At 59.4% G+C, this 138,428-nt stretch overlaps 2 protein-coding genes across 4 annotated transcripts; both read left to right on the top strand.

Annotated features, from left to right (window-relative positions):
• The first annotated feature begins 24,424 nt into the window (after window positions 1-24,424).
• On the top strand, window positions 24,425-109,022 carry RASA3 (RAS p21 protein activator 3). Of its 3 annotated transcripts, none has more exons than XM_052649928.1 (24): window positions 24,425-24,543; window positions 57,911-58,028; window positions 66,674-66,777; window positions 76,961-77,055; window positions 80,248-80,324; window positions 85,399-85,479; window positions 86,575-86,647; window positions 87,659-87,735; window positions 89,001-89,105; window positions 89,961-90,117; window positions 91,204-91,352; window positions 91,897-92,011; window positions 92,424-92,498; window positions 92,884-93,007; window positions 93,319-93,425; window positions 94,284-94,361; window positions 96,319-96,396; window positions 96,751-96,824; window positions 97,537-97,643; window positions 97,984-98,066; window positions 101,459-101,667; window positions 101,796-101,899; window positions 106,525-106,696; window positions 107,630-109,022. In XM_052649928.1, the coding sequence occupies exons 1-24, from the start codon at window positions 24,489-24,491 to the stop codon at window positions 107,703-107,705; spliced, it is 2,493 nt and encodes an 830-aa protein (XP_052505888.1). In that variant the 5' UTR covers window positions 24,425-24,488; the 3' UTR covers window positions 107,706-109,022. The 3 variants fall into 3 exon arrangements, with proteins under 3 accessions (XP_052505888.1, XP_052505887.1, XP_052505886.1); XM_052649927.1 differs by having other exon boundaries at window positions 106,525-106,708; XM_052649926.1 differs by lacking the exon at window positions 107,630-109,022 and adding an exon at window positions 106,834-107,599 and having other exon boundaries at window positions 106,525-106,708.
• A 1,345-nt stretch (window positions 109,023-110,367) lies between these two features.
• Window positions 110,368-120,454, top strand: C12H13orf46 (chromosome 12 C13orf46 homolog). Its single transcript, XM_052650049.1, has 9 exons — window positions 110,368-110,554; window positions 114,444-114,495; window positions 114,963-115,107; window positions 115,192-115,239; window positions 116,206-116,253; window positions 117,338-117,405; window positions 119,017-119,093; window positions 119,958-120,109; window positions 120,350-120,454. The coding sequence occupies exons 1-9, from the start codon at window positions 110,368-110,370 to the stop codon at window positions 120,452-120,454; spliced, it is 882 nt and encodes a 293-aa protein (XP_052506009.1).
• The last annotated feature ends 17,974 nt before the right edge of the window (window positions 120,455-138,428 follow it).

Raw genomic sequence — 138,428 nt, 5'->3', positions numbered from 1 at the left:
AGGCTTAGCTGGCCGCTTAGAGGCATTTTAGTTTTGATACGTGACTTGTTTACTCCCTATGAGCCTGCTTCTTTCATTCTCCTGGGTTTTTAAGCTGATACTTTTTTGCCGTGTTGGCTGTGACAGTCAGTGGAGCAGGACTGAAACTCACCTTGAGTTTGCCGAGCTTCAGGCGGAGGTGACTGAGGGTCAGCGGGGCGCGGCTGTCCACCACCGGCCGGGCCTCCTGCACCTGCGCAGAGCGGGCAGTGTGACCCACGCACCCTTACCAGTCAATCACCCTGAGTTTTCACTGGGCAGCTTCTGCTCTGTGTGTTCTGGAAACACATGCAGGTTCTTTCTTGCAGCGCCGGAGATATCAAGTTGGCCTGGGCAGAAAGTTCTTGATTCAGAACCTGAGCATCCCCGGGAGGGGAACAGACAGCCCTCAGACATGGCCCAACACGGTCATTGTCAAGGAGAGAATCGAGTGTGTGTGGGATGAGGTCTCATCAAACAGAACTACCCGCCGACGTTTCCACTCTGCACTCCCCGGCTTTGAGACAGTGAATTACGTCCCCAAGTCCACTGGACTTAATTTCTGAGCCTCCAGCAGTATTTTCAGCATTAGCATCTTAGCCATTGATTAAGTGCAAAATGATCCATGCAGAGTTTCACATCAGAAATCACACAAACAAGGGAAGAGTTTGTATTTTAAAATGTGACGGATGAAATGCACGAGGGCCATAAGTGTCACACTCGCAATAAGCGGAAACCCCCATATTCTAGCCGCTTGCTCACAGACCCCCAGCTGCTGAGACCTCTGATCTGGTCACCTGGAAGTGGCAGCTCCCCGGCTGCGTCTTTCCAGTGTGAGGACCTGAGCTCCGGGCATCTGGGACCCGAACCCACGGAGCCAAGTGGTGACGGAGCAGGTGTCTTCGCAGAGAGCCAGGAGCTGGCCAGGGGTCTTGGAAAACATGCTCGGGAACCAGCACTTGTGCCCTGAAGTAAGGGGACCCCAGGAGGACAGGCAAGAAAGGGACATGGCCAGATGAGGCTGGACAGTCCGCACTGCCCCATCACCCAGGGCGTGGGAGCGGGCAGAGGTGAGCCAGACTCATGCCCTCTTGCCATGGTGCAAGCCTGTTAGGGTGGGGTCAGAGGAAGGTGGAGGCGCTGCGGGCTTTTGTTAAGGAAATATCAGCAGCAATTTCTGTTTTATGAAGGTAATTTTCTTAGCATGAATGGGTGAGACGAGGTTCTGAGACGAGACGGGCCCTGCCCAGACATGGGGAGGGGCCTCTCTCTGCGAGTGCTGTCAGCTGGGGGAGGGGCCCAGTCATCCTAAAGCTGCACTGAGTCCCTTCCTACCCTCAGGGGTTCTCAGCCCAGCAGTGAGGAGAACTGACCCCACTTGAGTACAGAAGAGGAACCACGGGGATACCGGGGTGAGTCCTTCTCACCCACAGCTCTTTAGTGCTCGACGTGCTCTGGGCAACCAGAGCGGCCACCCTCCCGGACGGGGGAGGTGAGGAGGGGGGCAGGGAGGCTGCATGCCCGTCCTTGTTCCCAGGGAGCAGGGGTTGCAGGGAGGGAGGTGAACCAGGGCGAAGCCAAGTGGCTCCTAGGGGCTCCCACAGGGATGCAGGTGGCGAGGCCAGGTGGCGAGGCACCATGCAAGCCTTGCGCCCAGGCGGGCGGTGCCCCGGGAGGAGCGGGGCCTTGGGTTCACGCCTTCAGATCACTCCAGGGCGCCCTGATTCCCACACAGCCGCTTCTTTGTTTGGCCAGCCAGCACCCTGCGCCTGGATGGCTCTGAGAGGTCTCGAGGGCAGAAGACTGCCCAGCCAGTCGGGACCACAGGGCCGCCGTCTCAAATGAGACCCACGTTTGCGTCAGATAGATGGAGATAATAATATATCTCTTAACAGAAACAAAAGTCCATTCCTAGTCCCCTCGGACATGACTGAGCGACTTCACTTTCACTTTTCACTTTCATGCATTGGAGAGGGAAATGGCAACCCACTTCAGCGTTCTTGCCTGGAGAATCCCAGAGGCGGGGGAGCCTGATGGGCTGCCGTCTATGGGGTCGCACAGAGTCGGACACTGAAGCGACTTAGCAGCAACAGCAGCAGCAGTCCCCTCTGGAGTTTGTTGTTTCGATAGGGGATATATGCCATGATGAGAAAGGCTGGTCCTAAGGCATGGCGCTTGGAGGCCACAGTCTATCTAATGGAATTACTGCATGGCACGGCACGGCCTGCCTTTTAAGGCTTTGCCGTCTCACCTGTTCCATCTCTAAAAGGAAAATTCGCCTCTGGCGTCCAGGGGAGATGTGTCCTCCACTCTGCCCACCCGCCTACCTTTCTCCTGTGATCCTGGTAGGCTTTCTCCCACGTGCCCTGCAGGTACCCCCTGCCATGGGAAAGGGTCAGTCGGGGGCCTCCAAGCATCTCGGAGAAGACAGAGAGTGGACGCCTGTCCGGTGCAGCCCCGGTCGACTGTGTTTGTTGGGTCACATGACGGTCTCCATGGCACCCAAGCTCCAGGAAGGGAGGAGACCACAGAGTGGCCTCTGTGCTTGGCAGAAGGAGCTGAATGCCCTTCCCTCCAGGGGCATCTTCTCAGTGATGCCACTCTGAGGCGCGCGCCGCAGCACGCCACACTCGGGAACAAGGTGAAGACGTTCTCCCCCAACCGACCCCTTCCATCTTCCCCTCCTCTCTTTCCCTGCACCCTCCCCTCCCCTTCCCTCCTCAGTCCCTCCTCTTCTGCCTTTGAACTTTACAATAACTTGGACAATTCCAGAGATTTTCATCTGCAGCTTCAGTGACTTTTTCTCCAGTGGACTTGAAGACAGAAAGTTTCAGCCAGCTTAAGCCGCTCCTCTCTCCCCAGCTTTTTCTGTTAGCAGTGGGTTTCTGTGAGACCAAGGAAATAACGTGATGGCAGCATTCCCTTTTGAGCCACTCTTCTCTGTCAGAATCACACGCATAGTTTTGAGGATGGCATGCTTGGAGGAACAGGTTAATGGCAGAATGGCAGTGCTACTTTCACTTCAGAATCCTGGTCTTCACCGCATTACAGCATCCATTTCAAAGCCCTGCAGCGCAGGGTTAGTGAACGGGAGCTCACCATGCCGCTCTGCGGGAAGGGGCACATCATGAGGAACTGGGTTCTGCACAGTAGAAGATAAATGTAAGAACTACTGCCTAAAAATAGTCGGCCCTGTAAGTCTTCCTTAAAATTTCTTAGCCTATAAAGCCTGCACGTCACAGTCAAAAGATTTCTGTGAAGTTATTTTTGTTTACCTGCTTACAGGCACTGATCAAGCGCGCAGTCCGCGGTGCTTAGTGGATATCTGCCGTTAGCAATGATGGAACACAGGACTGATGTGCCTGAGGCTGCAGCTGGGAATCTGAGACTTTCCATTCAATCGTGGGTCTACACGACTGTCTTTTCCTGGAGCCTACTGGCCACACAGGCTAGAGGTTTTTGACGGCCTCAGCATCTTGCCAGGTGCCTGGGGCAGAAGCCGCCCTGTCCAGTCTGCTCACACTGTGTGGACAGCCCGGGCATGGAGGGCAGAGCAGAGACTGGCCAAGTCACAGGGCGCTTGAGGGCCTTGAACATGCAGCTTTGCTGCACTCGCCCTTCCAGCTGTGTGCTGACCGTCCACCTGGGCTTGCTCTCCCCCGACCACTCGATTCGCGTTTGCTATTTGATTGACTTGATGGTGGGGCCCAGGGCAGGGGACCTGGAGAAACTGGACCTGCCCCCAGGAACAGAGAGGTCACCATCAGCTGCCTGTTCTGGCTCCCATTAGCCTGTCCACCCCGGCTGGAGCTGAGTTTCAGCTGCTAGGACGTTCTCAACAAGATTCGAGCAGAGAAGTCTGCTGGTCCGGAGCTCCTCAGGGCTTCTCCTGAGGGAAGAGTCTGGAACACTGGCAAGGATTCACATGCACGGAGAAATCACTCACAGAAGTGAAGGCTCGGAAGCCCTAGAGTCCAGTTTGTAGCGAGAGACAGTGCTGGTTTCCACTGATGTTCTTTTCTGTCCAAGACCCGATCCATGACACCATTCTGCATTCTGTGAACTTTTAAGTAGTGAATTTTTACATGGTTCTAGATTTGAATGTTAAATATTAAAAGTTTCTACCTAGGTTCTGCAGAAAATAAATACCAGGGCCTTTTTTGATTTGCTCATTCACATGATAACTGTGTGTTTGGCTCAGCCTTAATCAGTGTTTTGGTCCAATATTGGCTTGGAAACTGAGTTTATTAGCAAGGCCTCGAGATGTCACCAGTGATACCACAGCCACGTGAAGCCCTTGCACACGCTCGATTGTGATGTGTGCACAGGGTCGAGCATCTGTGGCGCAATGCTTTGATGCAATAGCCTGTGTGGCCAATAGGCTCCAGGAAAAGACAGACTAGAGTCATGCAGACCCACGATTGAATGGAAAGTCTCAGATTCCCAGCTGCGGCCTCAGGCACATCAGTCCTGTGTTCCATCACTGCGTCACAAATTGGTTAAACCCTTGATGTTTGTGAGTCTCTTCTTGAGCTCTGTGGCCACAGTTGACCCTTCTGTCCCTCTGCCTTTCCACAAGGGCAGGCTCCATCCTTACTTTGCAGGAATCTCAAATTGCCTCAAAATTACTCCCTTTTGGAGGGAAATTGGCTCACAGACGTCTGTTCTGAGAAATACGGAGGTGCTCCCGGTGGCCTCTGGTGACTAGGGTCACGGGGGGCCTTGATGGGGACACTGGGCACCTCTGTCCAGTCAGGGCTGCCTCTCCTCCGGCCCGAGGCTCCTGAAAGCACAGAGAGCATCTTAACGCGCCGAGGGGCTGACTCAGGCTCAGCAGCTTCAAAGCTGCGGGGCTGCGGTCAAAGCAGGCACAGTCCTGAGCCAGCACGGAGGGGGCTCTTCCTGGGGGCACTCCAGGCACCGGAAATTGAGGTCTCTGAGAGACACATGGGGGCCGCACAGGAGCGCCCTGGGGGACTAGAAACAAGATCTAAAAGCAGTTTCCAGGCTCCTGCAGGGCAGGGACAGAGTGGGGAGTCCCTGCCCCTAGCTCCTGCGCGTGGGCAGCCAAACGCTCTCACTCCACGGGACTGGCTGAGGCAGCCGGGGTTGGAGACATCCCAAGACACCAAGGATGGGATGGGTCTCCATCCAAGGCCCAAAACCTGCCCAGTGTCTCCAGGGTATGAGCGTCTTGCCAAGTGAGGCGACGTGAGTAGAACCAGTAGAGACCTCAGAACTGACTCCCAGAGACAACAGCTGCTGAAATCATGAGGCGATTAGAGGACAGCGGTGCTCCCTGTGTTCTAGATGGAAAGAAGGACGAAACTGGAAATATCTTCAGGGAGCCGGAAACCACAAAATTTCCAACACATGAGGAACACTTACAAAATTGGCAAAATTTGACCATATGCTGAGCCGTGAAAAGTCTCCACAAGTTTCAGAGAACCACGGTCATACAGACAATGAGGCAGCGTGGGGATCAAGCTGAGGGTTAAGCAGAGGGACGGCTGAGAATCACCTGTCTCTGGATGAGCTCCAAGGTCAACAACAAGACAGGGCGTTCCTGCAGCCAGTGAGTGTGCTTTTAGGGTACATCTAATATACTTGTTGGGTGTTTTGAAACCAGGGAGTTTTAGTTGCCAGTAATTAGTGGGTTATCCGTAGCCTCAGTCATGCCATCACTTTCCAGGGATGTCAGTCCTGAGAAGGTTCACTTACATCTGTTAATCCTGCTCTGGAGATATTCGTAGGGAGTTAATCCGGAAGAAGAGAAGAGGTTTGAACACAAATGACGAATTTCCATGTTTCCAGCTTCACTGCTGGTGGGGCAGTGCGCCTGCAGTGTCCTCCAGGGGCAGGGCACCTGCCATATCCACATGGGGCACAGAGACCGGAAATGCGCTGGAACGAAGGGTCCTGGCCTCTGTGTGGAAGGCGGTCTGGGGGGCACTCACTGCCCCGTCCGTGTGCCTGTGGGACCCTCACTGTGGAGGCAGCTGGCCTTGCCTGTTGTTGGGTGGCCATGTCTCGGTCCTGTGTGCGGCGGTAGTAGGGAGGTGGAGCCTTCTCGCTGGCCAGGTTAGCATAAGTAGTTACGTGTGTGGTCTCTCTGCTTTTAGACTCTGCCCTACCATCCTCACGTCGCTAAAATAAGCAGATGAGTTCTTGCAGCTTGTTTCTTCCAGGACAAAATTGAACATAAATGTCAGAAAGTGTCTTAGAGTCACCTTGTCCTGGGCCCAGAGGCACTCTTGAGCCACTTCACTTTTAATAATGGGAGTGATGCTGTGAAAACGGCCCCAGACGCAGTGGATAGCAATGACATGTGTTTCAACCTCACAGGGCAGGCCTGGCTGGAGCGGAGACAGAGCTGGGTTCGGGAGCTCTGACCGTGGGTCAGGGATGTTTCCCTCTGCCTAGGCCTCAGCGTCTGCCGTGCCTTGGTGAAATAACCTACCTTCTGCAGACATCACAGTAGGCGTCTTGGTGCAAAAGACACGCAAGGCAGCAGGTTTGACCGGGTCTTCAGCTGAAGATGAGCTGCTGCTTGCCTTGAGGTCATGGGGTGCAGGCGAAGCGGTTTCCCTCTGCGGCATCACTGACTGGGGAGGGGAGGGTGGGGCCAGGCTAGGGGGAGCCGCGGTGTCCTACCTCCTTCGCCGGTTCACCGGCTCCCACCAGTGGTGTCCTTTTCTGTGTGAGCTTCTGGGACACTTTCAGTCAGGTTTCTGATCTCAAACCTTCATGGAGACCTCACCGATCAAAATTTCTGACATCTTACTTGCTCGTTGCCAAACCCGAAGATTCTGTCCCACCCTGACCTCGCCTTTCTTCTGCCCCGCCCGCCTCTCTCCCACTGGCCTCTCTGCAGGAGAAATGCAGATTTGCCCAGAAGCCAAAGAGCTGGAGTCCAGAGCCCCCCACACTGCACCCAAGGCCTTGGGAAGGCTCGAGCGGCCTTGTCTTCATGGCCCTAGCCCTTCCCTTTTCGAGAGACGACCCCTCCCCCGTGTCCGGCCACCCCTCCTCCAGGACCTGCTGCTGCTCCGGCCTCTTCCTTCTCTGCAGGCCCTCCCCGCTCCCGTGTCCCCTGCTGGGTGCACACCTCCAGGGGGTGGTCGCTGGGTCACCAGAGGGCGTGAGGCCGAGACGGCAGGACCCCAAGAGCCTTCCACACTCAACCAGACAGACTCTACCTGGACACATTCAATATTTGATTTTGCGTTTTTGTGTGAAGAAAACTTCCTGGAACTCAGAGAAACTATGAAAAGCAAAGTAATCCATGGCTGGAATCCTAAATGTTAAAACTAATAACTAACACACAGGGTGTAATACTTCGCCCTTGAGCATGGAATAGCAATTTGCTGTGAAACCTAGTTTTAAAAGCTGTCAGTGAATTGGGCAATGAGTCAGCACAATTCTTACCAATTCAGTGGGGCAACACTGAGGTGAACCATGCAGGCACGTAGAGAACTCGGCCGGTAGACACCTCCTCCTCTCTTTACACTTGAGTCCAGTCCAGTTCAGTGCAGCTCAGTCGCTCAGTCGTGTCCGGCTCTTTGCGACCGCATGAGTCGCAGCACGCCAGGCCTCCCTGTCCATCACCATCTCAAGGAGTTCACTCAGACTCGCATCCATCGAGTCCGTGATGCCATCCAGCCATCTCATCCTCGGTCAGCCCCTTCTCCTCCTGCCCCCAACCCCTCCCAGCATCAGAGTCTTTTCCAATGAGTCAACTCTTTGCATGAGGTGGCCAAAGTACTGGAGTTCAGCTTCAGCATCATTCCTTCCAAAGAAATCCCAGGGTTGATCTCCTTCAGAATGGACTGGTGGATCTCCTTGCAGTCCAAGGGATTCTCAAGAGTCTTCTCCAACACCACAGTTCAAAAGCATCAATTCTTCGGCACTCAGCCTTCTTCACAGTCCAACTCTCACATCCATACATGACCAGAGGAAAAACCATAGCCTTGACTAGATGGACGTTAGTCGGTGAAGTGATGTCCCTGCTTTTGAATATATGATCTAGGTTGGTCATAACTTTTCTTCCAAGGAGTAAGTGTCTTTTAATTTCATGGCTGTAGTCACCTTCTGCAGTGATTTTGGAGCCCAAAACAATAAAGTCTGACACTGTTTTCACTGTTTCCCCGTGTATTTCCCATGAAGTGATGGGACCGGATGCCATGATCTTCGTTTTCTGAATGTTGAGCTTTAAGCCAACTTTTTCGCTCTCCTCTTTCACTTTCATCAAGAGGCTTTTTAGCTCCTCTTCACTTTCTGCCATAAGGGTGGTGTCATCTGCATATCTGAGGTTACTGATATTTCTCCCAGCAATCTTGATTCCAGCTTGTGTTTCTTCCAGTCCAGCATTTCTCATGATGTACTCTGCATAGAAGTTCAATAAGCAGGGTGACAATATACAGCCTTGACCTACTCCTTTTCCTATTTGGAACCAGCCTGTTGTTCCATGTCCAGTTCTAACTGTTGCTTCCTGACCTGCATCCAGATCTCAAGGGGCAGGCCAGGTGGTCTGGTGGTCTTGAGTTTAGGGGTCTGGCCTATTAGTGTACCCAGAGGATTGTCACTCTTGCTGCAAAGCATCCTCACAGAGATGAGTTGACATGACCTTGGAGCAGACAGCTACATAAAAAAAAATAGAAAATTAAAGGTCGAATTACTGTCCTCAGAAACATTTCAGAAAATAGTGCATATCCATCATGTAAGAACAGGATGCTATCTTCTAACAGGCAGAAAACAGGAAAGAAATTAAAATATGGGCATACTGAACTTAAATCCCACGAAGAGCTGTCAGCCAGGACAAAGCTCAAACGTAGAGATGGGGAGACCCCCGAGAAGGGCTGGAGCTGGTCTGTGGTCAGCTTGGGAGTGAAGTGTCTGAATACTGGGGTTTCAGAGAGACAGAAGGATGAGCAACCACAGTGCATAACAGGAAAACTTCCTGAGCGGCTCAGCCTCGGACCTTAGTCGGCAAAGTAAAGTCCCTGCTTTTGAATATACGATCTAGGTTGGGCATAACAGCCCCACGAAGCTGAGGACACTGGAAGTGAGACCAGCAACCCACTGCCCTTAAATAAGTTCAACTCACTTTCTAAAAAAGACTGTTGGGTTGAATCACGAAGCTGGAACCGGCCCAAAGCAGAGGGAGTCAGAGCGTGTGCGGTGGGGGCGCTGGCGGAGCCGCGCCAGGCAGACGACCCTGAAGAGAGCACGCACACGGGGCTGCAGGTCCTTTTAACCAGAGAAGGCAAAGAAGCACAGCCAGGCACAAAAACGCCTGCGGAAGAAGACGCACGGTGGCAGCGCAGTGCTGGTCCTCAGGCAGACCAACGAACAAGTTAGCAAACCCAGAAACACAAGTGCACACAGGGATCTGCTGACAAAGATGCCACTTCAGAGAATCAGGGAAAGGATCAGCCACACGCGGTCTGAGAGGACTAAAGGGCCATTTGAAAAATTAGCTTCAATCCACACCTTATATCATAATCAAAATAAATTCAAGACAAATCAAAATTTAACTGGAGACAAAGAAAGCATGGAAGTAGTAAATGAAAATAAGAATGATTTTAAAAATAATGTAAGAGGGAACGTTCTTTCTACAGTATGATACTAAACTCCAGAAGACGAAAGTTGATAAAAAATAATTTAAAAAAAAAATAGCACAGCATAGCATCACATCACGGGAAGAATCTTCCAATAATATATGGGATCTGAGCCCTAATGAAAACAATTTTAAAATAAAAATGTTCAAAAATCAAATAAAGGTCTTTGGATTAGCTGATTTAAAACTATATTAAAAAATAAATCTACCAATAAATGTTATTACAGGAAAATAAACTGTATCTTTCACAAAACACAAGCCAAAGACACAAACCCAGAGGTTTTTGCACACTATAATCTAAGAAAGAGAGTCATTTCTTTAATGAATGAAGATGCCAACAAGTCAATACAAAAGACCACAGGCCCAACGGAAAAGTGAGCAGTAATGATGAACAGACGTTTCACAGCAAAAGAAACGCCCTGGCCTCAAAACTGAAAAGATTCGTGACCCGGAGAAACACAAGCAAGCGTCGCCAGGAGCTGGGGGGTGGGGCGGGCTGTGGAGGCCCCCACCCTCAAGGGTTTTCATGCTTCTTCAGAGCCAGCCACACCGCCTCCCTCTTATGGCGCACCCTTAAACAGTCTAATGCAGACCACAGGAATCAGGAATCGTGATCTTAAACGGCGCAAGTGATGACCGGGCTGCAGCCCTGCCCAGAGGGGACGGTGCCTTCAGTCATCACAGGAGCTGCCGCGGCGGCTACAGCCCCGCGGTGTGCGTGGGCCGGTCCAGCCTCAGCCTGAACCTTCCCCATCAGAGCGCCGGACAGCCCTGGGCGCCTCCCAGCCCCGACGGCCCCTGCCCATGCGGGGACCGGGCTTCCTGCTCACAGCGTGAATACAGGCGGCCGCGGTCTCTGTCTGCCCAGGCTGAGGGTGACCTTGGACCCTAGAACTGGGGTTGTGCTGGGGGCCTGGCTAATCGGCCTGAGGACCTGGAACTGGGCCTGCCTGTCAGCACGCACTTGGGGCAGCGCTCTGCGGGTTAGCGCTCTGCTGGTTAGCGCTCTGTGAGTTAGTGCTCTGCTAGTTAGCGCTCTGCCGGTTAGCGCTCTGCCGGTTAGCGCTCTGTGAGTTAGCGCTCTGCTGGTTAGTGCTCTGCTGGTTAGCGCTCTGTGAGTTAGCGCTCTGACGGTTAGTGCTCTGCTGGTTAGCGCTCTGCTAGTTAGCGCTCTGCTGGTTAGCGCTCTGCCGGTTACTGCTCTGTGAGTTAGCACTCTGCCGGTTAGCGCTCTGCCGGTTAGCGCTCTGCTGGTTAGCGCTCTGCCGGTTAGCGCTCTGCTGGTTAGCGCTCTGCCGGTTAGTGCTCTGTGAGTTAGCGCTCTGTGAGTTAGTGCTCTGCGAGTTAGCGCTCTGCCGGTTAGCGCTCTGCCGGTTAGCGCTCTGTGAGTTAGCGCTCTGCTAGTTAGTGCTCTGCTGGTTAGCGCTCTGTGAGTTAGCACTCTGACGGTTAGTGCTCTGCTGGTTAGCGCTCTGCGAGTTAGCGCTCTGCTGGTTAGCGCTCTGTGAGTTAGCGCTCTGCTGGTTAGCGCTCTGCCGGTTAGCGCTCTGCCGGTTAGTGCTCTGTGAGTTAGCGCTCTGCTGGTTAGCGCTCTGCCGGTTAGTGCTCTGTGAGTTAGCACTCTGCCGGTTAGTGCTCTGCTGGTTAGCGCTCTGCCGGTTAGTGCTCTGTGAGTTAGCACTCTGCCGGTTAGCGCTCTGCTGGTTAGCGGTCTGCTGGTTAGTGCTCTGTGAGTTAGCACTCTGCCGGTTAGCACTCTGCTGGTTAGCGGTCTGCTGGTTAGTCTGTTGGTTAGCACTCTGCTGGTTAGAGCTATGCTGGTTAGTGCTCTGTGAGTTAGCGCTCTGCTGGTTAGCACTCTGCTGGTTAGTGCTCTGTGAGTTAGTGTTCTGCTGGTTAGCACTCTGCCGGTTAGTGCTCTGCTGGTTAGCGCTCTGCTGGTTAGCACTCTGCTGCTTAGTGGCATGTGGGTTAGCACTCTGTTGGTTAGAGCTCTCCCTGTTAATGCTCAGCCGGTTAGTGTTCTGGTAGTAAGTCTTTTCCGTTCTCACAAGTTGCTTTGAAAGACAATTCAGAAATGAAGTTTTCGTTAAGAGAAACAGAGATTGTGGCAAGTAATCCGCAATTCTTTGTCTGCCTGAGACAAAAGGTAAAAGGTCCGTTTCCACGCTGCTTCTAGGCTTGGCCATGTAAATTGGTTTGACCACTGGGATACAAGCAGGGGCTTGAAATGTGCACAGATCCTGGAGTTTGCTGCTCATGGTATGGGAAACACCTTGGTGCTGAGTTAACAAGGCTTGTTTGCTGCCGTGAGAACGACTGATCAAATGTGGGGAGATGTAGCCACCCCTGCGCTGGCAAACGAGGCCACCCTAGATGGGAGAACTGCCCACCAACCCCAGAACCAGAGCGTGGTGCCACTTTCAGCCGCAAGGTGTTTGTTTGATATTTGCTATATAACCGACAGAGATATTTCGCTAAAATGATAGTAGGTGTAGCTAAAGCTGCTTCGTGCATAAAATGAAGATGTGGAAATGAACCTATGCACAGACATTAGAAAAGAATATAATACTTTATAAAGTCCAGCACTGAGACCTAAAGAGGTGAAGTATATAAAATCCATCTTTAGTTTAGATGCACAGTGGCTGAAAGTTTTTTTCGCCTATTTGAATGTTTACTTCTTTCAAAGTTCCTCTTTACAAGAGAAAACTTCTTGTAAACAAATCCAGATTAGGTATTGAGGCTTGTTCTGTGATCTTGCTGGTGCATTTGTGCCTCAGGAGGATGTCTGCCAGGGACACACCACATGCTAGTGACAGAACTCCGCTGCTGGGGAGGTTGGTCAGGGACACAGAGGGCCACCACAGGCCTCCCTGGACACTCCAGTCTTAACTGAGGTCCCACACCCTCAGAACCCCCTTTGTCTAGGGCAGGCTGGGGCTGCTGGCCACTCTTTTCCAGAAACAACAGTGCAGCACCCTTCAGGATCAGAGGAAAGGCCAGTTCAGGGCCTGCCCTGGACCTGCTGAGCCAGAACCTCAGGATGGGTCCAGCGGCTTTTACCTGGCCCCTCAGGTCATGCTGATGGTATGAGCCGGCTCTGGGAGGGGCTGAGGCCCAGGTTTGTCTGGTGGGGGCCCAGAGAGGCTTGTTTAACAGAGGAACCTCAGGATCCCAGTGGCTGGGGAAGATCTGGAGGAAGTCCAGTCAGCGGAGGACCTATGGTGTGACCACCGACCCTCAGCCCCACACACAGGCTCCTGGGTTTGCCTGATGGCTCCAGGCCACGTTCCAGGAGTCCTTGCCACTTGGGGACATTGTCGATGTTTCCAGCAGGTGGTACATGCTAATCACCCAATCAGAAATCTGAGTAAACCCAGCAGTTGACTTAGCTGCTGAGTCAGGCGTCTCCATTCACAATGCACGAGCTGTCAATCACGCCATCAGCAGTGATAAAGAGAAATGTGTAGTTGGCGTTATTAAGCACTTCAGCATTGTGGTGTGTGATAAAAAAGAACACTCTTTCGGCTCTAGTCACGCTGAGGTTGGTAAGCACAGACTTCTAAGGAAAAAGAATAAAGGGTGATGTTCTGAATTTCAGCCCCTGTTCACTTAAACACATCTTAGCTTTCACTGTGCTTTCACATTGTGACGTGGCAACGCTGCCCAGTTCTGTTAAAAATCTGCGGGAGAGTAGAAAGTAAGATGGTTTAGCAATGTGTGTGACCAAAGGTGCAATCACTTTTTTATTTCCTAAGGAGGAAGTTAGGCAAAGATAATAGCTTATAAGTTTCTGTACTATCCCCGTTGCTCCACAGTTGGCTTAAAATAAAAATCATCTGGTGTAGGTTATTTCTGTTACCTGAGAAATCGCCCCAGGTCACAGTGATGCTGGTGGCTGATGTCTACATGTGGTTGTCTGCCGTCTTGGCATGGCACCCCCTGCCACGGCCGCAGAGGGCATGATTGTGGGGTACTCTGAGCAGGACCTGAGCCCTGAACCTGCGGCCCCACCACGGCCGGCAGAGGAAACTTGGTGGGCCCCAGCAGCCCACTGGGCCCACAGTAGAGACGTGGCTGAGAAACTCAGTGACATGTGTGCACGGAAGATTCTGGGAGAAAAGTTAGCTTTGGCGTCAGCAGTGACATCGGCCTTCTGAGTTCTGAGTAGACAGTCTGGTGAGCTAAGCAGGGATCGAGCATTTCAGCACGGTGCTGAGGAGGCAGACAAGGCTGGCGACGCTTGACGTTCTGGGCTGAGCTGGGCTCTGCGGACTGGCTCTGAAAGGCTCAGAGAGAAATCAAGCTGCCAAGAGCGTTACGCACAAGCCAGGAGGTGGTAAAAATTTGTTAGTCAAAAGCCTCTGAATATCTGAGTCCGTCTTGAGAGAGCCTCGTGCTGGTGATTACACAATGATCTCAGTCTATATATAGAGCAGATACTGGCATTCAGTTTAGAGAACAAAAAGCTGAGAAAACAAAGATGAAACAAAAGTACAAGATCCCTTCCAAAAAGAAGAACAAAACACAGCCTTTCAAACAAGAATTTCGAAATACCATGCAGCCATCTTTTCTTGTTTGTTTTTGTATTTCTGATTATTTTACGGGGAGACTGATACACACGTGAAGTTCACACACACCCAGCAGCTGAGGCTAAAGCCAAGAGTCAGCGGGTTAAAGCTAGATGCTCATCGTGAGCTGGAGCAGTTGTGTCTGCCTCCTTTTCTCAACTCTTTGCCTTAACCCCACTTGAGAGTTAAAGAAATTAGATCTGTGTGTGCTTCTGGCCCTGGGACTTCTCAGCTGCCTTCGTAAACTCAGCATTGAGGGCTAGAAAGGAATTCGGGGAAACCCACAGACAAGGCGCACTGGCTTGCCTGGCGGTCCAGAAGTACTGCTGGCCATTTCCCATCTGGACACCTGATGGGGCCCAGCAAACCTCAACTCCTGGGTCCTTGAGAGTCAGAACAGCGGCCACATCAGAAACACCTCCAGTTACAACAACAGAGATGCTGATGCCACAGATCTTATTTCTCTTGTTAATCCACCTTTTAAATTCCCTCTGGGCCGAGTAACGTGTGTGTGAGGGGAGCTCGGACTAGGGCACAGGCCACATGCCCAGCAGGAGACCTGGTCACGGGCTGTGTGGGCTGTGGGGAGCTGGCAGCAATGATTCTCGCCTTCTTGTGGGAAAGCCTCCTCCAGGAGCAGGAAGGAAGTGACTGGTGGGGAGTGAGTCACCGACTGCGGCTGAGAATCCTCTGGCAAGAGCGTGGATTAGCTCTGGAGGCTGGACAGATTCGACCACCCCTGGGCCTCAGCCCCCACCCCCCAGCCATCATCAGATGTAACGCACACAGTTTAGACACAGCAGTGGACGGGGTTCAGGGTGCCCAACAGACACTCGAGGTGCCGGATTAGCCGATTCCTGGGGTGCTGCCTGGCCTGCTCCCACTGGGACGTTAGCTGTAAAGTGAACATGTGAGTCTTAGGAGAGGCCCTTTTAAAAGGTAAATTTCCATCTTACCTGTTAGAATTGGGGTGAGGTAGAGCGCGGTTGCTGAGGTCCCCCTGAATGAACACCTGTTCCTCACTTGGCCACGAGAGCCACCCCCTGGAAGCTGACTCATCACCGCTGTTCTGAGCAGACCCTGGGCCAGGGGCCCCGCCATCTCAGGCCCCGTGTGGTCAGGCGCTGTTCTTGCTGCTCTGGCCTCCGGCCTCCTAGTTCTTCCATCCAGCAGCCACATATATTGTGTTCTGAGTCCCTTCCACCAAGTGAGCTGGAATTATGAGACCAGACCAGCTGGGAGCGGCGTGGCTCCCTGCCTCCCTGGCCCCAAACCTGGAGCTTCAGCCCAAAGGCCCTGCCAGTCCCCGGTTCTCCTGCGGCCTCCCCTTCCTTCTGCCCTGGGAAGCTGCTCTGCTCTATGGTGGGCGGGGGGCGGGGGGCGCGGACAGTGAAGCCGGGGACTTCGGGGCCCTCTGGGAGGTTGGGGGCTCGCTGGCGATCAGGTCCAGGGCCGTGCGGGTCCCTCCTGCTGCCTTGTCACGTGCGCAGACCCGCCACCCCCTTCCCTGGCCCCTGACGACCACGGTCGGTTCCATCTCTACAGTTTCTTGTTTTTAAGTCGTGTGAGTGGCCTCGTGAGGTGAGCGTGGCAGGCTCTCCTCCTTCTCAAGGTCGCCCGCTTCTGGCACCAGGTCAGCCATCTGCTCCTTCTTGCTGCTGAGCTGTGTTGGTTTAAGATCCACCCGCGGAAGGATGGGTGGAGGTTGTCTCTGGTTTGGGTGTCAGTGAACAGTGTGGTTTTGTGAGCGTCCTGTCTTCTGAAGATTTCTTCCTCCAGGGGAGGGTCTGGGGTGAGTGTGAGGCCTTCCTCTGCACTGGATGCAAGCACATCCTGGGAGGCAGCGGCAGGGAGAGCTGACTCCTAGGGGGTGGGTACCTGCAGGGGCCGCGACCTGAGGTCGCAGGGTGGAGTGGCTGACTGCCTGCCCCAGGTCTCCCAGGTCTGATGCAGGTGCTACGGGACGGCAGGTGTCTCCCAGGTGCTGGGGGGCGGGGGCGGGGTGAGAGGAAAGTGCCCCACCCTCAACCGGAAACCACCGAATTGTCCTGAGCACCAAATGCCAGCAAAGCACCTCGTGGTCCTCAGAGCCTCTCTCTGGGAGGGCACTGCTGGCCCATTTTCACAGACCAAGACACTTAGAGACAACAAGGGGAGAAGAGTTCTGTTCACATCAAGCCATTTGGAAGGGATGGAAGGTACTGAAGTGGGTGTCAGGGGCCCACGTTAATAAAAGTGGCACCCGCCCCTCACGGTCACACACAAAGTTGACGGACTTGCATTCGTGCTCCCAGATGCCACGCTTGCGCCTGACCCGCCTGGTCTCCCTGCCTCCGAGGGATGCCTGGTCCGGCCAGTGGCCCCGGTCCACTCCCTTTCTGCAGCCCTGAAGCTGGGAGCAATGGCCTCTATGAGGGGTGAGAGGCAGTCCCGGCTGGGCTGGCCACGGAGCCAGAGCGACCTTGGAAATGGGCTTCTGCTCTTCACCAAGTGCTGCCACTGTGTTCACAGCTTCGAGGCTGTGTCCACCTCCAGGACCATCTCCTCTGCTTGCTTCCCCCACCTCTCCAGGCTGAGCCTGCCCGAGGGGTGCCCAAGGCAACGGGCAGCCGCCTGCCTGAGGCGACAGGAGTACCATAGTCGTGGTACTCCCACAGGATCCACAGCCTCCGGACACGTGCCCTGTGCCCAGCAGAGCAATATCTAAACAGCAAATACTCATGCAAACCTGTACAGCACCGTGGAAGACTGCCTACAAATAACAGTAACACCATGAAGGAAATGTAACGGGCACGCAGGGCCCATTTGCTCCTTTTACGTTTCTGTACTACGATGTTGCATCTTCCAATCCAGTGTTTCACAAAAGCTCCTCCTGACCGTAGAAGAAGTCTGTTTTGCTCAATTGTTAACAACCTACAGAGCAGTTTGGGCCAAGGCAGCTTTATCGCTGGGTCTCTGCAGCCCAGGGCTCTACAGAGCAAGAGTCTGTGGTCAGAGGCAGGGGTTTCCAGAGCTCCTCGTGTCTCTCCTTTGAAGCCTGTGCTGTGATTCTATGGTGAGGAAACAGCAACAGCAAGTCTCTGCCCCAAGTGGTCTGTGCCAGGTAGCCACGCCTCTCCTTCTAGCTTCTTCTGGGATGCTTTGATGAAGACTTTAGAGGAAAAAACGCATACCCTCCTGCTATAGCTAAGAAGGCAAGGCTTGGGGCCTAGTTAGCTGCTGATTTCAGGGGTATCCTCAAAGGATCTCTTGATATTTGGCAAATTAGGTAAAAAAATTAAAAGTTAAACTTTTTGTGATAAAAACATAGATATTTTGAGCAAATATTCTTCATCATAAGCAATCATGACATTACCTAACTCTACATAACAGGTAAATCTGTTAGATACCTGCAATTACACTTTACTGTTACTCAGATTGACAGGTGCATTCTACTGATCAAAGGCATCCCACATAAACTCTTAGGGTTTCTGCTCGTGAGGCTGGGCCAGGCCTGGGCTGCCCCTGCTGCTGCTGCTGCTTCTCAGTCGCGTCAGTTGTGTCGGACTCTGTGCGGCCCCATAGACTGCAGCCTACCAGGCTCCACCGTCCCTGGTGATCCCTAAACCTCGCTGGCTTTACGCAGCAGGTGATGTTTCCCACAGCTGCTCACCACGGTGGCTCCAGGGCGGCTGTCTCCCCACAGGGATCGGCAGCCCTGGGCGCTTCCATCTTATGTCTGAGTCTCAAAGCGAGGCCTCCCGCTCACTGCGGATGGAGAAGAGAGGGACGGAGCTGACCGGCGGCTTTTCCCAGCTTCCAAAAGAGGTGCTGTGGCTTACTGGGCACTGCACTCTGTGACGAGCTGCCAGGAGGGGAGGCAGCATGGACCCCCTTCCCAGGAGCAGCTCCCGGGCCGGCAGTGGCCCAGCCCCGGTCTCCTCACAGGCCGCCGAGCCGGGCCTCCCCTCCACCAGCAGCTCAGAACACCTGGGCTTCGAGCATCTGACAGAAAGCTCAGTACAGACACCTGTGCTTAAGGCTGTTCTCCTCGGTGTGGGGCAAACAACCAATACTGGAGGAAGGTTATTCAGGGGTGCTATTTCTCTTCTCTCTGGATTCTCCGAATGCTTTCTCTTGCACCTATCGGGCCACCAGAGACACCTTCTTTGACTCCTAAGAGCCCAAGTAAACCGCCAGAGAACTAGGCTGAACTTTATGAAATGGAAAGCTCGGCAGTGGCCACAGGGCTGGAAAAGGCCAGCTTTCATTCCAATCCCAAAGACAGGCAATGCCAAAAATGTTCAGACTACTGCACAATTGGACTCATCTCACACACTAGCAAAGCAATGCTCAAAATTCTCCAAGCCAGGCTTCAACAGGATGTGAACTCCCAGATGTTCAAGCTGAATTTAGAAAAGGCAGAGGAACCAGAGATCAAATTGCCAATATCTGTTGGATCATCAAAAAAGCAAGAGAATCCCAGGAAAACATATACTTCTGTTTTATTGATTACACTAAAGCCTTCAACTGTGTGGATCACAACTGTGGAAAATTCTTCAAGAGATGGGAATACCAGACCACCTGACCTGCCTCCTGAGAAATCTGTATGCAGGTCAAGAAGCAACAGTTAGAACTGGACATGGAACAATGAACTGGTTCCAAATCGGGAAAGGAGCGCGTCAAGGCTGTATATCGTCACCCTGCTTATTTAACTTCTATGCAGAGCACATCATGCAAAATGGCAGTCTAGATGAAGCACAAGCAGGAATCCAGATCGCCGGGAGAAACATCAACAACCTCAGGTATGCAGATGGCACCACGATTATGGCAGAAAGCAAAGAGGAACTAAAGAGCCTCTTGATGAAAGTGAAAGAGGAGAGTGAAAAAGCTGGCTTAAAGCTCAACATTCAGAAAATGAAGATCATGGCATCGGGTCCCATCACCTCGTGGCAAACAGATGGGGAAACAATGGGAACAGTGACAGACTTTATTTTCTTGGGCTCCAAAATCACTGCAGATGGTGACTGCAGCCATAAAATTAAAAGACACTTGCTCCTTGGAAGAAAAGCTATGACCACCCTAGACAGCATATTAAAAAAGCAAAGACGTTACTTAGCCAACAAAGGTCCACCTAGTCAAACTTCTGGTCTTTCCAGTGGTCGTGTATGGATGTGAGAGTTGGACTATAAGAAGGCTGAGCGCCAAAGAACGGATGCTTCTGAACTGTGGTGTTGGAGAAGACTCTTGAGTCCCTTGGACTGCAAGGAGAGCCAACCAGTCCATCCGAAAGGAAATCAATCCTGAATATTCATTGGAAGGATTGATGCTGAAGTTGAAGCTCCAAGATGTCGGCCCCCTGATGTGAAGAGCTGACTCATTAGAAAAGACCCTGATGCTGGGAAAGATTGAAGGAGGAAGGAGAAGGGGACAACAGAGGATGAGATGGTTGGATGGCATCAACAACTTAATGGACAAGAGTTTGAGCAAACTCCGGGAGATGGTGAAGGACAGAGAAGCCTGGTGTGCTGCAGTCCATAGGGTTGCAAAGGGTTGGACATGACTGAGCAACTGAACAACAAATTATGTTCCCAATTTTTTTTCATGTGACAGTGGAAGGAACTATTACAGTCATTCAACAAGTACCAGCTGAGCTTTTACTATGCTCCAGACACTGTTATGAGCAGAGCAGCAAACCCCACTGTTAAAGATGGAAAGTCACTCCCTGACTCACTGAATATCCCTTATGGAAAAAGATTATCTTAAAAATTCCTCCAAAATATTGTCTTTTCTGAAACATGAGCACACTTCCCTTCACTAGGCAACGACGTATATGAGACAGTGTGTTCCATCTTCCCCTTCTCACCTTGACTGCCAGGAAACTCAGAGCTGACTTCTGTGTCCATTGCAGTAGCTGCCTTCACTACACAAGTTAGAAACAACAATTTCTTCCTTCAACATATTTTTGATATGCTTTTAATTATGCATTGTCTGTTGGTCATTTATTTTATGTCACTTCAAATCCTTTGAAAGTAGATTGAGCAGATATGAAAAAAATTAATTATGCTATTGTGTGTGTGTGTGTGTGTTAGTCACTCAGGCATGTCTGACTCTTCGTGACCCCATGGACTGTGGCCCGCCAGCCTCCTCTGTGCATGGGATGCTCCAGGCAAGAAGACTAGAGTGAGTAGTCACTCGCTTCTCCAGAGGCTCTTCCTGACCCAGGGATCGAACCGAGGTCTCCTGCCTTGCAGGCAGATTCTTCACCATCTGAGCTACAGGGAAGGTCCACAATGCTATTTTAGCCATATACAAATATCCATTTGTTGGTAGATTGGTGCTTCTCAATAAATATTTTGGTCAGGTGCAATAGAGGATTCTATGGAAGAGGGAACATGGTAACTGTGAATTATAAACAAAAAAGAGTACAGGTGTTTTCTGCGAGTCATCCCTCTCTGTCTTCTTGTCTCTTACAATCACAGGTATAACGGAACAGATTCTGGTTCAGGAAAGAAGGGTCAATCCCTTTGAGCAGAACACAGATCTGAGGAGGCATGGTACTTGCATGGTCTGTGGGGGTGAGTCTTCTCAGAGAAGGAGTCAAGAAAGGATGCTGTATGCATCTCTGTGCTTCTCGGATGGAAAGCGAGGTGCTCAACAACACCTGGCCCCACTGATGTGGGAACCCCTGCGTCTCCATGAACTTATGTCTGACTCTCTGAGCGCATGTGTCTCAGAGCACACATATCTTCTCAGACCCTCTGATGAACTGCCAGCTTCTTGCTCCTCTGATCTGATTAAAGTGATGTCATCAACATGGCAAACCAAACTGATGCTCTGCGGCCCGTCCAGATCCCTTTGGGCTGTGTTACAACAGAGAGCAGGAAAGCCTGAGGGTACGGAGACGTTCCGGGGTCTGCTAGAGTCTGTGCCATGTGGTATAGCCAGCTTCTGATTCTCCCCCTTGTGTGGGGTCAGAAGAGGGCGTCCCCAGCCCCGTGGCCACACACCACAGTTCAGAGGTTTGGCTGTGCACCGCCTCTGGCCCGGCAGCTGCAACCACGTGGGGTGACCGTACGCTAGAGACCTTGGGGGTTTAGTGTCATTGTCTGGAACCTGACTGGCTTCAGACATGGGGCTGTGAACTAAACCACCATCAGGCCCTTCCTCCATGTCTCGATCTCCATGTTCCCTCCAGCACGTGTCATCATTTTTGATCTCCCATCTCGGCCTTCCATGCTGGGATGGCTCCTAACCCACACAACAAGGAACCAAGGTGGGTGCTCTGACAGCCATCACGAACGTCCCTACCAGTCCCTCACCTGCAGTGCGGGGAAGTGATAGCCCGGGGGGCTCACTGCAAGCTGCTCCTGGCCCCGAGCCCCATGTTCTCCTGGACCTCACAGGGTTCACCCTAACAGGGGCATGATGATCCTTCAACTCAGAACCCGGCTCAGCAGCTCTTCAGACGTCTAGGTGTTTCCCATTCCAAGTGGAATGACCTGCGTAGATGGCCACAGGCCCCTCTGGGGGAGGCCCCAGGGGATGTAGTCCTCTCCTCCAGGGGGCAGTCCCTGGGATGAGAACTGGCTCACGCCTGGAAACTGGGTAAGGGGCTGTGACATTCTATTGAAGCAACTTTCTTGGGCCCCTGAGTCCTGTCTTCAGCTTTCTTTGGTTGCATAAACTGAGCAGTTCTCCTGCTGGCTGGCTTCTGTCCTGCCCCGATGCCATGCTCGCCTGGCCATCGCTGTAGCTCTTCCAGCTCGGCACGTCAGGGCTGCCGCTGCAGCCTTGCTGCACAGTAACTGCTCCCAGTGACTTCCGAAGTTAGACGTCACCGCCTCGTCATGCTCACAGTGAGCCCAGTGCTCCCTGTGATGAAGTCTCCACCCAGTCCTGCACAGCCAGCACATCCCTCATTTCGTTTGGAAATGGAGCGTCTCCTGGGCCTTCCTAGGCACTGACCAGGTTTCCTGGGCTCCTGGAGCTTATTTCCGCTCCTGTCCTCAGGATGCTGTCCTCAGCTGTCTGCCACAACCACTGGGCATTTCCACTTCAATTCATGTGGGATGCTGCTTCTTACAAGCTTCCAAAGGCCCTACAAGGGGTGTGGAGTCCCGCCCAGGGTGCTGAATCCTGGTCATGGTCCAGTGACGCTGTGTCGGGGGACGCTAACCTGGTTCCCCGTGATGGCAGTCCTCTCCTGGGCCCAGTGCTCTTTGGCTCTGCTCCTGACTTTGCTCTCCCGGTCCTTCCAGCACATTTCCCCCGTGTACAGATCCAGCACTTTCCCAGCTGGGAGAGGCTGCTGTGCTGGGGAGGGGAGACGGGCGCAGGGCACAGGCGCCCTCCCCCATCATCTGTAAGCACAGAGGGCGCGTGTGCCTGTGACAGGGGAAGGAGCACACCTCTGCAAGGGCAAAAGGTCTAGGAAGGCTGGGGTTCAAGGTTCTGAGTGCCTTAGTCCAGAGGACGCTCCCTCAAGCCTCTGGGTCACAGCAGCCTTCCTCGGGCTGGGCCTGCAGGTGGCCCTGGGGCGCTGGGACTTTCGTGATTAAGCCCTCACTCTGACCCACAGCTTTTTTGTTTCTCTGGTTGTAGGAGAGTTACATGGTGACAAAGAAACCTTTTTGTCACATTTTCCTTAAATGGGTGATCTTCTCATTGCCTCACCCTCAGCAAGAACCCTCTGGTTCCAAAGCCAGGAGATTCCTGCTTTTCCCAGCCTCCCCAGTGCCTGAAACGCTGCACTGCACTGTGCCCCCCCATGCTCAGCTCAGATGCAGTCACTGGCAGGTAGGGGGCTCCTAGCTCTCAAACCCCATCACAGAGGCCACTCCTAGAACACTCCTGCCCCCAACTGTCTTATGCTGGTTTCTCTGGAAACAGACTCCGAAGCAGAGATCGGAGTGTGCAGGCCTTTTTTGGAAGTCTTCTCAGAAGGGGAGTCCTGAGAGGGAGCGAGGGAAGGAAGACTGCCCTGGAGAGCAGCTGGTCAACAAGGCACCTGCACCCAGGGCTCAAGCAGACCCTCTGAGAAACTTGGGAGCTGGGGGGTGCTTTCCAGTTCCCCAGATGGAGGCAGAGCCCTCCCAGTTCAGCTCAAAGGAAGCCTGGCTTACTGCAGGAGCCCCCGAGGTCTGCAGTAGGGTGCAGCAGCTCTCACTGGGGCCTGGACCAGGGAGGGCTGCTGCCCTAACCTTCCTGTTAAACCCCAGTAAACACCTCCTGTGGAGCTCTTGAGCAGATAACCTCCAAGAGATGACTGAGGACCTGGAAGGAGGCTCAAGTAGTCTGGGTAAAGAGGATCATTAACTTTTCTCAACACATACGTTAACATTTCTTTAAGGACGTGAGGAAAAGTAACAAAGAGAACAGGCCTCTCTCTTTATTATGCTTGTATTCTGGTGTGTGTGTGTGTGTGTGTGTGTGTGTGTGTGTGTGTGCTTGTGAAGCCAGAGGAGGGGAAGAGGATGTGAAGTCAGTAGATACAGAAAATGCTCTGAGGATGGTAGCCTGGGGGCAGGGAGGACAGACAGGAGTGCACTTGGCTTTGTGAGAAGCTAGGAGCCAGGGTGGCCCGAGGCCCGGGACGGGCAGGTTGGCAACTGGAGGGATCGGGTCTCACCAGGACTGCCCGCTGCTCCAGATCCCAGGTGGCCTGCAGCGCCTACTCTGAGGGAGTGAGCTGGGCCGCGGAATTCTTTCCCGTTTCCATCTTTAGATTTGCGTTTCTTAAATCCCTGTGCATGTGTCTTCCCTCCCACGCCCCCGACTGGTCCCCACACCCAGCGACACTCGCCGCCCCCCGCACACCCGGCAGCTCGGCCTGTTTCCCCGGCAGCAACCAGCCCGGTCGCCCCTCCGGCTACTTCCCACTGCACCCCCGTCCTGCTCTCGCCGCCGGCCTGTACCCCGCACTCCCCGCTGCCCGGCCAGGATTCCCGTATGGTTCCTGGGATGCTTCGCGGATACATAACCGGCCCCTCGGGCCTGGGATGTGGGCGGAGCCGCCCCGCCCCGCCTCCTCGCCCTCAACCAATGAGCGGCTGGGATCGCTCCGTTGGCCGGACGGTGACGCCTCCGCCCCGCGGCGGGCTTTGAGCGACCGGGGCAGGGGGCGTGGCATCTCCGCCCCCCGCCCGCGTCCCCGGCCAATGGGCGGTGTGTGGGCGGGGCAGGAGGCGGAGCGAGCGGGCGCGCGGGCGCGGGGTCTAACCCGGACCGCGGGGACTGCGCCGCCGCTCGGGCTCCGGCTGCTCCGCGGGACTCGGCTCGCGGATCCCGGCGGACCCAGCATGGCGGTGGAGGAAGAGGGGCTCCGGGTCTTCCAGAGCGTGAAGATCAAGATCGGTGAGTTCGCAGGAGCAGGCGGGGCGGCGGAGTCTTCGGGGGGCTCGCGGCGGCCCCCCCGGTCCCCAACCCCTTCGCTGGGGTCCGCGGCCCTGGCGCCTTCCAGCGATGCGCGCTCCCCGGTTGCGGCCCCCTCCTCACCCGGAGAGAGCGTAGCCGCGGCCCCCTCCCCAGCACCAGAGACGCCCAGCAGCGGCTCTCTCCCCGCCTGCCCCGAGGGCGGGCTGGGCCGAGGGGGCCGGTGGCCCTGGGGGACGCAGCTCCCCGCCGCTGGCGTCCCCTAGTCCCCGGAGGCAGGGTCGACTGCAGCGGGGGGAGGTGCTCCGCCGGACCTGGGTCTGGTCCCCGGGGACTGCGTATCTGCGTGTGCACGAGCGCGCGCTCGGGGGCTCTCCGGATGCGAGAATTTTAGGTGCTAGAAACACCCAGCTTGGGGTTCCGCGCCTCGCTGAGTGCGACACCCAGACACTTCCTTTGCTGGGGACGTGGGAGCTCTTGCACCTTCCCTCCGGGACGAGGGGCCGAGCGGGTGGCTGACCGGAGCCTGGGTGTGCGGGTGGCTGTGTAGGTGGATGTGTCTGTGTGTGTGTCTGCCTGTGACTGTGTGTGTGCCGGGGCTCTGGCCCAGGGCTCTCTCAGGGCAGGGCGCCAGGACAGCCACCCCCTCCCCCTTCCATTGAGAACTGGCGGAGGGAGCTCTTGGCCACCAGGGCCTGTCATTCAGGTCGTGTCCCCACAGGCGCCTGCCGCTCTCCCTGGACCCAGGAGCTGGGGGAGGGGCTGGGAGGCTGTGTCTGGACTTTCTGGGTTTGTGGAGAGACTTGCTTTTTCCCACTTCTGACTGGGAAGGGTGATGTACAAGTTCCCCCAAAATAAGACTGGCGCCTGGAGTGACCGTTGCCCGTCACTGCCATTGGCGTGCCGGCTGAGAGGACAGCTCCTGCTGCAGAGGGCTTCTAAGGCCCGCGAGAGTCGCCCTCTCAGGGTCCTTCTTGCTCACTGAGCCCCGGGTCCTCCGCATTCCCACGTGGAAAGGGCCTCTGGGAACCATGCCAGGCCCCCAGTGACTGCTGGAGCGTCAGCTGCTGATGACGTCTCATGCTGCTCGGGAATTCCAGCCACCCCAAATCAGCGTGTTGTTCCCTGTCTGCTTTATTTTGGTTTATGGATCATCGCTGAGACGCTGTTGATATTTGGCTCCGAAGCACCGCAGATAGGACGGGGGCCGCACTTCAGCCCTGAGGAGCTTGCCTGGAGAGGGTTTCTCTTGTGTACTTGGTTGGAATCTGCTGTCACTTTCTGCCGAGAGGTTCAGCATGGCCCTCCACCTGAAGTGAGGCAGGGAAAGTGCCTCTCAGCCCCAGGGCCAGTGAGCATGAAGGGGATTCACACCAGAGGCCTTGAGCTGCTTCCTTAATCAAGGGACAGGAAGGGGTGGGGCATGGCCGCGGGGGGTGTGCCAAGCTTCTGGGTGCAGCAGGCAGGAGGGGGTCTGGGGACTTTGGAGTTCGAGCCCCGCATGGCCAGCCTGGACTCGTATCAGGAAGCCGAGAAAATTGATTTCTTTCCAGAGTGGCCCAGTCCAAGAAGCAGAGGGCGAGGAGGCCCCCACAGGTCCAGGAGAGGAACTCTGCTGGCCTGGCAGGACGCCCTCGGGAAGACTCTGGACCCACACAGATGGCCCGGGCCTGGAGGGAAAGGGCTTGGAGATGCTGCTTGGTTAGGCTTTCTCTCTTTCGTGTGTGTCGCTTTAAACGAGTGAGAGGAGTGCCCGGCTCAGTGGGGGATTAGAGCAGCCACTGAACATCTGCTGCTCCAGCCCCATATTATTAGAGCCGTTGGAGACCCCCTCCCTGATGTGTGGGGACCACAGCAGAGAGGATGAGCAGAAACACCTGTCCATCGTGGCCCAGCTCCCTGGCATGGTTCCAGCTCTCAGAAGCCCCCGTCTCCTCCCGTCTTTGAGGTCTCCACCCGCCGTGCGGGGTTGTCCCGTCCTTGTCGCTGGGGCTTGCAGGGAGCAAGGGCCTCCGCAAAGCACAGGTAGGGCCTCCTCCTGTGCTGGAGCAAAGAGGTGGTCTGAGCCTTGCTGCTGACTTTGAACCTGGGCCCGGCCCCAGAGGCAGAAGGCGGGAGCCGGTGAAGGGGCTTATTCTTGTTCCACTGTGAGTAGGAGGGCCTGGTGGGTGGTGCCCCGAGCTTTCCACTTCTCTCCTCCTTCCCCTGCTGTGGCCAGGCTTGACTCTGACTTGCCTGAGTGCTGGCCCATGGAGGCAGGCCAGTGAGGAGGGACACCAGCACTGGCCCGGAGGAGGGGCGGCTGCACAGGCGGCACACCCACCTCCCGGCCCCGGGAGACCCTGGTGGGTCGGCCATTCGTACTGAGCCCTGTCTCGGGGCTGGCTGGCAGCATGCCCGTGTCTGCTGGTGGCCTGGCTGGAAGACACAGGGTAAGCAACCCCGCCTTCATGGCCTCGTTTTTCCATTTGCAAAATGCCGGCAGTCATTGTCTACGGCATCCGGTGGGAGCTTCCCTACCCGCCCCCCCCCCCCCCCCCCCCGCCCCCAGAAAGACACAGAGGAGCTCTCCCTCGGGTTCTGCCCTCAGCAGCATCACTGTCTCTAGCGCTGGGAGGAAAGGCAGAATGTTTTGGGGAGCTGAGAGTCCTTTGGGGTGGGACTGTAGTCCTCAGTCTGAAACGTGTGGTGGTACTTGGTCATTGAGAGGCTAACGCTGGGGATAATGGGAAGAATCTCTTCCTTTTTTTCCTCTTCCCCTTTCTTTTTCCTTCCACCTTTTGCAAATGAGATAATACATAAGAAAGTGCTGGGGAAAAGTAAGGTATTTTTATTGTAACTATTTCGAGTCCTTGTCTTAAAGAACCTGTGTCTTTCCCCACTTAAATCTCGCAGTTATTTTGGATGGTTCTTCTGCACGCTTGGCTATCTTACCCGTGGTCTATCTTTGGTAACAGCAGTGTCTCATGTCAAGCGAGGCTGAGCACACTTCCTATGAGGCCACTTTGAGGAAGTGTGCTCCTCTGACTTTCCGTGAGTCAGGGCTTTAGCCCTGGGAGGGGCGCGACTGCAGGCGTGATGGGTACAGACCTCCAGCGGAAGCCCCCTGCCCCGCGCTCTCATTTGGGCCGGACGCCCTTCTGGGACTTGCGGCATAGCTGTGCTTTCCAGTGATGTTTCCCTTTTCCATGACAGTTACTCCCTGTTTTTAAAAGTGTCGTCTCAATAAATGTGTTCAGTTAAGAGCAATACAGAGAGGTTTCTCTCAAGCTGAAAAACAGAAAATCCTAGCCTTGCACTTGAGGATAAGAAAAGCTTCCTCAGCCCGGCCTGTGGTTGGACTGCTGTCAGGTTTGAGGGCATCTGGGATCTGTGCTGAGTCCTGAGTGAGGCCACAGGGAGGCCTTCCTTCTTGGGTCCAGAAGTGGCCCCCCTCTCCCCAGCGCTCAGAGCAACCGCCCCTTTCCTTCTCCATCAGCCGAGACCCTGCCATTGCCAAGGGCGAGGGCGGCCTGGGTGCAGCACGCACAGTAGCAGGGAACGTCCCCGTCTCCTTGGCCGGCTGTGGGCCTGCCCGCTGGCAAATGCATCCTCCCAGAAGCAGGAGGCCCCTCTGGCCGGGAGGGAGCGGGGAGGGACCCTGGGCAGCCTGGCAAAGAAGCCCGGGACCTCAGGGGTTGAGAGTTCAGGATTCCAGGTCTGAGAATGACTTTTAACCTGATTTCCACTGTGGGGAGCGGTGGTGTGCCCAACACAGGGTCTACGAGGCTCAGATGAAGGCTTGTAAGTTGAAATGGTTTTTAATAGAACAGCTTAGCAGGGCTCAGTTGGAGGACATGGTCTGTGAACATGACGGGTGTTGTCACAGAGTGTGTGTGTGTGTGCGTGTGTGTGTGTGCACGCGCATGGGCTGTGTGTGTGTGCATGTGCGCGCGGGGGCGTGTATATGTGTGCGGGCATGTATATGTGCGCGCGTGGGGGCGTGTGTGTGTGCGCGCACATGCACGCAGGTGTGTATGTGTGTGTGTGTGCACGCGGGCTGTGTGTGTGTGCACGCGCGTGCGTGCACGTGGGCGTGTGTGTGTGTGTGTGTCTCTGTGTGTGTGTGTGTGTGAGAGAGAGAGAGAGAGAGAGACAGTGGGAGGAGGGGCTGTGCTGGCCACACACGGTTCTTGGCATCGGGGGTTTTATATTCTCCCCAGCGCTCCGATTCTAAAATTAACCTGGATATTCTATTAACCGAGCTAGGCTCTCAAGCTATTTTCGGCCGCTGAGGACCAGTGTGCAGGCTGGCTCTGCCTGGGGCAGTGAGGTCGGTCCTAGCCCAGCTCTGGCTTCACCTGCGTCCTCACAGCCCGCGGTGTTGCTGTCGCCATCTAGGGAGGGCGGTGAGGGCACCCGCCCCAGCCCTGCCTGCCAGCTAGCGGGGTCCCATGCTGCCCCCTCGCCATGCCGTGAGCCTGGGCGGCAGCGGCCACCTGTCCCGCCGGAGAGGACAGGCCTGTGTGAGGACGGGGCGCGAGGTCCCCGGGCACAGGCGCTGGGACACAGGTGGGGGCACAGAGCTCGTGCAGGTGGGATTGGACAGAAGCAGGGACCGAGCCGGCTGCCCCCACGGAGCCCGGCTCGCAGGGAGCAGACCCTCAGGGGCAGGGCCTGGGGCACGGGGTCGGCACTTGGCAGGAAATGTTTGGACTTCTCTCAAGCTTGCCAGGCGAGTGCTCGAGTCCATACTCACACCTCCTGAGGGCGTTTGGGAGTCAGCGCGTCACGCGTCACACTGTGGAGACACCCCGAGTGGGAGCAAAGCTGAGAAGCGGCGCTTGAAAGTCACACCTGAAAGTGGAGGCTGCGGGCACCCCTCCTGCTCCCAGGGGAGGGGGGCCCACTGGGCTCTGGGCGCTCAGGACGGGTGGGGACCTGAGGCGGAGTCCTGGGCAATTGCTGGCTGACTGCAGCTTCAGGCTCGGCCAGGCGGCTCGGCCTCAGCCTGCTCGGTTGCAGGGAGAGGAGGAGCGGGCCCAGCCCCAGGCACGGCGGAGCCGCCGGAGGCCCTTTGTGTGCGGCTCCGTGAGCGGTGTGAACAAAGGCGCCTGCGGTGCTCCAGTCTTGGTGTTAGCTGGTGCAGTTGAAAGCTGCTTGTTCAGTTAGTCCTGTAACAGGCTAGGGCTCCCGCTGAGTCGGGAGAGGGAGGTGAGGTGGGGAGGTGGGGTCGGATGCCTGTCCTCTGCACCCCACTGTCAGGATGGGGGCCCGTGTTCCCGCTGCTGTCGGGCGCTGGTCGTGCTCAGGAATGCTCAGAGGACTGGGAAGTGCCAGCTGAAGGGGTGATTCCACAGTGGCCGCCCTACAGCTGGGAGGGTTCTGCAGCTTTCAGAGAAATGAGCGGGAGCCCAGCCAGGCCGTGTGACCTGCAGGAAGCCACGGGTGTGACTGAAAAGACAGTGGTGTGAAGAGCCTGCTCGCCTCCGACGGTCCCCAAGACGAGCAGGGAGACAGACACGCATGGAAACGACTCCACGCATGTCTTTCCGCGGGACCCCAGCTGGGGAGTGTGGAGACACTTGTGTAGGAAGAGAAAACGGATCTGTTGGAAGAAGCAGGACCATTACTGTTGTGTATATAGATGGCTAAATGAAGAGTTAAAGATCACAGCCGCTTAAAATGTGAACGGAACCGTGCTCTGCGGAGGATACCGGGGCCCAGGAAGACGATTTCCTGGACCGCAGAGGCTCAGGCAGGCATGACGAGTGGGGGGCAGCCACCCAGCCCAGGGTGAGGGAGGTGGGGGCCTTGAATGGACGCGGATACGCGGACGTCTTGGGCTGCAGCCCTGTGGCCAGGAAGCTCTAGCCCAGATGATGGGGAACTTAGAGTCCCGCCATCCACACAGAGGACCCGGTGCTTTTCTTTAAGTGTGAGGCAGCTTCCGAATTCAAACAGCTGACACGTTCAGATTGCAGCGTAGTCGCGCTCTCTGTGGTCAAGTTTCCCGACTCCATGTGCAGCTCGCGCCGCGGGCTGGACCTCTGTGTGTTCCCACACGGCGCTGCTGGGGGGCTCAGAGCCGCTCAGCGTCAGCGTCCAGGACACCTCTCTGCTGGATGTGATGGGTCAACAGGAGCCTGGGGACCAGGTGGTGGCCTTAGTCCTCTGAGTGTCTGCAAGCCCTCCTGTGTTTCTGTACACAGGTGGGTCCGGCTGGCCGGGTCTGTCCTAGGATGTGGCCTTGTCCATTGTGGTTTTCGAGCAAGCTTGCAGCCCGTAGTGGAGATGGTCAGTATCCCACAAGGACCCCTCCAGTAAGGCCGTGTGTCCACCCTGAGGCCTGCCCGCTGCGGGGGGCTGGACCCCCCTCAGGCTCGATCTGCATGTGCCCCTGACCCCTAAGTCAGACCAGGAGTGTCTCCGGGGCCTGTGTCCTCCTCTCGGCATAGTTTCTGCTCCTGTTATCCGGATGGGTTCCGAAGCGTAAGAAGTGGCTGTCCCAGCCCCATTGCCAGCAGGATGGGACCCGAAGGTAGAAAGTCGTGGCAGATGACTCGTGGTGCCTTGGCGTCTGGAGCTGCAGCCAGTCGGGCTGTGCTCCGCCAGCCTTGTTGCCCTGTCGCTGCTCCAGAGACAGTCCCTCTCTCTTGGTGCCCACTGGTGCCTCCACAGGACCAGGACCAGGGCCTGGACGCCAGCCTCTCCTGGGACTGGTTCCCCCGCGGCCACTCTCCAGAGCTGGTGGGATCCCAGGAAGGGGCCTGGGCTTCTGGATTTTGGGGACATTTAAGGGAGGGATGCTGACAATTAACCTTGTCTGGAGATTTGGTTTGAACTTGACAGTGGATCCAGTCGGGTGTGATCTGTGTGCAGAGTCAGCCCAGCCCAGCCGCTCAGTCGTGTCCGACTCTTCGTGACCCCACGGCCGCAGCTCGCCAGGCCTCCCCGTCCCTCACCAACTCCCGGAGCTCGCTCAAACTCACGTCCATGGAGTCAATGATGCCATCCAGCCATCTCATCCTCTGTCGCCCCCTTCTCCCCCCACCTTCAATCTTTCCCAGCATCAGGGTCTTTTCCAATGACTCAGTTCTTCACATCAGGTGCCCAAAGTATTGGAGTTTCAGCTTCAGCATCAGTCCTCCCAATGAATATTCAGGACTGATTTCCTTTAGGATGGACTGGTTGGATCTCCTTGCAGTCCAAGGGACTCTCAAGAGTCTTCTCCAACACCACAGTTCAAAAGCATCAATTCTTCGGCGCTCAGCTTTCTTCACAGTCCAACTCTCACATCCGTACATGACCACTGGACAAACCGTAGCTTTGACTAGGTGGACCTTTGTTGGCAAAGTAATGTCTCTGCTTTTTAATATGCTATCTAGGTTGGTCATAACTTTTCTTCCAAGAAGCAAGTGTCTTTTAATTTCATGGCTGCAGTCACCACCTGCAGTGATTTTAGAGCCCCCCAAAATAAAGTCTCTCGGTGTTTCCACTGTTTCCGCATCTATTTCCCATGAAGTGATGGGACCGGATGCCACGATCTTTGTTTTCTGAATGTTGAGTTTTAAGCCAACTTTTTCACTCTCCTCTTTAACTTTCATCAAGAGGCTTTTTAGTTCCTCTTCACTTTCTGCCATAAGGGTGGTGTCATCTGCATATCTGAGGTTATTGATGTTTCTCCTGGCAATCTTGATTCCAGCTTGTGCTTCATCCAGTCCAGCATTTCGCATGATGTATTATGCATGTAAATTAAATAAGCAGGGTGACACTATACAGCCTTGATATACTCCTTTCCCAATTTAGAACCAGTTTGTTGTTCCATGTCCAGTTCTAACTGTTGCTTCCTGACCTGCATATGGGTTTCTCAAGAGGCAGGTCAGGTGGTCTGGTGTCCCCATCTCTTTCAGAGTTTTCCACAGTTTATTGTGATCCACACAGTCAAAGGCTTTGGCGTAGTCCATAAAGCAGAAGTAGATGTTTTTTTGGAACTCTTGCTTTTTCAATGATCCGACAGATGTTGGCAATTTGATCTGTAGTTCCTCTGCCTTTTCTAAATCCAACTTTAACATCTAGAAGTTCATAGTTCACATACTGTTGAAGCCTGGCTTGGAGAATTTTGAGCTTTACTTTGATAGTGTGTGAGATGAGTGCAATTGTGCGGTAGTTTGAGCATTCCTTGGCATTGCCTGTCTTTGGGATTGGGATGAAAACTCACCTTTTCCAGTCCTGTGGCCACTGCTGAGTTTTCCAAATTTGCTGAAATATTGAGTGCAGCACTTTCACAGCACAGTCAGGGCCTTTATTTCTTTCTGTGTGACTCTCCTTTCCAGAGGCCACACAGAGTGGTTCCCCGGGACCTCCCGTTCCAAGCCCCTGCTCACACCGGTGACTGAGGACAGCTGCTGGTGCCCCTGGGTCTTCTCTGTAGCTTTGTCTCGTGTTTCTTTCTTTTAAGGAAAAGATGTCATTTTCCTTTTTCACTCTGTTGGAGGGACTGGAACGGCCAGTTGACCTGAGTTTGTGCTCCGGCCTTTTTCACACTGCTGGACCTGCCTGCAGGGCCCCAGACACGCCGGGGAGCAGAAGGTGTCCCTGCGGACGCGGTAGTATCTGAGTCTGGTCACGATTCTGTGCCGTGTGCAGGCACGCGTTTTCACCGGCCCCTCCCCCGAGGCTCCGAGCAGCCAGGCCACTTTCCCAAAGTCACACAGCGAGAGAGGTGGCCGCCTCAGGAGTCTTGTGATGAACTTGTAATTACCCAGGCCAGTGAGGAACAGCCTCTAGGGTGTGTGGTCAAGTCACTTCCTCAGCAGACAGCTGACTTTCCTCCAGGCACCCCCCTTCCCTGAGAATCTCGGAGAGAGCATTTGGGGACATTCTCAGCCAAGCGACACCTGTGAGGTCAGGACAACGAGGTCAGGGCCTGCTGACCACCTCTCAGACAAGGTTCTTGAGCTGCTGGACAACTGAGCAACTTCACCTGAGATCACACTTCAGATGCGGGACTGGGGTCCACGTGGACAGATCCGGAGGCTGGGGTCCACGTGGACAGAGCCGGGGGGCTGGGCTCTGAGTGGACAGAGCCGGGGGGCTAGGCTCCATGTGGACAGAGCCGGGGGGCTGGGCTCCCCATGGACAGAGCCGGGGGGCTGGGCTCCATGTGGACAGAGCTGGGGGGCTGGGCTCCATGTGGACAGACCTGGGGGCTGGGCTCCCCGTGGACAGAGCCGGGGGGCTGGGCTCCGTGTAGACAGAGCCGAGGGGCTGGGCTCTGAGTCGACAGAGCCGGGGGCTAGGCTCCATGTGGACAGAGTTTGGGGCTAAGCTCCCCATGGACAGAGCCGGGGGGCTGGGCTCCGTGTGGACAGAGTGGGAGGCTGGGCTCCCCGTGGACAGAGCCGGACTGGGCTCTGAGTGGACAGAGCCGGGGGCTAGGCTCCATGTAGACAGAGTGGGAGGCTGGGCTCCCCGTGGACAGAGCTGGACTGGGCTCTGAGTGGACAGAGCCGGGGGGCTAGGCTCCATGTGGACAGAGTCGGGGGGCTGGGCTCCCCGTGGACAGACCTGGTGGCTGGGTCCGCATGGACAGAGCCGGGGGGCTTGGCTCCGTGTGGACAGAGCCGAGGGGCTGGGCTCTGAGTGGACGGAGCCGGGGGCTAGGCTCCATGTGGACAGAGTTGGGGACTAAGCTCCCCATGGACAGAGCCGGGGGGCTGGGCTCTGAGTAGACAGAGCTGGGGGGCTAGGCTCCATGTGGACAGACCTGGGGGCTGGGCTCCAAGTGGACAGAGCTGGGGACTGGGCTCCGTGTGGACAGAGTCGGGGGCTGGGCGACGTGTGGACAGACCTGGGGGCTGGGCTCTGTGTGGACAGCCTGCAGGCTGCTGTTCGGTAAGAGCAGCGTTGTCTCTCCCTGACGCCTGCCCTCTGGCTTCTGACCATCCCTTCCTCCTGCTGGCCCAGGGGTTGCCTTATACAGGAAAAGCTCCCAGACTCAGCAGGCAACAAGTGGTGGTGGGGGTGAGTGGGGCTGTTGAACTTGGGGGTGGGGGTGGGGGAGGAGACTCGGTTCCAGCCCCAAGCCACTGGGCCTCTGGTTGGGCCCAGCTCACTGGGGGCTTTCCAGGGCGAGCTCAGATGGGGCACAGAGCTGTCAGCAGAAATGCAGGAGCAGGAGCTGGTTCCAGGAATCCCGTCAGTATGCAGACCCCAGGGGACGCTGCTGCACAGGCCCCTTGTCGAGGGCTGCAGTGGGCTGCTGTGATGGGTGGGTTTTCCCATGGCCTCTGGGGTGAGGGCGGGCTGGGGATTTCCAGATTGTTCAGGCCTGTGGCTGGCAAGCTCAGCCTTCTCCGGTGGCCCTGCTGGCCTGTCGTGGGGCTGACCACCATAAACAGTTTTTAAGTTACGATCAGACGATTGCATATTTTATCTACTTTGTAGGGGTGACTTTCAAGGCCAGGAACTCTTCGTATATGATGTTCACATAGAGGACACACCCCACCTGGGTGCGGTATGTCCAGGGCCTTCTGGCAGGATGCAGGGTCCCCAGGCTCCCTCAGAGAGGGCTGCACCCTCGAGGCCAAGGGGTTGGCTGGGAGCAGGAATCATTTGCCTGCAGCACCTCAGGGGGCTCCTCTTGTCAGAGCATGGTTGTGTGTGCACACACGCCCAGGGGCAGTCTCGGGGCAGCGGAGCGCTGTGCGGTGATGGGAGGGGGGCCGGTTGGCAGGACCTGCGGCGTCAGAGAACCAGCCTTGTCTGTGCATCAGGTGCGCGAAGTTTAGAAAAGGTTCCAGTTCCTCAAGCAGTTCTCACTCCATTTCTTCTGCTGGGCGCAGTGGAGGCTGCAGACACACTGCAGAATCACAGGGCTCATGTGGGCCAAACCCGGGGGTTGTGGGGGTGTGTTTGGGCACACCTGCCATCTGAGAGCCCTGAGGTTAGCTTGGCCAGGTCCTAACCTGTTGGGGCCTCGCTGCGGGGACAGCTGCCTTTGCAGTTTCTGTGACTTGAGCGTTTTTTCTGCAGTTGTTTTTGATTTCTTCATGTTTTGTATGGTGTCAGAAACCATTGGCATTTTTGGTCCACAAGCCAGGCTCTTCCTCTAGCTTCTTTTCCTGCCTGTGTCTAGCTGCTGCCTCTCCTGGCTGTGCTCAGGTGGGAGCCCCCAGCCTTTGATGAGCTCCTAGGACCCTGGGCAGGGCCGGACTGCCAGGAGACCACGGGGACAAGTGAGAGGACGTTGGTTGAGGCGAGGGAAGCACTGTGAGCAGGGCGCATGAGCTGAGGCGGGTGGGGAGCCGGGGCCCCCGAGTGTGAGGCTGTTTCCTGCCCGCCTGCCCTGGTGCGGAGCCTAGCTCCCTGGAAGCGGCACACTGCCTGGTGGGACCTGAGCCCCGAGCTGGGTGGGCTGCAGCTGCCTGACCACCCCGGCTCTCCAGGCTGTGCCCTGAGACCTGGCGACTCCTCGGTGATGCCTCCCAGACGTCAGGAGGGGCGGCCAGAGGACCCCGCGCCTCCTGAGCCCAGCTGGCCCCATCTGTCTGGAGTCCCTGGCGTTCCTGTCTCTGTTCATCATTTCCTGCTCTGCTCGGCTCCGCCTCCATATCTGGAAAAGGAGTTTCTCAGCGTTTGGACCCAAGCATGTGTTTGTGCACATCCTGACCGGAAGGAAAGGGTCTTGGAGGCAGAAAATCCCTGTGTCCCCGGTTTTTTGTTCAGTCTCCTGACTTTCTGTTTGCTCACTTCGTGGCGGGTGTTCCGGCCTTCTCCGCAGGGCCTTTCCCTCTTGGCCGGCGTCTTTCCCGACAGGCAGGCCTTCCCGGCAGGAGTGAAGAGGAGGGGCAGGCTGGGCTGCCCGAGTAGAGGCTTCTAAGTCTTTTGTACCTGCGCCCGATTCAGTGTGACTGGTAACAATTAGGGTCTGTTTGTTCCGAAACCACTCCTGCCGGCCGAACTGGCTTTGCTACCGCTAGCTGGGTTAGGACCCCCAGTTTGGTGAACACAAGAATGTCGGCTCCCTGAAGTAGAGTTTCTGCAGCCAGCAGGGGCTGATGGCTGTGGTGTTGGCCCGAGCACATGGAGCTCTCCAGCCCCCTCATGCTGGAGGCCAGTTGGGATTTAGTCCAGAGTCAGTACCAGGGGGCTTGAGAGTGGTCAAGGCGCCCTTTCGGGCAGAAGGTATCAGAACAGCTGGGAAGCTTCTGCATGTCTCATCTGGGACGTGTTAGAGTTCTGAGTCAGGGGTGGGGAGGCTTGGTGGGCAGCGTGTGGAGGTCAGTGTAAGGGACCTGGCTTTTCAGGGTCATTCCCAGGCAGCAGCGGGAACTTTCAAGTTGGCCTAATGTGATCACAAGGACTGGTTGCGGGAAAATTAGTTTTCAGAATCTCTTTTCCCTGCACATGGTGCTCGGAGGCCATCTCAGGGGTGATTCTGAACCCCCTGGACTGGCCCAAGGGTGGGGTGGCAGTTGCCTCCCTGGTTGTCCCATGGCAGCTGGACGCCACCTTCACAAAGGCCTGTGGACTGATAGACCAGGCGTTCCTCAGGCCTTGCCTTCCAAGGGTTTACAGACTGATTGGTAAACAGACGCACCCGTCTGACACTCACACGTTATGGGAGTAACAGTAAACGGGGTTTTCAGGCCTTGGGGGCCGCTGAGGAAGGCTGGAGAGATCTGTCTGCTCCTCCTGCTCCCCCGGGAACAGCACGAGCGCACACACAGACGCGTGCAGACGTGTACACGGCATGCTCTGCACACAGCATGCTTTCCAAACCTGGGGAATTCTCAGGAATGGTAGAAACTGTGCACAAAGATTCCTAAAGGCAGTGACCCTGCGGAGCAGGAGCAGCCCCCGCTTTTGTCGTCAAGAACACGCTGTCAGCACACCTTTTCTGTTCTAAGGCGTGGCTTGTCCGAAGGTGCCCCGGTGAGGGGGGTGCAGGGCACTCACCACGCCGCTTGCTGGACACTGCTCCCGCTCTCACCAGCAGACGACAGCGCTGTCTCATCCCGAAGGTGTCTGAGGCCCCTTGCAGAGCAGAGGCGGGAGGGCGGCGGGCAGGACGCTGCTTGTGGGTCTCCGTTAGTGTTTCCAAGGTGCGAACCTCCTCAGGTAAAGCAGGGCCCTGGACGGGGAGCCTGCTCGGGGCCCGGCTGTGGTCCCGCACTTTGGTCTCTTCCTCCTCAGGGTCCCTCGTCACCTGTGGGGTCCTCGTAGCGAGGGCGCAGGATGGGGGATAGAAGGGGAGCGGCCGTGGAGGACACGAGTTGCAGGTGAGGCTCTGGACGGTGGTGACGTGAGGGAGCATCTTCTGGGAGGTCCCCTGCCTGGGGCGTCTCCTGGCTCTGGGAGCTGAATGACTCAGACGACACCCCAGGAGCCGTGTGGAACCAGCAGGAGGCCCGCTTGTTCCTGCCTCGAGAGCAGACATCTGGGGTGGGCGACGGCCTCCCCATGGTGCTCCAAGGGACTGCTGCAGGCTCATGGTCCCCACGGGTGCCTGGGCCAGTGTGTCCAGACCTTTTGCTTTCCTTCAGAGCCCAGTTCTAGCCAGGGAACCACCCCGTGGGGGCAGGTGGTTATGCTCAGGGACTTTTTGTTTGTCACGCTGGTGGACCCGGTGGGTGGAGACCCTCCCCTGCAGCTCAGCGCCTAACTGTGCACAGGTGTGTCCAGGAGGGGGGGCTGCGGTGGACCCTCATGAACACCTGATGGGTCCTTCACACTCTCCGCCTCACCTCAGGAGTCTGGGGGCAAGGAGCAGCTAGGTCCCATGTTTCCCTGATGGAGAGATGCCCACGGTTGGACCAGCAGGTACTGCGGTGCGTGACAGCTTGGGGTGTGGGTGAGGAGGGCAGGACCCCGGGGCAGGGACCCTGTGGCCAGGCAGCTGGGGACACCTCTACTCTGTATCCTACGGCAAGTCATGACCTCTGTGCGCCTTGGCTTTAGTGTCTAAAATGAGGGCACTGAAAGCTATTTCGCAGGATCGTTACAGGGTTGAGTATAACTGTCACCTCTTTCCCCTCCCTCCCTTCACTGAGAGGAGAGAGGGCTCAGAAGGGTTCAGACCTGCTGCAATCACAGCGTTCGGCCCTTGAGCCAAAGGTGCTTTTGTGAGCAGTAGATCCAGGGCTGGGCTGCGGATTCTAGGGGCAGATGCAGCCGTGTTGGGAGGGCCGGGCTCGTGTCCGCACAGGGATCTGGCCATACCTCCCTGGCCCCGCGGCCTAAGCGGCATCACCACCCCCGCGAGGGAACCCCAGGGTGCCGTCAGCTCCTGGGCCCGTGCGTTCTCTTTGGAGCGCGGGTGCTTCTGTGGGCAGCCGACTGTGACTTCAAGGCGAAGCGCCCACCGAGAAACTCAAGCTCACAGTCGGTGCAGACCTGCGGGAGCAGATGCTGCGGCGTCACCAGGAGGAGGTTTCCCGAGGCGGCAGCGGCCAGAGGAAGCGGGGTCAGCTTCTGACTTCTGAGTGTGTCCTGGGGCACTTGGCGTGGTCGGGAGGTTCACACGAGGCTGTGTGTGTTTGGGGAGAAACAGGAAGAACAGCCCCCGTTAGGCACTTTAGGTGACAGTTGATGTTATTTACCATGTGTTGAATTCTGTGACTATTTTTCCGGATCATTCTGTGGTTTTCTCTGTGGCTCGATGTCCTCATGACGAGAAGTGGGCGTTACTGACCCAGTCAGATATTTTGTAAACCTGGGGTGCTGTCTGCGGTCTCTGCAGCCCCCGCTGGGTGGGGACGGCGGCCCCTGTACTGACTTTGCCTGGAGATGCTGGGGCGCCGCCCGGTCTCTTGTCTTGCACTGGGACGAAGTGTGAACGTCACCCACCAGCGAGGGGCGCCCTCGGCGGGCCGAGGCATCTTGCTGTAGCTGAACCCCTGCAACCACGGCCTCTCCAAGGGCCGGGCTGCTCTCTGGATGTGGACACCGGCCGAGGGGGCGTTCTGCTTCAGTCTCCGATCCCCGGGGAGTGGGGCTCGCTCACAGATGACTTCAGGGGGCCTGTGTCTCTTGCACAGGGAAATGGGGCTACTGAAGAGTCAACGCCAGGCGGGGTTGGAGGATGTGTGCAACCCACTCTCAGGCTCATTCTAGAAACTTGCCCCAACTTTATTAATGGATAAGAGAAAACAAAGGCTGGTGAAGAGTGAAGAAAAACAAGTTGCTTTGATACATACAACCAAATATATAATAAGTTTCCACTCATCTGGCCCATGAAGTTTGAAGACCAACCAAGACTAAGGTGTTTCCAAGGTGGGCTGAGGCCCTGGCAGCTCTGTGGCCCTGCCCCGAGGCCCCCAAAGTGTGGTTAGAGGCCACTTTGGAAGGAGCGTGTCACGAATGTACTTGAAGTGACGAGTCTTTCTATGGTGCTGCTGGGAGGCCGGTCCAGCGTGTGGGCCTGGGGGCGGGCCGTACAGCCACACCTTTCCTGGAGACACCAGTGCCCTGGAATTTTCCCCAGGCACTTCGGTGGCACCCACAGCATTCTGTAGTTCTAGCTGTTCCACCTGGAGCAGCTGTAAGTGGGGACGATGTCAGCCCCATGTCCTGGGCCCACACGCCTTGAGGTTGAGAGTCAGTGAGGAGCCCCGTACAGACGGGCTGAGCTCTGAGAGAGTCGCTGAGACAGAGGTGGCCGTGAACGGGCCGTGAGGGCCTGGCCCAGTGTCTGGGCTAATGGGAGGAGCCCATGATGAGCGGAGTGGGGCAGTGGACTGAGAGCAAGGTGGTGGCACCGCAGGGCACCCGCTGCCCACCGAGGCCCCGGCACCGCAGGGCGCCCGCTGCCCTCCGAGGCCCCGGCACCAGAGCGCCCGCTGCCCCCCGAGGCCCCGGCACCGCAGGGCGCCCTCTGCCTTCTGAGGCCTCAGCACTGGAGGTTTGGACAAAAGAGAAGCCGCCAGACGTCCTGCGGCCACTCGCAAAGTCATGAGTCCAGCCGGCTGTGGGCTCCACAGAGGTGTGTTCCTGGGAGACCCCTGGGATTCTGACCCTGTCAGGCCTTGGGCACCATGCTCTGCGTCTGGATCTGGGTCTGCCCTGACCGTTCACGCAGCTGGAGCCTCCTTCCTGCAGCTCTGCAGGGAGTGCTGACCTGCCCACCTGCTGCTGGTTCGGTGTGCTGGACACCTCCCTGTGAGGGAGCGGGCCTTCCCTGTGGTTCCTGTGGCACCAGGGCTTTGTGGAACGGCTCTGACTTGCACGGGGCCTTCGGGGTGGCTCAGCAGTGCCCGCCCTCGAGGGCTTTCACTGTCAGTGGGGCTGTGACACCCGCTGTGGACCCAGACCCCGCGTGAGGCCGTGGGCCCGGGGGGAGTGGGCGCTCGGCAGGCGCCCCTCCCCGAGGCTCCAGCCCCAGGAGAGCCCTGGTGTGGTGACCCTGTCAGACCCTGCGTTGGGAGGGCTGAGCGGGAGCAGGAGGCTCAGGAGCCAGCATCTCACGGGCGGCGTGTGCTGGCTTTCCCGACGGGGACACGGGGTGGCAGGGAGGTCACTGGCCCCAGCTTGGACAGAGCAGCTGCCCGAGCTCTGACTTCCCAGGAGGGTGAGGGTGGGGCCTCCAGGGACAGGAGTGGGGACCCTTCCACAGGCAGCAACGGGCTGGGAGGTGGCACCACACGCGCGGGGAGGGGGCATGGGACAAACCGCCAGGCCTGCCGGGCCCCGCTGGGGGCACTCGGGGTGCTAGGGCCGCAGGCTTCTGCTCCTCTCACCCCCTTTTTCCGTGTTTCAGGAGTTCTGGGTGGCCGTTCCGCTGTTTTGACAGCACGCAACGTGCCAGCTGCTTCCTGCGTTGCTAATTCAGGGACGGTCCCTTTGCCTTTTGCCTCCTCCTCCTCTGACCCCTCTGCACTCTGCCCTCTGACTTCCCGGCCTTCGTCCCCATTTCCCTGCCTGGCCTGACCTCCACCCTCTCTGATATTCTTGCCCGGTCCCCAGACCTCCTCCTCCACCCCCAGCCCCGTGGCTGAAAGCACCCCACCTTCCTCAGAAGCGTTGGTGGGTGTTAGGCAGGGCTCTTCTGTGAATGCAAGTCATTTCAATTCATGAAAAGTGGTGAATTGGGCCGTGGTTGATAAACAAGCAGGCAGGCTAGGCCAGCCAAGGGCTCAGATTCTGGAGCTAAAAATGTGAGTGCCGAGAGGAGGAGGTGCTCCGGGGAGGCCGCGAGTCCCGGGGCGGGGGGCGGGGGCGGGGGGCGGTGCTCGGGCCGCGCGGCCCGGAGCCGGGGGCAGCGCTCGGGCCCAGATGGCACGTGGCCAGAGGAATCTTCGTAAAGCCCCGTGCTTCGCTCGGGAGCAGTGTGCTGTGAGTGGGCAGTGGGCGGTTTAGTTCAGACAAGAATAAATTACAGAGTAAACGTGGAGTGTTCAGTTCACTAGCTGTCGTGGGATTTAAGCCGGGAAAGATTCTGTAGGAGGTGAAGGGCTGTGTGCCCGCTGTCTGTGTGGCGGCGTGTCATCCCCTGGGGTGGGGAAGCTGTGTGTGGAAGCGTGTCGTGACAGTGTTGTCCCCTTGGGTGGACGAGGGATGGAAGTGTTAGCTTGCATAAGTGTCACCGTTAGTGGACAGACGTGGTCGACTCTTTAAAATGTCGGGTAGGTTTTCCCAGGTCCCTAACAGACAGACAGATAGTATCTCAGAGGATATGGAGCAGATCAGAACACATGTGAGCACCTAACTCACAACAGACGCACCGCGGTTCCCTGGAGAATATGACGATGCCTTCCTTGGCCGTGTGGCTTGCAAGAAGTTACATCCTAACTCTAACCATAATAGACGAATTCCGGGTGGATTGGGTAGATTGTAAGGCTGCTGTGGGTCCAGGCGCGACATGGCCGTCCTCCACGGAGCATGCGCCTGCTCCACTTGGGCGCAGGGCCGAGGACTCACCCCGCAGCCCGCCCCCACCTCCCAGCTGTCGGGGGAGAGGAACATTTTGGAAACTGCTGTGAATAACCTGCGGAATGCGGGAAGACTTCTAAGCTGTCAGTGAACTAAACAAGCGGCGGATCTGATTATCTCCTTCTGAGTGACGGCCCTCGCTGCCGGGGGGCGCAGCCACGCCGCCCTCTGGCCTGGAACCTGCTCTCGCCCTTGGCTGCGCTTTCTGGGAGCGCATGAGGAAGGAGAAGCCAAAGGCTGAATGTTACTGTTTCCTCCCGCCCTAAAGCTGCCACGAAGACTCAGACCCAGTGGCTGGCGTGGGCTTGGCTGGCGGTTCTCTGCAGGCAGCAGGTTACAGGCTGTCTCTGCGGGTGGGCCGCTGGAGTGGGCTCGGCACTCCCGGAGGCTGCCGGCATCCCCAACGGGCAAGGTCCGGGGAGGCACTCCTGCGGGGCTCGCAGCCTGTGCTGGGCGGGGGCAGCAGGTGGACCGCAGTGCTCTGAGGCTGCCCTGGCAGGGGGCTCCGGGCCCGTCTTGGCTGCACGTGGCAGGAGCTCATCCCCAGGGCTGGGTCCGTGAGCCCAGCTCCCGTCAGAGAAGCGAGGTCTTTGGGACAGACCTACTGGGCCTGGATCCTGGGATTCTCCGTGCTTCTTGGCGCCTGCAGGCCTCTCTGACCCTCATACTCTGATGGGACGAGAACCACCTGGAGGAGGCCTCAGTTCTGGACACACCCCCACCCAGCGCTCAGCCTGCAGCCCTGCTGGTGCCCGGCAACAACACAGGGGCCGTGACCTGGGGCCTGGGGCCTGCTACGCTTGCTGGTCAGCCTGCTCTGAGCCTGCTGGCCCCCACAGCTGTGGGCACACTGATCGCTGAACTCCAAGGGGCCCCAACCCAGCTGCTGCTCTGGGCAGGGCTGTTGACCCGAGAGGACCCGAAGCTGCACACACCTTCTGGGCAGTCAGCCCACAGCCTTGCCCTCTGCTGTTTGCGTGTTGCTCGGGACCGCTAATCATTCCTAGAGACCCTGCTTCCTGAACCAAAAGGGATGACGATGCGGCTTCTTGGGGGAGTGGCTGTGTCAGGCCTCCAGGGCGCTGCGCGGAGCCCTAAGGGCAAGAATGAAGGTGAGTCCCCGGCAGGCCCTGTGCCTGCTCCGGCCAGCACCTGTCTGTCCCCGGTGACTGGCAAACCTGCAGCGGGAGTGACGTCTCGGGAGCCCCACCGCGGAGGCTCGTGCCGGCACGGAGCTCAGCATCCTGGCCTGGAGGCCTGCCCCGCTGGCCCGGGGTGCCGCCGGGATCGGAACCATCCTGGGTCTCGCTTCGGTGGCCTCCCGCGGCCCCGGGGGCCCACGCGGTGCTCTTTCTCAGGGAGCCTCCACCACCCGGCGAGCAGCCATTGTCAGAGGAATGGAGTCATGTCGGAAAGCCCTGGCTTGCAGCCGCTACCCAGAGGACGCTGAGTACCCAGGCTTCCAGCTCCAGAGGAGGTGGACTCGGACGCGCGGCCTTCTGACCAAGAGGCACCTGCAACGTGGGCAGCGGCCCAGACGTCCCTTGGTCCAGATCTGTTTGGTGCCTCTGGGCCTCGGTTCCCCAGGAAGTGGGTGTTGGGAGGCTGCGCCCGGAGAGGCCGCGAGGCGGGCAGTGGTGATCAGGTCATTTGACTCGGCAGGTCAGTGATGGGCCTTCCATCCCCCAAGGCACACGGGCCCCCTTCCCTACCCTGGGGGCACATACGCACTCACCCCCTCCCCTCCCCCCAGGGGATACGTGGTCCCGGCCAGCTGGTGGGTCTGGGACCCTGCTGCCGCCCTCCTGCCCAGGAGCCGCTTCCTGCCCAGGAGACAGTCGTGTGGACGAATCGCGGCTGAGCGCACAGCCTGCAGCCCTTCAGAAGTAGTTCTGAAGCTTTCATTTCTTCATTCTGTGAGCCCCAGCGAGGTCCCACCTCCCCCACTGACCTGTGTGCCTTCCAGCTGCTTCTCTTCCTGTGGCCTCAGGCACAATGAAGCCTGTGTTCTAGAACGTTCCCTGGGGTGTCCCACCTCCTCTGGCTCTATCCAGCCTCCAGCCTCTCCTGGCCTGCCCCTCCTGCGCCCCTCGCTGCCTGCAGGGGGTCCCCTAGCCACCACCTCCGGGGCACCCTCTGCCTCCCAGCCTGTCCCACCCCCATGTCTCCAAGGAGCTGCCCCCTGGTCTCCGGGTGTGAAGCCCCAGCTGCAGTCCAGCAGCCTCTTCCTGCCTTCAGGGTGCCCCCTTCCGCCTCCTGATTTCCTCTGCGAGGTAGTGCTGGCCATGGGGTTTCTGCTCATCTGAGAAAAGACGCTTGATGAGCCCAAGGTCCCCTGCAGGCCCAGGCCCCCTGCAGGCCAGGCCCCCTGACCTCTGAGCGGGCCCATTAGTGCCAAGCATATTCCTTGCTCGCCTGCTTGCTGAGAGTCGCCTGGCGTCTTGAACAAGGGGTTGGGGGAGCTGGCACCGCAGGCGCAGCTGACCTTTGCAAAATGGCAGGGGCTTGAGGACCAGGGCTGTGGGCCTCAGGGGGTCTTCAGGGGCCCAGCTGAGGGCCAGGCCTCGTCGTGGCAGGTTTGCCGGGAGAGCAAGGCGCTTGCCAGGGTTCCAGTCAGTGCTGCTCCTACAGAGCTGCCGCGGCCGGCCTGCAGCACACGCGCTCACACAGGCCATGTGTGCTCGCACAGGCCACGTGTGCCCGCACAGGCCACGCGCTCACACAGGCCACGCGTGCTCGCACAGGCCTCGCGTGCCCGCTGAGGCCACAAGCTCACACAGGCCACACGTGCTCACACAGGCCACACGCTCACACAGGCCACACGTGCTCGCACAGGCCACGCGTGCCCGCTGAGGCCACGAGCTCACACAGGCCATGCATCCTCGCACAGGCCACCGCTCACACAGGCCACGCGTGCTCACACAGGCCGCGCGTGCCCGCTGAGGCCACAAGCTCACACAGGCCACGCGCGCTCGCACAGGCCACGCGTGCTCACACAGGCCACGCGTGCCCGCTGAGGCCACAAGCTCACACAGGCCACGCGTGCTCGCACAGGCCACACACTCGTACAGGCCACGCGCGCTCGCACAGGCCACGCATGCTCGCACAGGCCACGCGTGCTCGCACAGGCCACGCACTCTCGCACAGGCCACGCGCGCTCGCACAGGCCACCGCTCACACAGGCCACGCATGCTCACACAGGCTGCGCGTGCCCGCTGAGGCCACAAGCTCACACAGGCCACGCGTGCTCGCACAGGCCACGCGCGCTCACACAGGCCACGCGCGCTCGCACAGGCCACCGCTCACACAGGCCACGCGTGCTCACGCAGGCTGCGCGTGCCAGCTGAGGCCACAAGCTCACACAGGCCATGCGTGCTCGCACAGGCCACACACTCACACAGGCCACGCACTCTCGCACAGGCCACGTGCGCTGGCACAGGCCACCACTCACACAGGCCATGCGTGCTCACACAGGCCACACGTGCCCGCTGAGGCCACCGCTCACACAGGCCACGCGTGCTCACACAGGGTGCGCGTGCCCGCTGAGGCCACAAGCTCACACAGGCCACGCGCGCTCGCACAGGCCACCGCTCACACAGGCCACGCATGCTCACACAGGCCATGCGTGCCCGCTGAGGCCACCGCTCACACAGGCCACGCGTGCTCACACAGGCTGCGCGTGCCCGCTGAGGCCACAAGCTCACACAGGCCACACGTGCTCGCACAGGCCACGCACTCTCGCACAGGCCACGCACTCTCGCACAGGCCACGTGCGCTCACACAGGCCACCGCTCACACAGGCCATGCGTGCTCACACAGGCCACACGTGCCCGCTGAGGCCACAAGCTCACACAGGCCATGCACTCTCGCACAGGCCACGCGCGCTCGCACAGGCCACGCGTGCTCACACAGGCCACGCGTGCTCGCACAGGCCACGCACTCTCGCACAGGCCACGCACTCTCACACAGGCCACGTGCCCTCGCACAGGCCACCGCTCACACAGGCCACAGGTGCTCACACAGGCTGCGCGTGCCTGCTGAGGCCACAAGCTCACACAGGCCACGCGCGCTCGCACAGGCCACGCGTGCTCACACAGGCCACGCGTGCCCGCTGAGGCCACAAGCTCACACAGGCCACGCGTGCTCGCACAGGCCACGCACTCTCGCACAGACCACGCGCGCTAGCACAGGCCACGCGTGTTCACACAGGCCACGCGTGCTCGCACAGGCCACACACTCTCGTACAGGCCACGCGCGCTCGCACAGGCCACGCATGCTCGCACAGGCCACGCGTGCTCGCACAGGCCACGCACTCTCGCACAGGCCACGCGCGCTCGCACAGGCCACCGCTCACACAGGCCACGCATGCTCACACAGGCTGCGCGTGCCCGCTGAGGCCACAAGCTCACACAGGCCACGCGTGCTCGCACAGGCCACGTGCGCTCACACAGGCCACGCGCGCTCGCACAGGCCACCACTCACACAGGCCACGCGTGCTCACGCAGGCTGCGCGTGCCCGCTGAGGCCACAAGCTCACACAGGCCATGCGTGCTCGCACAGGCCACACACTCACACAGGCCACGCACTCTCGCACAGGCCACGTGCGCTGGCACAGGCCACCACTCACACAGGCCATGCGTGCTCACACAGGCCACACGTGCCCGCTGAGGCCACCGCTCACACAGGCCACGCGTGCTCACACAGGCTGCGCGTGCCCGCTGAGGCCACCGCTCACACAGGCCACGCGTGCTCACACAGGCTGCGCGTGCCCGCTGAGGCCACAAGCTCACACAGGCCACGCGTGCTCGCACAGGCCACGCGCGCTCACACAGGCCACGCATGCTCACACAGGCCACGTGTGCCCGCTGAGGCCACAAGCTCACACAGGCCACGCGTGCTCGCACAGGCCACGCACTCTCGCACAGGCCACGTGCGCTGGCACAGGCCACCACTCACACAGGCCATGCGTGCTCACACAGGCCACACGTGCCCGCTGAGGCCACCGCTCACACAGGCCACGCGTGCTCACACAGGCTGCGCGTGCCCGCTGAGGCCACAAGCTCACACAGGCCACACGTGCTCGCACAGGCCACGCACTCTCGCACAGGCCACGCACTCTCGCACAGGCCACGTGCGCTCGCACAGGCCACCGCTCACACAGGCCATGCGTGCTCACACAGGCCACACGTGCCCGCTGAGGCCACAAGCTCACACAGGCCATGCACTCTCGCACAGGCCACGCGCGCTCGCACAGGCCACGCGTGCTCACACAGGCCACGCGTGCTCGCACAGGCCACGCACTCTCACACAGGCCACGCACTCTCACACAGGCCACGTGCCCTCGCACAGGCCACCGCTCACACAGGCCACAGGTGCTCACACAGGCTGCGCGTGCCTGCTGAGGCCACAAGCTCACACAGGCCACGCGTGCTCGCACAGGCCACGCACTCTCGCACAGGCCACGCGTGCTTGCACAGGCCACGCATGCTCACACAGGCCACGCGTGCCCGCTGGAGGCCACGCGAGTGAGCAGACCGGCTGTGTCGTGGCTGCCCTCCCTCCGGGAGATACCCCGAGTCAGAACAGGGGCTGCTGAGGATGTGGGGGTGGAGTGTGCAGAGTCCAGAGGGTGTGGGGGTTCAGGCCCCTCACGGCCCCCACACTCCAGAGGTAGGCATGGAGACAGCTGCCCTGGGTGAGGCCTGGTCGGGGTCTCAGACCTCAGGGTCCCCCCGTCTGAAAGGGTCTGGGCAGTGGCTCAAAGGAACACCGCGCACTTAAACTATTTCCTAAACTTCGTGTTTTGCACCAGATGTACCAGTGCAGGTTCTGCATTTTATGAGAAAAGGGTTTTTCGAATTTTCTGTTAACAGCTAAGAACTTTTCTTTCTCAACTTCAAGCCACGACTATTTCAGAGAAAGATGTGGGAAAAAAGAAGGAAAAGCGAGTGTAGCGCCAGAGCAGACACGGTGGGGCCATCTTCGGTTCGTTTCTGGAAAATGAACCTAGATCCTCCCTCTGCAGATGGAGGCCAGGCGCCCGCCCCTGCTCACCGAGCCTGGTGGGGCCCACGGCCACAGTGCCCTTGGCGACTTTCCCCAGAATCATATTTTCCAGATTGTCTTCCCTCCTGGAATCCGAAATAACACTAATGCCAACCTTTAGGAATGTTCTGCTGTCAGAATCCAGGACCCTGCACTGTCGCAGCCCTCACCCCGGCTGGCCCACCACCAGCAGCTTCTGACCGCAGAGGGCTTCAGCCCGTCTGGGCCACACCCCACGGGGTGTCGGAGAGGAGCTAGTCAGGAGCGTAGGTGCACACACACTTGGAAGGGTCAGAACTCAACGGCCAAGATCTCAGCTCCCTGCACCTCATCTTCACGGTTCTGTCAGAATGGGGGTGCCAGCCTCCACAGGGTGGGTGTGGGGAACCTTGTCCTGCCAAGGATGGGGAAGACGGACAGGAGAGAGGCTGGGAGTGGCTTTAAGTCCCGAATAAGTGGAACGGAATCAGCTCCTACGATAAGGGCCTTTTGTAGCAAATCGACAGCGGAGCTCGGAGCACGTCTGCCTCTCAGACTGGAAGGGTGCACGGCTCGATGACCCGGTTCCAGCAAGGGTCCGGGGAGGAGCGTTTCTAATGCGGCAGTCGGCTTGGCAGTGCAATGGATGTGTGTGAAAGCTGCAAACTGTGGACCAGTGAACACACTTGAGCAGTGAAGGTGGGACGGGACCTGCAGGCGTGAGGGGGGACCTGAACCCTGACTGACACCCAGTCAGACCACATGGGCACCCTGGGCAGAACAAGGCTGCCTGGACCCGGGTAGGGGGAGGATGGGGGTGTGGGGGGTGACGTGCTTAGTTGCTCAATCGTGTCTGACTCTTGGCGACTCCATGGACTATTGTCCACCAGGCTTCTCTGTCCATGGGATTCTGCAGGCAAAAATGCTGGAATGGATTGCATGCCCTAATCCAGGGGATCTCCCCAACCCAGGGATCGAACCCAGGTCTCCTACATCACAGGCAGCTTCTGTACTGTCTGAGCCACCAGGGAAGCCCAGGAATACTGGAGTGGGTAGCCTGTCCCTTCTCCAGGGCATCTTCCCGACCCAGAAATGGAACCAGGGTCTCCTGCGTATCAGGGGGATTCTTTACCAGCCGAGCCACCAGGGAAGCCCATGAGGGGTGATGGCTGCACACAGCCTGTGAATGTGCTGGGAACACTGAATTGTTCCTTTTAAATGGGTGAATTTTGTGGTCTGCTGACCCTATCTCAATAAATTTTTCTGTTGAAAAACAAAAATCAAGACGTGCACATACACCCTGGAGACCCCGCACCTGTGAGGTGGCTGAGGGGGCAGCCAGCGGGGGGCGTCTCGCCCGTGCCCACTGCCAGGCGTCAGCCCAACTGTGCCCCGTCCCTGGCTCTTCCTGGGCCTGCTCCCCTGTCTGAGGTCCCGCAGGCGCGTCCTCTGCCTCGCCCGTGTCCCGGCGCCTCCTGGCCCTGCCCAGAGGCTCAGGGCCCCCGGGGTGGCCTCCTTGCCCGTGGGGAGCTCAGATCCAGGAGGCCTCATTCTTCAGCAGTCTCCCTGCTGCCTCCCCTTAGCTTGTTGCAGCAAAACAGCACTGTGTGACACCCCTGCCATCTCTTTGATCTCCTTCCCCCTCTCAGCTACCCCACGCCCTTTCCTGATAACCTCCTGGAAATCCCCGCGTAGTTAGCAGCGCACAAAGGGCTGGAGGGCTGAGAGTCTGTGGAGCCGAGCTGGGGGGCCTTGACTTGGGGTGAGACTCCAACAGTCTGCCTTCAGCTCCTGTTATAGCTGGGATGGTGCCTCACATGAGGGCATTCTCGACCCTACTGACTTCTTAAGTAGTTTTCCAGAAGCCTCTTTTTGAGTTTGGTATGTGAAAATCTATTGGGGAATCTGCAGTTTACAGATGCGTTCAGGCCTGTCGAAGCAGGCGGTCACAGGATGCGGTTGCTGGGAGGACGCCCAGCTGTTGCAGTCCTTGCTCCATCTTTGAGGGGCCCATATGAGGCATGGGTGCCGGGAACACCAGTGAGGGGTGTCGCTCATTGAGGCTGGTCCAGGCCGGCGTGTGAGCGGAGGCCCCAGTGTGACCCCACGCCTGTCAAGTGGGCCGGCTGTGGGGGCCTGTGACGGTGCTGTTGCCTGCCTGAGCCCTCTCCCATGTGCCCTGCCCCTGAGGGACCCTGAAGGGAGGGGCCCATGTGCCCCCACACCCCCACACACCTGCTGGGTGCCTGGTGCCCAACAGCAGGTGCAGCTCCAGGTCCTATCATCCAGGCAGGCTTGTCAGGGGGCTGCTCAGGTGTGTCCCCAGGAGCCCTCAGCTTCCGAGCCAGCGGGAAAGCCGCTGGGGACACAGCCGTAAATACCCTCCTCCTTTCTGGTCTCAGCAGCCCTTAGAAATGCAGCATTAGGTGAAAAAGTATTTCCTAAACAGAGGCACAAAATTTCAGTTTCCAAGGAATCAGAAATACCTGTTCACAACGTTAGAAAATAAAGGAGACACGTGGTTTCTTTTTCCCTTGACTTAACGTCACAGCTTTTATTCTAGGATTGAGTTGTTGTCCGAGAACACTATTTTTTATTTCTGGCTTAATTAGAAAAGCAGAAGCGAATGACAGCATACGCTTTTCTCCGTTGGGAAAAGACGGGCACCCAAGTGAGAGCAAAGTCACCTAACGTTTTGTGTGCCTCAGGTGCTGAATGTGTGGAATCCAGTTCAGACAGAAGATCTAAGTGATTCTGGGGGTGTTGTCCACAGACCTGGGCTGAGCGTGACCCCCACCCAGCTGCTTTGTGCCTATGGCTCGTCTCCCCTGGGAGCCTCAGCGACACTTGTCTTTTGACCCTTCGGCCCCCTTGCCGGCAGCGCAGACAGAGGAGCGCTCCGAGTGGGCAGGTGGTCTGCGGGCTCTTCGGGAGCAGCTGCATGAGGTGCAGCGAGGGGCAGCCAGGGTGGGGGGCCCTCACCTGCCCCTGCAGCCCCTGCTTTCCCTCTGGCTCGGAAGCTGAGGGCTCCTGTGGGTGTGGGCGCACCGGGCCCGGGAGCCTGGAGGGTGCTGCCTGCCCCGCGTCCTGTACTTGTAGGGGTGCTATGGACCTGTGCCCCAGATTCCCCTCCCTCAGCCCCACAGGACCGTTTGTTTATTCAGCCGGAGATGCCCAGCACTCAAGGTGACCCGTGCCTGGGCCCTGGGGGAGACAGAAGCTTCTGGGGTGGGAGGAGGCCTCAGGCAAGAGGGGACCCCCCCCGCGTGGCCCGGCTCCTGTTTGTATGTGGGTGATGCTTCTGCAAGGCCTGGGTGGTGACGAGATAAACTCTGACAGTCTCAGCGCAGGAGGGCAGGCAGGACCCCTGGGCGGGGCCGCCCCGACCTGGCCGGTGACCATCATGGTGGAGACGAGGCCCAGCACAACTGACCCTCTGAGTTCGCAAAAGGCGTGAGAGTTCTGAGTTAGAAGCGCGTGAAACCACCAGTGTTGAGTGGTGTCAGGTGATTCAGGATTGAAAAGTCACCACATGGGGACAGCCGACCCAAGGGTCGTCCACTGCCATGCGCCCTGTGCCCTCCCCCAGCTGCTGAAGGTCCTGCCGGAGCCCTAGCGTGCCCGCCGCAGGCCCTCCCACGTCATCATTCTCGAGTCGGAGGGCCTTTGCGTCAGAGTCAGATGCACCAGGGGCGCAGGGCAGGGTCTGCTCAGCCGGGGGGATGCCAGGACCTCCTGGGTGCTCTGTAGCCGGGTGCATCACACCTTTGGGTCGTCACCGTGGGTGGGGAGGCGCCTCTTTGCCCAAGCACCTGAGCGTCTGAGTTCTGCGCTGTCGCCTCTCAGGGCATCGGGACAGGGATACGGGCTGGATGTGCAGCTGGGAGGGAGCTCTGGTGGGCAGCTGGTGGGCAGGCTGCCCTGCAGGCACTTGAGGCCTCTGTCACCATGTGGGGCGCTGGAAAGCCAGGCTGGCCAGGGCCTCCTGGGTCACCTGCATGGTAGCAGGCCTGGCCTGTGGCTCCGCACACAGAGCACCAGTGTCCAGCGGCCAGCGTGGAGGCTTGTGGCTGCGACCTCCCACAGGAAACCCTGCAGTTGCCCCTGGTCACTCAGGGCCCGGAGGCCAGCCCAGACCAGAGGGAGGGACGTGGGAGACCCCCGGGAGGGGCGGCAAGGAGCTCTGACGCCCCGCGCTGTGTGTTTGGGGAGAGGCTGCCGCGCGGTCAGTGCCCAGCAGGCCGTGTCGTCACAGGCTTGCTCCTCGACTCCCTGGAACACAGTTTTCGGGAATGCTCACCATCTGCCCAGCACTGCTGGATGCAGAGAGGAAGAGGGAGCAGGCATGACTGTGGGTCACGGTGAGGAGGGGGTGACCGGAGGCTCTGGGGTCCCTCTGCCTTGCAGCCCCAGAGTCTAAGGGGCGACCCTGTGGTGTCCGTGTGGGGAGCAGGGCCCGGTCGGTCTCTTCCCGGGGCTCCTGGCTGCCTGGGGGGCTCGGCCCATCAGGGGCCCCTCCCATGCTGCGTGCTCGGCACAGGGCATCAGAGAAGAGCCCCGGAGGGCGTTTCTGCACCTTCTGCAGCGGTTTCTCGGAAGACATGCCTGACTGTCTTTTCATAGTGTTTCCACCTGGAGAGCTAGTGTGTTTCATTTTTAGGGAAATCTCGAGAATTGTGCGTTCTGCCGTTTCCACGTGTTCATCAGCTCCTGGGGCCTCGGCGCCTGGGTGTGCCGCTCACAGTGGGCTGGAAGGTGTAGCTCTCCTCCCTCCTACCGTATGTTGGACTCAATCTCCTTCTGGCAGACTTACTTCATTCTCACCTTTCACGTTGTCATCTGTTCTCCTTGGAAACTGGGGGAGGCCTGAGATATACGTCTGCGAGTCCTCCTGCGCCCTAAGTGTGCCCCCACCCCAGTGTCTGGAGCGGACCTTGGCTGCTCTGGGTCAGGCAGCTCAGCCCAGAGGCCTCCTGGCTTGTAAACCGGCCTGCGGGAGAGGAGGCTGCCTGCGGCGTGATTCAGAAGCCCAGCCTCATCCGACTGTGGGGGTGCTCGGTCGCTCAGTCGTCCGACTCTTTGCGACACCCTGGACTGTGGGCTGCCAGGCTCCTCTGTCCATCGAATGTCCCAGGCAGGGATACTGGAGCGGAGGCCGCTTCCTCCTCCAGGGCGTCTTCCCAGCCCAGGGACCAGCCTGCGTCTGTCCTGTGTGTCTGCTGCTTTGGGAGGCGGGGTCTTTTTACCCGTGAGCCATCTGAGAAGCTGTTCTATTTAATATCAAGTGTTAAAAGAAAATAGCAAGGCAGTCAAAAACATATTCAAGGAAAGAGAATGTTTTCATCATGAAACTGATCTCCAGTGGGAAATGGGCTTTTATGTAGCTACAAGGAGCTACACTGGCCACCAGACTCCGTAGCCCTGTAGGCACTTGGAGAGAGCAGACGGGAGCCCGGGGGCTGTGGCCCCCTCACCAGGTCCTGCTCCTGTGCGCGGGGAGGGCTGGGGAGGGCTGGGGAGGGCTGTCTCTGCAAGACAAGGGTCGGGGGCTCCTGCAGCTGGTCACGTGTGGTTAGAGTTTGGCCTGTAGCTGAGCTGAGGACCAGCCTACATAGTAGGGCAGAGCGGAGGTCCCACGCTTCATGGACACGGCAAAGCTGAGGCCCTGGTTCACCGCTGGCGTCTTCCCAGGGGCGGGTGAGGGCAGCAGCAGAGGTCAGAGCCTCTCAGGGGCGAGCCCATGGACGTGGGGGCTGGGCCAGCTGGACCAGCGATGGCCTCTTGGGGTGCAGACTACACTGCTTGCCCTGCAGGGCGGAGGGCTTCCTGGTCTGGGCTGAAGCTGGTGGAGCTGAGGAGACCACCCACCAACCTCAGGAGGCCCGCCCCTCTGCCAGGTCAGGCTGGAGACCAGCCCTCTGTTGGGCTGGGTCTTTCTGGCTGTGATCGCCTGGAGTGTGCGTAGAGCGTGGCCAGCGGCGGCCAGGAACCACGGCCTGATGCGTTAATTAGAGACAGGTTTGCTGCCTGGGGGAGCCTGGTGGGCTGCCGTCTATGGGGTCGCACAGAGTTGGACACGACTGAAGTGACTTAGCAGCAGCAGCTGCTGCTTCAGCGCTGATTTGTCACGGGTAAATTCAGCATTCAGAGATGATACTTGGCACAAACTTGCTGTCTGGATCAGTCCACTGGCAGACAGGCACTCTGGGTGGACAGTATACATTTTGGAGTTGTGGTTAACAGGAGGGACACATTTGATAATGTGACTTATTTGGCTCTTAGAATGAAACCAGAGTTTACTTTCCTTTTTCTTTGCAGGCATTTATCCATCCATTCGTTTATCAAATGATCAGCACCTACCGAATACCGGGCATGATTTTGCCTTCTTAGGGAAACAACTCCACACATGAGAAGAAAGAACACATCTCTCTTCTCTCTTGAGGGACGAAAAGGCCCCATAATCTGTGGTCAGGAGGAAACTGACCTCCAGCCCTGGGCATAAGTGACGGACGTGGAAGAGACACCATCTGCTCTGGGGTGGCTGGGACCCGCCCTGCCCCCGTGGCCACGGCAGGGCCCCCAGCTGCAGGGCCCGGCAGACGACGTGGCCGGAGTGGGTGCCGGCCTCCTCCCTTCCCCTGGCCTGAGTCACTTGTTAGCACTGGCTCCGGGGCCTGGCTGGTCTCGGGTGCTGCCATCGCCATAGCAACCAGGACTGTTCTGTAGCCACGGGGGTGGGGCGGGGGGTGGGAGGCCACGTTCATCGTCTCACAGTTTTAACTGGTTGTTCAGAGAAGGCATTTCCATCTCTTCTGTTCTGGAAGAGAAGTGTCAACTGCTGCTGCTTGTGTTTTGAGGTTCTTAGGAGAACAAACAGGAAAAATCCCCATCCTGTGTTTTCCACTAAAGGCCATCTCCAGTAAGACTTAAAAAAAAAAAAAGATTTAATACTACTTTTAAGAAACACAGGCACTTTTGCAGCCAAATATCTCATTTCTTGCAAAAAAAAAAATTCCAACAGGAAGTGCAGTCACATCCTAGCAGTGTCATCAGGGAAGTCGGGGTGCCTTCAGGGGAAGGCTGTGAGCATCAGTTCGGGAAGCGGGCAGGAAGTCGATGGGCCCTTCGGATGCGGTTCGGCACGGTCTTCATGCACCTGCGTGAGTACACGTGAGTGCTTGCGTCTGCCAGGAGCGCCTGGAAAATCTGTCTCTAGACACTTCATGGAATCACGTGCCCCTCTCAGCTTGTCTGTTTCTATGCCCAGCTCCCCCGGAGTGGCCTGGTGTCCAGGGCCTTGCAGCACTGAGCTGTCATGGGGGTAATCGCAGGAAAAATTCATTGGTTATTTCTCTTTCTTCACCATCTGAGAGTCACTGATGATTCCCTGACGATTCCCGCAGGAAAACCCCGCAGAAGCTTTTGAGTTAGAGGAAGCTGGGGCGTGTGTCCTCACGTCTCATGGGTGGGAAGCTGAGGCTCCAGGAGGGGCCTGGGGTCCCAGGGATGGTGTGGCAGGTCCCCAGAGTGCAGCAGGTGTGCGTGCTCAGGTTGCAGCTGGCACTGCTGGGAAGCCTCAGAACACTCGATTCATTGGCACAGAAAACATCCACTCGGTTATTGCTCTCCTCCATCCCAAGTGATGATGTTAATGAAAAGCTTGAAAGAGAGGCTTCGGGCTCACAGACTTGCCTCTGCCCTTCAGAGGCTGCGGCAGGAAGCTGCAAACGGCGTGTTTCCCCGAGAGCAGAGTCAAGCGTGTCCCTGGGGTGGAGGTGTGCCCGTTCTGGGTGCCGAGCTCTGAGGAACTTCTGCTCTGGTTTCAGTTTGGTTTCTGTTGTTGTTGTTTTTCCTTCAGCTTTAACCAGGGGCGGGGGTGTGGCTCTGGGTGGTACTGGCAGGTGTCGCCGAGCCGGGACTGCTCCGGCGGTGCTGGGTGCTCAGACTCAGCCCCTCCCTGGCCCAGCTGGGGAACAAGAGGCCCCTGGGAGGCAGGAGCTCCTTGAGGGGGCTCCTTCCTTCTGACCTGGGAGGAGACCAAGTGGGACCTCTGCTCCCACTTGGTCCACAAGCAGAGGGGCCGCAGTGGCCTGCAGCGAGCTTGCCCCGGCTCCTGGCAGAGGGCCCAGCAGCTGTGGCTTTGCCGGTGGTCTCCAGTCAGACCCGGGGTCACAGGCGCCGTGGGCTGGTGGCACCAGGCTGCCTGCAGCTCGTGCCCTTTCTCCCAGCACGTAGGGGGAGGCACGGGCATAGCTGGCCCCTGGACTCTTCCTCACTGGTGTTTATGCGTGCGTGCCGAGCTACTTCAGTCGTTTCTGACTCTTTGTGATCCTTGGTATTGCCCCAACTTTGACCTAATACTAGCAAATTAATCAAAATAAAAAGAGAGCTGGGGATTAATAGATAAGCAAGTGTCAGCCTCGGGAAAGAAGGGGATGCTGCTTCAGGCCAGGGCATGGGTGAGCCTTGAAGACACAGCATTGCGCAACATAAGCCAGGCCCAGAATGACAAGCACGGTGACCCCACTCCTGCGAGGCCCCTGGGGTCACCAGGGCCACAGAGCCCGAAGCTGGAAGCGGGCTGCGGGAGCGGAAATGGGGCCTGCTGCCTCCTGGGTGGAGAGCCTCGGTGTTCTGAGATGAAAGAGTGCCTGAGGTTGATTGTGCAAGCGTAATGCAGTTAACGGAGGGTGCCGCTGAGCTTGCGCTTAAAGGGGAGTGAGAGGGTAGTTCGAGTTTCTGTGTATCTTACCATAATTTAAGGTCTTCCCTGGTGGCTTATTGGCAAAGAATCTGCCTGCAATGCAGGAGACCCGGGTTCCGTCCCTGGGTCGGGAAGATCCCCTGGAGGAGGAAATGGCAGCCCACTCCAGTGTTCTTGCCTGGAGAATCCCACGGACAGAGGAGCCTGGCGGGCTGCAGGCCATGCAGTCGCAAAGAGTCAGACACGACTGAGTGATTAACACACACCATGATTTAAACAGTAAAACTATTAAAGGGACTAATCACTGGCTCAATGACATGAGTTTGGGTGAACTCTGGGGACTGGTGATGGACGGGGGGCCTGGCGTGCTGCAGTCCGTGGCATTGCAAAGAGCTGGGCGCGACCGAGCAGCTGAACTGAGCTGACTGAGTGTGGGTTAGAGGAAACAACCCTTAATTCCTAGGCTGCTGGACCCCTGCTTTTACAGGAGTCCACTGCTTTAGAGGTTAGGCTATGTCGCCTGCGTGTAGCAGTGCAGATGGTGTTTTCTTCAGCACTGTGACTGGCGGTAACAAGAAAACGTACAGGATATACAGAAGTGAGCGGGTGCCTTGCCATGGAATAAACGCATTGTTGGGAAAGATGTCTGAGACTAGCTAGGAGACTAAACAATTCCATGCGAAACTGATGGTTTACATTTGCCTTTAGGTGAAGCCAAAAACCTTCCCACATACCCGGGGCCAAACAAGATGCGTGATTGTTACTGCACAGTGAACCTCGACCAGGAGGAGGTTTTCAGGACCAAAGTCGTGGAGAAATCACTCTGGTATGTCCGCTGCTGCCCTGTTTGAGGCTGACGATCCCTGGCCTTCCATCTCCGTGTCTCTTGGCTCACTGGGCAGTTATGAGCTGATGGTCCCTGAATGCCCCTCGTGTCCAGGACTGGGTGGGAGGCCAGAGCAGAGGCCGTCTGTGTGCTGGGAGGTGGGTGGGAACTTCCCAAGCCCAGATGAGCGGGTGCAAGAGTGCAGATCACAGGTCTCAGAGCGTGGACGTCTGGGAAGCGTTTCCACCACCTTCCCTTTCCTTAAGAGGCTCAAGGTGAGTGAGGAAGTCACTGCCCGCAGAGGTCAGAGGCCTCGCGAGCGAGTGCTGATGGAGGTAGAGGCGGGGGAGCAGGTGGGAAAGGGAGAGTTCCGGCCTGGAGAGAGAGGAGTTTGCAGCAGAAGAGACAGGTCGGCTTGTGTAGGAGCCCCCGAGAGCCTGTTCAAGCCCGGTTGGTTCTGGTGGGCCGTGATTCGCATTTCCCACCAGCTCCAGGCCCACTGGCCCCGACCCCACCCTAGGGACCCCACCCTAGGGTGGGAACTGTAGCGCCTGTGGTCACTGCGTGCGGGGGGGGGGGGGGGGGGGGGGGGAGGGGGGTACCTTGCTGCCCGGCAGGTGGGGGGGGCCAGGGTGTGGGTCTGGGAGAAACACGGGGCCGGGTGGGGTCTCGACCAGCACAAGCGAGGTTCTGGCTGCGGCCCCGCCCTCGGGCTTAGGACTGTGGGTTGTGTGGGTCCGTCCACAGAGCTATTTTGGGCTTGAGAACATGTTTAGCGGATGAATTATATCCTTGCTTATTGCTGCTTCTAAGTGGGAACAAACGGCACGTTCTGATGACTTAGTGAACTTAAGTTTTAGAAGCCGTTATGACCTCCTGCCCCCGAAACGTGGAGACACGTCCCTTCACCATCTGCCCTGTCGCTGCCCACACTCGCAGGGCGGTTCCCGAGGCCCTGTGTTATTTCAGTCCACACTCGGCATCCTCCGAAGTGATTCGCTGAAGCAAAACGAGCAGATTGAGGAGTTTGTCAAGAGTCGAGTGTGGCTTTGGGATAACCGGCAAGGCTATTTCTGTGAGCGCCCCGGGAGAGGAGCCCTTCTGTGTTTAAATGGTCCCTGTTAGAGGGTCATAAACCTGGAGAGTCAGCACCGGCCCCTGTGAAACTGGGCTCCCTGCAGGCCTGCTGGGTGAGGGTCTCTGAGAAGTGACTCTTGAGGAGCCTCTGCCTCAGGTGAGGGCAAGAAGTGAGGACCATTCCTAAAAATATTTCTTATGAGTTTAGAAATAGAAACCATACTTTCTGGTTTGGGTGGCACAAGACACTGTACTCTGGGGGCAGGGAGGGGAGACTGTGGGCTGCACATAAGCCGGGGTGTAGTGATGTCGGGGGGGGACTCCCTGTGATGTAGTCAGTACCAGAGCAGCCCCGGAAGCTGTCCCAGGGGCCGGCCACAGGGAGGCCGGGTAGCTCCAGGGGGGCCGGGTAGCTCCAGGGGGCCCGGGTAACTCCAGAGGGGCCCGGGTAACTCCAGGAGGGCCCAGGTAGCTCCAGGGGGGCCGGGTAACTCCAGGGGTGCCGGGTAGCTCCAGGGGGCCCGGGTAGCTCCAGGGGTGCCGGGTAGCTCCAGGGGGCCCGGGTAACTCCTGGGGGGCCAGGTAACTCCTGGGGGGCCGGGTAGCTCCAGGGGGGCCGGGTAGCTCCGGGGGGGCCGGGTAACTCCTGGGGGCCCGGGTAACTCCTGAGGGGCCGGGTAACTCCAGGGTGGCCAGATAGCTCAGGAGGGCCTGGGTAACTCAGGAGGGCCCAGAGCACACGCTCCTTCTGACCCTCACTCCCCGTTCATGCTTTCCGCACAGGCAGTATTAATATGCTACCTTTTAAGGTTAATGTATTCATTAGCTCAACTAATATTTATTGAGTGCTTATCTAATATACAAGATAAGGCCAGGAGTGCTGAAAGCAGAAAGTTAAAGCTGACAGCAAATAGACAAATTTACACAAAATAATTCCGAGAGCCTACAAAAATACGAAACAGTAAGCAAATGGGACCTAGCTAAATGTAAACACTTTTGCATAGTTTTTGTTTCCTTTAAGGAAACCATAAAATGAAAAGACAGCCTATGGAATTAGAGAAGGTATTTGCAGATGACACTGACAAATGATTAATGTCCAAAGTATATAAATAGCTCATACAGCTTAATACCAAAAAACCAAACAGCCCAATCAGAAAATGGGCAGAAGACCTATGCATTTCTCCAAAGACACACAGAGGCCAGCAGGCACATGGAAAGATGTCCAACATTGCCAATTAGAGGAAAGCAGATCAAAACTAAACTATGCAAGACACACGGTTTTTTAGTTAAAAAACTAAAAGCAGAACTGCTGTATGACCGAGGAGTCCCGAGTCCTGAGTGTACATGCAGAGAAAGCCACGGGTCAAAAAGATAAAGCATGCCAGTGTGCACGACAGCGCTGCTTACAATGGCAGAAACACCAAACAACCGGAGTGTGCATCAGCAGATAAACGAATGAATGAACACACGATGAAACGCCACTTGGCCCTGAAGAGGAATGAGACGGTGCCGTGTGCAGAAACACGGGTGGACCTAGAGATTGTCACACTAAGTAAAGTAAGTCAGACAGAAATCAAGTATCATACGGTATTGCTGACATGTGGGATCTAAAAAACAGATGCAAATGGACTTGCTTACAAATAAGAAATAGACAGACATAGAAAACAAACTGATGGTTGCCAAAGGGCGCAGTGGGGGTGGGGAGAGGGACCAACAGATGCACCCACTGTGTGTAGCACAGATGAGCAGCAGAGGCCTCTCGTGAGCCCAGAGAGCGATACTCAGCGTCTTGCAATAGCCTGTAGTAGAAGAAAATCTGAGAAAGTGTGTGTGTGTGAGTGTGTGTATGTGTGTATGTGAGTGTGTGTGAGTGTGTGTATGTGTCTGTGTATGTGTGAGTGTGTGTGTGTATGTGTGTGTGTGTGTATGTAAGTGTGTGTGTATGTGTGTGTATGTGAGTGTGTGTGGGGGTATATGTGTGAGTGTGTGTGTGTGTATGTGTGTGTGAGTGTGTATGTGAGTGTGTGTGTGGGGGTGTATGTGTGAGTGTGTGTGTGTACGTGTGTGTATGTGTGTGTGAGTGTGCGTGTGTGTATGTGTGTGAGTGTGCGTATATGTGTGTGTAAGTGTGTGTGTGTACGTGTGTGTGAGAGTGTGTGTGAGTGTGTGTGTATATATGTGTATGTGTGTGTATGTGTATGTGTGTGTGTATATGTGTGTGTATGTGAGTGTGTGTGTGTGTGTGGGTGTACGTGTGTGTGAGTGTGCATGTGTGTGTATGTGAGTGTGTGAGTGTGTGTATATGTGTGTGTATGCGTGAGTGTGTGTATGTGTGAGTGTGTGTGTATGTATGTGTGAGTGTGTGTGTGGGTGTGGGTCTGTGTGTGTGTGTATGTGTGTGTGTATGTGTGTGTGTGTATGTGTGAGTGTGTGTGTGTGTATGTGAGTGTGTGTGTACCACTTTGCTGTGAGCCTGAAACTAACACATTGTCAGCTAAGTATACGTCAGTTTCAAAAATGGTTTATAATATGACTATGTTTAAGATTGAGGCAAAAACTGTATTCACACTGGGGGGGCCTCGCTGTCTCCCCAGACCTTGACTCTACAGTGTGGGGGCGAAGGCAAGGAGCCTGCCTGTAAGAGAAGTCAGCGAGGGAGGCGGCCTCCACTCGTCGCCAAACGCTCGCAAGCAGAGCCGGCTCTTGTGAGTGTGCAGCCTGGATCCGTACCACACTCTGCAGTCTAGAAACCACAGTCCAGGCACATGTATTAACGCAGTCCAGGGTTAGTGGTTTGTAACACCCATGGAGGCAATGATGAGCCAGTGGAAAGCAAATCCAGTCTTCTTCACTCTAGCTCTTGGTGTCTCCAGTACAGCACTCCAGGGAACCTGTGCTCGAGGAGGAAATGCGCAGAGAACACAGGAGTAAATCATCGTGTGCGCCTCCCAAGATGCACAGTAGACGGCAGGTCAGACTTGCAGGGTTCGCAGGGTGTCAGCTAAGGTTCAGTGAACACGGAGTGGTGAGACAAGACTGTAAACAGCAGCAGGGTGAGGAACTCTGAAGAATGCCTGAGCCGACTTGGAGGATTCAGATAGAGTTTCCAGAAAGGACGATCCCAGAAATGTACATGAAAAACTCAGTGAATGAGTTAGATAGCTGATTAGACGTAGCCGAACGGAAAATTGGTAAACTGAAGGTATTACATTTCAAAGATACCCAGAGACACAGAGGGATGAAAGGGGAGAGAGGGTTAGAGACACAGAAGGTGGAGGCGTTGCTGGACACTTCCCGTGGGAATTCCTAAGGCCAGAAGCCACTGAAAGGTCACAGGAAGGAGGCGGCATCTTGATGCCGCTCAGTCCTCGAGGGGCCACACCTGGGGGCAGCGCCCAGAGGCGCAGGCCCAGACTCAGACGGTGGCTGCGAGGGAGGGGAGAGCGCCCGGGAGGCCAGGAGGGCGTCGCCCCCAGGACAGGCCACTGATGCGGACGGGCTCTGGGGCTTAGCCTTGCCCCCCGAGGCGGCTGCATGCCTTGCTGTGTCATGGCCCTGACTCCCAAATTTCCTCCAGTAACCACGTTGGTGTTTCGTTGCTTGTTTGATAAAGTTGCCGTAGAATCAAAGAGCCCTCGTCTGATCTTAACCTGACAGCCCACAGGGTCTGGCGCCCCATCCAGGGGACGTATCAGAGGGAGCTCAGCCGCCTGGGCGGGTCAGCCCACCCAGTGAGCTCTGTCCTTCCACAGCCTGACGTGCAGCTGGAGCGTGAGGAGCAGAGCAAAGACACTCACCCCTTCCTCCTTTCCCCGGCTTCAGGCTGGGCCTGCCTGTGCGGGAGTCCCCATGCCCTGGGGCTGCCGGACGCTGCGCACCCACACGCTGGCTCACGGCTGCTGCCTTCCCTCCCGCGCGTCTGGTGCAGGACCCGTGCTCACAGGTCCTCGGGGACTCGTAGGGTCAGGTGCCGCAGGGAGAACCAGCCTCTGTCCACCCCAGGCCGCCTCCAGCAGGTGGTCTGGGAATGGCTTCCACCCTCCCAAGAGCAGCATCTTCCTGATGCTGCGTTCAGTCGTTTAAATGACAAGTCGTCACTTCTTTACCTTTAATCTAAATGTTAAGGCTCTGTGAACCTGGGTCATCAGGGTTGGGGCTGGATGGCTCCCTGCTCCGGGCCATGGTGCGCCTGCAGAGGCATCCTGGGGTCCCCGGGCTGAGGCAGATGGGGCTGAAGGCTGCCCGTGGAGGAGCCCATCACCCTATCCAGTAGAAGGAGCAGGTTGGCGCCACAGGCACACACACACACACAAAGGGAAACAGAGCTCTTGAGGGGCTTCCCGCGTGGCTCAGTTGGTAAATAGTCCACCTGCAATGCGGGAGGCCTGGGTCTGATGCCTGGGAAGCTCCCCTGGAGAAGGAAAGGCAGCCTGCTCCAGTATTCTGGCCTGGAGAGCTCCACGAACTGTGTAGTCCACGGGGTTGCAAAGAGTCGGCCGCGACTGAGCGACTTTGACTCTGGCTTCAGTGCTGGGTTGGCCCAGCCCTCTGCAGGAGTATTGCACGCAGTGTCCGTTCTCCATGTCCATTGGTCCACGTGCGTGATCATTTTGAGGATGACGCTGTCTGCTTCTGCCCGGGGCAGGTCGGAAGGGGCTCCTGCTCCGACCCTCGCCTCCCCGGGGCAGCTGTGTTCGGTGCGCTGTGCCTCCTGCCTGGACGCCCCCATCCCTCCAGGCCTCGGCTGTGTGACTGTTTGGCCCTGCAGCCCTGACCCGGGGCCCTGCGGGGTGCAAGGCAGGCACGTCCTGCCCCCTTGTTTGGTTGTGTCTGTCAAGCAAGGAAGGCAGGTTACAGAGCTGCGTTCAGAGTAAGATGCCTTTTTGCTTAAACCTTGGGATGCTCTAAAAACGGCCTGGAGTGTGAGGACCTAAAGGCCGGTGTGGTAGTTACTTCTGAGCAGTGAGGTCACAGTGGTGTTTTGCTCTTTTGCTTGTAGGTATTGTCCTTTTGTGTGGTTAGAAGTTACTTAAATAACCACTCTCTGGGCCGCAGGGAGGAGGGGCTAGCGCATCGACCGGGCTGTAGTTACAGACTCTCAGTCCGCCGCTCTTGCCAAGGTCTCTCCCGAATGAAAGGCCGTTCCCTAGCGGGTGGGCGCGAGCTTCCGGTTTGCAGTCAGAGGGAGCATGAGGGTCAGTGACTTGAGAGGGTCCTTCTGTTCGTTCCGAGAGATGCAAATTGCTCGGAAAATAGAGCTTTGTGTGATGGGAGTGACTAGACCCAGAAGGGCCTCCACAGTCTTCTGAGGGAGAAGCTGTGTGGGGTTAGGGTGTGACGGGGGAGAGGAAGTCTGTGGTTTGAGGGGAAAGACGTCATTTTCTCAGATGTTTTTAATGAAAACCAAGCTGTTGACTAGAAAACACCAACTGACACTATGAGGCTGTACAAACAGCACCTTCTTTGCTTGCATTTCTCTCTCTAACTTCTCAAGTTAAAGCTTAAAATATTTTTGACATAAATGCAGGTCTCAGGTCCAAAGTGGGTGTACCCCTACGGTCCCGGGAGCTCTGAGGGGACCCTCCTCCCATAGTCCTGGGGCCCTGATGGGGACCCCTCCCCCTGTAGTCCTGGGGCTGTCTGGTCCAGGGCAGGCCTGCAGCTCAGAGCATCCCCCCAGCACCTGTCTCCATCCTCCCTGAGCCCCCGAGTCTGAGGGTGGGGGGCTTCTCTCTGAGCTCCCAGATGCCCTGCTGACCACCGTGTCCAGGCCCTGGCCAGGCCGGGGCCCTGCAGGAGAGACCATGGGTGGACCCCGTCCACTCCTCTGGGGGGTCAGTCCGTCCCTGCGGGCCTGCAGGCCGGGCTGTCTGGGAGTCAGGTTAATGGGACCCCCTGGGTTCCCCCAGGGCCCCCAGGCTGCTGCCCCCTCGCCCCCAGGGGTCTCCCCAACACCCTCCTTCCCTCAGGGCCTTTCTGAAGCTTCTGGGATCTGGTGGCTTCAGTTGCTTCAGGAAGTGTGGCCTAAAAGGACCATCCAGGTGTGACTTGTTGGTTTGGACGCATGATTTCCCTGGGGGGTGTGGGGGCCCTGTGTGGGGTGTGAGCCGGGTGGTGAACCCCACGTGAGCAGGGGCTTCCAGGCGGGAAGACAGTCCGGGAGGGGAGAGGAGCTGCCCGGGCCATGGGCCCTGCCCACAGTCTCATGCAGATGTGAGTGGCGGCTGGAGGGGTGCGGCTGACTGTCCACGTCCTCATGTGGATGGAGCGGCTTTCTCTCCGGAAGCCAGCCCGCCCTGTGCTCTGGCCGTGACCCCCGGCCGAGGGAACCTGAGCTTCTGGAGAGGGTCTGGGAGCCTCAAACAGAAGCCATCTTAATGCACACTCGCAGGCACCGAAGGCCATGCTGCCTGGCAATTTTAAAGGAGTTTAAAACCGTTTAGAGGAAGTGTAAGAGGGACTCCAAAGAAGCTAGAAGGGGTTTCTGCTGCCTCTGGGAGCTGAGCGGGATCATGCCCGGGGTGGGCGGGCCTCCCAGCACTGGGGCGGCCTGCGTGGGCTGAGACCACGGCCCGTAGCACTGGCCCTGTGGCTGCCATCACCTCGGTCCTTGACTCTTCTCCTGTGGATGCTTGGATACGGTGTTTGGCTTAATGAATTTCACTCCAGGTTTTAGGGGATGTTTAATCAATGTGTGATTATCAGCCAGACGCTGAGCTGTTCAGTCTGGTCGGTGCCTTTTCTGGAGACCTGGCCCTGCCTGCCTGGCTTCCGGCTCTCGCTGCTCTGTTGGGCGGTCCCGAGCCCCCTCCTGGGCCCCTGGGCTCCATGTGGGCTGCCCTGGGGCTCATCTGTGGCTCACAAGAGGCTCCCCTCTATTCCGTGGCCTCCGCCACGCCCCTGCCCCAGACCTGGGAAACGGGTGCCCGTGTTTGGACACAGGACAGCACGAAAGGGGAAAAGTGGGTTCTTTTTTGAGGCTGGCTCTGGTGGGGGTGGGGCAGTGCCAGCCTGGCGCAGTGTTGAGGGGTGGGGGGTGGGGAATGACTGTTGGCAGAGGGAGGTGGTTGCTCCTCTGGGCTCAGGGAAAGGGGAATGGGCTTTTGAACTTCTCCCTATAATTAGCAAGGAGGGCACTCTGGCCTTCCTCAGGGCTGCTGCTATTAAACCCTCATCATACAGTGGTGGTTCAGGCCCGCTCATCTCTGGGCTGCAGGCTCCCTTTATCTGGAGAAGCCGGCGACCGTGCCTCTACGACCCATGTGCAGAGATGCCTGGGCAAGGGTGCCAACCGGGGGGCTGGGGCTGTGTGGCCCTCTGGGTCCCCCAGAAAGGAGAGACAGTCTGACCCTGCTCCCCACCATCCACAGCTGCCTTTATTTTGGAAAAATGCTTCCAACTCTGTCCCCATGAAGAGACACTGTGGGCTTCCCCTTGACCAAGAGGGAGTGGCCTAGACTCACCCCTGAGGACTGACACCCCAGGACTGATGACACCCCAGCTCCAGTCCCCCTAGGACTGGGGGCATGGCTCACAGGGTCTAACACTGTCCCTCTGTCTCCGTCTAGCCCTTTCTATGGAGAGGACTTCTACTGCGAGATTCCGCGGAGCTTCCGTCACCTGTCCTTTTACATTTTTGATCGAGATGTTTTCCGGAGGGATTCCATCATAGGTAGGTCCCGACCAACCAAGCAGGTGTATTCTTCATTTTCTCTGCCTCTTCTGAATGGGGACTTGTTCTGGAGGAACTGAGGCATCTCTTGGACACCCCATCTGAGCCAGCGAACTGTACCAGCGTCTCGCCTGACCTTGCTGGCTGTCCCAGGCTAGCCATCAGCGGGTGCGGGGCAATGCCCCACGAGCTCATGGAAACATATGGGAGCCGTCCATCAGGGCTAGAGTGGGGCCCCTGGACCTGCCCCCAAATGACTCCCAAAGGCTTCTCCAACCACCCCAGCCCCTTCCTATCCCTAATACCCAGCACCCACCTATGGGGGAGGCTGTTCTCAAGGTGTTGGGTACTCTCAGAGGGGTTGAGGTACTCTCAGAGTTGTTGGGATGCTCTTATGGGTGTTGGGGTACTCTCAGAGGTGTTGGGGTGCTCTCAGGGGTGTTGAGTGCTCTCAGGGGTGTTGGGTGCTCTCAGCAATGTTGGGTGCTCTCAGGGGTGTTGAGTGCTGCCAGGGGTGAGTGCTCTCAGGGGTGTTGGGTGCTCTCAGGGGTGTTGAGTGCTCTCAGGGGTGTTGGGTGCTCTCAGCAATGTTGGGTGCTCTCAGGGGTGTTGAGTGCTCTCAGGGGTGAGTGCTCTCAGGGGTGTTGAGTGCTCTCAGGGGTGTTGAGTGTTCTCAGGGGTGTTGGGTGCTCTCAGGGGTGTTGGGTGCTCTCAGGGGTGTTGGAGGTACTTTCTAGGTGTTGGGTGCTCTCAGGGATGTTGGGTGCTCTCAGGGGTGTTGAGTGCTCTCAGGGGTGAGTGTTCTCAGGGGTGTTGAGTGCTCTCAGGGGTGTTGAGTGTTCTCAGGGGTGTTGAGTGTTCTCAGGGGTGAGTGTTCTCAGGGGTGTTGGGTGCTCTCAGGGGTGTTGGAGGTACTTTCTAGGTGTTGGGTGCTCTCAGGGATGTTGGGTGCTCTCAGGGGTGTTGAGTGCTCTCAGGGGTGAGTGTTCTCAGGGGTGTTGAGTGCTCTCAGGGGTGTTGAGTGTTCTCAGGGGTGTTGAGTGTTCTCAGGGGTGAGTGTTCTCAGGGGTGTTGGGTGCTCTCAGGGGTGTTGGGGACTCTCAGAGATGTTGGGTGCTCTCAGAGGTTTTGGGGTGCTCTCAGGGGTGTTGGGTGCTCTCAGGGGTGGGTGCTCTCAGGGGTGTTGAGTACTCTCAGGGGTGAGTGCTCTCAGAGGTGTTGGGGTGCTCTCAGGGTTGTTGAGTGCTCTCAGGGGTGAGTGCTCTCAGGGGTGTTGAGTGCTCTCAGGGGTGTGGGGTGCTCTCAGGGGTGTTGGGTGCTCTCAGGGGTGTTGAGTGCTCTCAGGGGTGAGTGCTCTCAGGGGTGTTGAGTGCTCTCAGGGGTGTGGGGTGCTCTCAGGGGTGGGTGCTCTCAGGGGTGTTGAGTACTCTCAGGGGTGAGTGCTCTCAGAGGTGTTGGGGTGCTCTCAGGGGTGTTGGGTGCTCTCAGGGGTGTTGAGTGTTCTCAGGGGTGTTGGGGACTCTCAGAGATGTTCAGGGGCTCTCGGAGGTGTCAGGGTCCCAGATGCACCAGCATCCTGGAGAGAGCAAGGCCCACCTTAAATGCGGAGCAGCCCAGAGCTGCCCATTTGGTGGCTGCGCCTTTGCCCCAGGAAAGCCCCATCAGTTCCCTTGGCCCCAGAATTAGACCCAAGCCCCCACAACATGGGCTCAGCTGTAGCCTCGGGATCCAGCTGATGGTTGGTGGCCTGGCTGCTCCTGGCAGGCGTAGTCTCAGTGCTTGCTCTGGGGCAGAGCAGTTGGCTCTGACAGCCCCTGACCCTGCAGTCTCCCGCCCACTCCTGGGGCGCCCGGCTAGCTCCACTTACCACCCACATGTGGCCGGTCCAGGGTGTTTGTGTCCAGGCCAGTGGCCCTCAGCTAAGGTCTGAAGGCAGCGCTGGCGCTGAGGCCCTTTAAGGACGCGTCTAGCAGAGTTCCCAGCACATGGGTCAGAGCTCCTCACACTTGTCTAGGTGCAGACGCTGGTTACTGGGTCTGGCCAGCAAGTCGCATTCTTGGAAACTGCTGAGTTTGAAGTAAAGGTCACCAGGGTTTGTTTGACAAGTGCGTGGCCTGGATCACACGGGAACTCAGGCAATTCTTAGCTTGACTTCTTTAAGATGGAGCTCTGGTTGGGCTGCCAGCAGGACCTTTAACTCTCGATCCGGAAGGTTTTCGATGTCGGGAGGCGGGGGGCACTTTCATGCCGCTCACCCTATAGGCCTGGCCACCGTTGCCCTCAGGATGGTGCCCAAAAGAACCCTTAGCAGCTGTCAAGCCCTGGTGGTTCCTCCTTGAGGCCAGACATGGGCTCCAGCCTCTACTGAGAGGTGCCTTTGTCTGGTGCCTCCTGGCCTGGAGCCCCCCTCAGGCCCTTCCCCGGTGCCCACGTGGCCACCACCGTTGGCCAAGACCCTGCTCAGCAAAGGGCTGCCCCTCGGCGCCGGCTGCGTCCACTGCCACTGTGGGAGCAGCTCTTTTGTGTCCGCCAGCCCTCACTTCCCGTGGCCTGGGGCTCCCTGTGCGGTGCCGGGGTGTCTCTGTCCAGCTGCTGCTGGACACACCAGGGTTTGTTCAAGGAGGAAGGGAACAGCGCGGTGGGTTTGGAATGTGATGTGTTACCTGAGGGAGCAAAATGCCAGGCTGAATGAAGCACAAGCTGGAATCAAGTTTACTGGGAGAAATATCAATAACCTCAGGTATGCAGATAACACCACCCTTATTCCAGAAAGCAAAGAGGAACCAGAGTGCCTCTTAATGAAAGTGAAAGAGGAGAGTGAAAAAGCTGGCCTAAAATTCAGCAAATTCAAAAAACGAAGATCCTGGCATCGGGTTCCATCACTTCATGGGAAATAGATGGGCAGACTTTGACAGTGACAGTGTCAGACTTTATTTTCTGGGCTCCAAAATCACCGCAGACAGTGACTGCAGCCATGAAATTAAAAGACGCTTACTCCTTGGAAGAAAAGTTATGACCAACCTATACAGCATATTAAAAAGCAGAGACATTACTTTGCCAACAAAGTCCCATCTAGTCAAAGCTATGGATTTTCCTGTGGTCATGTATGGGTGTGAGAGTTGGACCATAAAGAAGGTTGCACACCAGAGAATTGATACTTTTGAACTGTGGTGTTGGAGAAGACTCTTGAGAGTCCCTTGGACTGCAAGGAGATCCAACCAGTCCATCTGAAAGGAAATCAGTCCAGAATATTCATTGGAGGGACTGATACTGAAGCAGAAACTCCAATACTTTGGTCACCTGATCTGAAGAACTGACTCAGTGGGAAAGACCCTGATGCTGGGAAAGGATGAAGGCAGGAGGGGAAAGGAACAACAGAGGATGAGATGGTTGGATGGCATCACCAACTTGATGGACATGAGCTTGAGCAAGCTCCGGGAGATGGTGAAGGACAGGGAAGCCTGGCCTGCTGCCGTCCATGGGGTCACAGAGTCAGACATGACTGAGCAAGTTGAACAACAAAGATGTTTATTAATCATTCTGTTTAAGGCACCTGCTATTTTTAAAGATAACTAGCAAAATCGTGGTTTAGCAGTTCCTGGTGGCTTTAAAATTAGGATGTGTCAGGGTGCGACCAGATTTAGAGTTTTCAAAATCTTTCTCACAACCATAAAAATAAGAGGCTGTCTGATCTCCAGGGGTAATTTAAAGTTATGACTAGCAATTATGTTGTTACCGGGATGAGAAACCACAGTCTAGGGTATAAATTTGTGTCACAGAAACGAGCACAGTGTCAGCGGCTTCTCGCGTCTGCCATGTGATCTGAGGGCACGGCGCCTGGTTCTGCCTGTGCAGCCCCGTGTGGCCCCCCCGCGGGCCGGGTCCCAGGTGCCCCAGGGAGGGTGCAGAGATGCTCGTGTGAGCATGGTGGAGGTCATGCCGGGTCAGGGCGGCTGGCTCTGGGAGGGTGGCTGGTGGGGCCCCTCCCACCGGCTCCCACCTTTGTCGGGGGGAGGGCCGTCCTGCAGCTTCTCTGTGAAAGGCAGGGGTTTGCTGTGAGAGCCTGGCCCCCTGGTCCGTAGGCCAGCTTGTTGAGCTGTAGAGTGCACTGTGCCCGGCGCAGGGAAGGCCGCTTCTGCCCACTCATCACCAGATGGGGGTGGGGTTGTGTCCAGTGTTTTGTGACTGTGAACAAAGCTGCCCTAAATTTTGTTGTCTAGGTCTTTGCTGACAAATGGTTTTATTTCCCTTAGAAAGTGCCTAGGAGTGAGAGTGCTGGGGCATTCTGTAGGCTTTAGAAGACGGCAGAATTTGCCATCCCAAATAGGCCACTTTGGCATGAGGAATTGTTTGAGCTGAAGGCAGTTGAGAAGAAGCAGACACATGGAAATCTCTCTGCCTTGCAACCCGGAACAAGTCCAGACCCCGATCAGCCTGGAGGTGCCCCCCGAGGCGCCCACGTAGCGAGCCCTCTGAGCCTCTAGTCCCCCTGAAACTCGGACTCCCTGCAGCTCCTCCTTCGTGTCATCACTCCTCTGAAAACCCCTGGCTGTTTCAGGTGGGGATGCTCCGAGCTGCTGCCGCCTCCTGGAGCTACTCATCACCAGGCTTCCCCTCACATATCTGAGATGCATGCTAATAAACCTGTCTGGTTTCCCTCATTTTCTTTCTTTCGTTGCAGAGGCCAGAGAACCTGCAAGAGCAGAAGGTGGACGCTTTTTCTCCCCGCGGTGTGCCTTTGTCTCGGCAGAAACTGGCGCCGCTCCCCTCCTGCCCCGTTTCGACTCTGCTCCAGCGCCTGTGTCAGCTTCTTTTATTCTCAGCTCATTTTCATTCTAGCACACGGGCAGTATCTTACTGTAGTTTTTCCCGCTTTTTCATAATGAAGAGTTATTTGGGCATCTTCTCGTGTGCTTGTTTGCCCTCCGTCTCTGCTTTGGTGACTTGTTGAATCCTCTGCGCTTTCAGTCAGGCTCTCTTGTTGAGATTTCCAGGTCTAAGCTGTGCTCTGGTGCGGACCCTTTTCTGGACTTGCGCTTGCAGGCATTCCCCTCTCGCTTCTGACTTGTCTTCCCATTTTCTAACTAGTGTCTTCTGGAGAGCAAAAGGTTTAACTTTTATAAACTCCAATTTATAAAGACCTTTTTATAGTTTGTATTTTTGGTGTCATATCTAAGAATTCTTTTCCTACTCCAGGGTTGTGAAGATCTTCTCTTTTTTTCTTCTAGAAAGTTTTTGGTTTTAGTTCTTATATTTAGATCTCTTTTAAGTATACTTTACATATAGCAAGACTTGTTTTTCTCCTTATAGATGTCCAGTTGAAGTTCCTTAGCGTCTTTTGAGACTCGATTGACTTTACACGCATGGGTCTAGCTGTGGCTTCTGTGTTCTGTTCCCCTGATGTGCACTCCTTTCCTCACGCCAACGTCACACTGTCTCAATTCCTTTATCTTCACAGTAAGTCTTAAATCAGTCCTGTGAGCTCATCAGCTCTGTCCTTTTCCAAACTTGTTTTGCTATTTTAGGTGTTTTGAATTGTTATTTACATTTTTGATCCACTTCTCAATTTCCAAAATAATTGAGATTACATTGATCTGTAGATTAATTTGGGGAGAATTAACACTTTAAGAAAATTGAGTCTCAGACCCTCCAGCATGGTATGTCTCTCCACATCCTCGGGTCTTTAATTTCTTTCATCGGGGTTTTGTGATGTGTTCTCAGCATACATATCTTGCATGCACACACACACTTATGTGTGGGGAGTGTGTGTGCGTGCGCGTGTGTACCTGTGTGTACATGTGTGTGCACGCATGCGTGTACGTGTGTGCGTGTGTGCACGCATGCATGTATGCGTGCGTGTGTGTGTTTATATATACATCTGTCCCTCTGCTCACGGTTTTGGCGCTGTAGACAGGTTTCCCACGCAGCGCGCCACAGGCTCAAGCCATGAGGCCGCCGTTCTATGGGTGTGTCGTGTCTTTTCAGTTTCGCGTTCCACTGTCATCGCTTCTGTGCACAGATATGCTTGGTTCCTACGTGCTGACTTTGTGTCTGTGGTTTTGCTGAACACAGCCGCTCTGCTAGCTTTTCCTGTAGATTCCGTAAGTAGAGGCTTCTTTCTTCCCTTCAAGTCTGCAGGCCGCTTTTCTCTCTCTGCCTCCGTGCGCCTGCTCGACACCAGGGGAACAGGAGTGCGAGAGTGTCTCTGCCCCCGCCGGTCTTGGGACGCGTCCAGCTGCCCCTCCTCAGCTGCCGTCCTGAAGGTGCCGCCCTTGGCTGCCCACCTTCCTGCGCCCTCTGCGCCGTACCTGTCCGCTTGCCACATGCCCCTTCTTGAACTACCTGACGTGCTTCTCTCTTCAGAACAGACCCCAGCAGGCATAGTGCCACCAGAAGAAGTAACACACAGGGGCCTTAGTGGTGGAAAGGCCGTTGCGCCTTTCCTCCTCGTGGGTCCTGAGTCTGTCCCCCTGAGGGGGTGAGGCCCAGGGGATACAGTGACCTGATGTCAGCCAGATCAATCAGGGAAGCTATGCATTATGACACATTGGGCACGTTTAAGTGGTTTGCAGGTCAGTGCTCCCCAGGACAGCCTGTGGAAGCACTGCCTCTGACATGGAGAGAGTGCACGCCCATATGTTCTTGACGTGGTCAGCCTCTAGAAGGACAGGCTGGCAGCCGGTGACAGAGGTGACCGCAAGGTGGAGCCTGTGTCGCAGGGGAGAGACAAGCTTCTTCTTGGCTCTATTTTATATCCTTTTGGATGTTTCAGATTTTATTTTGTGTTTCTATATTACCCACTTAAATCTGAATGAAGCACTTCCAAAAATAAAGAGTAGTACTGATGTGTAAGTCGTAGAAGTAATTTGAGTATTAAATATGTGACTCCTCCCTACTCCAGTAAAAAAAACCATGAAAACACTGTGGTTACTTAAAATCTCCAACTTCAAATGTAGCCCTCCTACCCAGCTGAACTAATCGTGGAATCTGAACATTTCTCTATCCCTTTTCAATGAAATGTGTTGCCCAATTCAGTTCCAAGAAATGTTTGTTTCTTGTGGCTTCATGCCTGCAAGACTCAAAGTCATATTCCCATCGGGGAGAAGGGTAGAGTTTTGTAGGAGCCAAGCAGAGACGTAGCAGTCTTCTCCTGGGGGCTCTGCCTGCTGACAGGAGTCAGAGGTGGGGGAGCTCACATCAGGCCCTGGCGAGATGCACCCCCAAACCAGGCGAGGTGGGAGGGGCGGAGCCTGGGGCGGGCTGCTGATGCTGACTGGAGGAAGGCCCCCCTGGCTGTGACTTGCGTCCTCGGCTCTCCTGCGGCCTGCCCTCTGCGGCAGCCTCTGCTGCTGTGTGCCTGTGCCCTCTGCCCCCTCGCTGGGATGGGCTCCTCATCTGACTCTGAGTGCCGTGGCCTCAGTGCCCTGTGAGGCCTGTGGTGGGCAGGATCCGGCTCGCGTGGCCAGAGCTGAGCCAGCGAGGTCAACGTGAGCAGGGATCAGTGCTGACCCTCGGAGCCAGGTGTGCTGCGTCCACGGTGCAAGTGGACAGAGGGCTGGCCTTGAGCCACCGCGTGTGATGGTGGGAGGTGAGCGGAGGTCCATGGTGGACGTGCTGACGTGCTGCGGGGACAGCGGGCAAGGGGACGGAGGTGAGGCAGGGGACGGTGCCGCAGCCCCCGGCTCTCGGGACGGCGTGTCCCTGTTTCATTTCTGGCTTCCTGCCTGTGCCCGGCAGGGGCATCTGTCGATGTCTGGAGTCCAGAGTGTGAAAACTGCGGGGCAGAGACTTTGTCTCACCTACCTGGGTGCTCTGAGTGCCCTTGCAAAACTAGACAGAAGATAGACTAGCAAGAAGAAGCAAGCATTTTTGATTCCTCTTAGAGCACATGTGGTGGGGAGACTCCTCAGCGATGAGGAGGAGCTGGTGACGTGGGCTAGCAGCACACCCTAGGGAAGGGACAGCGGGTTTCGGAGGAGGGTCGAGACAAAGGAGGGCTGCGGGTGCAGAGTGTGCGGGACCCTCTGGGGCTGACGCCTCCTCTCTGCTCTGGCTCTGTTACCGCCTCCTGTATTGTGGGTGCATTCCTGAGCCCCCAAGCCCAGCAGCAGGGCGTCCTTCTCCGCAAACCTCCCCCCTCCTGTCAGATGGGACCAGGCCCCATCGAGGCCACCTACAGCTCCCAGGGGAGCCAGAGAGCAGGGCGCATCGTGGGAGAGCCTGGTGGGACGGTGTCTGGGAGAAGCACGAGGCAGAAAGACGGGAAGGCAAGGCACCTGACGAGGCAGGAGGCCCGAAGCCTCGCAGGACAGGCCGCCTGTTCAGGGACCGGGCCGCATCAGCGACCTGCCGCCTGCCCCCAGACAGCTGCTGGACGAAGCAAGGGGACAGCAGGTTTGGGGACCGCGAGGCAGGCCTCCCTGTGAGGCCACCAGTGCTCCTGTCTCATGAGAGCCGGCACGCATCTTCGCGGAAGCCCGAGATGGGGCCCTCCTCCTCGGAGAGGAGGACTGTGTGTCCTGGGTGAGGGCAGGGCTGGCCCGCCAGCTCCAGGCTCTTCAATAGTGCTGTCTTTAGTGACGAGACTGGTCCTGAGTTAGGCTGTGTGTCCTGAGCTCCAAAAGGAAGCAACTGAATTTTTAAAACGTTTAATTTTATGTTGTCCTTTACTGTTCCTGTTTCCGTATGTGATTTACCGCGTATTTAGGACATGTGCACACACACGTGTACAGGGTGCTCACGTGGCCAGGCTCCCCCCTCCCCTGCTGGACAGTGTGGTCCCTGTGTTCGAGGCCACGGAGTGTGGGGAGGTGGGCAGCCTGGTGCCCTCTGTCACTCCAAGCTGTGGGCACGCGTCTGATAACTGCCCCTGTGCTTTCCTGGAAAGAAAAAGGTGACTGAACAATGCATGATGGTTGTAGACAAATATTTAAATACTGCGATCCTGGACCAGGTAGTACACGTCACACACGCATGTTTATGTGTGTGTTTTCCTGACATTCTGACTCCTCAGTACCAAGCCTGTGTCAGGAACGTAAAGCTGTTGAGAGTGGGCATCCTCAAACTTTGGGACCCTAGGAGTTTCCTGCAGACTTTGTGGAAATGCAGATTCCAGGAGGAATTCCTCTGGAGATTCCTCCACCCCGGAGGCTGCTTTCTCTTCTGGAACAAGCCCGGGAACTTGCATTAGAAAGCCCTGCAGCTGTTTGGATGCAGGGGGCCCATGATCACACGTCGAGAGACACTGGTTCGTAGACCCAGGCAGGTGGTAACCGGCTCATTCCGCAGGCCTGACGGGAACACATGTGTACACACTGTGAACTGACTGTGCATGCTCCCATGAGCTAGGTGTGCACACGCGTGAGTTCTAAGCTGCAGCTCATTCAAGCACACACACACTAGGTGTGCACACGCGTGAGTTTAAGCTGCAGCTCATTCAAGCACACACACACTAGGTGTGCACACGTGTGAGTTCTAAGCTGCAGCTCATTCAAGCACACACACACTAGGTGTGCACACGCGTGAGTTCTAAGCTGCAGCTATTTCAAGCACACACACTAGGTGTGCACACACGTGAGTTCTAAGCTGCAGCTCATTCAAGCACACACACACTAGGTGTGCACACACGTGAGTTCTAAGCTGCAGCTCATTCAAGCACACACACACTAGGTGTGCACACGTGTGAGTTCTCAGCCATGGCTCATGCGAGCTCACACATTTCCGGGGTACCTGCGGCAAAGTCCTCAGTAGACACCACCCACCACGTGCCACAGCATGGATGTTGGGGCAGGAGGGGCTGTGACATGGCTGCCTTGAGTTCCTGCCCCCTCACCCCATCCCACACCCCACCGCGGGCCCGGGCAGCACCCCTGGCAGAGCTGCCCCCCGATCTGTCAGATTTCTCCCAGGTGCCCTGAGCCACAGTCTGGGCGACATGGGAGGAGGAGCCCGCCCAGCCCCAGGCTGTGGACGCCATGGCAGTGATGGGGTGTGTCCAGGTGGACGTGGCACTTCCGAGACAAAATGTGGCCTCTGTGACCTTACCGCATTGTCCGTCTCCCAGTGCTTCATCCTGGGTTTCGGTCTGAGACGACTGACACTGATGGTGGAGATGCTGCTGGCCGGGCAGTCGGGTGGGCAGGTCGGCCCCTCATGACTGGTCTCCTCTGCATGGGTCTTCCAGGAAAGGTGGCCATCCAGAAGGAAGACCTGCAGAAGTACCACAACAGGGACACGTGGTTCCAGCTGCAGCATGTGGACGCTGACTCCGAAGTGCAGGTGAGGCTCAGGGAGCCCACGGGCCCAGGTGCCTCGGGGCGGCGGAGGCCTGACTGTGGCCTGACTGTGGCAGCATTCTGATCTTCAGCGGGAAGGGCAGCAGACTGTCCCCGGGTGTGTCCTCCCGGGCAGCTCATTTTGTTTATTCCATCGGTTGCTGTCAGACTTAGTTGTGCAGCTTAAAAATGTAAAATGCAAAAGAACGTGACAGGTGATGGAAGATAAAAGAGAGTAAGGTGAGAAAACCTAAGGCTGTGGGCCTCTGTCTACTGGAGGTGCCCACGTGTGTCCTGGCTCCCTGCCCCAAGAAGGACCGAAGGGGTGATGAAGGGCCTGTGGCCTGAGCATCCCCAGGGCCCACCCGGTGCCCCAGCCATATGTTAACTGGGAGTGCCACCTTGACCAGGCCCGGGGCTTCCCCCCAGCAGGGCCGCTGCCTGGGCCCAGGGTCCAGGAGACGCTTGTTGCGGGGCCTGCTTGCATCTTCTCTTCCCTGGTGACCCTGCCTGTGCTCCTGGTCAGCCTGTCCCCAAGCCCAGGCCGCGCCTGGTTCCAAGACCAGAGCCTCTGCCAGCAGCGTGGTAGCCCCAGTCTGCACTGAGCTTGGCCTGCACTGAGCTCAGCGGAGCGTGGCCCTGGTGCTCTGGGCCTTGGCTTCCTCCCCATCACACGAGGTTTTATGAGCAGCAGGGTTATGGACCGAATCCTCTGGGGGCCCCAGGAGGCCTTCCTGGGGGTCAAACAGCAGGATCACAGACCGAATCCTCTGGGGGCCCCAGGAGGCCTTCCCGGGCTCCTGGCCCAGTGTCCACATGCCTCCTCGTGGACCCGGGGCCTCCACTGAGCTTGGAGCTGTGTGCCGGGGCTCAGGATTTCTGCTGTGGACGCCTCGTGACCACTGGGGCCATGCCCAGACTGTGACAGGGAGATGGCACATGGGTGCGTTGAGATGCCCAGGATGTGGTGAGGGTGCTCACGCTTGGTCGACTCTGACCGAGGCCCCACGTGCTGCGGGAGGCAGCGGGGCCTGTGATCACTCAGAGTGAGGGGCGGTGACGAGTCCCGACTGGCGCTGACGCTGCAGGACGACAGCGGCCGCCGCTGCTCGGTGGCCGGGAGGCCCCTCCTCGGGAGGCCGTCAGACGCGTGTGCTTTACGCCCGTCCCCTCTGCCTCCGCCCTCACTTTCCCGTCACTGCTGTTCCCGAGAGACTCCGCCTGCAGCCTCAGCTGACCCGCTGCTCAGCCCCCAGATTTAGACGCCGCGCTGGTGGCAAGCGCAGGGCTCCCTTGCTCTTGCCTTTTTGAAAAAGCTTAGCTTTTAGTTCTGAAGTCGTTATCGAGTCATAGGAAGTCACAGGAAAGGCTTCCCAGGGCGTGCTGGTTAGCCTGTTCACACTCAGACGCATGGGGTCTGGGCCCTGTCCCTCCCCGGACCCCGCCTGCCGACAGCCGTGCACCTGGGCAGGGCCCCCGACACCACCCAGGCCCCGCCAGGCCCCGGTGTGCCTGCGTGTGCCCTTGTGGGCTGATGCGAGCGCTCGTGGCCCCTCTGGGGCTCTCAGCCACGCTGTTGGAACCACAGCTGCTTTCCTGGAGCCAGCAGCAATGCCTCGCTTTCATTTCTGGTTTTAGTAATGTGTGTCCTCTTTCTCCTTTTTAGCATGGTTAGAAGTTTACCAATTTTACTGTTTTTTTTAAAATAGCTTGGGTTTATGTATTTTCTCTATTGATTTCCTGTTTTTGGTTTCATTGATTTCTGCTTTGATTCAAGGTATTTGTTTTCTTCTGGCACTTTAGGCTTAATTTCTCTTTTGCTAGCTTCCTAAGGTGGAAGCTTAGATTACTGATGTTTAGCCCTTCCATCTTTTCCAATATCTGGACTCACTGCCTTGAATTTCCCTCTAAATGTCGCTTTGGCTGCATCTCATAGATCTTGATGCTTTATTTCATGCCAACTTAGGAAAAGAAACAAATTCAAAGTTTTTATCCCTGAAACTTCTGCCTTGGCCCCCTTGTTATTTGGGAATGTGTTGTTTAATCTCCGTATATTTTGTTATTTTTAGCTTTCTGCCTGTCACTGAGCTCTAGTTCAGTTTCCAGCATGGTCTGAGAGTGGCTGCGATGCTTTCTAGACCTGCTGACGTGTATTTGAAGCCAGGCTGGTCTGTCCCAGTGGATGTTCCGTGTGACCGGGTCTGTGATGCTCTTCAGTCATTATCCCCCTTAAATAAGACAGGGAAGTCTATGAAGTCAGCATTTTCAGCGCTCTGCCCCGAGTCTCTCTTCTCTCAGACCAGTGTAATGCAAGAGTGAGACCTTGGCAGTCTCACTACATCTTGCCTGGGCTCACAGCTAATGAGCAAGGTTCAGCTGACCCTCCTGTGGGAAGGGGACCACCCCAGCCCTCAGCCTGGCAGGGGTTCTGGAGCCACCTCCCTGGAGAGGTCAGGGCATGGCTCCCTCTGGGGTCAGAGCAAGCCCAGGGGACACTTACGTGTGCAGCCAAGCAGCCAATGGCCTTTGTGTCCGTGGGAGGTTTCGGAAAGGAACTTGGAGACAGTGACCCAGTGCCGCTCCGTTCTGAGGAAAGTCAGTCCAGTTTAACGTCACACTCACTCACAGAAGCACCCGCACCGTGCTCCTCCTGTTGCACTTTTGGAGGCTGGTCTTCCCCGCTCTGTTTGCAGCCCTGATAATGCCCTGGCTGTGTCCACCTGTCCGTCCTGCCCACTTGCTGTCCTCAGCCAGGGGCCCTTTGCACACACAGCCCCAGCCCAGCTGTGGTCCTCCAGCCCTGCCCCCTCCTCCCAGAGCATCCATGAGCACTGACTTCCTTCCTGAAGAGCAGGGCTGAGGCTCCCGGCCTCCGACCAGCCTCATGGCGGACACAGAGACACCAAGTGTGCCCGAGGCCCCCAGCGTGCAGTGAGCTTATCCCAAGCAGCAGCCGGACATGCTGCAGACAGTGCCTTCAGGGCCTTGTCCTTTTCTTTCTTTTGACGCAGCACTTGCATTAACATCCTGCCCAACGTGAAACAGGAGGGCTGAAGACATAAACCCTGGGATCTGAGCTGGGCAGGGAGACGGGCCGTGGGTGCCACGCAGGGTCAGGTGTCACCAGTCCTTGATGGGAGCCCGTGAGCCCCCGCTGCTCATGGCCCCCGTGACCCCTTGTCCTTGTGCCTTCCAGGGCAAGGTCCACCTGGAGCTGAGGCTGAGTGAGGTCATCACCGATTCAGGCGCCATCTGCCACAAACTGGCCACGCGGTAAGACCCGGGACGGCCCCACCGCCGGTCTGCTTGGCCCTGAACCTGACCCCAGGCAGTGGGCAGGTCATGATTTGTAAACAGATGAGTCAGGATTCCCAGAAGCGGGGCTTCCCCAGAGATGGTCTGAATATCCTCGTGAGGCACATGCTCACCCTGGAGGCGGCATGTTTGGTTTTTGCAAGTAACCAGTCACTCAGGGTGACGGTTACCAGAGGTTGGGGTCACGCCCCTGGCTTTATGCTCAAGGAAATGGTGAGTTGGGGTTTGACCTCTGACCTCAACCCCCAAATCAGCTGCTTCTACCCATAATGCTTGGTGAGTGTGCATGTGTGCACCACTTTGTGTGCAGGTGTGTAAGAATGAGTGTGCACACCTGTGTGATGGTGTGCATGCAAGTGTGGAGTGAGTGTGCACTTGTCAGTGTGTGCTTCCGGGTGTGTCTGTACAAGTGTGAAGGAGTGTGCCCCTGTGGGTCTGTGCCTCCATGTCTGTAGGGGTGAGTGTGCATGTGTATGTACAAGTGTGCAGGAATGAGTGTGCCCCTGTGGGTGTGTACCTGCAGGTCTGCAGGGGTGAGTGTGCTCCTGTGGGTGTGTGCCTGCAGGTCTGCTAGGGTGAGTATGCACCTGTGGGTGTGTCGGCAGGGGTGAGTGTGCCCCTGTGGGTGTGTGGCTGCAGGTGTGCAGGGGTGAGTGTGCACCTGTGAGTGTGGCTGCAGGTGTGCAGGGGTGAGTGTGCACCTGTGAGTGTGGCTGCAGGTGTGCAGGGGTGAGTGTGCACCTGTGTGAGTGTGGCTGCAGGTGTGCAGGGGTGAGTGTGCACCTGTGTGAGTGTGGCTGCAGGTGTGTGCACCTGTGTGAGTGTGGCTGCAGGTGTGCAGGGGTGAGTGTGCACCTGTGTGAGTGTATCTGCAGGTGTGCAGGGGTGAGTGTGCGCCTGTGTAAGTGTATCTGCAGGTGTGCAGGGGTGAGTGGGCCCCTGTGTGAGTGTGGCTGCAGGTGTGCAGGGGTGAGTGTGCACCTGTGTGAGTGTGGCTGCAGGTGTGTGCACCTGTGTGAGTGTGGCTGCAGGTGTGCAGGGGTGAGTGTGCACCTGTGTGAGTGTATCTGCAGGTGTGCAGGGGTGAGTGTGCGCCTGTGTGAGTGTATCTGCAGGTGTGCAGGGGTGAGTGGGCCCCTGTGTGAGTGTGGCTGCAGGTGTGCAGGGGTGAGTGTGCACCTGTGTGAGTGTGGCTGCAGGTGTGCAGGGGTGAGTGTGCGCCTGTGTGAGTGTATCTGCAGGTGTGCAGGGGTGAGTGTGCGCCTGTGTGAGTGTATCTGCAGGTGTGCAGGGGTGAGTGTGCACCTGTGTGAGTGTGGCTGCAGGTGTGCAGGGGTGAGTGTGCACCTGTGTGAGTGTGGCTGCAGGTGTGCAGGGGTGAGTGTGCACCTGTGTGAGTGTATCTGCAGGTGTGCAGGGGTGAGTGTGCGCCTGTGTGAGTGTATCTGCAGGTGTGCAGGGGTGAGTGTGCGCCTGTGTGAGTGTATCTGCAGGTGTGCAGGGGTGAGTGGGCCCCTGTGTGAGTGTGGCTGCAGGTGTGCAGGGGTGAGTGTGCACCTGTGTGAGTGTGGCTGCAGGTGTGCAGGGGTGAGTGTGCACCTGTGTGAGTGTATCTGCAGGTGTGCAGGGGTGAGTGTGCGCCTGTGTGAGTGAATCTGCAGGTGTGCAGGGGTGAGTGTGCACCTGTGTGAGTGTGGCTGCAGGTGTGCAGGGGTGAGTGTGCACCTGTGTGAGTGTGGCTGCAGGTGTGCAGGGGTGAGTGTGCACCTGTGTATCTGCAGGTGTGCAGGGTGAGTGTGCACCTGTGTGAGTGTGGCTGCAGGTGTGCAGGAGTGAATGTGCACTGTTTCTGTGAGTTCAGCTTGGGTTGTGCCTTTCCCACTGAGACGGGCTCTGGGCAGACGGCTCTGAACAGGCTCGAGCGCCAGGTTGTGCAGCTGGTGCAGCGACGTCCCTGGGAGGAGGCTGATGAGCCCAGAATGGGTCTCCTGTGTGCATCCTGGGAGGCAGCATGTCGGGTTTCCTTTTCTCTGAGATGTTTGGGTGGCTGCAGTCATGCTGTCCCCTTGCCGCTCGGAGCCTTCCGAGTGCTGGTCGGTGAGGAGGGGCGGTGCCAGCCAGCAGGTGGCTGTCTGGCAGGCGGCTGGCCCCACGTCCAGACACACCTCTGAGACGCCAGGTGCATGAGGAGCTGCTCCCCGACTAAGCTGCTGCTAGGACACCGTTGTCCCTGAGGCTCCAGAGTGAGCCCAGCCTCCTGCCTTCTTCCTGATTCACAACTGGATGTGATCAGAATCCTTTAGCCTTGAACTTGGGCCTTTGGCACAGTGTGGGGCAAGTGAGTCCCTCCTCCTGCTTCCAGCCCCAGGGCCGCAGCTTCCCGCCCCCCGACTGAGGACCTCCTCCCACCCGGCGGGTCACCCTGTGTGTTCCTCCCGGGGAGATCCACCCACTGTCCCACTGTGGCTGCTGGGCTACCAAGCCCCTGGGCCTCTCAGGGTGTCACCTTCACACAAACCCCTCTCCAGGCCTCTCGGGGTGTCAGCCCCTCACACAAGCCCATCCCAAGGCCTTTTGTGGTGTCACCCTCACAGAAGCCCCATCCCCAGGCCTCTCGGGGTGTCAGCCCCTCACACAAGCCCCCTCCTTGGGTCCCTCGGGGTGTCTGCCCCTCCCTGGGCCCCTCACAGGAGCCCTTGGCTAGCTCACGGCTTCATGCCCGTCCCTGGAAATGTGCCCAAGATTCTTGTTTACTGAGAAGTTAGTTCACAGAGGGAGGAGCATGACCCCAGACCAGATCTGTAGCAGGGAGAGAAGGGCGACATTCCAGAAAGAAGGGTGGAAGGGAAAGACATTCGCTGACGTTACTGAAGCCCACCCCGTCCAGTGGGCACAGAAACGGAGAGAGGGTCGCCCACTCGCAGAGCGGGAGCAGCGGAGCTCTGCCTGGAGAGAGGAGGTCCCGTGAAGGGCCAGGACCGCCAGGCCCCTTGAGGGGCCGAAGCCAACCAGGTACCCGTCTGCAGGCGTGAACGGGACCTCGGTCTCCCCAAAGCAGGAAGGCGGGACACTCAGACCCTCGGCGTCTGAGTGGGGTTAGGGCTCTGCTTCCAGCCAGGATGGGACAGTGGGACACGTGCCCTCTCTCACCTCAAAAACCAAAGAAGAGCTGACGCCGTCTGCAGCCGCCATGCGGACGGGGTTGGCCCCCACGGGAGGAAGCAGACGACGTCACCGCAGGCCCACTTTCGTCCCGGACGTGCGTTGGTGACAGCCAGCGAGCTCCCCCAGCGGAGCCCAGGGCGAGTGAGGAGAGACGGAGCCAGGGCATCTTCTGTGGGCGGCACACTCGGCGACACTCCCTGGACCTGCACGAATGGGCAGGGTGGAGCCCCACAGGGCCGGGTGAGCAAGAGGGCTGAGGGCAAAGGGGCCGCAGAGCTGGGGGCTGTTCGAGTCTCCCCCAGCCCAGCGGAGAGCACGCGCTCACTCGGACACCCAGCAGACCAGACTGTCCCCAGACGAGGCCACCAGCACCTCCCGGACAGAGCTGCGGAGCAGTCTCTTCAGGCAAGAGACCACAGCCTCTGACGGCACAGAGGGGCCCAGAACCCGGGCACCGACAATGTGAGGCTCACAGCACCCAGCCAGGAGTTCAAGCAGGAGCAAGGCCTGTCCAGCAACAGACCAGGGTGCCAGTCCAAGAGCTGGTGGACCACGGTCCAGACCCAAAGGGAGCCAGGAGCCAGGGCCGCTGATGGAGCAAAGCCTGAGATGGGGTTTCCCTGCCTGAGGCGCACGTTGGAAGCAGCACACAGGCCAGGGCTGCAGCCCCTGCAGTGCTGGGCCCTCAGGCCCCCGAGAGCACAGACCCAGTCCCGCCTCCTGCCTGACCGGGCTGCGCAGACCTCCCTCGAGCTCCTGGGGTCGGAAGGCAGGGGCTTCGCTCTGGAAACTCTGCACTGCCGACAGAGGACGTCACCTGCCGTATCATAAACAGAGGGTGATGCGCCTCCAAGCCAGCAGCCACTGCAGCCGCCCCCAGCAGCGCCTTCCTCCAACGGTCTCAGGGTGGACAGCCCAGGACTCTGGCCTCAAAGAGCGGAGATGCCCATCAGAGGAATGATCTCAGTGAGCCCAGACTCCTGCCCGTATCTTCCCATGTGTGGAAAAGCACTAGATTCCTCAACCCGAGGCGCCTGGGTCTAATCAACCAACCCGAGGCGCCTGGGTCTGATCAACCAACCCGAGGCGCCTGGGTCTGATCAACCAACCCGAGGCGCCTGGGTCTGATCAACCAACCCGAGGCGCCTGGGTCTGATCAACCAACCCGAGGCGCCTGGGTCTAATTAATCAACCCGAGGCGCCTGGGTCTGATCAACCAACCCGAGGCGCCTGGGTCTGATCAACCAACCCGAGGTGCCTGGGTCTAGTTAATCAACCCGAGGTGCCTGGGTCTGATCAACCAACCCGAGGCGCCTGGGTCTGATCAACCAACCCGAGGCGCCTGGGTCTGATCAACCAACCCGAGGCGCCTGGGTCTGATCAACCAACCCGAGGCGCCTGGGTCTGATCAACCAACCCGAGGCGCCTGGGTCTGATCAACCAACCCGAGGTGCCTGGGTCTAATTAACAGCGACCTTTTGATGTTCCGACCACCTGGCCTTTGTCACAGGCGCTCCTTGTACCCTGGTGCTCTCACCTGTTCAGGGCCGTCTGAGAGACTGCCTCCTGGGCTAGGTCCTCAGAAAGTCCACCACGTAGACACGACCCTCAGCTCCTGTGCTTTGATTTCAGCCAACACTGGAAACGTGTCTGTCCTTCCCGTGGGCGCACACACACTTCCTCTTGCCCCCAGGTGCTTGCTGCCCGCTGACCAGAGTGTCCATCTCTGTTTACTAGATGGGAGCCTGGGAGGTGCTTTGCAGGGACTTGTGGCTCTTGGCCTGAGCTGTTGAGACATCTGCCCTCCCGGCTGTGAGAGACGGCCCCTGGGCCTCAGATGCCCTCCTGACGCCACTTCTCTCCTCAGCATCCTCGAGTGCCAAGGCCTCCCCATCGTGAACGGGCAGTGTGACCCCTACGCCACCGTGACCCTGGCAGGACCGTGCAGGCAAGTACAGCCTCAGCTGCAGAGTGGGCGAGGTCGCTAAGGTGGGGCTTCCCTCCTGAAAGCAGGTGGGCCAGGCAGGCTGTGTAGGTCTCACTTCCTTCTGTTTCCTTCATGGCCTAAAGTTTGTAAGAAAGCCTTCCTGTTCTTCACGTGGGTGTTTCTGGCTCAGTAGAGGGTCCTGATTTGCATACCATCTGGTGCTGGAGACACAACCGCTGGTGGTTGAGGCCGGGTGGTCCGCGCCCTGGAGGGCCGGCCGGGTGGTCCGCGCCCTGGAGGGCCGGGTGGTCCGCGCCCTGGAGGGCCGGGTGGTCCGAGCCCTGGAGGGGGTGGTCCGCGCCCTGGAGGGCCGGGTGGTCCGCGCCCTGGAGGGCCGGCCGGGTGGTCCGCGCCCTGGAGGGCCGGCCGGGTGGTCCGCGCCCTGGAGGGCCGGCCGGGTGGTCCGCGCCCTGGAGGGCCGGCCGGGTGGTCCGAGCCCTGGAGGGCCGGGTGGTCCGAGCCCTGGAGGGCCGGGTGGTCCGAGCCCTGGAGGGCCGGGTGGTCCGCGCCCTGGAGGGCCGGCCCGGTGGTCCGCGCCCGGGAGGGCCGGCCGGTCCGCGCCCTGGAGGGCCGGGTGGTCCGCGCCCGGGAGGGCCGGGTGGTCCGCGCCCGGGAGGGCCGGGTGGTCCGCGCCCGGGAGGGCCGGGTGGTCCGCGCCCTGGAGGGCCGGCCGGGTGTTCCGCGCCCGGGAGGACCGGGTGGTCCGCGCCCGGGAGGGCCGGGTGGTCCGCGCCCGGGAGGGCCGGGTGGTCCGCGCCCTGGAGGGCCGGGTGGTCCGCGCCCTGGAGGGCCGGCCGGGTGGTCCGCGCCCGGGAGGACCGGGTGGTCCGCGCCCGGGAGGACCGGGTGGTCCGCGCCCGGGAGGGCCGGGTGGTCCGCGCCCTGGAGGGCTGGGTGGTCCGCGCCCTGGAGGGCCGGCCGGGTGGTCCGCGCCCTGGAGGGCTGGGTGGTCCGCGCCCTGGAGGGCCGGCCGGGTGGTCCGCGCCCGGGAGGGCCGGGTGGCCCAGCCTTGCTGGAATCACGTGTTTTCCATCCGACCCCTCCCCTCGAATGCAGGTCAGAAGCGAAGAAGACGAAGGTGAAGAAGAAGACCAACAACCCCCAGTTTGACGAAGTGTTTTATTTTGAGGTCGGTGCTTCAGTGGCACAAACACGACCGACCCCCACACCCCAGGGCCCTTGGCGAAAGGGCCCTTGGCCACTGCTGCGGAGAGTTCTGGGGTGCTGTCCCGCACCGGGAGTGCCTCCCACCCGGCAGCGTGAGCCCCCGGGAGCGCCTCCCTCCCCTGGGCAGAAAGGCTGCTTGCTGCCTCCAGCGGGGGCCGGGTTTGTGTCGGATGCTGACAGGCTTTGGGCTTTGGCTGGCTGGGTTTGGGTCTTTTTGCTCCACCCAGTCTCCCCTGAGCAGCAGAGGGAGGCTTGTTTTACCACCAATAGTGGGGGTTTCGGGGGTGGAAGTAGTGCATTCAAACGAGAGCCCCCGACTGCCCCTTAGAACCAGAACCACCAGTCGGCTGGTGGGTGAGGGCCAGGCTGGCACAGAACTGCCAACCACTGCTCAGAGGTGCCAGCCCCAGTCACGCTCGAGAGCCCACTGTCCCCCCACAAAGGCCACCGCAGGCGAGCGTGAGGGTCTCCCTCCCATCTCCCCGGGTCACTGCCCAGCGCGGGCAGGGCGGAGCAGCCATGCCCCTGTGTGGCGACCATGCCATGGGGGCCCCCAGAGCAGAGAAGGCGCGCCGCCCTCCAGGGGGCAGTGGGCGGGGCTTCCGGAGTGGGGCTGGAAGGCGTGTGCACGGGGTGCTGGAGCTGCAGGAAACGGAATGCCAGGGTGGAAAGCTGTCAGGGGACTTTGCAAACGAACTTGGAGGGATGGGTCAGGATGTGCGGGGCTCACTGGCCTCTTCCGCCTGGGCCCTCCAAAGGCTGGGCAGCGGTGGCCTCATCGGGCGGCTGTGGAGGCCTGGAGGCACAGCCTGAGAGCCTGGGTGAAGAACCTGTGCCGCCTGGGATGTGCTCGTTGTAGCCAGGAGGAAAAGGTGGCCAGCCCTCCCCCACGGGGTGCACCTGCAGGGCTGCGCGGGAGTCAGCCAGCGGCCAGGGCCAGCGGAGGCGTGACGCTCGCTCTCCGTGCCCGCAGGTGACCCGGCCCTGCAGCTACAGCCGCAAGTCCCACTTCGACTTTGAGGACGAGGGCGTGGACAAGCTGGAGATCCGGTGGGTGAGGGCGTCCGGGGTCAAGGTCCCCAGGCAGTGCCGGACCCTTGTGCTGTGCTTGGGAACTGGGCGCCATCCGTGAAGCTTATGGTGAACGGCGTTGGAGCGCGACCTCCAAAGATTTAGCTTCAGGACCGGGGACCAGGCTTGACCACTCAGAGCTTTTGTCTGGCAGAAGTTTTATTACAGTGAAAAAGGAGAGAGAAGGCTTCTGACACAGACATCAGAAGGGGGGTGGGGAGTGCCCCCCTCGCTCGTCTGATCGAGGCTTTAAGCACTTTTGCCAGACCCCCTCGCACAGCATACTCTTAAGATAGCAAGGTTAGTCAGAAGGTTCCCGTTAAGAGGAAGAAACGTCCTTGAGCAAGATATTGTTGTTATATAATCATTAGTACAGAGCTTAAGGAAAAACACACCTTTGAGCAAGATGAATTGTTCTGTATTGTTGTGTAAAAAGTTAGTCTTAAAGATTGTTGTCATAACAACTCAGAGTTTAAGAAAAAATGTCTTATGTGACTAAGACAAAGCAATGTAGGAAAACGTTTTTCCCTCTCTCCTCCTCGAGGCCCGTTCGTCCCTCTCTCCTCCTCGAGGGCCCCGGAGTCCTTACCAGCCTGCCTAAGATGTAACTGTCTCATCCACAGACAGGAGCATCAGTTTTCTGGATCATTTTAGCACGAGGATGCTGGGAGGTGGCTAGAGGCCACTTTGCAGTGTCTTCCCGGGTGCAGTGCAAAAGTTCCAAACCCCTCTGTGTGTGAGGCCTGGCCCGGCACACGGCTCCACTGCTTCAGGGCCCCGCGGCAGTGCCTCTAGCAAGGCCAGGCATCACTCTGGCCCTCGCCAGCCCTCTTGCCTCCCTGGCTGCAGCTCCGCCCCTGTGTCTGGGGACAGATCGTAAGCCTGAGTCTGGGGCAGCCACAGTGGGTCTGACCACCATGCTCTTGAGAACTGTAGGGCTTCCCCAGATTTGACACCATATCAGTTTGCGTTCCTGTGGGTCAGGATTTCCCTTGAAGCCTGGGGTTCTGACACTCAGTTGGGGGCAGGCTGGGGTCTATCCTGCAAGCTCAGCCCCCGCGTAGCGACAGGCTGTGGGCTGGGGCTCTGGGTGAGCCACTCTCCCTCCAAGGGCCTGAGCGCTTGGACCTCAGGCTTCAGCTGTGCTCAGAGTAGCCTGCGGGCCTGTCCTGCCCCAGCTCTGGGCTTCGAGGTTCCCATTGCCTGGCTACCCGGTAAGAGGCCCCATGCCTTCTGCCTTCCAGGGTGGACCTGTGGAACGCCAGCAACCTGAAGTTCGGGGACGAGTTCCTGGGGGAACTGAGGGTCCCACTGAAGGTGCTGCGGCAGTCCAGCCCCCACGAAGCCTGGTGAGGCCCCCACGGCCCGGCAGCCCCGATAGTGGCTTCACCACCCTGTCCCACCTCTGGGGTGGGGGCAGGCGCAAATCATTTGCCTCACGCCTCACCCCAGAGCCCACTCACTTGCGAACATGCGGGCAGACGGTGCTGTGCCCCAGGGAGCGTCCATCCCAGGAAACTGGAATCCCTGTTTCTGTTCCCAGGCGGCCCTGCTTGACCAACAGCCTGGCCTTGGGATGGGGCTGGACGGGAGGCCTGCAGGTGGCCAGTGCCTCAGCCGCTTCGCACCTCAGGCTGCCTGGCAGGGGTGCTCAGGGCAGCTGGGTGCTGCAAGGCCGTGGGTGGGCCGGGAGGACGAGGGTGTCCGTCAGGAGCACCGCTGCGTGCCCCTGTGTCTGGGGCCACCCAGCCCACAGCACGAGCCCTCCCTCCCCACTAATGTCCATTTCTGAGGGTCTTTCCACCCGGGGCTGCTCAGTGACGGCCGTTTTCCGGGCTCAGTCTCCAGGGAAAACGGTTTTATTGCAGAGTCTCCTACACTGCCCACGGCCCTGCCCGTCCCTCCCACTCCCACACCCCCCTTCCGAGTCTGTGGCTCTGTGATCAGCCCAGAGTGAGCGACCATGGGGGCTGCCCCCCTGCAAACTCCGTGGGGGGCCAGGTGGGGGACCCTCCCGGTGCAGGGACTCTGTGGGCAGGGTCGGGGGCGGCCACTGAAGGGTGGGGATGCGCAGGGGGTGTCCCGCAGAGTGTCCCCGAGTCCCCTCGCCTCAGACGCTGACCAGCCCGTGTCAGGAGGACCGCTGCAGCAGGGTCCCTGGGGAGCGGCGGCCTCATGCTGCCTGTCCGTGGGTCCCGCCCCAGGTACTTCCTCCAGCCTCGGGACAACGGCAGCAAGAGCTTGAAGCCAGGGGATCTGGGCTCCCTGCGCTTGAACGTGGTCTACACGGAGGACCATGTGTTCTCCTCCGACTACTACAGCCCCCTGCGGGACCTGCTGCTGAGGTCGGCGGACGTGGAGGTGCCTGCACGCCCCCCAGGGCCCTGTCCCCTCCACCCGGCACCTGGCAGCCTCCTTCCACCCCCGCTCCTCAGCCTCGACCTCCCAGCCTGCCTAGTGCTCGGGGTGGTCTGTGTCTCTCTTTACTGGGGGTGGGGACCCCACAGCCCACAGGAGAGCCACAGGAACCCCACACCCCCACACGGAAACCCCACAGCCCACAGGAGACCCACGGGAACCCCACACCCCACACGGGAACCCCACACCCCACACGAGACCCACGGGAACCCCACACCCCCACACGAGACCCACGGGAACCCCACACCCCACACGAGACCCACGGGAACCCCACACCCCCACACGAGACCCACGGGAACCCCACACCCCACACGAGACCCCCGGGAACCCGAACCCCACACGAGACCCACGGGAACCCCACACCCCACACGAGACCCACGGGAACCCCACACCCCACACGAGACCCCCGGGAACCCGAACCCCACACGAGACCCACGGGAACCCCACACCCCACACGAGACCCACGGGAACCCCACACCCCCACACGAGACCCACGGGAACCCCACACCCCACACGAGACCCCCGGGAACCCGAACCCCACACGAGACCCACGGGAACCCCACACCCCACACGAGACCCACGGGAACCCCACACCCCACACGAGACCCCCGGGAACCCGAACCCCACACGAGACCCACGGGAACCCCACACCCCACACGAGACCCACGGGAACCCCACACCCCACACGAGACCCCCGGGAACCCGAACCCCACACGAGACCCACGGGAACCCCAAAACCTACACGAGACCCACGGGAACCCCACACCCCCACACGAGACCCACGGGAACCCCACACCCCCACACGAGACCCACGGGAACCCCACACCCCCACACGGGAGCCACGGGAACCCCACCCTCCACACCAGAGCCATGGGAACCCAGTAGGCCCGGGACTTGCGGTTTCTCTGACTGTGACCCCAGGGTCGGGGGCGGGCCCTCTGCACAGCGGCTTGTGCTGTGTGTCAGTGGTGGGCGTGGCTCCTGGAGCAGGCGGGCGGGCAGGGGCTCACTTCCCGCACCCTGCCCCAGCCTGTCTCCGCATCGGCGGCCCACATCCTGGGCGAGGTCTGCAGGGAGAAGCAGGAGGCAGCCATCCCGCTGGTGCGGCTCTTCCTGCATTACGGCCGGGTGGTGCCCTTCATCAGTGCCATTGCCAGCGCCGAGGTCCGCAGGACCCAGTGAGTGCCAGCTGGGCCTGAGACCCTCTGGGGTCCTGGCATGCCGAGGGGCTGGGCGGGGGCCCAGGCAGTTGGAGGCAGCCACGCAGACTTCACCAACACGCTGGCTCTTTCACTACTGTGCCTTTCCTCCTGGAAACGAGGTGGGCGGCGGGCAAGCAGGGAGCTGGGTGCCCGGGGGCAGCTAGGTTCCGAGGTCGAGGCTGTGGGGTCAGCAAGAAACTGGCATCAGGGGCCGGGTCCCTGCTCCTCAGGGCCTGCCACTGTTCTGGGAGGCGGGCTTTGCTGGGACCAACAGCTCAGAAAGATCCATACGAGTCTGTGCAGATGTGGCGAGGCCACCCTTTGCCCCGGGGCTGTCCTGAGTCCCTGAAGACCAGATGCGGCTCTTGAAGTGCAGGGCCCTGGGGGCCCCGTGGTGGCCGTAGTGGTGGGGGGTTGGTCATGCAGCAGGCAGGCCTGGACCCCTGGCTGCTGCAAGGCGTCCGTTGGCCAGGGCGGCCCCCCACTCCGTGGACGCCTCCCTACCCACGCTGCTCCCTAGGGACCCCAACACGATCTTCCGAGGGAACTCGCTGACATCCAAGTGCATTGACGAGACGATGAAGCTGGCAGGCATGCAATATCTGCACGTCACCCTGAAGCCCGCCATAGAGGAGGTGAGGGCCCTCGGGGGTGGCCGGGCACCCCGGGGCCCGGAGCCGCCGCCGCCGCCCAGCCTCCCAAGGGGCCTCCGAGCGCCCCAAGTCTCCCTCGCTTTCAAGTTAGAGAACTGCTTCAGAAAGCCTGCTGCTCCGCTCAGGCAGGAGGACCCAGGGAGGACGCCCCCCACCCCGCCCCGGGTCCTGGAGGCCGTGCCTCCGGGTCCCCTTCCTGGGAGGGGCGTTTCCGCAGAACACTTCACAGGGAGCGGGTCCTCTGCAGTTGGGAGGGCTGAGGCTAGATCCCGATTTGCTCTGTGAACCGAGCCCTGAGATGTTCCGTGAGTGACCCCGTGGAAGCTCAGAGGGCCTCCGCCCACCGGGGCCCCAGCTCAGCTCACGTGTGGCTTGTCCCCAACGCTCTCTGTAGATTTGCCAGAGTCATAAGCCCTGTGAGATCGACCCCGTGAGGCTGAAGGACGGCGAGAGCCTGGAGAGCAACATGGTGAGACCCACGCGCCCTGCCACGCGCTTGGGACGGGCAGGGCTGTGGGACCCCGGGCACCTGAACTGCAGCGCTGTGGGGGCCACCGGGCACCAGCCACGACACTCGGCTCAGGCGGATCACACTGTCTGTGCCTCTAAAGAGCCCAGAGGGGTCCTGGCCTTCCGAGGTCACGTCCCGTGGTGCCATCTATGGGCCTTTGGTTGGCAGGGGCAGGGCCACAAAGTGCCCCTACGCCCTCCCTGGTTGGATGTGGGGTCTGGACTCCACAGCACGCTGGTCCTGACCTGTGGTGGGAAGTCTCGCCCAAGGGCCCTGGGTGAGCGACCGGCTCCGCAGCCCCGGGACAGCTGGGTTCAGCCGGCACTGCCCTCCGCCTTTGCAGGAGAACCTGCGGCAGTTTGTGGACCGCGTGTTCAGCGTCATCACCAAGTCGGGGGTGAGCTGCCCCACCATCATGTGTGACATCTTCTTCTCCCTGCGGGAGGCGGCCGCCAAGCGCTTCCAGGGTGAGTGCCCGTGGGCGCCTTGTGGAGAGGCCTCCAGGCCGCAGGGGACTCGAAGCTCCCATCAGGGTCAGGGCTCCAGCCGTTGCTGCTGGGAGGGGTCAGCCACCAGTGTGGAGGGCTCCCTGTCTGCCCCTCCCCCGTCTACACTCCACTGTCTACGCCCGCCCCTGGGGGAGCCAGGCCCTGCCTGGGGAATCGCAGCTCGCAGCCGAGCTTTGTCCCAGTGGCTCCCGTTTTTTTTCCCGGGCTCGGTTTCTCCCTGTGGCTCCGGAAGCCAGACGAGTCTGTCTGTCTGTCTGTCTCCACCACAGATGACCTGGACGTGCGGTACACAGCTGTGAGCAGCTTCATTTTCCTGCGGTTCTTCGCTCCAGCCATCCTGTCCCCCAACCTCTTTCAGCTCACGCCCCACCACACGGTGAGTGAGCCTCAAACAGCACTGGAGAACTAGTCAGCCAGACCCGGCCAGCGCTCCTGCCCGGTCCTCCCTCTGGCCCCGCCCAGCCCCCTCCGGCCCCGCCCAGCCTGCCTGCCCCGCCCAGCCCTCAGGCCCCGCCCAGCCGCCTCCGGCCCCGCCCAGCCCTCCTGACCCGTTCCACCCCGCGGACCAGCGGGGGGTTAGGGAAGGTGCTGCTAGCGGAGTAGGGGAAGGTGCAGACAGCTCCATGTGATGACTGGGTTATGGATGAGCCACGGGCCCTCAAGTCCTTATCCCGGGGAGGCGCTGAGACATTCTGATCTAAGTCACGTCATTAAAACCTTCGGATGGTGTGACCAGGGCTTCAGCTGAGGGCTGACGCCACTCTGCCCCCCAGGGGAAGACAGAGTGTCCCTGACCTTGGGTTCAGCACGGACTTCTGAACTCCCTCCATGACCGTGAGCGAGGCCCACGCCCTCGTGGACAAAGTGCCAGGCGGCCCCCATGCTTGGTGGAAAGCCCAGGGTGATGGCCTGTACCAGGCTTTGAGTCCAGCCTGTGAGCGGTGTCGGGGGCGAGGGGCCCCTGGGCAGGGTCCTGGGAGACGTGGCCAGAGATCCCCTTGGTTGGAAGCACTGGGTGTGCGTGGCCCGAGGGCTCACCTCTTCAGCAGTTCCCAGACCGGACAGGCGGAGGGCCCACAGGGACCTGAGAACCCAGCACTTCTGGGTTTAGCTGCTCCCCACAGATGACACTCGCGACGGGACAGCTTTTAGGGGTGTCCTTCCTTTGGTTGGTGGCAGTTCTGGGCTCAGTCACAGCTCGTCTGAGAGAATGTCACCTTCTTGTCTCTGGCAGGACCCACAGACATCGAGGACGCTGACCCTTGTTTCGAAGACCATTCAGACTCTAGGCAGTCTGTCCAAGTCCAAGTCTGTGAGTCACTGACTTTAATTCTCTTTTCAGCATGAAAAGGGCATGAAGTAATAGGATGAGGAGAGTCGCAGTCTGGCCCTCCCCCGTGTAAGGCCATAAGAGCGCCCGTGGGAGGAACGGGGTAACAGCAGGTGGCAGTGGCACCCCCTGCAGGTGGTGACGTCCCTGTGGGCAGTGAAGTCACGCCACCTATACACAGTGACCGTCCCGTTGGGCAGTGAGTTCACCTGTGCGTGGTGACTGTCCTGCAGGTGGTGACGTCCCCATGGGTGGTGACATCCCCGTGAGTGGTGACATCACCTGCCCGTAGCGACCGTCCTGCAGGTGGTGACTGTCCCTGCCGGTGGGACGTCTCCCGTGGGCTGTGACGTCACCTGTGCGTAGTGACTGTCCCTGCCGGTGGGACGTCTCCCGTGGGCTGTGACGTCACCTGTGCGTGGTGACTGTCCCTGCCGGTGGGACGTCTCCCGTGGGCTGTGACGTCACCTGTGTGTGGTGACTGTCCTGCAGGTGGTGACTGTCCCTGCAGGTGGTATGTCACCTGTGCGTGGTGACTGTCCCTGCCGGTGGGACGTCTCCCGTGGGTGGTGACATCCCCTGTGCGTAGTGACTGTCCTGCAGGGGGTGACGTCCCCGTGGGCTGTGACGTCACCTGTGTGTGGTGACTGTCCTGCAGGTGGTGACTGTCCCTGCAGGTGGTACGTCACCTGTGCGTGGTGACTGTCCTGCAGGTGGTGACGTCCCCTGTGGGCTGTGACGTCACCTGTGCGTGGTGACGTCCCCTGTAAGTGACTGGCACTCCCATTGCTATGTGGATCCACAGACGTATGACCTTAGTGCAGACACTGCCCAGCTGCACTGCACAGCTGGGTGTTCTCAGCCTGAGCGTTTTAAGGAAGTTGGGGTGCCGCCCAGTGACCAAAACCTCGTTCACGCACAGCTAGAGGCAGCCGCTCTTTCCCCAGGCCCAAGCTCACCTGTCTCCCTTTCACAGGGCTCCCTCGAGACTGGCGTGTGGGGCCGGGAAATCTGTACGTGAGGGCAGCGGTGTAGGGGCCGGTGGCACGGCCGCCCTTCAGAGGCGGGTCCGTTGGGCTCTGCTGGGAAAGTGTTGAGCTGTGACTCACAGGGCCCCCGCCCCTGCCCTTCTACTGAGTTCACGGCCCTGCAGACAGCAGCCCTGCCCTTCTCCTGTGTCCGCAGCCCCACGTACCCCACCCCCACCCCAGGCCCTGCAGACAGCAGCCCCTGCCCTTCTCCTGAGTTCATAGTCCCGCGTGCCCCCAGCCTCTGGCCCTGCAGACAGCAGCCCTGCCCTTCTCCTGAGTTCATAGTCCCGCGTGCCGCCAGCCTCTGGCCCTGCAGACAGCAGCCCTGCCCTTCTGAGTTCATAGTCCCGCGTGCCCCCAGCCTCTGGCCCTGCAGACAGCAGCCCCTGCAGGCCAGTCAGCTTTCTCGGAACCTAAGTGACACACACAGAAGCAGACTGAAGCCCCACACTCTGTCCGTCTGTCAGCCCAGCATCTGTCAGCCGAAGCAATGAGCGGGCCCCTGCCAGGCTGAGGCCCGCACAGACCCCCTTATAATAAAGTGACTCGTGTGGACAGAGGCCCCCAGGTTCCTCCTGCTGTTGACCTGACTCCTGAAACTGAGGACCTCCCCATCCCAGCAATGCATCTGGGAGCCACATGCCCGCGAAGGGTGTTGAGTCGTGCATGACAGGTCTCACCCAGGACCAGGACCCCGCGTAGTTGGCATTTTAAGCACAGCTTGAGTGGAGCCCCTCCTGTGGTGTGCGGCAGGCCTCTGTGGCAGGGGGTGCCTGCACTCCGCGCTGCTGGGGAGAGAGGCCGGCCTCTTGTGGCCCCGAGCTGAGCTTGTCGCGGCCAAGCTCCAGGTCTTTCAGGTTTGGGCCAAGCGACCTCAGGCTTCGTTTAAGTGACCTTTTCTTTCTTAGGCCAGTTTTAAGGAGTCCTACATGGCTGCGTTCTACGAATTCTTCAACGAGCAGAAGTACGCTGACGCGGTGAAAAACGTAAGTCGCAGCATCAGTTACCCAGACTGACAGGCTGAGGTGGGTGACTCGTGGGAGGCTGAACTCAGCAAGGTGGGAGGGAGCCAGGGCGGCTTCGAGCTCCGGGAGAGGTGGGGGGAACCTCCCCGAGTCGCCTGCGGCCTGGCGGCTCTCAGGAACAGCAGCAGCTCTGGGTGCAGAGACCTTCCCGGCAGGGGCGGGCTCGGGGGTGGGGCCGGCCTCCGCGGCTCCCGGAGGGGCCCTGCCTGTACCCGCGCCCAAACCCGCCTCTTCTCTGGCTGCAGGAGGAGATGCAGGGCGCCCGGGCACTTCTCACAGCCTCCCCTTAACTGTCTGCTTTCTGTCCCACCTCAGTTCCTGGATTTGATCTCATCCTCCGGGAGGAGAGACCCCAAGAGCGTGCAGCAGCCCATCCTGCTTAAGGAAGGGTGAGGTGGCGGGAGAGAGGCTCGGGGCCAGGGGGCCTGCCCACGGGGCCAGGGGCGTCCAGAGCTGCCTGGGCCTCGCGCTGTGGCTCTGAGACGCCTCAGGGCTGCTCTCCTGCACTCGTTCTCTGCTGAGGCTGCGAGGCAGGGAATGCCTGTCTGCAGGCGGGGGCGGGGGGAGACTGGGCGGCCCCCGAGTAGTCAGAGGCTTCTGCCCGGTGGCTCCCTCACCAGAGTCTGAGGGCCCTGCCTTCTGTCAGCCCCAGGCAGAGGCGTCCCCCGCCGGGGCTCAGAGCACAGGCTGCAGCCCGCAGCAGCTGGCTTTCTGCTGTCTCTGCCTCCAGAACACGCGGGGCCGGGCCCTACTGCCGCACTGGCTCTGGGAGCACCTTCAGTCCACGGTTCCGGGCGGGAGGTGGGGGCTCCTTGGTGGAGCTCTGGTAGGCCAAGGCTGTCAGCAGCCCGCAACCTGAGGCTGGCAGTTGGCAGCAGCACAGGGGCTAAGCTTTGTGAAAGGAGAGGCCTTCATCTTTGATTCTCCAGTCCTGTCCCTTGGAAATAAGATACTGAAACCCCGTAGTCTGCATCAAATGGCACAGGAGTGGAAGTGGTGAGCTGTTCTGATCTTGTGACTTTGGCCTGCGGGGGCGAGCAGGCAGGTGCCCTGGCCCCAGCCCTCGGCCACTTACCCACCAGACTGTCCTGTTCACGACAGGTTCATGATTAAGAGGGCGCAAGGGAGAAAACGATTTGGGATGAAGAATTTTAAGAAAAGATGGTTCCGCCTGACAAACCATGAATTTACCTACCAGAAAAGCAAAGGTAGGAAAAAAAGGCCACTTTTTACTCGGCTTCACATATTTTATTCCAAGGGACCAGGGCCTCATCCTGGGCCCCGTGGGGTCCAGGTTGCTTTTGGGGTGAGCACTCCCTTACACGGGAGGCAGGGGCTCCAAGAGGGTGGCCTGGGTGGCGTGCGGAGCGGTTGGCCCTCCGTGGCTGAGCGTGGGGGTCAGGGTCTCGGGGTGGACGCTCTTGTCCCGTGTGGGTGGCCTGGTCTGGATGGTGGGCATCCCCAGGGGCCTTGAGGCCCGTGGGAACCTGCAGGGAAACCTGCAGGGAGGCCGGCCCCTCCTGGCGCTCACGGCGTGCTCTGCCGCAGGGGACCCGCCTCTCTGCAGCATCCCCATCGAGAACATCCTGGCCGTGGAGCCGCTGGAGGAGGAGTCCTTCAAGATGAAGAACGTGAGTCCCAGCCCCTACCCACCCCCCGACCCCCTGCCCCGGGTCCTGGTCTGCTCCTGGACCTGTGAAGCAGAGAGCCCACCCTGCCTGTCAGGTCGGCCAGGACCCGAGGGGTTTCCCTCAAAGTCAGCTTCGGGTGGAAGCTGTGGGGCCCCCCATCCTGATGGGCCTCCCAGAGGTCCGCCTCTGCTGACCAACTGGACGCTGGCAAACAGCTGGGGACCCCTGCTTTGCCTCTGCTCCCCCGACGCCGTGGGGACCATGGGGGTGGGGGATAGTGGCCGAGTTCTGCCTGGTGAGCCCCTCCACACGCTGGGGAGGAGGAAACGTGCGCCCACCCCGGCCACATGGTCACCGAGTCCCTCCTGTGCCCCTGCGAGGCGCCGAGCGGGGCACAGGGTCCACACTGGGTGCCAGGACGACCCGCTCTCCAAGAGGCCCCTGCAGCCTCATGCAGGCACTGTGGGGTCCTGGCCCTGAGTCCCACCTCCCTCAGCTGTCTTCCCAGAGCCTGATCCAAGGGCTCTTCTGGGTTGTCTGTTTTCCTCGGAAGACCTGCGCGCTCAGGCCCTGTCTGTCCTGTCTGCTCCCGTCTCTCTTCTCTAATTCTGCTCCTAATCTTTAAAATACTTTTTCTATTTTTTCAGTTTCATTAGATGCATATTGTGTAAGTCATGTGCAGTCTTTTTGAAGGCAGATGGGGTATAAATACTAACAGATAAAACTTGAAATCCTACACACGATTCGCTGATCTTCCTAAGAGACCCTGACTGCGACTGGGAGGGTGGCGGACAGCGTGGGCCCCGCCATACAGCCGTCAGTGGGCAAAGCCCCCTCGAGAGTGTAGGCATCTGCTCGGCAGCCCCAGCCTGAGCCTCTCTTTTCTGAGGCTTGTCTCTGTGTCCCAAGGGCTGGGTGAATGGAGTGATGGCCCCACTGGGGTCTCCCTGAGGAAGGTGGTGGCCAGGACGCCCGTTCATCAGGTGGATGGAGTGGGCAGGGACCACCTGGCCGGGCGGTCAGCACCTGCGCCCTCTGCAGACGATGGTCACCCTCAGGGTGGTCACAGGCCAAGCAAACGGCAAGCGGAGCTCAGCAAGGGGCTCCGCGTAGTCGGTTCCCCTTATTTGTTGAGTTGTCGTGGTTTGTGGTTCGGGGGACGGTCTGGTTGAGCAGGACCCTGGGAATCCTGACCGAGGAGGGTCATCTGGAGCCCTTTGCACAAAGGACACTCCCGTGAGGAGGGGTTTCATTTCAGCGTTCAGACACGTTGCCTCCCGTGCCCTTCGGGGCGCTGCTGGGGCCTCGGTGGGCTCAGTTGGGGTGTCCTCTAGGCTCTAGGCATCTGCGTCCTCCGAGGTCACTGAGCACCCTGGTGTCTCGAGACCACTCCCCCATGACCATCCCAAGGAAGAGGGCCTGGATCTGGCCAGGAGCTCACCCCCTCACATGGGGGTGGCGCCGGCCTGGGCCGCCTGTGGGGCCCCAGACCCGCCTCCGCATCTTCACGCCACTGCCCCGAGCCACTGCCGTAAGCCCCTCCAGGCCGAGCGCCCAGTGTCCCCCAGCCCCTCTCCCGGCTCGCAGACCCCAGCCAAGCCTGGTCCGCCCACCCCGCACCTGTCTGTCCCCCGCGCTGGCCCCTGCAGGAGGTCTGGCTCGCACCGCTGCATCCAGCCGCACAGGGTGGGTCCGCCTGGCCTCTGTCTGGTCTGAGGCTGACCCCGCGGCCGCAGAGGCTCCGTTGCTGGCTAGACAGATGGTCAGAGGCAGGCGCCCTCGTCCTGTGCTGGCCCCTCACCTTGGCTTCCTGCCCCGCCCCCAGGGCGCTCTGAGGCGATTTCTTGGGCAGGGAGGCGGCCTTGTGGCAGGTGCGAAGGTGTCTGTGGACCTGAGGGAGGTCAGTGCCCTGGTCCTGCCCTGTGTGTCTGCACAGCATCGCAGCCCCTCCCAGGCCAGTGACAGGTCCCCCCAGGATGGGGCTGGGGACAGCCCGCTCCCAGCATCCAGGGAGGGACGCAGTGTGGAGCCATGCCCTGGAGCAACCAGAGCCACTCATTCCATCAGGCGTAGAGTGGTTCCTCAGTGATAACAACTACAAGAGCTGTCCTGAGAAGTACTAGAGGAGGTCCCTAACTTCAGCGTCCTTCTCCGCTGCTGCCTCCGCAGAGCTGGTTCCCATGGGCTAACTGTAGGCCAGCGTCCTCCTCCATTTGAGAGCCGTTTTCGCAGGCTTGTGGTGTGCAGGCCCTATCGGAGGGTCCAGCCCATGAGGATGATTGGAGCAGAGTGCCTTCCTCCAGGGTGCTGCCTCTGTCGGGGATGGAGCTGTGAACAGATTGTGCAGTCTGCGGCCCGTGCGATGGTGCTTGTGTGGGTAGGGCCGGCCAGAGGAGCCTTGGCTCTTCACTCAGGAACCTGAACTCCAGCTCCTCTGGGAATTGTTCAAATCCTGTTCTGTCTTTCCTCACTGGGCACACCTCCCCGCCTTGCAAAGGCCACCTTGGACTTTGATATTCTAACTCTTGGCCCCCTGTGCCCTCTGACAAGTCCAGCCTGACAGCCCTCCTGGGGTCAAGCCTGCCGACCTCCCTGCCCTTCTGTGGGCAGCATGGCTGTGTCTGCTGGGAGGTCCCAGCCCTTGCTGCCCCAGGGGCCTTTGTCCCTGCCACTCACCAGCCCCACTCAGCTCAGCTAACTCCAGGCGGCCCGTCCGACCACAGCTGGAGGGCTGTTTACCCAGAGGGTCTCTCCTGACTCTCGCTAGGCCTCCTCCTCCATGCAGCCCAGGTGCTCTGAGTTCACGCTTGTCTTTCTGGCTGGCTAGACGCTCACAAGAGCAGAAACTCTGTTTGGGCCACTGAGTCCCCAGAACTTTGGACAATGCCTTGAGCTTAGGATTGTTTGTTGAGTGAATAATAAACAGCAAAGGCAGCGGAAGCTCTGAGAAGCCTCAGGGAGTACATAACATCTGCCTGGAGGGCGGGGAGGGGCCCCTAGAGTGGCAGGCTGGGAGGGGCACCTCTCAGATGGACAACAGCATGTGCGCCTGTCCCGAAGTGGGTCTGGGGACGCAGATGGGAGGATGGACAGGTCTGCTGGGGCGTGTCTTGCACAAAGCCCGTCTCACTCAAGGAAGGAGGAGGCCCAGGGAAGCTGGCACTCTTGTGTAACGGCCACATCCACTTCAGCCATCCCGGGGGCAGGCCGGCAGTGCACCTGGGCCCCAGGAAAGGCAGCGCCTGGCCCAGCTGAGCAGGGCTGAGCCAGCCAAGCCTCGCTGCCTCACCTTGCTCCCACGCAACCTGGGCAGCTTGGCCCGGCCGGCCGCGGCCCTCGCGGTCCAGGCAGGGGCTCTGCCGTGCACTCCCCTGAGCCCTCCTTGCTCTCAGATGTTCCAGGTCGTCCAGCCCGAGCGGGCGCTGTACATCCAGGCCAACAACTGCGTGGAGGCCAAGGCCTGGACCGACATCCTCACCAAGGTGAGCCAGTGCAACCAGAAGCGCCTGGCCGTCTACCACCCGTCCGCCTACCTGAACGGCCACTGGCTGTGCTGCAGGGCCTCCTCGGACACGGCCACTGGCTGCTCCCCCTGCACCGGGTAGGTCGTGGCCGGCTGGTGCCCCAGCCCCGGCAGGGACCAGTGAGGGGCCGGGCCCTCCATCTTTAGGGGCCGCTAAATGACCAACACCACAGCTGACCCTCCTCCTCTCCACTGGCTCTCGGCAGTGGCCTCCCAGCAAACATCCAGCTGGACATCGACGGGGACCGAGAGACCGAGCGCATCTACTCTCTCTTCAGCTCATACATGAGCAAACTCGAGAAGATGCAAGGTGAGGCAGGGCTGGGGGGAGCCGGTGGAGCGGAGGAGGCTTCTGCAAGCTGGGTGGTGTTCTGGGGGAGTTACTTTAGTAACAGTTTCTGCCTGCAGCCTCTGAACTGCCAAATTCTTGAGAAGAGCCTGTCTTAGTAACTCCCACACCCCCAGAGGGCTTCATTCTTCTGTGTTTTCCAGGGAGGCGTGAGCGTGTGTGTGGACCCGTGTGAGTGTGTGTGCATGAGTGTGGACCCGGGCATGAGCGTGTGTGAGTGTGGACCTGTGTGAGTGTATATGTGCATGAGTGTGGACCTGTGTGTGAGCGTGTATACATGTTTGTGGACCCTTGTGTGTGTGTGTGAGTGTGGACCCATGTGTGAGCTTGTGTGTACAAGTGTGTACCTGTATATATGTGTGTGCATGTGTGTGGACCTTGTATGTTGTGTGCATGTGTGGACACTTGTGAGTGTGTACATGTGTGTGGACCCGTGTGAGTGTGTGTGCATGAGTGTGGACCTGTGTGAGCGTGTGTGCACGAGTGTGTACCTGTGTGTGTGTGTACATGAGTGTGGACACTTGTGAGTGAATGTGTACATGTGTGTGGACCCGTGTGAGTGTGTGTGCATGAGTGTGGACCTGTGTGAGCGTGTGTGCACGAGTGTGTACCTGTGTGTGTGTGTACATGAGTGTGGACACTTGTGAGTGAATGTGTACATGTGTGTGGACCCGTGTGAGTGTGTGTGCATGAGTGTGGACCTGTGTGAGCGTGTGTGCACGAGTGTGTACCTGTGTGTGTGTGTACATGAGTGTGGACACTTGTGAGTGAATGTGTACATGTGTGTGGACCCGTGTGAGTGTGTGTGCATGAGTGTGGACCTGTGTGAGCGTGTGTGCACGAGTGTGTACCTGTGTGTGTGTGTACATGAGTGTGGACCCGTGTGAGCATGTGTGCATGAGTGTGGACCTGCGTGTGTGTGTACATGAGTGTGGACCCGTGTGAGTGTGTGTACATGAGTGTGGACCTGCGTGTGAGTGTGTGTTCATGAGTGTGGACCCGTGTGAGTGTGTGTACATGTGTGGGCCTGTGTGTGTGTACATGAGTGTGGACCCGTGTGAGTGTGTGTGCATGAGTGTGGACCCGTGTGAGTGTGTGTGCATGAGTGTGGACCCATGTGTGAGCGTGTGTGCCTGCCCAGCAGCTCCAGGCGTGTCGATGCAGCTTCGTCTCTCTGGGTGCTCACTGCTCTTCTTGCCTACTGAACTAAGCAGTAGGAGGGACAAGTCAGGAGGCCTGGGGGCTTGGTTGGGCTGCATCACGAGAGTCAGACACAGGACGGATCCCCCAGCCGTGCCCTGGGGCCGGCGCTCTCAGAGCTGGGGTCAGACAGTCTGCAGTAGGCCCTGAGGCCCCGGAAGGAGCCTGGAAGCAAGGCTGTCAGACTCTTCCTTCTCATCCCCTGGTCCAGCCTGGAAGTGTCCGTGTGGCCCGAGGCCTGGAGGGGGCCTTACCCTGCTTTGACAGGCACGCAGCTGCCTGTCCTTGAGCTCCGCCTACTGTTCTCAGGCCCACCTCCCTCTGTGCCCAGCACCACGCTGCAGACCCCTGTGCCCTTACCCCTGACGCACCCCCAGTCTAATGCCCCCGTGGCCTGTGGGCTCCCCTCCCCCCGACAGCCTGTGCTCATTTGTCCCTTCGATGAGCGTCGTCTCAGAGCGCTTCACCTGTGATGCACGTGGGCCTTTAGAAGAGAGGCTACTGTGCCTCATCCCTGTGCCTGGCACACAGGAGGCACTCGGTACCTGCTTGCTAGACGGATGGATGGACGGACGGTCAGATGTAAAGGGGTCTTGAGCACCCCGCCTCCCTCCTGGGCAGCACTGATCTTGACACGCAGGGTTCACAGGATATCAGTAGGATCAGGGACCCTGCCCCCCACTTCATGAAGGCACCGAAGCACTAAGTCACTTTCCACGGTCTTCAGGCCTCTGCCTGGAACCTCGGCGCCTTCTTGAGGCCGATAGTCTGCCTTCAGAGGCTCTCATCCCTTCGGGACCTTGTCTGTGTTCGCCAGACTGCCCTGAGCGCTCAGCCTGTGGGCTCGTGACGTTCCAAGGCCGCTGCCCTGGAGAAGCAGCCTCTCGGGGCTTGGAGGTGGCTGCGTCACTGTCACCTGTCCCCCTCACAGCACGGACCCCGGGCAGTGCTCCCCTGGAGCTCGGTGATGGTGCAGTCGGTGCCTTGGGCGGGCAGGCCCAGCGCAGAGCTGGCAGGATCCCTGCAGAGGGGCTGGCGCGGGGCCCAGGCTGCTGGTCAGAGCCGTGCAGCCGGGGTCCTGGTGATGGTGATGGTGACCGGCTGCCCCTGCTGTGCCCCAGGCACAGACCCAGTCATCGGGGCCTGGGGAGGGCTCGGGGTGACTCCAGACACAAAGCAGCGCTGCCCACAGGCCCAGGGCCGCTGTCTGCCCAGAGACCAGGGCGGGCCTGACCTTCCGTCTCGGGGCGCAGACACTGCCCCGTGGCCGGGCCTGTAGGTCTTGGTGTCCTGTGCCCCCTGGCCGTTGGGTGTCCTCCCGACTTTGAGTCTCTGACCCCGTTGTCACCTGGCAGAGTCCACCTCGCCGCCCTCTGGCCCTCAGGATGTGGCTGGCCCGTCGGCAGGTCTGCCTTTTGGCCTGCCCCGTGTCTGCCCTGTGCTCCTCATTCCTGGAGCTGTTTCATAAAGCCATGCCCGCCACCGGCAGGCCTCACTGCACAATCCAGCGCTGCCAGGCTCGGTTTTGGGAGCCTGTTAAAGAGGAGCGGGTGAGCTCCCCGGCCTCCAGATGCTCGGGGTCTGTTTTCGGTCCAGCCACCAGTCTTGTGTCTGACACTGGGCTCAGAATTAAGACCTGCTCCCCAGCCTAGTCTTGGGGCCTCCTCGCAGCCTCTCCCCGCGCCCTCCCATCACCCTGGCGGCGCCCCCATCACTCTGGCCGTGCCCACGTCGTCCTGGCCACGCCCCTGTTGCCCTGGCCACGCCCTCCTGTCCCCCTGGCCGCGCCCCTGTCGCCCTGGGGCAGCACAGGTCCAACTCTGGGCAGCCCTATGGACTGCAGCCCGCCAGGACCCTCTGTCAGTGGGATTCTCTAGGCAAGAATACTGGACTAGGCTGCCATGCCCTCCTCCAGGGAGTCTTCCTGACCCAGGGGTCGAACCTGGGTCTTCTGCATTGCAGGCAGGTTCTTTATCACTGAGCCGCCGGGGGAGCCCCGATGCACAGACCCTAATTCAGAGCCACAGTGGTGTCCCCTGTGAGACCAGCAGGCAAGTCACCCACTCTGCAGCGCCGACTTCCGCCTCCAGGAACCGACCCCACAGACTAGGCTGCTCCAAGGGCTGCATAAAGTCACCCTGTGGGGCGGTTCATGTAGCCCCCATCCTAAGGTGGCCTGGGCCTCCCTGCCTGTGTCCTGTGCCCACCCCCGTCCATCTCCCCGGTGTGGTCCTTCCATGATTCCCATCCTGCTCTCAGCAGCCCCATCCCCCAGCAGGGCTCACTGAGGCTCGGCGCTTCAGTGACTTGCTCAAGGCCGAGCAGCTGGCCCAGCAGGGCTTTGGGGAAGAGATGCAGGCCCAGCAGGCGCAGGCACGTAGCCGGTGTGTCCCCCTGACTGGTGCCCCCAGGCCCCTGCTTCTTTATCCCTTACGTGTGGAACCCTCATCCTTGTCACACCATGCTCCCTTTCCCCTTGAAATTTCAAATCTTCTCAGTTTCTCTTTGCACAGACTCGTGGTTTTTCAGTAAGAATTAGGAGATTCCTTCTGAGTCAGTAAAGGCAGCGAAGCTTTCTGTGCTGGTGGTGGTGACGGTGGTGGTGATGTTGGTGATGGAGGTGATGGGGTGGTGCTGACGACGAGGGTTATGGGTGATATCAGTGGTGATGGTGGTGATGTTGATGAGGGTGATGGTGAAATCAAGGGTGGTGGTGGTGATGGGGGTGGTGATGGTGAGAATGGAGGTGATGGGGTGGTGCTGACGACGAGGGTTATGGGTGATATCAGTGGTGATGATGATGGTGGTGGTGATGCTCTGCTTCACAGACCAGGGTGAGGGACCTGATGCTGGGCCACCTGGGCCAGGCGCCAGGAGCACAGGGCTTGCCTCAGGGGTCTGGGGTCAGATGGGGTCCTGGAGGCCATAGTGTGGTCTGCAGCAACAGCGAGGTGGTCTCCGGAGCAGCTGCCTGCTGAGCAGGTGAGGCAGTGTGGGCTAGAAAGCTGCCAGTACAGTCTGGCCGGCAGAAGGCTTTCCTGACCACCCTGTGCCCTGTGTGCACCCCTTGCAGGGCACCCCATGAACGTGGATGGTCCCAGCGCCCCTTCTCAGGTGGGGCTTCCCTGAGCACAGCTCCCCAGGCTGACTGACCCTGCCTGACCCAGGCTCTAGGAGGGTCTGGGGCCTGGTGCTCAGCGTCGGACCCCCAGGCTGAGGTGCTCGGCGGCTTCCAGCCTCACGGGCGTCTCTGCAGTCCAGGGGTGGCTCACTGTTAGTGGCTCTGTTTTGTGCGCATTTGCACGAGCGGCTGGTCCTTCCTGGTGTGCTCCGGGGCAGCCTGTCTGGGCCCCCGACGCTGACCTCAGCCCTCCCTGGCGCTGCAGAGGCCTGCGGAAGCCGATCCGTGTATGACGGGCCGGAGCAGGAGGAGTACTCCACCTTCATCATCGACGACCCCCAGGAGACCTACAAGACGCTGAAGCAGGTCATCGCCGGGGTCGGGGCCCTGGAGCAGGAGCATGCCCAGTACAAAAGGGACAAGTTCCGGAGGACCAAGTACGGAAGCCAGTGAGTGTGGGGCCTCAGCGGCGCGGGAAGCCGGGGGGGGCTGCCTCGGACCCCCTTCCTGCCTCCTTCAGAGCACATCCCTCTGGACTGTGTCCTGGAGCAGCGCCTTCTACCCCTACCCCCAGACCCTCAGACCCCCAGGCTCCCTGCCTCCAGGAGGCATCCCAGCCTCTCTCCAGACTGGCCATGGACCCCACCTGGGAGGGACGGAGGGCAGAGACGCAGACAGACCCCACCGCCTGCGCTCCACGCCCCTGGCTGCAGGCGTCTCAGCCAAGGGTCCCTGTCCTCCTGCTCTGAGCGTGGGGTGGTGAGAGTCCTGGAGCAGCTGGAGCACACAGACCCATGCAGAGCTCGCCCAGCACACACCTGGCGTGGGCCCACCTCCTGTCCCTGCTCCCCCTTCCTTCCAGGGAGCGCGTGGGTTTGGTTTGGGAAGGGAAGGGAGCCTCTGGAAGAGACCCCAACTCTGGCCAGGCTGGCAAGGGTGCCCAGCGTCTCCAGGGATGCCAACTGTGTCTGCTCCCAGCTCCAGAGACACTCACATCACCTTCCAGACCCTCTAACACCCTCTGTCAGAGCCCACGTAAGCTGTGTGAAGATGCTGCCTTTTCCTAAACGTGGCAGACCGCCTTGTTGGAAACAGCCGTGACTCACAGCTGTGCCAGCATCCGTAGCCAACGGGGCGCGGCACCGTGGTGCCCGCTCCCGATCGGCACACGCCTGCACGACGAGCCTCGCCCGCTGGGTCGGGGCTCGCAGCGGGCACTTCCCTGGGTGCCTCGGGCTGCCTTCTCCCCTTCCTGGCCTGCCTCCCTCGCGCGCGCCACGAGGGCTGCGCTGCACAAGCCAGGGCAGGAGCAAGCAGTGAGAGCGAGCAAAGCGAGCCCGTGCTCACGCGCCTGCCCCCGCGCTCTGCAGGGAGCACCCCATTGGAGACAAGAGCTTCCAGAGCTGCGTCAGGCAGCAGTCTGAGACCCCTGCCCATTCCATGTGAAGTCTGCACACGCTCTCCCAGGATGGCAGCCTGAGCTGGGGGAAGAAGAGCCCCTGCCGGGGGAGGAGAGAACCAGGCCAGAGGGCAGCGCGCCGGACGTCCGGCTCTCGAGCTCCTGAGGCTCCCGTGCCGCCTGCGGGCAGCCATGCGCTCGGTTGCGCCGGTGGCAGAGGAGCGGGCCTCCCGGGACACGGTGCTGCAACACCACAGCCTGCAAGGCACGCGCCCACGTCACACGCACATTTGTCTCCGCGGCACGAAGGCTCTGCTTCACCGGAGCGGGCACGTCCTGAGCGTCCCTCTCCTGTGAGCCTGCCCTCCAGGCGGCCGCCGGCACAAGGCCTCCGGTTTCAGCCTTGACGTTGGTGCCACCCCTGGCCGGAGGGTCAGAGCCACACGGAGATCCCGGCTGGAGGATGGCCTGGATCTTCGGGGCAGGGGTCCTCTTGCAGAGATTTCCTCGAGGTCCCAGCCTTCATCCCCACTGTGCTGCTGAAATGCGTCCACCCGGCTGCCACATCAAGGAAAGCTCTGCTGTTTGCTGTCGGTGGGGCTTAAAGTGGAGCGCCACCTGGTGGGCGTCTGGGGAAGTTTGTAAAAATGGAACTGTACCATCTTCAAGCTGTTTTTCTGAATGTTTTTAAAGAACCATTTTAAATTAGCTCTTTGATATAAAGTGTTAATAACCTGGAACATCCAAGCCTCTACCATTCAAGGGAGGTGCCACCTTAGGACAGAAAAGGCCATGGGCGTGTCTCATGGGTGACAGAGCCTCAACACAAGGCCTCTGGTTTCAGCCTTGACGTTGGTCACCCCTGGTCGGAGGGTCAGAACCACACGGAGATCCCGGTTTGAGGACGGCCTCGATCTTTGGGGGCAGGGGGCCTCTTGAAGAGATTTGGTGACAATGGGTGACTAAAAAGGGAATGGGTGTGTCTCACGTCAGCAAGTCGAGTCCCCAAGAGAAAAGGGAGGGGGGACCACTGGGCCCGCGCTGGGTAGCCTCGGGAGCAGACGCCGGACCCAGGCAGAGCTGCTGACTCTGACGCCCTGAGGTCAGCCAGGCTGAGCCTGAATTTGGAAAGCCCCATTCGGACCCCTAGGACCCGGTACCCTGTGCCGTCTGTCACTGGAGATCCAGGTAGCAGATAGAAATGTTACCAGCTGTCACAAATGGTGAAAGAAAATGTCGCAAAAAAGAAACTTGCATCACACAACTGTAAGGCTGCTCCAAACTGCAATTTTTAACATGAATTTGTAACAGTGTTTCTAAGATACTAATGATGTGCGATGTATTTTACTGGCTAATTAAAACAGACCTTTTATTCTTTCTGAGACTGACTTGGTTTCCCAGGAGCACCCACTGATGACATGCACCTGTGGAGATGGGGGTGGGTGGTGGAGCCGGGCAGGAAAGGAGTCTGACGACACGTGATGGCAGGTGAGGCTCCCCTGATGACCAGTCATGAGAAGGGTGAGGTGCCTCTGAGGACGGAGGAGGCCTCCCTGATGACAGGTGAGGTTTTTCTGATGATAGGTGAGGCTCCCCGAGGACAGGTGGGGTCCCTTGAGGACAGGTGAGGCCCCCTTGAGGACAGGACAGGCAGGGTTGGCTGGGGGGGTCCAGGCCTCCTGTGAGCTACGGTGTTGTGAGACATTTAGGGATGGGTGTGGGAATGGGGACCAGTCACTGTGGCCTCATTCTGAACACTGACAGCACACAGCGCCGTCAGCCAGGTGCTCAAGGAACCTCTGCTGTGACCTGTCCCCATGGTCCCAGAGGAGAAGAAAAGTCTGTACTGAATAGATCACCGGAGTCTTTCTGTCAGGCTGTTATAGGCTGGCTGTGCCCCGCACGGCGTGAAGCCCTGACCCCCAGGACCTCATAGACTGACTGCATTTGAGACGGGCCTTTACAGAGGAGACGAAGGCTACCCGAGGTCCCTCGGGGGCCCTGGTCCAGTCTGACTGGTGTCCTTTTAAGAAGAGGCCATTAAGACCGAGACACACACAGGGGCGACCCCGTGAGGACGTGGTGAGGAGACGGCGTCTACACTCAAGGAAAGAGGCCTCCAGAGAGCAGCCCACCCTGCGCCTGGACTTCTGACCCCGGGCTCCAGACCCATAGCGTCTGCTGTGGACACTGCCCAAGCCCCGCTTACAGACACGCCAGCAAAAGGCCCCACTTAAAAGGCAGGGAAATGTTTCGTCAGTGCGGTTCTGAGGAGCCTGTCCCCAGGTGGCCCCTGCCCCCTCGACGTCACATTTGAGCGAATCTCCCCTCGTCTGGCGTGGGGAGGACGCAGGGCACCACCAGGGCCCAGACCGCCAGCCAAGTGGCGTCACCACCGCCCCGAGTCCTTCGTCCCTGTGAAGAGCCAAAGGACTCACTGAAGGCTCCACAGGTACGGCACCAGGGGCCCCGGAGCTGCGTGCCGGCCCTGACCACGATCTGCTGCGGCCGGGAGCCCGGGGAGGCCACTTGGAGCTGCACTGGGGCCGGGCACCCGCTGGCCTCTGTGCCTGCGGTGATGTCACAGGGGCCACCTAGCAACAGGGCCGGTGCCTGTGGGCAGCTCCCTGCCGGGCAGAAGCCATGTGCTCCGGCTGAGGGCCCCTCGGGAGCGCCGCCCCACTCTGCTGTGACCAGAAGGCAGGGAGGATGGACAAGGACGGCACGGCCACCCACCGAAGGCATCGGCCTGGCCCCGGCGCCCCTCCCGTGGGCGTGGGCCCCGCACACCTCAAGGCCAGTGAGGTGGCCGAGCTGCAGCGGAGTCGAAGTGTGGGCGGCCTGCTCCAGAAGGGGGACCCACCAAGCTGCATCAAGAAGCTGTGCAAGGAGCCAGGTGGGGGCAGGCAGCTCACCCCAAGCTAACTCAGGCCCCAAATCCCCGCACGTGGGGCCTCAGGGGCCATCCTGGGGCCCAGGGGCCTCGGGGGCCATCCTGGGGGCCGGGGGCCTCGGGGGCCCATCCTAAGGGCCCGGGGGCTTCGGGGGCCCATGCTGGGGCCTGGGGGCTGCAGGGGCCCATCCTGGGGCCCGGGGGCTGTGGGGGCCATCCTAAGGGCCTGGGGGCTGTGGGGCCCATCCTGGGGCCTGGGGGCTGTGGGGGCCATCCTAAGGGCCTGGGGGCTGTGGGGCCCATCCTGGGGCCCGGGGGCTCTGGGGGCCCATCCTGGGGGCCAGGGGCTACAGGGGGCCATCCTGGGGGCCAGGGGCTGTGGGGCCCATCCTAAGGGCCTGGGGACTGTGGGGCCCATCCTGGGGGCTGGCCCGGGACTTCGGGGGGCCTGCTGTAAGCTCTGAGGAGGGCAGGAGAAAGGGGTGACAGAGACCTGGGCCTGTGGGAACCCCTCTGGCTCTTGAGGTGGCGCGAAAGTGTCTTGGGTTCATAGTGAGGCCCCAGGGCGAGCCTCAATTCCGATGTGGAAAGCAGGGGCCTCACGGGGCAGCGGGGAACCCGTGGGGCTGGAGCCGCCCACCACACATGGCACGGCGTTTGCATATTGCGTTGTCTGTGTTTCCCACTCCAGCGGGTTTCTAACCCCACAAGTGGGCAGTGGTATGCCCAAGGTGGGGACGAGTGCTCGAAACACACTGGTGCTGATGTGGACCTGCCCCTCGAGGGTCAGCTACCCCGGGGCCGCAGGCCCTGAGCTGGTGGAGAGAAGGGCGGGTTGCCACTCATCGGCGGGGCTCCCAGGTCATGGTTCTCCTAAGAAGGCCATGCCAGCAAGCACCCTTTGCCAAGACCGTCATTCAGGCCAAGGAAAAGAAACTGAGCAGGAATGCGATTTGCTTGTCAAGCCCTAGGAGTGCCTTTAAGAGGTCGTGGTGTATAAATACTTGTTTTCTCAGCTGAAAAATCCAAAGCTGTATCGGAGGAGGAGGTCACAGCACAGAGACCACTCTGTCTCCCCCACCTCCCACCATTAACATCCGAGCACATGTCAGGCTCTCAGGAGGGCTGAGTCCCCAAGAGGAAACCAACCCTAACCTGCTCAGAAACACTTCAGGTGGCCGTGGCGTCTCCCCGGTGACGCTGGCCTCAGACCTTCCCGTCCAGCACCGTGGAGTTTCCTGAGGCTGGATGGCCGGGAGCACCGAGCTGAGCCTCGTCTTGCCCTGTGCCCACCCGCCCCGAGGCCCCAGGCCCAGGAGGCCCCGGGCAGCACAGAGGGGCTGGAACACAGAGCGGGCCTCGCTGTCCACATGGTCAAATGGAACAAGACGTGGCCGCCCGAGGGAGCGCTAGAGACCCTCCTGGCCTCGATGCTCACACACAGGGATCACAAGGGAGGAGGCTGGTGCTGCCTGGCCTGCAGCTGTTGAGACAATGAGGTCGCAGACGGGGGCCGCGGACACACCAGCCTGGAGGCGCAGGAGCCGCTGGAAGCCGCGGAGCCCTAATCAGCCCCTACCCGCGACAGCCCTCCTGCAGGGCGTGTCCAGGAGAAGGAGGGCCGTTCCGAGGGTGGGCTCTGGGCCTCAGGCTGCTCCGCGTGGTGGGACCTGCTGAGATCCACGGGCCGGAGGAGGCTCTCCTGCTGTGAAGGGAGTGAGTGGCACCCTGGCTGCAAGGCAGCGTCGGTGAGGTTGTGCAGAGTTCTGCGATGTCAGCCCCTCGTCACCTGGCCTGCCCACCCTCCGCACTCATCCCAGACCTACAGGGGCATCTCAGTCTCGGACAGTGACCTGTGAGTGGTGTGAGGGTCGCTTAGAGCCCAGCTGAAAGGGGGCAGCAAAGGGGGTGCTCTACCTCCGGGCCGACCCCTGACCCCCTGCACCCCCTCCTGAGGCTGCTCGCTGGGCCCAGGGGAGCAGCCCTCCCATCTCCCCAGAGATCACTGCAGACCCTGCAGACATGCCCAGAACCCGGGTGAGTGCAGGGTTGTCCTCAGAAGGCAGACGGGGGACCCACCACCACGAGCGTCTCCCTTTCTGACGACGGTGCGCTGGAGGAAAAGGCAGCTGTGGCAGAGCAGAGAAGAGCCAGCTCTTCCTGCTGACGCTCCCCCCCCGTCAGTCCACGCAGGAGGAGGGAGCAGGGGGAGCATGCGGCCAGCCCACGCACAGACACGTGCGCACACACTCACACACATAGGCTTCGGGCGCTAGCACACACGCTGCACACTCGCATACGCAGGGACGCGTGTGCCAACACACACGTGCACACGCTCGCACACCCATAGACATGCACTAAAACGTGCTCACACACAGGCACACACAGCAGCACACACACGTGCAAACGTGCTCACACAGACACGTGCACCAGCACGCGGGCACACACGTGCGCGTGCAGGCTCGGGGCTGCTGAAGATTTTCCAGAAGTCACCTTGGAGCACTGCCTGCGAACAGCGGCTCCTGACCCCCCGCGCCCTTCCTGCTGAGAGCGGTCAAGCTCTGAAACGTGCTCTGAAGGCCCACTGCGGCTGAGCCCTTGGCCTTCAGGACATTGTCTGTGGGTGCAAGGGCCTGCCTGGGGACAGCACAGCGCAGGTCAGCAGGGGCCCCAGAGCCCATGCGGGTGCTGGAAATGGAGGAGGATGGGCAGCACCCAGTTCTCACCTGCAGGGAACCCAGCCTGAGGCGAGGGAATGACCCAGCCCAGGGCGCCTGGCAGAAAACTCCCTCCGAGGAAGGCCACATAACCCCGGGCAGGGGGCCCAGGTCCCCGTGAAGGATGGCACTGGAGGATGTCAGGAGCCGGGGACACAGGCTCGGGGCCAGGGGAAGGACAGCGAATGAAGCAGCACAGCTGGCAGGGCGCCCATAGGGGGCTGGCCCTGACCGCCTCCCTGGTGGTGCCCCCAGGCCCGAGGCCTGCAAGCTGAGAAGACCCTGAGCAGCTAGCTGACCTGGCCACCAGATTCTGTAGGAAACCCTCCAGGACCGTGGCCACCAGATTCTGTAGGAAACCCTCCAGGACCGTGGCCACCAGAGGCGTCCTGCCGGGCATCCTGCCGAAAGCGTTCTTTAAAGCTGGGGGCCTCCCAAGGCTGCGCCGGCTGCAGGGCCAGGGCCCAGGGTGTGTGTGGGGCTGGGGGTGGGAACCAGGCCACTGGGGGTTTCTGGAGCAGCCAAGGGGCACCTCAGGCTCAAAGGGGCTGCAAGGTTGTGGGGCTGGAGCGTGGCAAGCTTGGGGCCCTTCCGAGGGTCCTCTGGGGCCCCAGGGCCTGTGGGAACCCCACTGCGAGCTCCGAGCTCTGGAGCGAGTAGCCTGCATCTCACCAGGACGCCACGGCCTCCCACTCGGAGCCCAGGACTCATGCTGCCGGCCCCACGAGGCCCTGAGACGCGGCCCACCTGCTCCCCGTGTGTGAGGCGCCGTGCTCTGCTCATGGAGAGACCCCCCCCAGTCAAAAACCCGCCCCTGAAGCACCTCGGGGCCACTGCGGCTCAGATGCCACCTCCAGAGGTGGGGCGCGGCCCACTGGCTGCAGGCCGTGTCCCCTGTCCCCACTCCGCTGCCTCCAGGAGAACACAGCAACACCATAGGCCCCCCTAAGTTCCACTGAGGGGGCGAGGCCCCACGGGGACCCCCTCGGCCCAGCTACGATCCCTCAGGGCCCCTCACTAGCCTGCAAAATACTGATGGGGACGTCAGGGCTGGTGGCCTCCCGGGCGAGGATACCGGGGGACTTGGGTGCACACAGGGGCAGCAGACCTGGGCTCCCCACGGGTGGCCATCAGCATCCTCGCAGGCTGACCACAGCCCTGCTGCCCCTCCTCAGAGTCCGAAGACCCGGGGAAGGACGTCAGGAGTGAAGCAGAAGATGCCAGCTGGTGAGCAGCCTTGGCACAGTGGAGGCAGCGGTGCAGACGCGTGCGGGGATGTGGGAGGCGGGGCGGGAGTGAGGCCTGGAGGCCCTGACGGAGGGCGACAGGGTCCAGGGAGGCTCAGAGGGGCTGGTCACCCAGCAAACAGCAGCACAGCTTGGCCTGGCCCAGCACCTCGGCCCTGGCACCTGTCTCTGCAGTCCTTCCCCAGGATCTCAGAAAGAAAGCTTGCTGCCCGGGAGGCTGCTGGGGCCCTGGGCAACCCTCGTGCTGGGCAGGTCTGGGTCGGAATGGGCCCCTCGGAGCCCTGCGTCCCTCATGCCTCTGCACCTCCTCTGCCCCTGGGCCTGCCTTGCCCACCGCCCCCGGCCCTCTGCCGATGCAGGGGCACCACACGGGCTCCCAGGGTCAGGGTCAGGGTCAGGGTCAGGGTTGGCACGAAGCCGTCTCCCAACTCTCTCCACGCCCTGCAGCCAGGCCAGCCTGGAGGACAAGCAGGACGGGGGCCAGGATGCCCGTGGGCAGGCGCCGGAGGACGCGAAGGTGGAGGAGGCCAGCACCCGCCGCAAGCAGCCAGCTGAAGGGGAGGACGGGGACGAGTGCACCCCGGAGGACAAGGTGGGCCGGGCCCCCGGCCTGGGCGGCCATCCCCTGGCTCAGCCCTGCCCTGTTTACCCAGTCTGTCCCGCCGCCTCCTTACAGGAACAGGAGCCTGAGTCCATCAAGCTAGACGACCTTCTGGAGAAAGAGGCAAGAGAGTCTCGCTTCAGTGGCGGAATTAGGCGGGAAGGCTGCAGGGCGCGGTTCTGCTGTGGACGCCGGTCGGTCCCCCGCCGGAGCTGGGCTTGTGGGCTGAACCAGCCCCTAGCTCCCTCGGCACCGGGCCTGTGTCTGCCCAGGGGCGCCTTAACCCCAGCTCCCAAAGCAGCGCTGTGCTCAGGGGGCCAGGCAGCAGGGGTCCTGACCGAGGCTCCCTCAGCTCAGCCGTGACGGGGAGGCCCAGCCCGGCCCGCAGCCTGGGGCACAGCCCTCCCTGGATGCCGCCCGCCCCCAGGAGGGCCCTTCCTTCCCCCATGCTCATGGGGGTGGAGAGAAGCTGGGTGGTCATGCCAGGGTTTACACCGGAGGCCCTGGGCCTACATCCGGGGGTTCTGGGGTTCCCTCCACTCCCAGGAACACTTCTCCCGGTGTCGACCCAGGCACTACCACAGGAAGCACTTTCAGGGCTGAGCCAAGGAGCCTGAGACGCGGGGCGGCCCCCACACAGCCCCCAGGCCCCCGGCCATGTGTGCGCCTGCGCACCAGGCAGAGGGGCGCCTGCAGCGGGGCCCGGGGGCGCATGTGGGCCTGCAGTGGGGCCCGGGGGTGCATGTGGGCCTGCAGCAGCCACCCAGATCTCGGCACGCCTGCTCACCCAGGCTCTGGTTCTCAGCAGGTAAAGGTGGGGGCCCCTCTGGGTCCTCAGGGGCCCGATACAAGGTGCCCAAGGGTGCGGGGGAGGCCAGACCTCCCCACCCTCTGCCAGGGCTGCCGTGGAGGCCTCGCCAGCCCCACTGCCAACAGCTCCCACCACGCACAGCCAGGAACGGAGACCCCGGGGCGACGAATGCCCAGACCTGAGCACCGTGGGACTCGAGCCCTTGCCCCTCCCAGGAAGCTGCACTCCCCCGGCTCAGCCACGCCCATCATCCACGAGTCTCTGATTTCCCTCCACAGAAACCATCTGTGTTTGTGGAGATTGACCTGGGAGACCGTGCTGAGGAGGTAAGTGCCAGAGCTGAGCAAGCCCGGCCACCCACAGGAAGCGGCGTGCTCGGGGCCCGCAGCAGTCCCGGGACCCCGCCCAAGCAGAGTGTGCTGGCCGCTGAGGAGAGACGGGACCCGGGCTCTGAGGACTGGCCTAGGGACCAGAGGGTGCCTGGCCTCTTTCTCAGTCCCTCACGCTAACTCACACGCATTCCTGCACCACCAGAGACCCCAGGGCCTGGGTCAACACTCGAGATGCCTGGGGGCCTCAAGAACCTCTTGTGGAATTGTGCTGGAGTGGTGAGTGGGTCCAAGCCAGGAGCTGGAAGACTTAGTCTCCACACGCAGGGAAGGCTCACACAAGTCACCATGCCTTTCCATGCCTCAGTTTTATCATCTGCAAAATGGGACTCTTAACACCGCAGCCCAGTGTTGTTCTGTCATGGCCTCAGAACACTGCCTGGCGCCCGGAGAGCCCCAGCATCAGGTACTACCCTCACCACTGCCGCCATCGTCCCTGTCTCCACCATCATCAAACTACCACCCCACTCACTGTCTCCATCAGCGTCAGCATCGCCGTCACCACCCTCAACACCACCACCATTTCAGCACCACTCTCTGTAAACGGAAGTGGTTGACCCAGTGGTCAACCTTGATTGGCCTTTCCAACACAAATATTCTCTGTTTCTGTTGTAGTGAGTAGCCGCCTCTTTGGACGCTCTCTCTAATTCCCTCTTGGCAAAAGTAAGCCCCTGCCTCGGGGCTGCTCCTTTCCAGATGGTACTTCCTAGCTCTTTGCCCTCAGAACAGGATGCATGGTGAAGAGAGTTGGTTACTGACTCATCCCAAGGTTACCGAGGGGACAGGGTTCAAGGACTCAAGAAGGTTCAGCCAGCGCAGAGCTGGACTGAGGGACCAGGCCTTCTGACTTGCATTCCAGGGTCAAGGGCATGGCTCCTTGGTCTGGGTCCCCTAGTTAGAAACCCCCGCCTGACGGAGCCCCGCCACATGGGAGGATGCTCGGGGCCGTCTCCACATCCCGTCTTGTTCTCGGCGGGCCCAGCAGGTCCAGCCTCGGTCCCTAACGCCTCCCGCCCCACAGGTGGTCACGCGCATCACAGAAGAAGAGAAGCGGTCCCAGAAGGACATGGGAGATGTGTCAGAGGACGAGTGAGTGAGGCGCCCACTCAGGGGAGCCTGGGGGCAGGGGGTGTTTGTGCCAACGCTTCCACCCTCCGGGGTAGAGATCGTGAGGCTCTGAAGCCAGCAGGAGGTGCGACGTGCGCCCAGGGGCTGTGGGTCAGTGGCACTTTAAATGATACAGAGAAGAAAACAGCAGCTCACCCACTTCTCATCTGAACTGACCGTATTAATATCTTGGCTGATTTTAAAAAGGAAAATTTCTCTGTTCACTCTGTAAACTGATAGTCATTTAAAATAAAGGGAGGCACATGAGATGGCACAGCAGAGAGGGAAGGTTTAAAATACCCACGTGCCACCAACTGGAAGCAGTGGGGGCGCCTGGAAGCCTGGGCCCTGAGGGGCCAGGAGCAGAGGCTGGAGCACGGGTGAGCTGCGGGCAGGGGACCCCCCGGCCGCGCTCCTGCGCTTCCAGACGCGCTTGGCCGCAGTGTCCCGGCCCTTTGCGACTTGGCGGTGGCTGTCACTGCCTCTCCCCAGGTTGGGTTCTGGGGGGACAGTGTCCCTGTGAGGAAGTGTCACCCCCAAGCCTGTGCTGATCTCTGCTCACACGGCCAGGCACACAGCTTCTACCAGGGTGTCAGGACTGCCTGGCACAGCCTCGGATCTAGGCTTGCTGGGAAGTCTCCTTACGCTAGCGAATGCTTTTCTCGTCATTTCTTACTGGACGCGGTGATGGGCTGGGTCAGAGCCTGGCAGCTCCTTTTCTGCCCCAGGCCAGGCGGGCTCAGGCCCACCTCTCAGCCTCTGGGTCTGGCTCCCACACTCTGCTCAGCTGGCCCAGAGAACCTGTGGAGGGGCCGGGCCTAGGAACCAGGCCTCGGCGGCTGCCAACTGCTTGGCCAACAGGACAGAGTCTGCTCATGGGGGGGGTGCCTAGATGCGTGCCAGGGAGGCGGGGCCACCTGCCTGCTCACCTGCAGCCTCAGTCCGTTCAGTCGGCCCCCTCGGGCACTGAGGTGCCTGTCAGGGGCCCGTTGGGACACTGGCCCAGAGCCAAGGAGGTCCCTGTGAAGAGGAGCCATCTGACCCCAGAGACAGCTTTGGTTGGGAGTGGAACCCCCAGAGTCCCCCCAACAGGAATAGGCACAGGCCGCAGTCCTCTGCAAACACTGACTGGGCTGGGGTGGGCACTGTCCACCTGCGACGCCTCTTCACGGCTGGGCTGTGGATGGACGGGGCGTCATGCTCAGCAGGCCTTCAAGGCCTCTCAGGCTCAAGGGGCTCCTGTTGGGATGGAGAAGCCGAGGCAAGAGAGGGGAGGGCCCCAGAGGGGCCTGGGAGCCGTCTCTGGCTGGCGAGCTTATGCACACTGAGCTGGTGGGAGGGGGTAGGGTGCCTCTCACCCCTTCCCTCGGCCTCCAGGTCCAGGACCAGGACCCACGCTGAGCTGGTGGGAGGGGTAGGGTGCCTCTCACCCCTTCCCTCGGCCTCCAGGTCCAGGACCAGGACCCACGCTGAGCTGGTGGGAGGGGTAGGGTGCCTCTCACCCCTTCCCTCGGCCTCCAGGTCCAGGACCAGGACCCACGCTGAGCTGGTGGGAGGGGTAGGGTGCCTCTCACCCCTTCCCTCGGCCTCCAGGTCCAGGACCAGCTGGGTGTGCTGTATCCCGTACTCCACCAGAAAGAAGGTGAAGCACAGTGCGCTGCCTGGAGAAGGTGACTCAGGCTCGGGGAGGGAGCAGGCTGAGGGAGGGGCAGAGCATGGCGTGGGGCGGGCAGAGGGCAGGCTGCCTCCCGGGTCCTACCCCAGACCTGCCCCTCTGGCCAGTAACTGGGCCTCCACTTGGCTCCTGGGCCAGCTGCCAGGGAGGGGTGAGGACGCAGATAGCTGTCCTGAGACACCGGAGGAGCCTGCTTCAGAGGCGCCGTGACCGCTCCAACAGGATGCTCCGCCCCTGGGAAGCGATGAGGCCATCTTCGAAACACACAATAAAAAGTGAATGAAAGGGGTTGCACCTCTCCAGGGCCCCATCCCTTCTTGCCACAAACCTTGTCCCAGAACATGTACATCAGGGAAGACAGGCAGCTCAGGGCCTCATCTCCCAGGTCACGGGGTCACACCTCCCCTCCCGGGTCACGGGGACATGCAGCACCTCACTTAGCCCCAGACCCCCAGGGGCCTGGCCCCAACCACAGCTGCCACCAGGGCACTGAGGGGCGTGGGCATTGGTCCCCGAAGAACCAGGGGCGGGCATTCCTACAGCTGGACTGGGAGCCCTGGGGACTCCACGGGGGAGAGGCAGCCACAGGGAGATGCTGCCTGCGGCGGGGGAGGCAGGGCCTGGAGGGGAGCCCCCCAGGGAGACCCCGCGAGGCCACAGGGAGACGCTGCCTGCGGCGGGGGAGGCAGGGCCTGGAGGGGAGCCCCCCAGGGGGACCCCGAGAGGCCTGTGGCTCCTTTGTCCGGGTAACCAGCTGGGGCTTGGCAGCCCGCCTCCAGCCACGTGTCTGACTCAGCCCGAGACGGAGGACGCAGCATCCCAGCGCCTCCTGAGGATGGCCCACGGCCTCCACCCGTAGGCACAGCCTCCCAAGCAAGTGTCCCCTCGTCCTTGCCCCTGAGTGGCAGCTCCCTGTCCTGGCACCCAGCCACCAAGATGGCCACTGAGAGAAGCTTCCGGAGAATCGGCCAGAGGAGGCCACAGGCCAGGAGTGTGACTGGTCCCCAGCCGGTACCTTCTCTGTCCGTCCCTGGCCACCACAGGCAGCTGGCCTTGTTCAGAATCACGGAAGGGCCCCGTGCAGGGCAGCCCTCACCTCCCGGGTCAGCCAGGGGCCAGTCGGGGCGGCTCGTGAGAACCGGCGGACGGTGGGGGGTGGGAGTGGTGGAGCCCACAGGCCAGGCTCTAGAAAGGCAGGTGGACGCGGCCTGAGAGCCTTCGATCTGGCCCCCAGGCCCGCTGAGGCCACAGAGAGACCCCTACCTGGGGAGCTGGGCCACAGCCGGCAGGAACGACACCGTGACCCGGGCCTGCAGGGAACGAAGAGCTGACAGCCTCGCCGACAGCGAGCCCTAAGGTCACTGCTGGTGGCGAGGTCGCTCACCCCCGAGCAGGAGGGAGGCTGAGCACCGACCCTTGCCGCCCCGCGGGCTGTGGAGCTGTCTGTCCATCTCGGTGCTTGGAGGCCAGCCCTTGTGGACTGCAGGCGGGAGGGGGTCATTTACCTCCAGGAGGGCCCCAGTCCTCAGGGCCCCCAACTTAGCCTGCGAGGCTGGCCCCCCGGCCTGACCCGGCTCCCTCCCCAGCCCCTGCAGGCCCATAGCTGCTCAGACCAGTGAATTTGAGGCCGCAGGGCCCCCAGGACAGGCCCAGCCCAGTGGCTCTGGTGGACACAGCCTCCCCACCCCGAGGCCTGTCCCTGCTGCCAGGCTGTTCCTCCCAGCATTGTTAGTCTCCCCCGAATCGCACGTGCACTTTCATTGTGGGCTACATGGGAACTGGAAGAAAGCGTGTAACCTGTCCCCTTGAGACCTTCATACCACCCCTGGCAGGATTTCTGTTTCTGCTTCAAATATGTAGAGACAGCTGCATATGGAGATAGGTAAACACAGCTTTTCTACAAAATTGACACCACATTGCAGGGGGGTGTTTTATTTTCTTGTTTTGTTTTGTTTACGATGTTTCCTTTTATCCTCATAAACACTTGCCCACCATTGACATGTGTTGGCTGAAAGCCTGCCTTGTGCCAGGTGATACTCTGGGGAAACATGGTGGTTGAACAAACCCTGGCCTCTGAAGCCTCCAGTCTGCGGGGAGACAAGCGTGGACGCCCAGCGCGTCCTGACTTTCTGCTCGTTGCCCAGGAGACATCGCCTCCCTTCTGGGGTGAGACAAGCGGGGACGCCCAGCGCGTCCTGACTTTCTGCTCGTTGCCCAGCAGACATCGCCTGCAGTCTGCGGGGAGACAAGCGTGGACGCCCAGCGCGTCCTGACTTTCTGCTCGTTGCCCAGGAGACATCGCCTCCCTTCTGGGGTGAGACAAGCGGGGACGCCCAGCGCGTCCTGACTTTCTGCTCGTTGCCCAGCCGACATCGCCTCCCTTCTGGGGTGAGACAAGCGGGGATGCCCAGCGCGTCCTGACTTTCTGCTCGTTGCCCAGCAGACATCGCCTGCAGTCTGCGGGGAGACAAGCGTGGACGCCCAGCGCGTCCTGACTTTCTGCTCGTTGCCCAGCAGACATCAGCTGCATCCCCTGGGAAGCGGTGCTTCTGGGCTGCTCCGCCCAGGGCAGCCACCTGCCGCCAGGCTGACAGATTAGGAGGAAACGCGGGTGGTGGGCTGGGCGGGGAAGGGGCCTGCGGAAGGCGGGCTGAGGGCGGCGCTCGCGGCCAGGCGGCGGGCCCTCAAGGGCGGGGCTTGCCCTGCACCCCGCCGCCCGCCCTGCAGGGCCTGGCATCCTTCCCGTCCACACTGCGGGCCCTGTTATTCCCCCTGCTTTTGCAGCAGGAAGGCGGGGTGGCGGGTGGCGGTGAGGGGTCACTAGCAGGGCAGCCCGCACCCAGGCAGCTGCCCTCGGGAGCCACGGCGCCCGAGCGTCGGCTGGTCTCTTCCTGCAGCTCCAAGGAAACGGATGAGCCAGGGCCGTGTCCGCGGCCGTTCTCTGAGCTCCCGCCGGGAGCGGCGGCTGCGCTTGGCTGGAGCGCCCCCTGGTGGCGGGCCGGCCCTCCGGCCTCCCGCGGACGTCCCGCCGGAGCCAGGCTCCCAGACCTTCCACCAGGAGGCGGCGGCCGGACATCTCCTCACCCTACAGACTGCACATCTCCTCTGCTCACTAACAAGCATCCGGAAGGAGGCTGTGTTGGTGGCCAGCGGCGGGCGGACGGAGGGGCCTGACCCAGGCCTGTGCGGAGCAGCCCTGCTCTTGCCTCCAGGGTGCAGAGGTCAAGGGTCCTGGCCCCCGGCCCTGCCTGTGCCGTGACCTCGAGTCCTGGGAGGATGGACAGACAGACCTGCCCTCTGTCTAGAGTCCTGCGCACCTCCAGGGGTGGACAACACTTGGCCCGTGTGAAACCCAGGCCCCAAAGAGAGGCTCCCCGTGATCTTCTGACGCACTTCACGTGACATGATAAAATGCAGAGCTCACTCACAGGGCGCCACGCTTACAGCCCCGTGCCCAGTGTCCCCGCGGTGCCCCTAGGTGCCCCGGCAGTGCCCCCAGGTGCCCCCGTGCCCCCAGGTGCCCCCATACCCCATGTCCCCAGTGTCCCCGCGGTGTCCCCCGGTGACCCGGCAGTGCCCCCAGGTGCCCCCATACCCCATGTCCCCAATGCCCCCGCGATTTCCCCAGGTGCCCCCGCATCCCCAGTGTCCCCACGGTGCCCCCAGGTGCCCTGAGCCTGGGGCCATAGCTCCAGACACCCTGCTGTCCAGGCGGAAGGGCCCGTCTGGGACGAGCATGGAGCTGAGGAAGGCCAGCCTGGCCACAGTGGGGTGCTACTGAGGCCTTGGGAGGTGAGGGGCTCACCAGGGCCAACAGGCCCCTGGGGTGACCCTCAGAGGTGGTGGGGAACAGCAGCCCAGGCCACGCGAGGGCAAGAACCCCTTCTATCTGTGAGTTGTCCTTCCCCGAGCACAGCCCCAGGACTCCACCAAGGCCTCACCTGGAGCACCCCAAGCCCGGCCCAGGGCTGATGCCACTTTCTGGGGCATCCCGGGTCCCAGGGCCTGACATGGGTCCCTGGACAGGGCAGGACAGCGGTCAGTGCTGGCAGCCAGAATCACAGGCCAGGGAGTGGGCCAGGAAAATGCAAAGCGTCCCCGCCTGCCCCTCCCCAGGCAGAAAGCAGGGCAAGCGCCAAGGGGCTGTCCAGGGCAGGGGAAGACAGACCCAAGACCCCCAGGGCAACAGCACCACCTACCTGCCCATCTGCCTGACCAGGGGCTGCTCTTCTCAGCCACAAACACCCTCCATGGGCCTGAGACGCAGGAGCTGGAGCCTCGTTTGTGGGCCGGGGTCCTGGGCCCACAGGTGCAGGGTGCTGGGGCAGAGAGCTGCGGCCTCCAGCTTGTCCGGGCCCGGCCCCTGCCGGCTGTTCCCAGGCCCTCCCTGGCTACAGGCAGCTGCCCTCGCCTCAGTCCTCACCCTCGCATGTCCTGGACTCCATGCCCTTCGGAGAGCCGACAGGGCCCTCAGACCTGGGCCCCTGCTTCCCGAGGAGCCTGGCGACCACATGGGTCAGGAGGAAGACTCCGGCTTCTTCAGTGACCAGCACTGCCCGCCACCCCGGTGCTGCACTGCTGGGCCCCACCCCAGCCCGTGTGCGAGCCCTGCTCGGGGTCCACGGCCACCGGCGCCTGCCCTAGAAGCAGGCCTGCCTCCCAGTTCTCCCGGAACGAAAGGGTCTCACCCAGACCCTCCTCCAAGCATGGAGCTCTGACCTCATTTCCCAGGGCTTCTGGGGATGTGCGCCCCAGTCAGCGTCCACTGGCCTGGGGACCTCCAGCCTGGTCTGTGCCCCCCAAACCAGGGACTTCCCTGGCCTGGAACACCAGCCCTGGCTCCTCTGTTTTCATCCCAATAGGTGAGGGTCCTGCCGGGGCGGCTCTGGCATCACCCGGGCCACTGAGTTGCGGGCAGGGAGGGGCACTGGATGTCGGTCTGACAAGTCCCAGGACAGCCTGCAGCGCAGCTGCTGACACACGCGGTCTGACAGGACAGGGCAGGACGAAGCAGGGCAGCTCAGACGCCGCGGCCCCTGCAGGGGCGCTCACTTAACCTGGAGCGGACTCAGCTGACTCCCTGACCCCGCTAATAAGCTAACCCACCTCACTTCTCAGTCCAGCTGACCGCCTACCCAGCTGACCGCCTACCCAGCTGACCGCATTCGATACCTACTGCCTAGCCCTCCTCACTACTCAACCCAGCTGCCTACCGATCCAGCTCACCAGCTGCCCAGCTGCCCAGCTGCCCCGCCCCTCTAGACCAGTGGCTGGCTCCCTGGGGGAGGGTTCTGCTTGTCACAGGGACAGTCCTTGGGCAGCCCCCAGCATGCTCAGACACCCACCCCCACCCCACACCCCGCCCCGTGGGGAACAAGCTGGCTGCGTCGTGGACATGAAGACGGAGCCGTGGAGCCTCACACACGCTGAGGCGACTCCAGAGAGGCGTGCAGGGCTCTGCGCGCCTACAGGCGTCTGGCCTCCTGCTCCGTGACCCTCCGCAGCTGGAGCGAGCGCACGCAGACGCTCTTCTCTTTCCCTCTCTCCCTGTCGCTTGTCGAGGGAACGTTCCCTGAGAGCAGCGCTGTTCTCGTCCCTGTTCGTTTGCTTACACAAGCGGCTGTTTCCACCGGCCCGGCTCGCACACACGTGTCACTCTGGGTAACAATACGCCAGCCTGAGTCTGTCTGAGGCTGCTGGCAGCACTCCCAGGGTGTGCCCTGCGTCTGCTACAAGCTCTAACTTTCCTAATTCATTAAATTGGGGAACATTTCCTGGCTTTCTGGCCCCACAAGATATTCCAGGCTCAGCTTGTGTTTTCCCTGGCCCAGTCGGGAGTGGGGCAGGTTGGGGGCACCCATTGAAAAACGAGAGCTCACAGGGGAGATTCCAGGCATCACCGAGAAAGCTGGAAAGGTGTTCTATAGGAACATTGACATCACGGTCGAGAGCAAGGGCACCCTCTCCCCAGGGAGGAGCCGGGGGCCTCCAGGCCAGCCAGCAGGGCAGCTGCGCGTCCAGGTGGAGGACACCATTGTGACCCCATGGGAAGGAAGGAAGGGCAGGCAAGCTTCCAGGGGCCTGAGGCTCCAGCTCAGTCTTCCCCTCACACGGGGAGTAGATGGGCAGCAGGCCCTGTACCCCAAGTCTGCTGAGTCCTCAGCTCATGGGTGCCCTGGGAGAGTCCAGAACATATAGTCACTTGCCTGGAAGGCGGCCCTCCCGCTAGAGCCTGAAAACGCTCTTGCTGAGAAGCTCCGGCCGGCCTCCCGTACCTGGCCTCCCATGCCTGGCCTCCTCTGCCTGGCCTCTCACACCTACCCTCTCACACCTGGCCCCCCACACCTGGCCTCCTCTGCCTGGCCTCCTCTGCCTGGCCTCCCACACCTGGCCTCCCACACCTGACCGCCCACACCTGGCCCCCTCTGCCTGGCCTCCAACACCTGGCCTCCCACACCTGGCCCCCTCTGCCTGGCTTTCCACACTTGGCCTCTCACACCTGGCCTTCCATACCTGGCCTCCTCTGCCTGGCCTCCGACATCTGGCCTCCCACACCTGACCGCCCACACCTGGCCTCCCCTGCCTGGCCTCCCATACCTGGCCTCCTACACCTGGCCTCCCACACTTGGCCTCCCCCACCTGGCCTCTCACACCTGGCTTCTCCCACCTGGCTTCCCCCACCTGGCCTCCCACACCTGGCCTCCTATACCTGGCCTTCCATACCTGGCCTCCCATACCTGGCCTCCCCTGCTGGCCTCCCCGCCTGACACCTGCTCCTTGAGACCCTGGCCCCTCCCCACAATGGCTCTCCCCCAGCACTCACCAGCTCCTCAGTGGATGACCCATTCGGCGCCTGTGCGACTCTTCTGGAACAGGCACTGTTATTCGCTCTGTGCTGTCCACAGCCAGGGCCACGGAGAGGTCAGCACACTGGCCAGGGCCACGCAGCACACGAGCTGGCCAGCAGCTGTGAGGTTGGTCGGGGCCTGACCCTGCCTCCTGCGCTTGTGCCCATTCCCAGCTCTGGAAACTGAGACAGCCTCCAGGCCTCTCACCAGGGCCTGCGGAGACCCTGGTCCCGCCTCCCTCAGGGGTGTCCCCACCCCACTCTGGGAGGTCACCCCGTCTTGGGCACACAGGCGCAAGGCCGAGGCTGGTGCTGTGTTCAGGAAGGCTCCACTATGGGGCAGCTGAGCACCCAGAAGGGACGGGGTGGCAGGTGAGGGCCACCAGGGAGGTGCTGGCCGTGGGGCTGGCTGAGCCAGGGCGGAGGTAGGAGGGGAGACTGCATTCCTGGAGCAAGTGTCCAGGTGGGCTGCGTGGAGACCGCTCCCCCAAGGCACCTGTGTCTGAACTCCTGGACCAAGGGGGACATCACCTCACAGGGGACAAGGACTTGGCAGGTGGGATTAAGGTGGGACTCCTGTTCTGTGGAAGTGGGCCACTGTACCAGCTAGGTCAAAGGAAGGCAAGGGAAGGCTGGGCTCAGAGGCAGGCGGGGCCGGAGATGCTGTGCTGTTGGGTTTGGGCCCCGAGGTCAGGCCACCCGTGCTGGGAAGAGGATCCCCGGAGGTGGCCCTGCAGCTCTTGGAGCCCAGCACAGCCTCAACTGACCCCCAGCTACTGACAGGCAGGCACTGAGCCGACGGGGTCTTGAGCTGTGAAGCCTGTGATCAGCCAGAGCTGCTCCCTTGGGGCTGAGCCGTCACCCTGGGGCCTGGCCGGCTATGAGGAGAATGCAGAGGCCAGGGCCACAGTCCAAGCCAGGACCCTGGAGCCTGCCTGGCGGCTCAGGGCTGAGACACGCTGGACTCTGGCCTGGACAAACATGGGCTCTGCGAGCGGCGGGGGCTGAGCGCAGGACAGGGAGTCCCTACCGAGAATCCTGCTTCCCTCCCCGCTCCCCACCGCCCCCCACTCCCCGCCCCCGCTCCCCGCTCCCCGCCCCCCGCCCCCCTCCCCCCCACTCCCCGCCCCCCCGCAGCCCCCGCTCCCCACCCCCTACTGAGGGCTGGTCTCTGACGGACCCACACTTCCTGGCACTGGTGTCTGTGCTTTCCAACTCTGAGCTCTTGAAAGAGCCTCTGGACCTGGTGAAAACCTATTGCGGGTGAATGTCTTTTCCGCAAGCACTAAGGAGCTTCACGCTGGTTGCCGCCCTGCCTTCACCAGCTCAGTCCTACACAGCCCTTTTGGGTTTTAGGAAGCTAGTCATTTGTGCAAATTTCGTGCAGCAAGGGGCTTTTCCGATTGTGATCGCAGTTTGCAAAGTTGCTGAGTTTCAGCTGACCTTTGGCACTGGCCCTGGTGTGGACAGGGCACTCCACAGCTGTGCACGCTTGTGAAGCTGAGGCGTAGCTCCTCTGTGCCAGGCACTTCTCCGGGGGAGCAAAGAGAAGATGGGAAAACAGACACACGTCCAGGCCTCCAGCAGCTCACAGCCAAAAGGAGCCCCGAGCCTCCTGAGAGCAGTTTACCACAAACAGCAGTTGCCACAGCGACAGAAAGCAGGCGGCGGGGCCAAGAGCACCCCCAGTTTGGCTGCTGTGAGGCCGATGTCTGGGAGATCAGGCTGCCACCCGTTTCCTCGCTAAGGGGGAAGAAGCTGGGTCTTCTGGGAGAGATTTAAGGGGACAGTCTGAAATCCAGCAAAAGCAAGGGCTGCGGAGAGAGGCGGGCTGCTGGGCCAGCAGCCAGCCCCCCAAGGCTCTGTTTGTTCTGGCCTCGGTCAGGCTGCGCTCCGCAGCAGGCAGACAGCGGCCAAACCTTTCCTGGTCAAACAGCAATGGGGGCCAAGTTCGCTAGGAGAGAAAACAGTGGCCCGGGGCCAAAGGCGGCTTTTGGGAGCTGTTTTCCACTTTTCCTCCAAGCAGCTGGAGGTCCTGGGGCGGAGGCTCCCGGAGGCATCGTGCCTGAGGACTGGTTCCTGACCTGGAGTTGAGACCCCAGCGAGGCAAGGACAGGCCTTCCCATACTAGGACCCCGGGCAAGGCTGGGCATTCGGGTCAGGGGAGAGGCAGGCCCGCTGACTTCTGTGAGCAGGTGGAGAGGGGAGCCGGGCGCCAGGCCCTCCCGGGATGCTCCTCCACGGCCTTCACCTGCCCAGACCCAGCGGCCCCTCCCGCAGCAGATGGTGGGTCTCATGCCTTCGCTCCGGATGGCTGCAGGAGGCCCTCCACCAAGGCGCCTGGCCAGGGGCACCACGGCACCAAGCAGCCAGCACTTCACCTGTGGCCTATCGGAGCCATGAGCTTGACCAGGCCGTCTGAAGCAGGGCCGCCGCACAGAGGCACAGGCCATGGTCCCCAGGATCTTGTGAGGGCTGCCCAGGTGCTGTGACGGGTGAGGACCAGGCCTGCACACCTCAGCCAGAGCCGGCCGGGCCGAGACCCCAGGGAGCTGAAAAGATTGGGCTGAAAGGCCAGGTTGGCCCCGGGTTCCAGACAAGCAGGAGCAAGCCTCTCCACGCTGCATGGGGGTGGGTGGGTGGCGTGGGTGGCGTGCGGACGTCTGGGGATGGAGTCCAGCACACGTCCAGGTGGCCGCCCACGGCCCTGTGGGGATGGCTCCTGTCCAGGCAGACCCCACGGGACAAGCTGGGCAGGCGGGTCTGGCCCTGAGCCATCGGTTGCTGTTTACTTGCTAAGTCGTGTCCACCTCCTTGTGACCCCACGGGCTGCAGCACGCCAGGCTTCCCTGTCCTTCACCATCTCTCAGAGCTTGCTCAAACTCATGTCCATTGAGTCAGGCATACCACCCAACCATCTCATCCTCTGTCGCCCTCTTTTCTTCCTGGGTTCAATCTTTCACAGCATCAAGGTGTTTTCCAGTGATTTGGCTCTTTGCATCAGGTGGCCAAAGTATTGGAGCTTCAGCATCAGTCCTTCCAGTGAATATTCAGGGTTGATTTCCTTTTGGATTGACTACTTTGATCTCCTTGCAGTCCAAGTGACTCTCATGAGTCTTCTCCAGGACCACAGTTGGAAAGCATCAGTTCTTCAGCACTCAGCCTTCCTTACGGTCCAACTCTCACATTTGTACAACTACTAGAAAAACCAGTTTGACTGTACAGACCTTTGTCAGTACCTACTCACATTTTTTTAAGTATTTTTTTCGTTGGTGTAAGATTATCGAATTAAAACTAGAGAGCAATAAGCTGAATGCACCTGAAGTGTGTAATTAGGTTTGGGTGTGTGTTTGAATCCAGAAACCTCACTGTGTCCATCACACCTCTCCAGGACATCCCAGAAGCCAGCTGTCTGCCTGTGCCTACAAATTTTGTACGATTGGAACCACACACGTGGGCTCTTTTCGGCCCGGCTTCTTTCACTCGGCTTTGTGACTTTGAGACTCACCTGTCCTTCCGTGTGTTTCTTCCCTTTTTATTTCTGAGCAGCCCTGTGCTCCGTGAGGCAGACATGTCACCAGATGGGAGACATGTGGTCTGCTCATGGCTTCAGCGATTCCGAAGGAAGCTTCTTGTTCACACCTTGATGGGGACACAGGTTTTGTTTCCTGAGTAAACATCAAAGGGTGGGATGGCTGGGTGGCAGGGCTGCGTAGATTTCTGTCCTTTGTCTTTTTCTTAATAGGAGGAGTTTTTAACAGCAACGAAGCCCAACTGATCAATTTTTATGATTATTTCATGCTTTCTGTGTTCTAAGAAATCTTTGCCTGCCCCAAGCGAAAGGCTGTCTCCCGTGTTTCCTTGCAGAAGGTTCACGGGTTTAGAATTTACGTTTATGTCTAACCCATCTGAGCTGTGTGTGTGTGCTGTATGAGAGAAAGGACACGTTTTTCTCCCTATAAGGACATTCAGTGGATCCAACAGTATTTGTTGAAAAAGCTTTCTTTTCCCTTTGCATTGTCTTGGCACCTTTGTTGAAAATTGATTTACCATATATAGTAGGTCTATTTCTTTTTACAAATGGATTTTTGAAAGGAAAATTCCAGGACTCTTTTTCCTAAATTTGGTCCTACGTCCTCCCGCCCCACCCCCCCCACCCTGCCACATTTGACTCACCTCCATCCATTCTGTTTGTCTCAAAGTTTCCTTAAAAAGTTAAATATATATCTACCATACAACCCACAACTGCTCTCCGGGGTTATCCTGGAGAAACAAAAATTTGCATTCACAAAAAAGTCTATACTCAAACGTTCACAGCAGCCTTACCTGTGACAGCTATAGCCCAGAAACGCCTACGTGCCCTCCGTGGTTAAACAAGCCCTGGCCCATCCTGGAACCAGTGTACTGCAGTTACGTTATGCTCCTGAAATGACTAATGATCGTGATGGAGGAGAAGCCAAGCGCTGGGGAGGAGCAACATGAAGGAGTCCTCTGTGGGGATGTAAGTTTCACGTCCTGAACACGGCTTCAGGGTCCACACATCGTGGGATCCCTGCACAAGACACCCCAAAGGAGCGCACAGCCCTGCCCAGGCCGGGGACCCCGTGAGCCCCTTGGTCTTGTAGCTGCGTTGGCTGTGCTAGCCGGTCTGGTTAATGGTGCCAACTGCCCTAAAGAGCCTAGTAACCGCGCTGACTAGTCTATTTAATGGTGTTGCCTCTGCTAACTAGTCCAGTTAACAGTGCTAACTGGTATAGTTACTGGTGTTACCTGTACTAACTAGTCTAGTTAACAGTGTTAACTACACAAAGCTCCTGGTTTTGAACATTTACTCTTGTCAAGTAAGCTCCCACCACCTGCGGACACCCAGCAGCAGGTATGTGGGACCTCTCGGCACCACTGCGCAACTCCTTATGAAGCGGCAATTCATTCAAAAGACAAAACTAGACGCATCAATACTTAGAAATAAATCTGATGAAGGGTATACACAAGACCCATAGGCTTAGAGTGTAAAAACATTGCTGAGAGAAATTAAATAAGACCCAAATAAATGAAGAAACATTGAGGTCATGGAGTGGAAGACTCTATATTGTCAGAATCATCAAGAGGCCAATCTCCCCAAGTCAACCTGCAGAATCAGCACAGTCCCAGTCAAACCCCCAAAATGTTTTTAGTAGAAATGAACATTCAAGCTAATTCTAAAATTTGTATAGAAATGTATAGGACTTATCCAGAGCAAGCATGAAAACAAACAAGGATGGAGAATTTCTACTGCATGATTCCAAGATCATTTTAAGTAATGCTGATCAAGAGTGATACATCATGGCTATAACAGACCAACAACAGATGAACTGGAAAGAGCAGATTCCAGAAACAGACCTTCTCAGGTGCAGTCAGCTGGCTTGACAAAGGTGCTGATGCAATTCAAGGGGGAAAAAATACTCTTTCCAGAAATGACTCTGGGTCACCTGGATGTTCATCTGCAATAAAACAAAGAAAGTCCCTTAAAACTCTTGCCTCATTCCAAAAAAATTTAATACAAAAATTCACATGAAATTAACAAATTTCCTAGATGCGGGGCGGAAGGGAGGCAGATGGGATGCAGACGGGGAGGTGGACGGGGAGGCGCACGGGGAGGCGGATGGCGGGACGGCAGGGGGCGGACGGCAGGGAGGACGAGATGTGGACAGCGAGGTGGAGATGCAGAAGGGCCTGCCTGCCCTCAGGAAGGAAAGCAGGTCTCCTCCGGGCACTCGCGAAGTGACTCTTTAGGAGATGACATTCCTTTCCCAATCCTGTAAGGAGTTGCAACGACCCACCACTCGCCTTGCTGGACGATGTGAATCATTAATACATGACTTTGACGCAAGACCCTTTGTCTCACTTATCTAGCTGTACTTTGACCTCTGAGGGGCAGAATGTCCTCAGAGATTCTGAAAGACTGTCTGCTGAGTTATAATCCTCAGGTTGGCTCAGATAAAATTTTCCACCTCTTTTTTAGATTGACCACTGATTAGCGGAGTAGGGCCTGCAGGCCAGGGCCCCAAGCATCTCTGCGGTCCGGGAGGACTGAACGTCTCTCTTGGCTGAGACGCTGCTGCTGGCCCTGCCTGCTGGAGCCCCTCCACCCAACTAGTGTGGCCAGGGCTTAGATTCTTCTGATCTTGGCCCAAACCCTGGCCTCCCAAGGTAGGGCTCTGGACGTCTCCCTAATCAAACACAGCCATCTCCTTGGCCTCGGGCCCTTTTCCTTCCTGGACAGAACAGTGGGGCACGGTGACCCAGGGCCGTGACAGTCAGCACCAGCACCAGAGGTCCCGGAGCAAAGTGGACCTGGGACCCTCGAGGGGCAGCTGGGCGTTGGGGCTCCCAAGGAAGGCGGGAGTGGAGCTCATAACCACATCCTGGGGTCACGACCCTTGGGGGTGCATAGGCCGTCTGTGTCCGTCACAGGCGAGGAGGCCCAGAGCCTGCCCGGTCCCCCGGCCTCCGCCCCCCGGTCCCCCTCCTCCTGGGGACTCGGCTCCAGGCTCCGCCCTCAGCTCCAGCCTCTGTTCTCACTCAGCAGGACCCCCACTCCCAGATGGACGGCACCCTGGCCCAGGCCACTCCCCCTGCCTGATGACCCCCCCTCCCCGGCTCAGTCCCTTGAACAAGCCCATGGAAGCCCCCCACAGGTCAGGGATGTGACCTTCCTCCCTGCGGTCTGCCCGGGATGCCGTTCCATGAGGCCTTCTGGCTGGGAAGACGAGACACATGGTCAGCGAGTAAGAGGATGCCCAGGAATTCCACTTTTACTCTGACTGCTGGGCCACATTTGGAGCGAGGCTTTCACAACAGCTGGAGGAACGCAGTGCCTCCTGTTCCGGGGCCTCCAGGGTCTTGTGGGCTCTACCGCAGTCAGACATCCTTTTACCAGGAAGAGGGGGTCTGTGTGGACATGCCAGGGGCCGCCCAGGCCAGGGGTCAGTCTCCAGGATGCTCGCTGGGGACCCGGCCTGGGATGCTGACAAAGCTGGGCTTGGAAGTGGCTGCGTGTTGGGCGTGGAAGGCCGCTGCCCACCAGAAATGAGGACAGAGGGCTGAGGGCTGGCGCCCAGGTCTGCTTGGCTGGGGTCAGCGTGTGGTGGTGAGCTTGGCCTCAGGGACTGGAAACTCTGGCAAACACAGACGTGACTGAATCTCCTTAGTCATCCCATGGTTGCTGCGGTCTCGCTGGAGCAGGGACAGCCACCGGGCAGGAGTGCTCCCCAATGAGTGCTCCTCAACGAGTGCTCCCCAGCAGGAGTGCTCCCCAGTGAGTGCTCCCCAGCATGAGTGCTCCCGCCCAATGAGTGCTCCCCGGTACGAATGCGCCCCCAACAAGTGGGCGACCACCCTGCACAGGAGGGCCACCTGTGGCAGGATGGAGGGCTTCTTCCAAGCTGGATTGCTGGGGGTGGAGTAGGAGGGGGTCTGGGAGAGAATGCCCAGCCCTTGTCCGGGAGCTTAAGTCCAGATTCAAGAAACCCAACCCTGAGAAGGGAAGGGAAAGGAAGGGCAGGGTGCAGGCAGGTGGGGCGGAGGGACTGGGGTCTGGAGAAAGCTGGTGGTTTCCTGCCGAGCCTCTGGTCGGCCAGAGCCCTTGCCCCACCCTTCGGCCTGCATGGCAGGCTGCCCGTGATGCCTCTGAGGCCCACTCAAGGACTCAGGGCCCCCTTCTTGAGTGAAGCCCCGGGGACGGTCGCCCCACAGGTGCAGAGAGTGCAGCAGTCACCAGCCACGACGGCCAGGTGAAGCAGAGTGAGCTCTGGCCGTGTCCCAGGAGGCCAGAGGCTCAGCGGCAACTCCTGGGGAGAATCCACGTGCTCTTCAGACTCGTAGGAGCAGATTCCACGGGCAGCGTCTGCAAGAGCCTCAGCCTCTGGGCCGATCTGGTCCCCAAAGACCCTGACATGGCAGCAAAACTAGAGCGAGGGCCAAACCGGATTTTATCTGTTAACCGAAAACCTCAGTAACTGCCACAGTGAGAGGATGGGCTTGCTCAGAAATACAGCCCTTTCTTTTACGTGTATTTTACTGATGTAAAATGTACCTAGCACACAATTAACTACTTTAAAGTGTATCAGTTCAGTTCGGTTCAGTCGCTCAGTCGTGTCCGACTCTTTGCGACCCCATGAGTCGCAGCACGCCAGGCCTCCCTGTCCATCACCAACTCCCAGAGTTCACTCAGACTCATGTCCATCGAGTCAGTGATGCCACTCAGCCATCTCATCCTCGGTCGTCCCCTTCTCCTCCTGCCCCAAATCCCTCCCAGCATCAAAGTCTTTTCCAATGAGTCAACTCTTCTTATGAGGTGGCCAGAGTATTGGAGTTTCAGCTTTAGCATCAGTCCTTCCAATGAACACCCAGGGCTGATCTCCTCTAGGCTGGACTGGCTGGGCCTCCTTGCCGTCAGTCCATAATCCAGTGAACACCCAGGGCTGGTCCCCTCTAGGCTGGACTGGCTGGGCCTCCTTGCCGTCAGTCCATAATCCAGTGAACACCCAGGGCTGGTCCCCTCTAGGCTGGACTGGCTGGGCCTCCTTGCAGTCCATAATCCAGTAGCATTTGATGCATTTTCAATGTCTATAGCCACTACTTCTCTCCACTTCTCTCTAGTTCTAAAAATTTTTCAAAATGTTCACCCCAGAAAAATATCCCCAAACCATTAAGTAACCCCTGCGCCTCCCACTTGCCAGCCCCAGGGACCACCAGGCTGTGTCCATCTCTAAGGTCTTTCCGTCTCTGGACGTTTCATGTAAAAGGAAGCTTGCGCCTTGTGACATTCGTGTCTAAGTCCTCTCACTGAGCGTAATGTTCTCAGGGTTCACACAGCGGCACTGCTTGCATGTCCAGTGGAAACTGCTCTCTGAGTTTTGAGTCTGACCTTCTCTGGGCTGGCGATGGTGGGCTCTTGATGCTGGGCAGGGGCGGATGCCCCATTTTCCCAAGGTCACAAGGGCAAATGGCCCGCACACTTGCAGTCACCCTGTACAGACGGCCACTCTGATTTTCACTTTCAGTACAGTGTTCAATAAATCATGTGAACTCTTCAACACTTTGTCATGAAATAGACTTTAGTGTCCTGAGCATGTTTGAGGTGTATTAAATGCATTTTTGACTTAAATATTTTCATTCACGATAGGTTTACTGGGACACAATCCCCACTGTAAGTCAAGGAACAGCTGTCTAAATACACACACACACATACACTGCATTCCTTTATCCATCCATCTAATGAGAAGCATTTAAAAGGTTTTCATGTGTTTGGTGTTTTAAATATGTTCCAATGAACATGGGGTTTCTTTTGAAATAGTTTTACTTTTTCAGCGTAGGTGTTTGCAGCTAATGAATTTCCCTCTGAGCACTATCACTGCTGCGCCCCTTAAGCTCAGATATATTGCGTTTCCCTTTCCATTCTTGTCTAACTATTTCCTTTCCAATACTTTGGCCACCTGATGCAAAAAGCTGACTCCTTGGAAAAGACCCTGATGCTGGGAAAGGTTGAGGGCAGGAGGAGAAGGGGCAAAAGAGAATGAGATGGTTGAATAGCATCACTGACTCAGTGGACATGAGTTTGAGAAACTCCAGGAGATAACGAAGGACAGGGAAGCCTGGCATGCTGCAGTCCATGGGGTTGCAAACGGTCTGACACGACTGAGTGCCTGAGCAACAGGTATCTCCTCAGAGGGATTTCCAGTTTCCCTCATGGCTTCTTCTTCGATGCATTGACTGTTCATGTTATTTACTTTCTATGTGTTTGCAAATATTCCTGTTTCCTTCTGTTGTTGATTTACAGTTTCATTCCATTGTGACCAGAGAAGGTAGTGTGTATGAGTTCAATGTTTTAAAATGTTCTGAGAATCGTCTTGGGGCCTGACAAGTGTCTCTCCTGGGGACCGTCTCACGTGTGGCCTGTGTCTCCTGGGGACCGTCTCACCTGCGGCCTATGTGTCTCTTGGGGACCTTCTCACGTGCGGCCTGTGTCTCCTGGGGACCGTCTCACCTGCGGCCTGTGTCTCTCCTGGGGACCGTCTCACGTGCGGCCTGTGTCTCTCCTGGGGACCGTCTCACCTGCGGCCTGTGTCTCCTGGGGACCATCTCACCTGCGGCCTGTGTGTCTCCTGGGGACCGTCTCACGTGCGGCCTGTGTCTCTCCTGGGGACCGTCTCACCTGCGGCCTGTGTGTCTCCTGGGGACCGTCTCACGTGCGGCCTGTGTGTCTCCTGGTTCTCTGAGGGCGCCTGTGGTCTGGTCCAGCTGGTTGAAAGTGTGGTCAACGTCCTCTGTTTCTTTCTTGGCCCTCTTTCCAGTGTTCCTTCTATTATTGAAAGGGAATAATACTCTTCATCTCTTTAACAGATGTTTGTTCATCAAACAGTTATCAATTCAGTAAATGAATTCACAGTCAGTCACATGTATGGTCAGTGCGACATTCAGAGATCAACTATTGACTCATCTACGTGACAATGCCTGTTGTCCACAATATATTCCGCAGGAAACACAAAAACAGATGGCCTGCGGCTCAGGCCAGCCAGTAGAGATGACCTGTCTGCTGGCAGCCTTACCACAAGGCACAGGGTCCTAAGGGTTGTGAGATGCGCCGGTGACCAGCACTGCAAGTTTAAGGATCTTTCGAACCCAACAAGGGATCCCTATCGGGAGCAGATTCAGCTGAGAACTGGCCCTGAGCCGACGGCGGACAGTCTACACGGATGTCAAGGACGGGCCCACACTGGCGACGGAGGGCAGCTGTGCGGCTGAAGGGAAGCCCAGGGGACAGGGAACTTTGCCGAGGCCCGCGGCTCCCCTCTGTTCCCGGGTTAGTCACACCTCCCAGAGGAGAGGGCAAGAACACGCAGAAGGAGCGCGTCATGGTGACCGCAGGCTCCCCGGCGACAGCAGCTTCACCGGAAGCGCTGCCGCTTGCTCGGGGCCTGCGGCACCAGCGCCGCGGTCAGGCCGGTCCCTGCTGGCGGCGGCCTCTCCACCGACGCAGAGCCCGCCCCGCCTCTCCCTGGACAGCCGGCTGCTGCCTCCTCGGTTTCCGATCAGAGGCGCCGGGGCGGACCCGGGCCCACCTTGGCGCCCCCAGCCCGGCCCAGCTGCGGCAGGGCAGTGGCCCCAGCCTCCGGCCCGGCGCCTCCGGCACAGCAGGCGGCGGCCCCGCGGATGGAGCCGCGCTCGGCGTGAAGGGCGGGTGTGACCGCCGGGCCGCTCAGGGTCAGGGTGTGTGGCTCACGACAGCAGCGCCGCCACGGGAACCAAGGGCCCAGCGTCCCGAGGGAATTAGGAGGCCTAACCCTGCCACATCCACCTGAGAACTAGCCCTTCGTTGCTCACAGGGGTGGCCACACGGGGCCGTGAAAGAAGCCGCTTGTTCCCGCACGCTGGTAACTCGCCTCTGGAGAACCCAGCTACCAACGCTCAGAGCGAGTTTGATAAGATGTTCCGAACCTGACTGCATAACATAGGCTGAAACTACATAACTGTTTCCAGACAAATCTTACGAAAAGCCTCCAAGCCCGCTTTAAGAGCTCTAGAAGGAAATTTGCTGGGCACAGCTCCGTGTCTGAAGGCCACTCGGAGCCGCTCAAACACGAGCCCAGAGCCAGCACCCAGGCGCGGGACGGCGCCTGCCCTCGCTGACGTCCCGGGCCAGGGGCCGGCAGGACCAGCCGTGGGAAGCGACGCAGGGCCTCATCCAGAGGCGGGCGAGAGCAAGCGCGCAAGCAGCTCCGAGTGAGCTTCCCGGCCCTGCTGCGTTTTGCGCTGGGCGGTGCCGTGTGTACAAGACTATTTTAGCTAAAAACGTGATGAGATGATTGCGCTTTCCTGGTGGCTCGAGTAGTGAAGTCGTGCCTGTCACGTGGGAGACCCAGCTTTGATCCCTGGGTTGAGAAGATCCCTGGAGAAGGAAATGGCAGCCCACTCCAGTGTTCTTGCCAGGAGAATCCCAGGGACAGAGGAGCCCGGTGGGCTAGTCCGTGGGGCGGCGCAGAGCCTGACACCAGTGAATAACTAATGCGCTAATGAAATAGTTAGACTACAAAAGATGATGTAACGCCTCCCAGTCCCCCGCCAGTGGTGTTCTCACCCAGAAGGTAGGTCTTGCTCCAGCCTGGCAACCTGCACTGAGGGGAGGGTGCTGGGTCATCCCTGATCACAAAGGGCTGACATGAAAAATTCCGGGGGCGCACACAGCAGCCTGTGCAGGCAGGGCCAGGTCCTACAGAGGAACCCCACGATGAGCTCGGGATTGTTGCCTGTGACCCTGGAAATGCACGAGAAACCGGGCACTGCTCTACTTCCGGTCAACGGTTTAAACCGAGGACTCGGGGCCAGGAACTGAGGGGCAGCGTGTGGCAGGAGACGCTGGGACAGTGGGCCTCCTTCCCGCTCTGGGAAGGCAAGCTGGCAAGATGTGAGGAGGGATGTGAAAACTCAGTGCCTCTCGACACA

Source organism: Budorcas taxicolor, chromosome 12, assembly GCF_023091745.1.
Source record: "Budorcas taxicolor isolate Tak-1 chromosome 12, Takin1.1, whole genome shotgun sequence".
In the NCBI taxonomy this organism is placed as follows: Eukaryota; Metazoa; Chordata; class Mammalia; order Artiodactyla; family Bovidae; genus Budorcas; species Budorcas taxicolor.
Note: the sequence above shows the minus strand (reverse complement) of the source record. Positions and strands in the feature narration are given on the sequence as shown.

Bases quoted from the DNA above. Each gene is read 5' to 3' on its own strand.
- RASA3 (XM_052649926.1), top strand. From the start codon at position 24,489: ATGGCGGTGGAGGAAGAGGGGCTCCGGGTCTTCCAGAGCGTGAAGATC. The intron at 66,778-76,960 runs GTAGGTCCCGAC...TGGGTCTTCCAG, and splicing joins CCGGAGGGATTCCATCATAG to GAAAGGTGGCCATCCAGAAG. The intron at 101,668-101,795 runs GTAGGTCGTGGC...GGCTCTCGGCAG, and splicing joins GGCTGCTCCCCCTGCACCGG to TGGCCTCCCAGCAAACATCC.
- C12H13orf46 (XM_052650049.1), top strand. From the start codon at position 110,368: ATGGACAAGGACGGCACGGCCACCCACCGAAGGCATCGGCCTGGCCCC. The intron at 115,108-115,191 runs GTGGGCCGGGCC...GCCTCCTTACAG, and splicing joins AGTGCACCCCGGAGGACAAG to GAACAGGAGCCTGAGTCCAT. The intron at 117,406-119,016 runs GTGAGTGAGGCG...CTCGGCCTCCAG, and splicing joins GGAGATGTGTCAGAGGACGA to GTCCAGGACCAGCTGGGTGT.